The sequence below is a fragment of the Condylostylus longicornis genome, unplaced genomic scaffold, assembly GCF_029603195.1.
Source record: "Condylostylus longicornis isolate FDR11 unplaced genomic scaffold, ASM2960319v2 ptg000128l, whole genome shotgun sequence".
Taxonomy (NCBI): domain Eukaryota; kingdom Metazoa; phylum Arthropoda; class Insecta; order Diptera; family Dolichopodidae; genus Condylostylus; species Condylostylus longicornis.
Window position 1 is genome coordinate 102,909 of NW_026578096.1, and position 144,179 is coordinate 247,087.

General features: G+C 29.3%; 1 pseudogene; it reads right to left on the minus strand.

The window, feature by feature from the left end:
* Nucleotides 1-138,998: 138,998 nt before the first annotated feature.
* On the minus strand, nucleotides 138,999-139,344 carry LOC129614930 (GATA zinc finger domain-containing protein 4-like; annotated as a pseudogene).
* Nucleotides 139,345-144,179: the final 4,835 nt, after the last annotated feature.

The following is a 144,179-nucleotide window of genomic DNA, read 5'->3' on the forward strand; positions in this document are numbered from 1 at the left end:
GAGTCATAGAACATATAAGAATATTAATTGTATCCGAGTCGAATCCAGATACTGAAAGCAAAATTTTATAAGTCGTTCAATATTATAATAATACACTTCATTCAGTAACCGAAGTTAGACCATCAGATTTTGTGAATGGAAAAATCTTAAACTTTCAGGAAATCAAAGATAAGCTACAGCAAAAAAAAGAGAATATTGTATGTAAATTAAATAAAAATAGAAAAGAGTTCAAAATCCCAAATGATTCTGAAATATTAATACAAAACCCTGCTATCGTTCATTATAAAGAGAAACCGCGCTATAAGAAAACTAAACATTCTACAAGAGTTAAAAGAATATGTAAGTATTTTTCAGGTAATGCAACCAACAACATCAATTCTTAAAATACTTATTTATTAAGATAATTTATTTATTAAGATTATGAATTAAATAAAGAAAAAAAAAAAAAAACTATTGCATATCTTTGTGCTTATTCTCCTTTTAAAAGTACTAAGCAATAATATCGGTGGAAAAATTGGAAATTGAATCTGGCTACACCTTAATTCAACAAGTTCAAATCCCTATTATAGAAAGTTATGTTAAATTCCTCATATTGTAAATTTGGACGACATAAATTATCCAACAAATTTGAAAGAATCTAGCATTAACGCTTCGTTTTACTTGTCAGAAAATGACGCAACTTTTAAAATATACTTTTAAGACGTTGATGCCGTTTAGATATAAAAGATCACTAATAAATATTAGTGGAGCATTTCTAAGATGGATTTTTGGTACAATGGACGAAGACGACAGATTTGATCTGGAAGAACATTTATAAACTCTAGATTTTAACACTCATAATCTAATAAATAATCAAAACAATCAAATAAAAATTAATAATAACAATCAAAATAATATCAAAACTTTACAAAAAACTGTTAATAAAAACCATTTAAATATTAATAAGATTTTAAAAGATATTACAGTAGAAACTGAAATATAACTAAACAATTACAATACTGGGAAATATTGACTAACATTAACCTTTTAAATGAGGAAATCGAATAAATACAGGAAAATACATTATATTTGCTGAACACCAAATTATGAGTATATCAATTTTTACTCCTGATGAGATTGATTTCTACAACATAGACATTTTTAAAATTCAAGAAATTCAAATTTCATTAGCTGTAACAAGTAATAATAAACTTATCTTTGTTTTACAAATACCAACTATAAGTGAAGAAAAGGTTACTTAAAAATTGGAAGAAATAGAAATTTTAAGTTCAGATGTTTTATTATTCCAAAACGTCACATATTTTATAACTCAGGAAAGACATAAAAATAAAGTAACGTCAAGCTTCATAAAAAATCTGTTTATAAAATCTTACGCAAATTATTCCAAAATAATTGAAAAAAAAATTAAATTAAGTAAATCAAGGAACAATAATTTTAATAAAATAAAATTTTTTTGAAAATTTATTAAATAATTGTAATACTGTAACATATTCATTAAATAAAAGCTGTATAGTTTCATTTAATGAGAATTATAGCTATTTTTCACAAGAGTACTTTTGCTTTTATAAAAATTTTCTGCTTTTTCAAAAGCAAAGTGGCATAACCCAAATTGAGGCTTAAGCCACTCTGCTTCGGAGCCCTTGAATTGTACGATTGAAATTAATAATGTCAAATTTTCAAATAAAAATAGAGAAATCAAACATAATATTGTAGGTCCAAATTATTTTTATACGGAAAATCTAACAAATAGTTTAAGTTAGAAACTTTACACTTAAAACAAATAAAAACAATAAAGAAATCGAGGAATTACATTATAAAACAAAAATTTGTGGTCGATGTCGGCAGCTATAATTTTTATTTTATTTTATTAAAACACTTTATTTGATTTTTTATTTTACTTCCTGTTTTTTTGTTTTATTTTAATTCTTCTATTATATCATTTAATTATTTTTCTGTTACTTATTATTATAACAATTATTATTTATTAAATTTTTATTAATTTGTTAATTTGAGTACGTTTGTATAATTCCTTTCTTTTAAATTACAAACCCCGCTACCTTGCCTGCTCAAAAACTAATAATGACGTAATTCTCTTGGAAATACAAGAAGAATTTCATGTTACACAATACAGATTTTTGAGAATCAATTCTCGAATAACTGCATTTCATATTAAATTAAAATGTGGTGGTTAAGTGCCGAACGTACGTGCATGCATGCATACCATAATACAAATAAATGTAGCATAACTTTTGAGACCAATAATTACATACAGAGTGTGTCACCTGCCTAATGTTTTTCTTCGCGTCGCAAGAAATTAACGATCATTTCACATATATTATTCTAATTTTTATAATAATTGTAGTTATAATTTTATGTATCCTAATAAATTTTCAAAAAAAAAAAATAAGAAAAGGAAAAAAGCAATTTATTATTGATAATGTTGATCTGAAAGAAATTAAAAAAATTGTTCAAGAGAACAAAAATCTTAACGATGGGGGAGTCATATATCCAACCAACCACGTTCTCGAAGGATTAATTGAATCTACTTCTAAGAATTAACACATAAAAAAACACAAATAAATTTCAATTAAACCATAGTAGTTTTTTCTAATTATAATATTTCCCACAATCTTACATTTTATTTTTTTTCACAAGCAACTAATGTTAAACCCAAAATTCATATTTCATAATTTTTCTTCTTTTTATTAATATCTAAAATAAACATTTTTCACATAATAGGTATATTCAGTACGGCGAGTATGTGATATTTTTTGGTAATACGAAAAGTACCAAACTATTAGAATCAAAGTCTTCTCATAAAAATTACAAGTGCTTTTCTTATTATTATTATAAGTACTTTTTTTTACTATCAAGTAAAATATTTAGTTCATAAGAAATTTGATTAATAGAATAGAATTTTAAAAAATTGTAAAATTTGGTTTAAGTTAAGTTTTTGAAGAATTCTGTTCGGAAAATAAATTTTATAAAAACAAAATTTTGTGTTTCTTTTTTGGTATTTACAATTATTAACCAAAAAACTAATAATACAAAACTTGTACGCCAAAAAGAATAAAAAAATATGAACGAAGATAAAATAAGAATTACTACATGGAACGCAAATGGCGTTCTCCACAAAAACGTATATTAGAAAATATTCCTAAAAACCCAAAATATTGATATATGTTTAGTAACGGAAAAACATTTAAAACAGCAAACAGACATAAAAATAAATGGTTACATAGAATTTAAAGCGGCGCAACCTAATAATGAATCAACAGATGGTTGCACAATTTTGATAAAGAATAATATAAGACATAATGAAATAAGTAAAGTAGAAAGAGACGATAGCCAATTTGATGCTGTGTGAATGGAGTCTTATAAACAAAATTTCGATGTTGGTGCGTTTTACTGTCCTGTGGGACGTTTTATAAAGCGTGGTTTATTCAAAGATCTCCTTAGAAAAAGGTTTATTCTGGTAGGTGACTATAATGTCAAACATATTGATTGGGGTTCTAGGTTGACCTCAACAAGAGGAAGAGCGCTAAGAAAAGCTATTAAAGAGATTGGGTGTCATTACCAATCTACTTTTACTATCATATTGGCCAAGCGATAGAAATAAAATACCAGATATTTTAGACTTCTTTCTAAAGAAGTCATTCTTTATTCTATAGTCTCTTCTATTGTCAAGAAAATCTCGCCAAATTTCATTAGTTTAGAAGATAACTATGACTTGGATTCGGATTATTCTGCAATCATATTAAATTTAACTGAGACACTTACCAAAAACAAAATACGCCCTTGTTGATTAATAAATCCGCTGACTGGACTGGTTTTAAAAAAGAGATAGAGAATAAAATAAACTTAGGAATTAAATTACGAAACCAAGATGATTTACATTCTGAGGTAGAAAATTTTAATAAAATCATTCAAAGCGCTACCTGGAATAATATAAAGCAATATGAGTATAAATCCTTAGGTAAGACTTGACCAAGAGAAATACTGAATAAGATAAGCGAAAAGAGAAGAGCTAGACGCAGATGGCAAAACTCACGAGATCCAGCAGATAAAACTGCACTCAATCGACTTACTCAGAATCTAAAAAGAAAAATAAGAAAAATCAAAGAAGATTCATTTGATAATTACATTAAAATTTGTTAGCCGAACAAAAAAGTTCCTAATGGCGGGCTGCTTTATCACTCCATTTGCTTAAAGAAAAATAGTGGAAGAAATAAAAAGTTTAAGGTCAAGAAAAGCATTGGGTTATGATTTAATTACCTCTTTGACAATGAAGCAATTACCAAAAAAGGGTACAACAATGTTGGCTTTTTTAATGAATTTTGCATTAAGGTTAAAATATGTGCTGGAGGAAGTTATGATGATAACAAAACCTGGTAAAAATTTAAATGAGACCAGGTCTTTTAAGCCAATTTCTCTGTTACAAATTTTGTTGAAACTTTTCGAAAAGTTATTACTAAAAAGAATGTGACTTATAATTAAGGAGACGTCATTAATTCCGAACCACCAGTTTGGGTTTAGAGTAGAACATTCAACTACTGATCAAATTCATAGAATTACAAATATTATTGAGGGGTGGCGAGACAGCTCGTCTGGAGCAACATGTCAATGTTGAGGCCACTCGGCTCCTTGTTCTCCGGTATTCTCCCAAAAGACTAAAGAGGATTTTGCCTTCTGATTTAGCGAAATATGCGCTTCACCAAATCAATGAGCTTTGAATCTCTTTCAATCTATATTAAAGAAAATTTGATGATTGGTCTAAGGGGACAACTATCAGAATATAAGGAGGAGCTTTTGGTGGTAAAACACATAACTAACTATGGGTTGCCAGGGAATGGCATGTTAGTAACATTCATGCTATTCTCCTTCCTTCGATAAAGAAAAAAATATTTATATTTCTTTAATAATAATTTTAATAATATTATTATTATTATAATTCATACGAAAGAAGAGTTAATTAGTATTTTAGTATTCTGAATCAGAAGAAAAATTAAATATTTTTCTTTATAAATTTATTGGACCCTATGGCTCCAACCACTTTTCACTTTAATTTAAGTTAACTTAAGAATCCAAAAAAAAGGCAGAATTTCTCATGCATGAAGATTTAAAACACTAACGAACTTTACTTAAGAAAAGTGTTTTTACTTTTTAATTCATATTATTTAGAGTTTTGTTAAGGATATCAAATAGAAAAGCTTGTATAAATAGGATTTTCATTGATTTTAATTAATTTTATTTTAATTACTTTAATTTCGCTCTCCTTTATAAATATAATAATAAAAAAACGCTCTTGTAAGTAATAAGAAATTAAAATTTTCAATATTAGCTGTACCTGAAGATCATTAATTGCATTTTTGGAATAATATCAAAATACCCGCGAGATTAACATTACTTGGATTATAATTAATGTTTTGCGAAAAAACTTGTTTTTGTTCTTTTTTTTTAAATTTGATCTTAAATTTCCCTCGTAGACACGATAATTCTGAAACTTTTAGAAATATTTTGTAGATAAATAAAGGTAATGAAAGGGATACATGTTTATAATGAGTATTATGCGTAGTAAAGATCAAAAAAATTTCATTTTGCTTGAAAAATACAATGTTTTAGATTTCTATTTATTTACTTCTAAAATTTTTCCCACATTATATTATATCAAAATGAATATCGGAACATAGAACTTTTCTTTCTGTGAGAAAAATAACGTGGAATTAAAAATAAATATCGGTTAAACGAAAATTTAGAAAAAAAATTTTTTTTAATTTTGATTTTGAACTTAAGGCTTTCTGAAACTAAAATATTCTTTGCAACTACTGCTATACCACTAGAAGAAGAATTTTGTCAGCTTTAAAATGAGTATACAAAGTTGGATTTGCCTTTTATATTTCCTGAGTTATAAATAAAAATGTGAAAATCAGACGGTTTTTACATGCTCCATCTTTGAAACCCTAAACTCCAGAACAAAGGCCCAAAAAGAAAAACGTCCCTAGGTGTATTTTGTTCATCTTCATGCATTTTACCACCCTGCTTCGGATGATAGAATTCATGAAGACTACCATTGAGTCCCGAACACTCTGTATAATTTTCTTATAACTTAATTTTTGGTTACTTATTTGAGCTCTGGTACTATGTGTTATTCGTTTTATTAGAACAGGTTTTTTTGTCTCCCGTGTTGTGGTAATAAGTACATTAAAGAGTTTTGATAGTGAGGTAAGAATATTAACTTATATACGGATTCGATAGGAAAATGCAATCGGCCATGCGATAATGTTGCCGATTATATATATAGTTGCCAGGTGTACCAGGAAAAACATTTTTTATTAAATTTTCTAATAGTTCATTCAGCAAAACATAAAATAAACATTCTGCTTACTATAGTCTCACTATACAAAAGAAGAGAATTTTATTTATAAAATTGATGAATTAAGTCAAATCATAAAGGATCTATAATAAAAGGAGATGTTACGTAATACTAATTTGTAATAATATTTCCGAGAAATTCGCTACAAGGATTTTTCAGGGTGTAAGAAAAATAAGCTTGGACCAATTAATTTGCGGCGCTAATATAAATTGATTATGCTAAAGTAAAATGCATTAAGCTCTCAAAATGAAGTAAAAATAATTAACTACAACAATAGTGCAGCATCTACTCCTCAAGATATGGGTAATACCCTTCACGATTTTTTTGTGACTGTCACGGATACCTCTCAAACACCGCTTAAATATACCTCCTGGAAATCTTGACCACGCATACTTTACTAATTTCTTCTGAAATATTCGAATGCCTTTTGATCTATTCTACAAATTTAATAGAAATGAAAACTGCTGTAGATTCTCTTAAATTATAGCTGCAACGGGTATAGATGGTTAGAGCTGTGATGACGCCAGTTTACAAAAGTAGTGATCCAATAAATCTCTCTAACTGCATGTCAATTTCTGTATTGTGTGCTTTAACGAAAATATTCCAAATAATAATTAAAAATAGATTGGATTTATTTTTAATAAACTGTAATATACACTCTGAACAATCTGTATTCGAAAAAAAATTCAAACACAACTGGTCTTTCACATGAAAAAGGTAATTTTTTTTATATTTTACTTGCGCGGAGGAAACCAATGTGTACGTTTGCAAGGTTTCAAAAGCTACTTAAGATTCATAAATAAAGAGTACCGCAAGTATCCACTTTGGGTCTACTTCTCTTTGGTATATACATAGTTGACCTAGCGCTCATTAAACGTGGAGAAAATACTGAAGCTAAAAATTAATCTTTTAGCTTTTCCAAAGTTGCCTGGCGGCATGGTATGTCGCCCACCTTCCTATCTGCCGCTGGCCTGCTCGTTTGTTGCATTGCGTAGCAACAGCTTGGAAGTGCTCAGCGGCATTCATTAGCCCAATCGCTCGAAAAGACATTATTTACAAATGAAGTATAATTATTAAAATTCAAAAAAGTTACAGCTGAGTGAAAAAATAGAATAAAGAATTAAAAATATAAATACTAAAAAAAAATAATGAGAAAATATAACTTTTACAATCACAAATTCATTTTAGAAGTATATCCAAATAAGTATCAGCAAATAAGAGCTTGCCAAACTATGTATCAGTTAATTATTTAAATTTACTAAACCAAAATTCAATAACTTTTAATTTAAATTTATTTATATCTTGAATAGTTTTGATTTCTGAAGGGAGTTCATTATAGTATTGATAAGCTGGGTTATAAATAGCGTCTCGACCATTAAATCTTACATTGGATGTAAGATAATGATAATTAATTTGTGTTTTATATATAGATCAATTGGTAAAATCTTATGCAATAAATGTTTTTCTTTGGTTGATGTTCTATTATGATGACCAAATAAATTCTTTATAGCCTTATTTTGTAATATTTGGAGAGTTTGTATATCTTTATAATAAGTCTTGTCCCGTATATGTGCTGCATACGTGGTAGAACTATTATACATACTGAAATATATGGATCTTTCCATGTTATACGGCACTATGTTACTAATAAGTCTAAAAATACCTGCTAACCTTCTGGCTTTTTTAATTTGTTCACAAATATGCGTACTTCAACTTATGTTACTGTTAATTATAATTCCTAAATACTTGTAGTTTTCCACCATTTCAAGATTGGTTTTATTATACATAATGTCAAGTGTTCGATTATTTTTGTTTCTGAACATTATATACTTTGTTTTGGCAGCATTGACTGTAAGTTTATGCAAATTCATCCAGTTGCAGATTTTTATTAGATCAAAACATATTTCGTTTTCCATCAGTTCCCAAGAGACATTGTGATATACAATATACAAATCGTCTGCATACATAAATGGTATTCCATAAAGTGTTAACTGAGTAACATCACTTACATAGCACGAAAGCAGGGTGCGATCTGGATAACTACCCTGTATCGCACCACAATTTGTATTTGAGAGGCTACTCTTAACATTCAAGCATTCTGAATATTGATTTCTATCTGCCAGATAGCTCGAAAACCAATTGTGTTCAGTACCAGTGATTCCGCATTCATATAATATTCTCAACAAAATTTGCAATCGACAGAGTCGAAAGCTTTGTGTAAATCAAAAAAAATTACCACCACATTTTTTTTTGAGTCCGAATAAGTTTGGACCTCGGTTATCATATCAAATAATGCACCTGAGGTACCGGAATTTTTCTTGAAGGCATATTGGCGCCTGTCAGTTAAGTTAGGGTTCTCAAGATGTTCTACGATTTGGTTATTTACGTAAGTTTCTATAAGTTTACTAAATATAGTGAATATAGATATTGCCCGAAAGTTACTAACATTTTCAGTGTCCACTAATTTGTAAACAGGAATAACACGGCTGGTTATCATAATGTTAGGCATTATTCCCTGCTGCAGAGATAAATTAATTAATAATATTAAGTTGTCCACTATTTAATTTTTACAAATTTTAATAAGTTTTGGTGATATATCATCGGCCAAAGCAGAATTAGAATTAGATAACTTATTATATCTTCAAGATACAACTTCAATGTCTTATATCTATCAATCAATTCAAATTTCAAAAGTTTATTAGATCTAATAAAAGGAAAATAGAATGATTTATTGAATTTCTTTGCCATTTCCATACCAATGGAACTATAATAATCATTGAATTTACTAATTTTGTCAATTTTTAACTCGTTACTTGATTCGATATCTGCGAAGAACTCCTTTTTAGCACTTTTCCAAAAATTTTTTGAAAAAAGTGCTTATTAGTTTCACTCTGTCCTTCCGCCCGTCAGTCCGTCCGTCCGTCCGTGGACACTTTTTTTGTTTACAAAACTTCTACACCTTTGAAGATAGAAAGCTGAAATTTAATATGTACGTAGATCTTTACTAGAAACTTATTTCCGTAGAACAAAATTTTTACCTATATCCCCCCTCTAGGAGTTATACCCCCCTAAAACCTAAAAATGGCCTTTTTTTAACTCTTTGTTTCAATGAAACCATAAGCATTTTTCAAATTTTGCAAACGCAGAAATGCAGTGGCTTGCTTCTCCTAGCGCGGTATAATATAGCTAATCTTTAAAAAAGCAAAATGGCCTTTCAAATTTACCGTTATCCAAAGTCCGTTTTTTACAAATTTTTGATGTCGTTTCTCTTCTAGACCCCAGCCTGTAGAAGCTTGAAATTTTAGAGGCTTTTAGACACTAAGAAATGCTGCATTTCGTTACAAGAAATTTTTTTTCCATGTCCACCCCCTCTCAACTTATCGCCCCTTGAAATTTGTAAATGCCCCTTGAATTTTTGACACCTTATATTTCCGAAACCGCAAGATTTTAAAAATTTCTATAAACGCAGAAAGCTAACGGTAAATTCAACGACATTAAGAGATATAATTATTTTTCTTCACACACACAATTAACCCTTAAAATCTAGCGCTATGTTAACCCCACTTTATATTAATTTTCGCTTTATTTCAAAGACTGCATAAATCGTTCATCCCAAATATATGTAATCCTAGAAATAGTTTCGTTTATGAATGAAAAAAATTTTAATAGTGTGGTAGGTACACATATACTGTATTTAAAAGCAGTATTTTCACTTGTTCAAGGTGCTACAATACAAACCATTGGTTTGACGCAACTTTATTACCGACCGTATTGTGTATACAATAGGTAGGTTATGTGATGGCAACAAATTTTGCATATCGACTTTTCGGTGGGAATGCACTTCTCCATAGTAGGGAAGTGTAAATAAACCATTTTTAGCAACCTGTCGGTCTATCGGTCTGTCCGTCTGTCGGTCTGTGTGTGCACGCGTGTATCTCAAGTTCTACTGAACCGATTTTTATGAAATTTTATATGTAATTTTATTTCCACCATGGCACGGATTGATCAACTTTTGGGATATATCAGGGCTCGGGAACTGCACTTTTTAGCGGGCCTGTTTTACATTTTTGACCATTTTGAAGAAACTATTCAACCGATTTACTTGAAATTTCATATATAAGCTTCGCTGGACCGGCCGCAAAACCTCCTGACTTTTGGAAGAAGTCAGGCGTCAGCAACTAGACGTTAACTACGGGCCAAATATACATTTTTGCGTATATAAAGAGAAGTAATCAACCGATTTCATTGAAATTTAATTTATGAATTGCTCGTATTAAAACAATGAACATATAAATTTTTTGGAAATATCAGGGCTCGAAAACTGATATGCGGGCCGACTTTTCATTTTTCACCTTTTTGAAAAAAATATTCAACCGATTTACTTGAAATTTCATATATAAGCGCAGCTCGATCGTGCGCGAAACCTCCTAACTTTTGGAAGAAATCAGGTGTCAGCAACTAGACGTTTTCTACGGGCCAAATATACATGTGTCTATAAAGAGAAATAATCGACCGATTTCATTGAAATTTAATATTTAGGTTCTTCGTATTAAAACAATGAACATATAAATTTTTTGAAAAGATCAGGGCTCGAAAACTGATATGTGGGCCGATTTTACATTTTTCACTATATCTACGGAACTAATTAATAGAATTTCTTGAAATTTGATATTTGAGTTCTGGTTGTTACCGAAAATAACTGACGAGCATTTCAGGGAATTCGGGTGGCACAAAGCGAAACTCTACTAAGAGCCAAATTTACATTTTTCTAGGTATGTTAGCTTACTAATGTCCTAAAAATTGGAAAGAGGTAATTACCAGGCATTTTTATAATATTCTGTAACACTTTTACTTAACTAGACAATGCACAATGCGGTCGGTTATGTGCTGAACACATCAGATTTTTTTTTATATTGAGACCACTAGTCATGTATTTTATTGTATCCCATTTCTTCTTCATATTATCGCCTGCTCTTTCAAACAATTTTGGATCATATTGTTCCTTTTTTTTGTTTCACCGTTGTTAATCTATTCATCCAGAATTTGTATTTCATTTTAAAATACTCAGAATCTTTATTTTGAACAGAATATCTACTACATTTCGCGGGCAATTTTTTTACAACGGTAACCCTATTTATTACATTTCTGACATAAGAAACAAATGTTTCAGCTATTATGTCAGCTTCAGTTTCATATATTGATGAATTTATTTCTTTTTTGACCATGTCCTAGTTTATTTTTGTTATCATATGATTAACTGCAGCCGGCTTGTTTATTTCAATCAAATTTGTAAATTTACCATATGGTCAGATATATCATGATGAAACAGAGAGATACTCAGATTAATATTTGGATTATTCATCAATACATGATCCAAGCAAGTATTAGATTCTGGTCTAGTAATTTCATAATTACAAAAATAATATGCATTAGATTCAACAATCATTTTGTACATTTGAGTATGTTTGTCTATATTATTATTTATATTAAAAATTAATGTTATGTTCATCTATATTATTATTTATATCATGTTTTCTAAATGTGCCTCAAGCTTTACAAAAAATTCTTCAATCAACTTCACAGTCTTTTCTGGAGGTCTAAATATGGCTGAAATATTAAGCGTTGTTTTTTTAAGGATAAGTTCTACGCTAACAATACTATTATATTCATCACAATATACATTTTTTTTACGGAATGTGATGCTCTTGTGAATGAAGACCTCCTTCATATCTATTTTTTCTACAAGATAACACAATCGAGTAATCTTTTATATGTATGGTGTCTTCTTCAAAATCTATTAACCAAGTTTCAGCTATTACTAATATGTGAAAAAGTTTTTTACAAGTCTCTAGCAAGAAATTTAAATCGTTCAATTTGTTTTTTATGCTTCTGGCATTTAAGTAAAGTATTTATTTGTAAATTAGTTGTATTAATATAAATTAAATATGTATATGTTTTTTTTCATTATAATAGTTCTTGGTTTTTAATATTATACTTCTCTTGCACAGTTTTTAGGTAAACCTAAAACTCTTTTTATGTTTTTACACGGGTTTTTAAAATTATGGAACACATCCTCAATTATAATATGAGTAGCATGTTTTTTTTACACGTTTTTTTACGCGGTTTTCGTTGGAACGTATCTACCGGGTAAAAAAAGAGTTGGGTGAATTTCAATTTAATTTTGCTTCAATTTTTCAAGCTGGATCTTGTTATAATTTATGTCCTCTCTCAGAATCTTATTTTCGCAGAGATATATTTTCGTCGACAAGACAGTCAATGTATGCTTTTAGCCCTCGCACTTCATTTTGTAAGGATTTGAAATCACTTTTTTGAGATGCCAGGTCATTTATTATTCTTTCCAATTTGGCATTGATAGAATTATCACCTGTATTAATATCTGAAATAGGTCCTGGATGGAGTATTTAGTAGACTTAAATTTGTTGACTTCCTTTTGTTACGTTTTCTTTTACATAATTGACAAAACCATACTATTTCATTATTTTGTGAATACTCGCGCATATCTTCAATACCCAATGCTGTACATCGACTGCAAAACCATTTTTTGCACTCACCAACACATTGGACGCCTGGATTCGTACGCAAATAAATTTTTTTTTGCACTGATTACAATTTATATTTTTATTATTCGCTGACATTTTGACATTTATACAATAGGTAACTTGACACGACTGTGTCGCTTTCCAGAACCTTTCTTAGTCTTGATAACTCTGCGGTCTTCCCGATTTCTCTGCAGAGCCCGATTTCCTTTTGTGCCTTCATCAACTCATTTTTGTACTTCTCGAGGCTATAGTTATATATATTTCAGCCACTCGATTCTCTGTTTCGCTTTGCTCTGTTGAATTAGGTCGTATATAGTTTTCGTAATAAAAGTAACTCACCACCCAATCCAAGGCTCCTGAATCTGAACTTTATCTTCTCTGCCCTCTTGCAGACGGAGATCCAATGCGGCCCTTGCCAGTTCGAAGTACATCATGCCTGTCGGCCCTCCAGGAACACCGTACTCTTTTCGCACAGCTACTGCCTCTCCGGTTCGGTATTGCTGCGATACACTTTATCGAATGGAACGCATAGGTGATGACGAAGCTCTGCTTTTCGAGGGATGTCCGCCACTCTTAATTGAGAATGACCATAGTCGTTCTTCTTCTTCTCAATTTTGGCAACACCCCAATTCGATGTAGACAGTCTTGTGGAAAAGTCGACTGATCGTCCGTCAACACATGCGACTAGCTTCACGTATCCCTGATGCCAACCATGATCCTGAGTCTTGTCTGCCAAAGCCATGATAAGATGACTCCTCAGGATCTCGTAGAACGTCTCAGAGATTGTTTTCGGTGCAGCCGTGCCCGGTGGCTTGTTGAGCTGGTGCAGCCTCTTGGCCTCCCTAGATGGGTCCTTTGTGGAACCTTGCTCTTCTTGGGCGCCTGTAGTTTCACCTGTCGCCATTCCACGATACTTTTAGCCTAGTTGTAAGTTGACCTTTCCTCCTCTGATCTCTATTCCTCAGGAATTTGGCCAATCCTCTCTAATTTCCAGAATGCCGATCGGCAGTCTCTGTAAACTCTTTATTATGTATTAATACATATTAATACATTTATACACATAGCAGATGAATTCGAAAATTGTTCCATATGTCTACGTATTGAGAAGACTAAGAAAACTTGTGTTTATAACGTTATTTGCATATATTCATCATATATTTTATTTAATGCCATTTTATCTAATATTGTATTATCTATGTACATAGTTTTGATTTATCAATATATAACCCAATGAACAAGCTGATTACTTTCAGTGTACACGTTCTTTAAATTTATTTTTATTTTTAAAAAAAATTTTGAGATCACAAAGCTTCGACTGAGTTGGTTATTTTAATTTATTCTACTTAAAATTTTTGTGTTTTTTTGCTATTGAATAAAAATTTTTATATATTATTTAAAAAAACGTTAATGAAAGCAAGAGCTTTTTTGTTTCTAAAGATACGTATTATATAGTTGCATGATTTATCTAAGTATATCAAGAGAAGATATGCATAATTTCCGATAAGAAGTACCTCTAAATGTTTTCTTTTTAAAATATTTCTACTGTTATAAATATAAGTATAAAAAATTTTGTAGAATAGTAATATTATAAAGATTTTTCTTGTAAGTGCTATATAAATTAGTGACTAAAGAAAAAAAAAATTAAAAATGAATGTTCTTAATTTACGTAAGCATCCATGTGTGATATTTGACCTATCGTCAGTCTAACGCTGATGTGATTCATACGCCCCTTCGGTTTTTTTTGAAGCTAACAACGCTTTCGCGGGTCTTAGAAGACACCCTTTCATAATATTTAAATTAGTTTTCTCTATCTCTTTGGTTACTGAATTATACTATGACGTGTGGTTCAAAATGTTTGACATTTTTCCGAAAAAAATTCTAATGATAAAATAATCCATATCCGTGGTATATTTATGCTATAACACATGCCAGGTACAGAAAATCAATATATTTAGGCTATATTGATCCATATCCATATAACTAGCAATGTATTTATATATTTGTGCACTTTTGATTAGTAATGTTTTTATTGATCAGACTACCAGATTTAATGAAAATTAAAATATTTTTTTAGAGTGGAAGTGTTAAAATGCGTCAACGTACCAAATTTTTATTTTTCTTTAAAGTATTGAAGAAAAACAATAAAATATTTGCATAAAATAATATCTTATAAAATCAAAATTTTGTTAAAATTAAATATTTTTTGAATGTTTCATTCAAATTTTAGTATATAATATGACTATATAATATAATATTTGGCAGTTTCTCAGATTTTCGTCTGGTAGTACAATAGATGAAACTAATTTTAACTTACATTTTGGAGAAAAACGCGATTCCATATAATAAAAAATAGTTAAAAATTTAATTTTCGTAAAATTACCAACTCGACAGCGGTAACATGTAAAGTAGCTAAAAAATTGCGGAGGAGCTTGAATATGTTTATTCTTTTATTGAAGAAACTTGTAAAATTTAGAAGATGGCAGCACTTCAGCTGGTTCAGCTTTTAATAAAAATATGCTTAGCGGAATCGATTTTGCAATAAAAAATAATAGATTTCAAAACCTTCTCTGAGAGCAATTCGAAAATAACATCCGAGAGCATTTCATTTTAAAATGTACCTTGGCGGATAGCAAGAAGAAATCGTTTGGAAACACGTAAAAATTTTCCTTAATCCAAATAAAACATTACCAACGCATTTTAATTCCGAAAAAAAATTATGATCTATAATAATTAACTAATTGAAAACTGAAAATCAAGTAAATAGAAAATAATGCTCATATTTCCAAACTTCAGAAAAATAGCTTTACTTACATTAATGATAGTTTGATGCCTCCCATGAGGCTTCTATTCAATAATGTGAATAAACGAAGAAATATTAAAAACATTAAATTTGTTGGAAATTTGTTAGAAATTCTACATAATTTTGTATATTAAAATATTTAATAGTGATGTAAATGTTCCAGTGGATTCTTTGGAGGATATTGATTCTATTTAGTTTATATTTGTTGGAATATTTGTTTAATATTTCCGAATTGATTATTCATACTCCCTCAGATTCCATTGTCATCCATGTAGGTGGTTCAAGGTATGCATGAAATTGGATACATTCATATGTGCCTATCATTTTAATTTTTGTAATTTAAATGATTTCATGCAAGAATTTTTTGAATTTTTATATTTAGGTAAAACTAAAAACTTGATTGTTTAAGGTTATTTTAATGTTGACATTCATTCGAAAATTAATGTTGTTGATGAGTACCTTTTAATATTTTCCTCTTTTAGAGTCTATCATTTCTGAAATTACCCGTCCACTTTCGCAAACTTACTTGGATCATGTTTTTGTAAGATTTTATAAAAGAGTCAGTTTTTCATTGGATAGTGATGTTCTAGATCTTGGTATAACTGATCATTGTATGATTAGTGTTTCTTTCCCTTTTTCTTCACTATTTTTTTCTAATAATCATCATGTTAAAAGTTTTTCTAAAGCTGATTTCCTTCAACTAAAAAATTTTATATTTCTTGAAAACTGGGAAGATGTCTATTCTGCTGGTGATCCTTGCGTTGCTTTTTCTTGCGTCGCATTAAACTGATAAATTTTATAACTTCATTTGGTTTTTTTGTAGTTCTAAACCCTTCGAAAAAAGAAAAATAAACTGAGATCCAAATCCAAATTGCATCTTTACAATTCCAGATTAAAAATCTATTGCAATAAAGTGTTTAAACGAGTTAAAACTCAACAAATATATGTAAAAATATATATTTTGTTTACAAGTAGCACTAAAATAAAAATTATGTCAATGCTTATGGGGCACTTAGCATACGTTATGTTTAGAAGTTAATAATAATGTTGTTTCAGATTCGAAAATTTTTGCAAACCATTTTAATAATCACTTCAACATTGTTTCTACTCGTAATACTAATAATTTAATTTCTCCTTGTTTATTTAATATTTCTTCTGATACTTTTATTATTCCTTGAAAATTCTTTTGCAAATAGCTTCTTTTCTGATGAAATTTCTTTTTTTGAAGTCCATAAAATTATATAAGGTTTACAAAATTCTCATTGTAAATCTGATGGAATAGTTTCCAATTTTATTTTAAAGCAAATTTTCAATGAAGATATTTTTGCAGGAATTTTTTGAAAAGCTATGGTTATTCCATTCTTTAAGAAATATGCTAATAATTACACTCCTATGTTTATTGTATCACCTTTTTCTAAAATCTTTGAAAAAACAATGAAGGTGAAAGTTCTGAAACATTTAGATAAATTGAATTTTTTTTCGTTCGATGGAACGTTTGTATTTCAATGTTGCTTGTATGTAATTTTGTAGTGAAATTTTTAATATTTCGTTTATCAATAATTTAGACCATTAGTTTTTTTGCATTTGTGTTAATCTATAGATGTTTCAAAGGCTTTTGATACTGTTGCTCTTGACATTTTGCTGGAAAAATTGCACAGGGCTGATTTTCGTGATTTTGGTTTTCCTCATATTTGTCTGGTAGAAAACAATCTTCTGGTGTGCCTCGGGGCTCGGGTTTATAAACTCCTTATTGAAAGAAAATTTTATGGATAATCCCGCGACATTTGCCGATGATACACGTTTTTCACATAACTGTACTAATCTTATGGATTGCTTATCCTGCCTAAATTAAGATTTGAATTTGGTTAGAAGATGATTCTCGTAGCATCGGATAATCATAAGTAAGAAAACAAATAATATTCTTTTAATTATGGTAACTTGCACAATTTGGCTTTTTATTACCATTTGCCAAATTGTTTAAGGTATCCTATTTTATTTTGCAATTGGGGTTACAACGATTCTTTTACCTGTAGTTCTGATTGCTTTGAAGTTGAAATGGTTAAATCTATAAAGCAATTGGGACTAGTTTTAGATTTTAAATTGACGTGGATTGACCATATAAATGAACTCAATACATATTTTCGAAATGTGATTAGAAAAATCTACTATTTGAAGCAATATTGTTCCTGCCATTTTTGAAAATACTTTATTTTGCCCTCTTTGATTCAAAACTCAATTAAGGAATTTCTTGTTGGGGAGGAACTCATATGAACCAATTTCATAAACTTCTTATGGCCCAAAAGTGTGCAACTAAGACCATTTGTAACAAAAATAGACGTTTCTCTAGCTTTCCCCTATTTTACTCCCTAAATAGTTTACTTTTAAGGCATTTGTATTCTTAAAAAGGCTCAAAATTTTCTTTTCTGGCCATACGAAGTTCTGGCCATTTTCTGATGTGGCAACCTTTCTTTTAGGATTCTCTAGTTTTGAGCACTTTTTTGATGTTTTGACTCCGAGATTTTTTAATCAGCTCCCATGAATTTTACGAAAGTCAATGAATTTTGATTTTCGTGAAATTGAAAATTTATCAAAAGTTGTTTTATGAAAATCAATGGTAACTTTATTGGTTTTTCTTGTAAGTTAATTTTTTACATCAACTATATTGTTTTTTTCTTTTCTTCTTATTTGCTTATATTATTTTTCTATTTTTGCTATTATTTCTTTTAATTATTTTTTTTTTATTTTTTTTTATTTTGATTTATTTATTTTATCTTTACTCATATTTATTAACTTAAACCCCACAATTGTTTTTCAATTTAAATTAATTAATGAATGTTAAAGTATTAAAGAATGTTCTTAACTTGTTTTCAAATTCTTATTTTCTTTATTGTTTGATTAAGTGTTACTCTGTATATATGGGTAACAAAACCTTTACTCCAATTTTCTAATAATGTAAAAATATTTTCAAGTTTCATACATTTTAGATTTTCTATCTCGTTCCAAATTTATTTCGAAAAGAAAAATTTTTACAAAAATTTAAATATTTTCACATTCATTTAGATCATGGATGTCAAGACTTTTGAAACTATGGGCCAATTTCCAATATTCTGTTTGACAAAAGGGCCACAAAATAAAACAATTAATTCAATTTTTAAGGTGTATAAACGTTTATTTATTTTTTATTAGAAGTACTGGGAGCTGAGTGACACTGCTTCTGTTGAACAAGTTTTAAAATATTGGGTTGCATATTTGTAGTAGCCAATCGTAGAATTGCAAGTTTAAATCATAATAATATTTTAACAATTCGTTTTAGAGGGCCGCACCAAAATAAGAAAATGGCCGCATGCGGCCCACGGGCCGCACTTTTGACATCCATGATTTAGATATTGAATGCTTATGAGAACAAAATTAAACAGCTTTTTCATACATACATATGTAGACTTATTTAGAGTTCAGGCAAAAATTTTTATTTAGGTGAAAAGTGCAAGGTTGTATTTGTTTTTTATCATGTCATACTCATACATACATATATGTCAGATGGATTATCAATAAATTTAAAAAGCGTGTTGACTAGTTCACTGATGTTTTTTCATTGATAAATTAGGTGATATTAACATGTACGTTTTTTAAATTAGATGTTCTCGGGCACAAGTTAAATTTTGTACAAATAAAAAAAAATACGTGATTTTATATTCAAATTCACATTTTATTCGTAAACCGGTTTTACGAATAAAATTTTGTAGTTCATAAAGAAAATATTATTTAAAATGTCTTTTGAAGTTAAAACCGGTTATTAGTTTTACGGACTTATTTTTATGTAAAGGACATAGTTCACTAATTGTAACGAAACTTTTTCCTTTAAATTCGTAGAAATGGAAAAGTTTCAATAAGACAACCGAAATTCCAGTGAAAATAACAGAGAATTTTTAATAACATAACAGTTTCTCAAATCACGCGATATTTATGTTTCAAAATCAGAACTCATAACAAAAAGGTATCTCTTTTTAGTAAAAGAATCTCAAAAGAATACAAAAGAAAAACCCTTGCAAAACTTTGTTATAATGTGGCGAATTCTAATTATTTATTGACATTTGTTTTAAGTTTCGTACATTCATTTAATATGTTACGCAAATGATTAATGTGTTATTCAAAATATGTGTATAAAAATGTCCATATAAATGTGTACATTTTTAATATGTACATAAATTGCAATATTTCATTTGTAAGCAAATATTATTAAGCAGTTTTGTTAAAACTTTGAAAGTTATTAAAATATATTCTGTTAGATATAAAAAGTTTTCATTTAATACTAAGCTTCATTGACATAAGATTAAGAAGCTTTCTATTATAAATTATGTCAATTGTTACTTGTTATTATCAAAAATAATTAACTTTTTTTTTCTGTTAGGTAAAATTTTCTAATTAGTTAAAAATTTTGTTGATAAGTATCATATCAATTAGAAAGGTTTCATATTCTAGGTTACGTATCAGAAACTAAAAAGCGATTTCAATGTTTGTGGCGCCAATATTATATGAAATAATCAGAATTTGTGACGCCAATATTATATGAAATAGTCAGAATTAAATAACTAATTCCTTTGAAGAGTAAGTATTTTCGTTTATTTAACGGAAACGATTTAGTTAATACAATTTTTCAAAGGAATACTTTTTTCCAAATTAAAGGAATATTCCTTTCCTTTAAAGTTTTTGTCAAAATCAAAGTACCGCTATTTTTCAAGTTTATTTAATGTGTGAAATATTTCTAAAGTTAAAACAAGTTTTAATTTGTAGTGAAGAAGTAGTTAAATTTTTGCGCGGAAATTTTTTTAATTTTAAATACATATGTATAAAACAAGAAAAAACGTTTCAGTCGGTATAAACCGATTGAATTATACCCTGCACCTTTCGTTGTTGTATAGCAATTACTCAAATCTATGAAAGCATCCTACAGAAACTTCATGTACATATATGACCTATAACTGGACACACAATTGCCAAGTTTCATGAATGTGACTTTTGGAGTTAAAATAAGCTTTTGGAGTTGTATGGCAAGTACCCGAACCTGTCAAGCAATTCCACTAAAACTTCACAAATATATCTGATCTACAATCGGACACACAACTGCCAAGTTTCATGAATCTGACTTTATTATTTTTCCAAATATTTAAAATTAGTTTCTGGAGTTGTATGGTAGGTACCCGAACCTGTCAAGAAATTCTTCTAAAACTTCAGAAATATATTTGAATTATAATTGGACACATGACTGCCAAGTTTCATGAATCTGACTTTATTATTTTTCCAAATATTTAAAATTAACTTCTGGAGTTGTATGGCAGCCACCCGAACCGGTGCAGGTACCGCAGATGACTCCTTCAAGTAGTTACAAACTTCATACCAAAGTTAATATACCCTTCACGAAGTGCAGGGTATAATAAAAAGGAATATTAGCCTGAAGAAATTGATGTACATATGTATGTATGTATGTGGCGTTGGAATATAAGGACATCCAATAGTTTTAAAATTTTAAACTAATACATGCACATATGTACTTATTATTACTCGTATGTACATATCCTAAATTTAAATATGTACAATTTTTTTTCTCTAAAAAATATACGGTTTTCGTATAAATGCTTGTAATATTTTTCTTAGTAATTCCTCTGTGATTTGAAAATGGTTGACCTTTTAAAAAAAAACAAATTGAAATTGGAAAAACTTCTATATTTTTAAAAAAAATATTTGTAGGACTTATTTTTTGGGATATTGTTATTTTGAAAGTTTTTAAAGGCTTGAATAATTTCATATATCGGTTATTACAAACAAATCTATTGTTCTATAAATTAGTTCACTTATCAATTTAAGTTTTCTTAGTTAAACGATAAATTGCTTTAAGTGCCTGAAAAATTTTTCTGAAATCAAATTATACTTTGAAAATTTAATAAAATAACATAAACGCATTACGGAAAGTACATATCATCGTATTATTAAGTCCACCATAGCTGGCGATATACTCTTCATCTCCGCTGCAAAAGGATGTCCGCAGGGCGGGGTTCTTTCGCCCCTCCTGTGGTCCATTGTAGTGGATTATCTAATCGCTGCTCTCAAGGGGCTCCGGGGCGCGTGTCTGGGGATACGCTGACGATGTGGCCTTCGTCGTGCGGGGAAAATTTGAGAGCACTATTTCTGATCTTCTACAGCAAAATTTACGTGTTGTGGAAAGGTGGTGCAAAGGCGTTGAGTTAAATATAAATCTAAGCAAGAGAACTTTGGTCGCCTTCACCAGACGCAGAAGCAGGGACAGATTAACGAGCCCAATTCTGTTTGGTGAACGTATTAGTTACTCGAGGTAGGTGAAGTATCTGGGGGTAACCCTGGATGATCGTCTCTCTTGGAATACCCATATCGATAGAGTTATCGGGAGAGCTACGGCGGCCTTGTGGACGTGTAGGAGCTTCATCGGAGGGACCTGGGGAATTAGTCCCAGAATAGCACTGTGGCTATATACGGCCCTTGCTAGGCCCATCGTCACCTATGCGTCGATTGTATGGTGCCGTAAGGCTCAGCAGGCGGGTGTGCGGGCCAAGCTGGAAAAGCTACAGAGGCTGGCCTGCCTGGGAGTGACCGGGGCGATGCGGACGGCTCCCACCGCTGCATTGGAGGTGATGATCGGATTGCCGCCACTGCACCTCCATATAATGAAGGAAGCTCGGCTGGTGACTTACCGACTTCTCTCTGGCGAGGACGGGGCAGGGCTAAAGTTGGCCCACAGAACTGACAGAGACTTCATTGAGGGCGATCCGATTCTAAGAATAACAATGTCAGATACCTGTCTGCCGCGGTACAACTTCGACCACAGGTACACGGTTCTGTTTCCCGATCGATGGACGTGGGATCGGGGTGGTCCGGTACTTAGGTCGGGTTCGAGCGTGTGGTATGCGGACGGGTCCAAAACGGAGTCGGGTGTGGGTTCGGGCGTATACGGTGTCCGCCCGGACACGCGTATATATGCAACCCTTGACCCGTGTTGCACAGTGTTCCAGGCCGAAATACATGCAATAGAGATCTGTCTGAGAAACAATTTGGAAAGGGGGTATAGAAACCGCACCATCTATGTGTTCTCAGACAGCAGGGCTGCGCTGCTGGCGTTCCGTTCAGCTCAGGTTACATCCAAGCCGGTCTGGAGCTGCCTTGCTGCACTTAGGGAATTTGCATCGGAGAACAGAGTGATGCTCATTTGGGTGCCGGGCCATAGTGGTCATGCGGGCAACGAAGTTGCCGATGAGTTGGCGCGGAGGGGATCTGGGGCTGCCTTTGTGCAGCCTCTGCCTTTCTGCGGTCTGCCTTCTTCCGCCGTAGGGGCCAGGCTTGCCTGCCTACTCGCGGCGGAATGCGGCCGTCACTGGCGGGACACGAAAGGGTGCCGTCATGCGAAAGTGTTTCTTCCGGCGTGCTCCGGCTGATTCGCCGCGGAGTTGCTGGGGATGAGCAGGATCCGGGTTCGCACTATTGCGAATTTCTTCACGGGGCACTGCCCGGTGAAGTACCACCTGCATAGGCTGGGGAAGTCGGGCTCCCCCCTGTGCAGATTTTGTGGGGGTGGCGATGAGACCGCCGTGCACATTCTCTGCGACTGTCCGGCACTAGCTGTTCGGCGCCGCAATTATCTTGAACATGGGTCCCTAAGTGTTCGGGAACTGTTGTCCAACTCCCTTAGGGATATCTCCGGCTTTGTGATTGGGACGGGAATATTATAGACGGGAGAGTGGGGTGGCTACAATAAGTCAAAAATGGCTGCGGTGGCTTGGGGGATGCTCCTGTCCCACTCGCTTCCCTTAGAATATACAATCTACAATCTACAAGTACATATCATGGATTGTAAGCAGGAGTTTTTATATATTTCCAGCTTTCGTAAACATATGAGAAGGATTAACAATAATATTAATTTATTAATATTATTTAATTTCATATAAAAATTCATTTAAATAATTCATTTATGGAGTTTACTGAAGCAAATACAGCTACGTAGAAGAAGATGATACAATACCAGAATCTGATATAATTGACATAGAATGTGAAGATTTATTAAAAACTCTAAGTGAAATTTGCGGCAATTTGTCTTCTATCATATATATTTCACGTAGAAGTAAGACAAAGTTATTTAATTTGCTTTTTTGTTACTTGGTCTTAGAATTAAATTCAGCCATTCAGAACTCTCTGAATCGAAACATGGACACCATCCTTAAAATCTGGACGCTCTTTTAAAATTAGTAATGCAACATCTACTTCAAATTTGAATTGAAGAACCACAAAATTTATATGTAAGAAGCATTTTTATTTACCGTAATTGCATATATTGAAAAAAATATTTCGTAAATTTAATTGCTTTCTTTAAGCATTTTAAAGTTCATTTAAATTTATTATTAATTTTTTAGATGTGAAAGGACTCCAAAGTTCGATAAAATAAAAGGTAAGACTGAAAGTAGTTTTTTATCTGAATGTGATAGAAATTACATTTCTCAAGGAATTGTTGATTACTTTGATAGGAAAATTATCCTACCACGTTTGTGTACTGAAATTATACTCTACATTCCACACAAATTGAGGAAAATTTACCTGGAGAAAGGAAGGTAAAACAGAAATAAGAAAAGTCAAATGAAAGTTCGGCGCGTGTATTTTTATATTGTTTTAGAACGCGTGGTATAGCAAAGAAAAATGTAAAATCAACATGTAAATTTTCTTACGGATTGTACAACAAAAGAAGGTCCTCCTTGAGTTTAGATTAAAATCAGATTATTGTGTTTAATTGAGTTTAGATAAAAATATATAAGCAGAAATAAACGGTACAGTAGAATGTAAAGTCTGCTATTGTCAATACTATAACAAACTTTTGTTACAGAAACAGAAGCACGAGAAATAAAAGCTTGGCTAAAATTCAGGCGATTCCATATCAATTATTAAAAATCGGGAATGATACATTTCGTATTGAAAACAGGATTTTTTAAAGTGTACTAATGGTCAGAATATTCGTGAAATAATAAATGAACGGCCAATGTTAAAAACTTGCAAGCGATTTAAACTGGTAAAAAAAAATATTTAAATCACGAATAAACGTTAATCTCTTTTTAGCACTTTTCCAAAAAATTTTTAAAAAAGTGCTTATTAGTTTCACTCTGTCCGTCCGTCCGTCCGTCCGACTGTCCGTCCGTCGGTCCGTCCGTCCATCCGTCCGTCCGTCTGTCTGTTTACAAAACTTCTACACCCTTGAAGGTAGAAAGCTCATGTACACAGATCTTTACTAGAAACTTATTTCCGTAGAACAAAATTTTTACCTATCTCCCCCCCCTCTAGAAGGTATACCCCCCCGAAACCCTAAAAATGGCCTTTTTTAACTATTTGTTGCAATGAAACCATAAGCATTTTTCAAATTTTGCAAACGCATAGAGGCAGCGGCTTGCTTCTCCTAGCGCGGTATACTATAGTTAAACTTTAGAAAAACAAAACGGCCGTTCAAATTTACCGTTATCTAAAGTCATTTTTTTTCCAAATTTTGATTTCGTTTTTCTTTTAAACCCCAGTCTGTAGAACCTTGAAATTTTAGGGGCTTATAGACATTAACAAATAATTCATTTCGTTAGAAGAAAATTTTTTTCAATCTCACCCCCTCTCAAGTTATCGCCTCTTGAAATTTGTAAAATTTGAATTTTTGAATTGCACCTTATACTTCCGAAACCGCAAACGTTTTTAAATTTTTATAAACATAAAAAGCTAGCGGTAAATTCCATGACATTAAAAAATATAATTATTTTTCTTAACTCACACAATTAACCCTTAAAATCGAGCATTATGTTAACCACTCTTTATATTAATTTTTGCTTTATTTCAAAGACTGCATGAATGCATCATCCTAAATATATGCAATCCTAGAAGTAGTTAAATATGAATGATTTTAATAGTGTGATAGGTATACAAAGACTGTATTTTAAAAGTAGAATTTTCACTTGTTGAAGGGAAAAGTGCTACAATACAAACCATTGGTTTGACCCAACTTTATTATGGGAAACTACAGACTTCCATTATTTTTGGAAGGCGACAAAAATTTCATTTAAATTGAGAAACTTTCATGAATATATATCACTCAAATACGAAAAGCAGTTAGAAACAAGATCCGCACGCAATATTGGTGTCTGTAAGAATTCAGAATCATAAGTTTCAATGTACACCACACAATGTAAGTCTGTAAAATATATTGCATTTATAATTACATCATTGTTATTTTTCTAGACAATTTACATTTTTTCCATAAAATTTTAAAACAATCAGTAATCCTACACCGGAATAAATCTCTTTTATTTTTTTACAGTAACAAAGGATGCTTATCTATTATCTACCTGCTACATTTTATGTATATATAGCTACTTCTCAGGTGCCAAAAAGTATGAGTACTTCTAGAAGGGCTAGAGACATGGGACACAAGGCATTAGATAGAGTTTTACCTCTAGCGTCCCACAAAAATCTGCCATTGGCTTTTTAGCCCCGAAATAGCTCTATTTTAAGATTTTCTGAAAAAATTTTTGTATAACAAAAGCGCATTTTTCTTTTATACTTTTTATAATCAGAAACATAAACGAAAGAAATAAATGATACGTTTTACGTTATTATTTGAAACACAAACCGGGAAATAAATAATATTTGAAAATATAATGATCTCACACATTTTTGGTTCGAAAAATCCAATTAATCTTAACGTAAGTAAATGTCAGCTTTTGTCAAAGACATCAGATGTTTTGTGGCATCTGAATATTAATGCTTCATTTGTTATTGTTTTGAACATTATGGTTCGTCAGCAAGCTTTAAAAAAATTTACATATAGAATTTATGTACGTATGTAGCCAAAATTTTATTTTTATTGTTCCGAGACTGTAAAATGCTAAATTTTAATACATTCATATGTATATACATATGTATATTTGAATAAAATTATTATTTTGTTTTTACCTAAACCTTTTCTTTATTTGAAAAATTCATTTCTGTGTGTTACCCCCATAATTTAAATAATTATTTGTTTAAAATTTATTTCTGTATAGCAAACCACAGTTTTCGATATTATTCAATTCATATAGAAAGCAAAAAAAAATTAGTTAGGAAGCTTTAAAAAGGAATATCCATACATATTTATGTACCTAACTATTATAACAATATTTTTTTGGAAATTTTCTTTAAACTTTTATAATAATATTTATCTGTAATATATTAAAAAAAAATAAAACAAAAAATTTAAACAAAATAAAAAAAAAATTAAAATAATCTAAAAAAAGAAAAATACGACAACATTAAGGCAAGCATTGATCCAATAACCTTCCGGCTATCAGACTACCACGCTACCCACTAGGCTACGCAGTACCTTGAATTTCCCTTTATAATTCTATATTTTATTCATATTTCGTATAACTCTTCAAAAACCATCCTATTTTACATTTTATATATATTTATATGTTCAAGGCCGACTTTAACTATAAAATTGAATTAAACACCATTTTTGAATTTTTAGTCGGTCTACCGATTACTTTATTATTAACAAATGAACTGACTTTTATTAATTTTACAAAATACAAAAAAATATGTTCTTAAAATTACAAAAATAATATTTAAAAAAAAATTCTTTCTTCTAATTTGGGACACATTACAAAATTATCATTAAATTTGCTTATCTTGTAATTACTTACATAAATTTCTTTAAAAAAAATTGATTTAAAATTCTCAATATGCCAGCCACATGCTTATTACAAAATTATCATTATACCATATTAACGTTATAATAATACGTTAAACGAAAATAAATGAATAATGCAACATAAGAAAAAAATGCAACATAAACTTTTTTAAGTGGGTCGTTCGTTCACGATATGTTTTAATAAAAACATATGTATGTCAGTTTAGTTAAGTTAAAATAAATTGTAATTGATTTAGTTTGTTTTGAAATATGATAAGTACAAAAAAAATTTACGATAAAAAAGAATTTATGAAAATAAAAGAGAAAAATTGAAAAATAAAAGTGTCGTTTGTTTTGATTAATTTATTGTAATGAAATAATATTTTAATTGATAAGAGGATAATCTTTCAGAATATTATCATCATTTGATGTTGATGATATAACTATATATAGCTACTTCTCAGGTTCAAAAAAGTACGAGTACTTCTAGAAGGGCTAGAGACATGGGACAAAAGGCATTAGATAGGGTTTTGCCTCTAGAGTCCCAGAAAAAGCAAGAATTCCACCCACCCTCCCCCTTCACCCCCTCGCAAGATGCTTTTGACCACTTTTTACAAAATGGTACTACATTCTGCAGGGGTAATTTTTATTTACTTTTGGTGGTATAAATATTGTATGTAAATTTATATTTGGAAGTGTGAGTTATAACAAAGAGTGATTACGTTTTTAAGAAAATTGTAAAGATTTAATAAAATCTACATTGTTTTATAATAAGTATGTATGTACGCATTTAGTTATGAATTCTTTTCGCGATCTTTTGCAAAATGTATTAGTAAGCAAAACATAAGTGTAAATTAAACTTCTTGACAATATATTCTTAGAACAAAATTTTATAAGAAAATGTTATTGTATTGCATTAAACCTCTTACAAATAGGATATTTTCAAAAGAAATATTTAGAACCGACACTCGCTGATATTGAATTGTAAGGGTAAAGCTTTTTTAATTTTATTAAAAAAAAAAATAAAATTACCAATAACAAAAAAGGTCATCTGGTAAAACGCATTTTTCAGGGTTCAAACCTGGGACTTTTCGCATAGATATAGTATTAATGTTAACTCATTATACATTCACGCGTTTTATTCGCATGTATTATAAAATCCAAATATATACGTGCATGGATTTTAGTAGCGAATTATTTTATGCGTATACGGTAATTTAATGCTTATCGTGCTTATTGCCAAAGGTATTTAACGATTTTATGCGACATAACTCAAAGCTGGGTTCTAAAATAAATTACTCAAAAGATATTAGATCTCAAAGCAACTAATTATTATAATTACTAATTATAATACAGGTGTTTATTTGAAGAAAAAAGTAAACTTAAAATATCTCACTCAGAATGAAACACAATTTCAAAACTACAGACATAATACTTGCAAGGCTTGCAATGCCTTGCAAATATTATGTATTGAAACAGACAGATAAAAAAAACATATATAGAAAATATTAAAAAGTTTTTATATACGAAAAGTAGTTCAGAAATATTCAATAAATCTTAGTAAATATTGAAAACAAATTTTATTATTTCAAAATACAAATTAAAGGTTTTTCACCCAGTTATAATATGAAAATATAAAATGAAAACACAAAAATTACTAAAATAACTTGTTTTTAAAGAAGTGTATTATGTGACCATATGTCTTATATAATTAACAGAAAAGTGTCCGTCAAGGCAAAGAGTGCAAATTCAATTAAAAAACAACATCCTTAAATTCAACAAAATATACATAGTTCTTTAAATTGTACTTTTCAACCTCAAATAATTCTATACGGAAACGAATTTTACAATAATAAGTTCCTTTGAAACAATGGGAATATCCGTAAATATTTTTTGGGTTAAAGGAATCTAGTTCGTTAAAAAACTAAAATTCAACAATAAAATTTCGTTCACTGCATCAGAAAATTCCATTGAAACCACAACTATGTTCTTTAAATCAACAAAGCACTTTCCATAGTCTTGAAGAACAATTTCTTCCAAAACAATGGAAATATTTGCAAAAATCTTTTAGGTTAACGGAACCCAGTTTGTCAAGAAAAAGCTTCAACAGCATACTGTCTGTTGTTGCAGCTAATAATTCCGTTAAAAATTTTTCTGTACAACAGAAAATACTGTTAAAATAACATATATTTTTTTTCAAAACAACAAAACGTGCTCCGTAGTTTGAACCCGAATATTCCTTTAACATCGCAAAATTTTTCGTAAAATATCTGGCGATAAGCAACGGAAGAAAACAAATACCTACGGACCTCTTTCAACGAAAAAGTGCTGAATCAAAAACTACGGATTTTTCCGCTGAAAGAATGGAATTTTTAGTTGATTTTAGATACTTTTTATTTTGGATGTACGAGCCAAATATACATTTTTGCGTGTATAAAGAGAAATAATCAAGCGATTTAATTGAAATTTAATATTTAAGCTCTTCGTATTAAAACAATGAATATATAAATTTTTTGGAAAGTTCAGGGCTCGAAAACTGATCTGCGGGGCGATTTTCAATTTTTTACCATAACTACGGAACGAACTGATGGAATTTCTTAAAATTTGATATTTGAGTTCTTGTTGTTACCCAAATTAACTGACGAGCATTTCAAGGAATTCGCGTAGCACAAAACGAAAGTCTACTAAGATCTAAATTTAAATTTTTTTAGGTATGCTAACTAAAAGCTTACTAATGTCCTAAAAATTGGAAGAAAGTATTTAACTGACATTTTTATTAGATTCTGTAACACTTTCCACTAGACAATACACATTGCGGTCGGTAATGTTCTGACCACATCAAATTTTTTTTCTTTCCTTAATAATTTATATATTTCTTACAGGAAAATAAAATAAAGTTGGGTCAAACCAATGGTTTGTGTTGTAGCTTTTTTCCCTTCAACAAGTGAAGATACTGCCTTGAAATACAGCCTATGTATACCTACCACACTATTAAAATTATTTTCATTCACAAGCGAAACTATTTCTAGGATTGCATATGTTTAGGGTGCAGTCTTTGAAATAAAGCAAAAACTATTATAAAGAGGGGTTAACATAGTGTTCAATTTTAAGGATTAATTGCGTAAGTTAAGGAAAATAATTATATTTGTAAAGTCATGAAATTTACCATTAGTTTTTTGCGTTTATAGAAATTTGAAAAGGCTTGCGGTTTCGAAAATATAAGACGTCAAAAATTCAAATTTTACAAATTTCAAGAGGCGATAACTTTAGAGGGGGTGAAAATGAAAAAAAAAACAATTCTTCTAACAAAATAAAGTATTTATTGATGTCTAATAACCCGGCGGGTATGGAAGCGAAATACCCGCATTGAAATACAGCCTACCCGCCTTGTATACCTACTACACTATTAAAATTATTTTCATTCAGGAATTCCCGCAGTAGGAATGCTTGTGGTAAGAGTCCACTAAAAGCCAGTACAAATCCAGAAGCGTCTGCGACTGAGAGACGGCAGAAATTGGGCGTGCTGCCTTGTACGAGGTATTTATTGCCAAAGTCTAGGAGAAGTAAACTTCGAAATAAAACTAAATCAATGCAGTCCAGTAAATCTGGAAAATCCACACTCTTCGGAGGCTGGTCTCACGGATTCTGGGGAAGATCACTTATTGCATCAAACTACTACTACTGACCCTTTTAAAAGAACACCTCAGGTCATGCGGACACCACCATGTGGTAAAAGCAAAGAAAACAGCGACAAACAAAAAAATACCAATATGGATGCAGTTAATGAAATAAAAGACCAGAAAACTGATAACGCTTAAATATAAGAATAAGTGAGCTAGAAGGGCTTTGTAAAGAATTGAAAAATGAAGTCCAGTATCTCAGAGAGGATAATAAGCTAAAGTTGGAATCAAGCAATGTAAATACAATAAAAGAAATAAATACAGAAAAAGTTACGACAAACAAAGTGGAATACTGCACAGATGTGCATCCTCCAGAGGAGGATCTGGCTCGGTACTTCAGCACATCAAGATTAAAATGTAATCACTTAAGCGAAATAATTTGTGCTCAGTGATTTGTAATCCTCAGTGCAGAAGGTGTCAGAGATATGGGCACACACAGAGGTTTTGGCAGCGTCTGGCTCAATGTGTCAAGTGCGCTGGTCCCCATTTGACGATAAATTGTACTAAGCAAAAAATCGAAACTCCAAAGTGTGCAAATTGCTCAGAGGCACATAATGCGAATTACAGGGGTTGTAGAGTCGCAAAGGAATTACAAAAAAGGAAAGATAATCTTACAAAACAGAAACAAATAAAAATAACACGAAAAAATACTCCCAAAACTCCAAAAACCCTGAAAACAACTACATTGAGCAAAAGAGTGCAGGGAATACAATATTCTCAAGTGGCGAGAGGTGAAATATATAACCATACCAAAGAACACAGAGATTTACCACCTCAAAGACCTGCTGAAAGCAATATAAATATCATGCAAATGATGCAAAATATGATAAAAACTATGACCGAAATCTCATTGAGATGGAACAGATTAGAAGACAAGCACGATAATGTTTATGTATGTACATCAAAAAGAATAAAAAATAATAGACGAAGATAAAATAAGAATTGCGACGTGGAACGCAAATGACGTTCTTAATAAGAAGCGCACACTAGACATATTCCTAAACTGCAAACAGATATATAAATAAATGGTTACATGGAATATAAAGCGGCGCATCGTAATAATGAATCAAAATATGGTTTCGCTATTTGGATAAGGAATAATATAAAACATAATGGAATAAGTAAAGTAGAAAGAGACGATAGCCAATTTGTTGCTGTACGAATAGAGTTTTATAAACAAAATTTCGATGTTGGTGTACTTTACTGTCTTCCGGGACGTGTTGTAAAGAGTGGTTCATTCAAAGATCTCCTTAAACAAAGGTTTATTCTGGGAGGTGATTATAATGCCAAACATATTGATTGGGGTCCTAGATTGACCTCAACAAGAGGTGGAGAACTAAGAAAAGCTATTCAAGAGATCAGTTGTTACTACCAATTCACTTGCAGACCAATATATTAGCCAATTAGAATTAAAGTACGAACCCAAGATGATATGGATTCTGAGGTAGAGAATTTTAATAAAATCATACAAAGCACTGCATGGAATAATACAAAACAATATGAGTATAAATCCGTTGCTATGGCTTACCCATATTCAATATGATAAGCAAAAAGAGAAGAGCTAGACGCAGATGGCAAAACTCACAAGATCCGGCAGATAAAACTGCACTCAACCGACTCACTTCTCAATCGGATCTAAAAAGAAAAATAAGAAAAATCAAAGTCTATTTGCCATTCGTTCCTATTAGAGGATATTGGTCCATAGACCAAGTCTTATAGACCAATTTTTCTGCTACCAATTTTGTCGAAACTTTGAAAAAGTATGTGACCTATAATTGAGGAGAGGTCATTAATTCCGAACCACCAATTTGAGTTTAGAGCAGGCCATTTAACTACTGATCAAATTTATAGAATAACAAATGTGGCAATGCTAAGTAAAAGTAGATAAAATATGACTAAAATTGAAATGTCAAGTACAAAATGTAACAATGATAAACGAATGCAACTATGCAAAAAAGTAACTAAACAGACAATGTCAAAGAGAAAAAGTGAAAAAGGAAAAAAACAACAGTCAGTAAGATTTACGCAATAATAAAAGAAGGTTCAAAAATTTAAATGGTTGTGTTTTTAATAATTATCTTTACAGGAAATATCTCACAAAGTGGTGTCAGAAGTGAAATTTATTAATTTATCAATAATAATATTTAATACAAAAAATAAATAAATACAAATAATATAAGTAAAAGAAATAATAGGTAGTACGTTAAAAAATTATTAAAAGAAAATTAAAGAAAGATTATACCTACTTACATATTGTGTATGTACCTGTGTGCAATGCGCACGTTAGTGTACTATACATAAATAATTGATGCGCAAAAAGTATAACAGACATAACAGAATAAACAGTTATTCAAAAAACGAACAAGTTTTTCCATGCATACATATTGTGCTGATGAGTACCTAATATTGAATTAACCAGTTAGATTTTTCTTAATATACAGTTTTAAAAAAAAAAATACATGTGTACATACATTTGAGTATACATAAAATATAAATGCAATAAATACATTGAGTATGCATAAATAAATAATTTATTTTAAAGTGTTTGGACAATTGCGACTTTATTATTGAAAAAAGACAATTCATATAAAATGGGAGAGTTAAAAAAACTGAGTGTCAAAGAATTAAAAGTTATTCTTGAAAATAAATCTTTGTCAACAACAGGTACAAAACTCAAATTAATTGAGAGAATATTGAAAAGTCAAGAAAATATGTCAGGTAATAGTGAAAATTTTAATAATATTGCGATGAATTTAAACAATACTGAGAACACAAACTCAGAAGTGTCAGAATTAGGGCTTCGATTGACTAATATAGCCAATAGAGAAAAAGAATTAGAAGAAAGAGAAAGAGCCATAATTTACAGAGAAAACCTGTTGAGTACCGCCGGAACTAGCAGAGGAAACATGTGCCAGTGGGGATGGAGAGAAATTATAGAATTATTGCCAGATTTTAATCCGGGTCATGAGGATAGTCTTACGACGCCTTATTGGATTGAAAGAATCAATCTCCTAAAAAATGGCTATAAGTAGTCAGATGAATTAGTCTTGGCTAGCGTAGCATTTAAGTTAAAGGGATCTGCTAAATTGTGGTTTAATTCTCTACAAAAAATCCATAGTTCTTGGGAAGAATTCTGTGCCGATCTTAATTTGTATTTCAAAAATGAACGAAATGAAGCTGATTATCACATGGCAATGCAAACTCGGAAACAATATGTAAATGAAACTGCTGAAAATTACATTATGGTAATGAATCGTATGGGAAAAAATGCTCATTTTAGCGTTGAAGCTATTATAAGGTATGTAATAAATGGTTTAAAAAATACTAATTTACAAAACTTGTTGAGGATTGGATCGTTCAAAACAATTACTGAACTTATTACAGCAGTCAAATGATTTGATAATTTTACTGTACCAGACAAATCACATAATCCAACACAAAATAGTAAAAGACATGTGCACGCAATAAATTATAAAACACGAATTAATCAGACATTTAACAAAAATATTTTATGCCATATTTGCAAACGAAGTGGCCATACAAGCAATGATTGTTGGTTCAAAAATAAATTTAAAAAAGAGTACAAATGCTATACCTGTAATAAGTATGGTCATATATCAAAAAACTGCAAGAAACAAAAACAAGTTAATTTTACATCAAACTCAAATAAATTTGCAAAAAATATTACATTCCCTAATAACGTTATTATTGAAGCTCTAATAGATACCGGATGTAGTTTAAATCTGATTAAAAAGTCTCAACTAACTTTATTAAATTCTCCAAACAAATCACAAATTTCAAATGTCAGATTAAAGGGTTTGGCAAATTCTGAAATTGAAACATTAAAAAAAATTGAACTGCAATTCAAATTGGGAAATAACTGGTATAAATCAATTTTTCTTTCGGTTTCAGATGAAGCAATATCTTATGCGGTAATATTGGGCGCTGAATTTATTCAGGACGTTTCAATTACAATGAACAAGTCTAAAATATCAGTATATCCAACAGATGTTAATACTTTCGATGTCTTAAATATAATGACTAACTATAATGATGATTTAAACATTAAAACAATAAATCCAAAATATATCAAAACTGTAAAAGATCTTTTTGTCGAATATCCGAATCTTCCCAAAGAAAAAGTTGAAATACCTATTAGTTTGAATTTAGTATTAATAGATGAAAAACCAGTTTATCAACCAGTAAGACGCCTTTCAATAGCAGATAAACAAATAGTCGAGAATCAGATTGCGGAATGGTTAAGTGCAGGTATTATTGTTGAATCTTTTTCGGACTATGCCAGTCCAATTGTATTAGTAAATAAGAAAGATGGTACAAAGCGACTATGCGTTGATTATAGGGCTTTGAACTCCAAAATTATAAAAGACAGACAACCGATGCCCTTAATCGAGGATCAGTTAGATCAACTGCCCACTTTTAAATACTTTTCCACAATACATTTAAAAAACGGTTTTTTTCATGTACCTGTCCACAAATCCAGTCAACATTACACATCGTTTATAACACACAGTGGTCAATACCAATTTACCAAAGCTCCATTTGGATTGAGTACATCACCAACAATATTCTTACGCTACATCCATTTCATATTTAAAGAATTAATAAAACGAAAAACTTGTCTTACTTACATGGGTGATATAATTATTCCAGGAGTTACCGAAGAAGAGGCAGTGCTTAACTTGAAAACAGTTTTAAAACAAGCGGCAAAATATGATTTAAAAATTAATTGGAAAAAATGTGTATTCCTAACTGATAAAATAGAATACTTGGGATACGTAATAGCAAATGGCAAAATTCAACCTTCCGAAAAAAAAATTGAGGCAGTTAAGTATTTTCCGAAAATTAAAACTCTTAAACAATTAGAGAGTTTTTTGGGTTTGACGGGCTACTTCAGAAAATTCATCCCCGATTATGCTTTCATTGCTAAACCGTTGACAGATTTGAAAAAGAAAAATAGTATTTTTAAAATTGGCGCAGAAGAAGAATAAGCTATTCAAAAATTAAAAAATTGTTTATGTTCTAAACCCGTATTAAGTTTATATAACCCTGGCAGAGAGTTAGAACTCCATACAGATGCATCAAAGTTAGGATTGGCAGCAATTCTTCTACAAAGTAACGACCAAAATGAACTGCATTCAATTCATTACTGGAGTAGAAAAACCACAGAAATCGAACAACGATATACGAGTTACGAGTTGGAAGTCCTAGCGGTCGTACAAGCAGTAAAAAAATTTAAAACATATCTCGATTCAACAAATTTTAAAATCGTCACCGATTGCGTAGCCTTTAAACAATCAGTTAATAAAAAAGAAATAATTTCATCTCGCATAAATAAGTGAGCAATGATTTTATCCAATTTTTCCTACACAGTCGAGCACCGCAAAAGTAATTTCATGAAGCATGTAGACTCATTAAGTCGTAATATTATGCTCATAGAAGTACAAGATACTCTAATGGAACAAATTAAAAACAGTCAAAAAGAAGATACCTATTTGCAATTAATCATAAAAAAAATTAAAAATAATGAGAAAGTTAATGACTATGCTTAACAAGACGACATTCTTTACTACGAAAACATGGAAGTAATTTGCTGGTTGTACCAGGAAATATGGAGGAACAAATAATTAAAAGTGCACACGAAGACGGCCATTTTGGGGTTCAGAAGATGAAGGAGCTAATTCAAAGAAACTATTTCATTCCGAAATTGGAAGACAAATTACAAAAATATAAAACGTCTTGCGTTAAATGTATATTAATTGATAAAAATTTGGGTAAAAAAGAGGGGTATCTTCACTCAATACCTAAAGGTGATGCACCTATGGATACATTGCACATAGATCACGTGGGTGCAATTGTCAACACCGTCAAACAGTACAAGCACATCTTGGTAACAATAGATGCATTTAGTAAATATGTTTGGTTATACCCAACTCGCTCTACTTCGTCGAAAGAAACAATTAGTAAACTTCAACTACAAATTACAAATTTCGGGATTCCACGGAGAATAATTTCAGATAGGGCACTTCATTTACAAGTACCGAATTTTTCGAATTTACAAAAGAATTAAATATAAAACATGTGTTGATACCAACCGGTTTACCTCGAGCAAATGGTCAAGTCGAGAGGGTAAACAGAATTATAATTCCAACATTAGCAAAATTAAGCATCGAAAATCCCAACTGTTGGTATAAATGGGTAGGAAAAGTACAAATGGCACTTAATAGTACATTCCAACGAAGTATTGCATCTACTCCTTATGAATTGCTATTTGGTATTCAAATGCGAACTAATAGTGATCTGGAACTTGTTAAAGAAATTATTGAACTTGAGTTGATAGAAGTCTTCAATCATAAAAGAATAAATTTACGTAAACGAGCTTGCATAAAAATTGAAGAATCTCAAAAAAAAAATGCTGAAATTTACAATAAAAAACGCAAAACATCTAAAAATTATAAAATTAACGACATTGTAGCTATTCAAAGATCACAATTTTCTCCCGGATCGAAAATTTGTCGTAAATTTTTGGGTCCTTATAAAATATATGGTAGATCAGGTTTTCATTATAAATTAAATAAAATTAGTGGTGAAGGTCCAATTAAAATCACTGCAGCAGCTGATCAGATGAAACCATGGCCTAAAAAATATAAATAGTAATGCAAAGAATTCTGGATATACAAAATAAAATAAAATGCACTAATATATGTTACATATCCAGGTAAACTTTCTGAAAACTTTCTTTTAAACATAATTTTAGTTCAAAATTTCTTTTTAATTATTTTTAATTCAAATTTCTTTTCAGTTATTTTTAACTCAATTTTCTTTTTAATCTTCCTTTTTAATTGGTTCGATCCAAACTTCTTATAATCTTCTTTTAATTCTTTATGATTCAAACTTCTTTTTAATCCTTGTTGATACTTCTTTTAATTCGATTTAAACTTCTTTTTAATAAAGTTAACTTCATTAAACTTCTTATTATTAAAATTCCAAAAAAAAAAAATAAAACATTTCCTAATATCAAAATATTTTGTTATTATATTTAGTATTATGCTACTTACCCAGCATTTACACGTACAAGTTACTTGCAAGAAAGTTGCAATACATACAAAAATTTTACTAACACATTGAAATATTTCTACTTGCTTGTTTACTTGCAGTTCAACTTGCAAGAAAATTTTGCTGCCAGTAATTTGAGCAAGTAATTTGACATATTGAGAAATTCACAAAAAAAAATTTGTTGTTTTGATTTTTTTTTTTTTTTAATTTAAAATTTTTGAATTTTATTTTGAAAAAATTAAACTTAGCAAACTTATGGTTTCTAAAATTTATAAACAATTATATATTATATTGCTAGTTGTTTTCTTCTCAAAGACATTTTCAAAAATTAACATGCTAAACGCCTACGTCATAATAGCAAGTAATTTGACATTTCGAAAAACTAATTGACAATTAATATTATACAAACTTGCATGCAAGTAACTTGTATGTGTAAATGCTGGGTTAGATTAAAATGAATTTATTTTACATTTCAAAAATCAAATAAGAAAATGAAAAATGTGAAATATCAAATAATGTAAATATCTAGCCGATTTGCAATAATCGGGTTGCTTATGTTTTAAAAAAAAAATTGATTTATAATGAATTTAATAGTCTATTGAATTTAAGTTTTTATTGATATTTTTATTCTACATATTAACTAATGGTAATGTTAATTTTGATATTTTGAAACAAGAAAAATGCTAACGTATGTACATATGTATGTATAATACATGAAACAGAAAACGGACGTGACTCAAATATATATAGTTCATATATGTTAAAAAAAAAAAAACACTTTTGAAATTTATAATTAAAAAACACTTTTTTATTAGACTGATTTATTTTATAACACAACTGTTCGATTTCTTAGATTAATTATGACTAAATTTACAAAGCTTTTCTTATAACTAAGTTTTATTATTATTAAAAGTAAATTTGCTGGTGTCAACAAAACGTGTCTACCTTTATAATGCGACGGTTTTGTTGATAACAGGAAATTAATATAACTTTCATAATTATTTCGAAATTGGATACTTGCATTGATTTTATAAGTCTGTGAGAATTTTTTAATAAAATTTTATGTAAGAATTTTAAATAACAGGAAGTGTTGCGTCATTAGCGGTATTATTGTACGTAACTTCTCCCCCGTTAAGATTAGAATTCTCCTGAATTCTATTAATATTAAATTTTTTCTTAAATTTTTTGCATAATGCAACTATTCCAAACGAAATTATTATTGACAGTATTATAATTGTTACAATAATTAAAATATAAGAAACATTTTTATGATAATGTAAAATTTTTATTTTCTCTACATTTTTAAAATTTTCTACAACAATTTCATCAAATGTTATTTGAGTTTTAAAGTTTTTAAAGTTTTCGTTATTTTCATTTATTGGATAATAGAATCTTTCTTTTAAAATAGGTTTTACATTTGAAAAATAATGATCTAATATTTTTAATGAACAATTGTTAAAGTGAATAAGTACATTTTTATTTAAAGTCAAATTCCTATTGTCACAAGTGTGATTCAATTTAATATTTCTTGCATTCGTTATTACAATAGTTTCCTCATCAATCTCAATTATTTCTGTAATATTATTATATATAAGTTTACAATTATTTTTTAAAGTACAGTGTTTGCTCAATTTTAACTCATTTAATGTTTTTGAGTCCTCATATTGATAATTTAAACTACCATACTCAAAAATGGTTTCTTGAACATAATCAATTTCTTTAAAAAATTTATTAGGTAAAGGGATTATTAATTTTAACTGAACTTTTTTTAATTTTATTAGGAATTTTTAAAGCAAGTAACAATGAATTTTCTTGAAATTTAGCTACTCCGAATTTAATGTATTGCAATTTATAGAAATCTATATCGTAATTTTGGATTTCTTCATTTGTTAGTATATTAGGATGAAATATGCCATGTCTGGCTGAAGCTAAATTATCCTGAATTTGATTTATTTTTTCTTTTAGAAACTGAATTTTAAATTTTAATTCTATGTAAAAATTTTGTTGCATTGCGGGTTCTTCTATTTTATTTAGATTCTCTAATATTAAAGCACGGTCCTTTTCTATAGCTTGTTTTAACTGACTAAATGCTCTATTAAAGTGGTCATTTATTTTAACTTGTTTTTCATTATTATGAATTAACCTATTATTGTTGTGTGTTATGAATTCTAAATGTTTTTCTATATTCTGTCGGTCTGTGTCGTCCATTGTTCCAAAAAGCCAATTCGACGTAACTCCTACAGCATTTATTAATCCTCGTTTTTTTCTTTTATCTTTAGGTGTAATAGTATTAATTTTTATAATAAGTTGTGTTATTTCTGATTGTAATATTGTTCTGTACTGTGAATTTAAATTTTCTATTATTGTAGAGATGTTGTGTAAAATGTCATAAATTTCTCGTGTATTGATAATATGTATAATGATGTCGGTTTTTATGACTAAATCTGATTTGTCTAAGTTTATGTTTACAAAGCCTGTTTCAGCTGTAATGCTATTAACTTCTAGTGAAGCTAAACTAGATGTTGTCAGAAGTATGACCATCGTCAATATTTTCCAAACCTGAAAATTTGGGAGGTCGTTTAATGTTGGATATATGTATATTATCAAGTTTAAATTTTTTGAATTTCGGCTGTTCTTTATGCCTAACCGCTTTATAGTTTTTTATGAAACCCGTAGACCTGGTTTCTCCATAATTTTCTCTATTTTCATTTAATTTAGTTATCTTTTTGAATTTTACAGTTTCTAAATTAGTTTTAACTTTTTCAAAATCTACTTTATGATTATGTACTTCGCTTGGAGTAAACTTAATTGTAGAATGATATCGTTCATTGTAAATTCTAATGGCTTGTTGTATTAACCTTTTAACACATTTATCTTTGTTTTGAACCCTAAGTATCCTAAATATTTCTGCGATAGAATTGTGGAATCGTTCAATGTCGCCGTTACCAGTGTGACTATTTGGTTTAGTAAGATGAAGGTCTATACCTTCGTCATTTAAAAACTCCCTTAACTGAATAGTTTTAAATTCATTATCTGCAATGATTTTATTGGGTTTACCTGCTCTACTAAAATGTCCTTCTAATTGTTCTATTATTGTAACATGAGTCCTGTCTGTTAAGTAGTATGCTGTTCCGAATTTTGAAAATTTGTCTATTATAGTCAAGAAAACATGTTTCATCATAACGTACGTATCTATGTGGATTATGTCGTTAATACCAGTAGGTGTTTCAGTGAGTCTAAATTTAGGTTTTATGGGATTCCTATCATATTTAACTTGTTGGCATATATCACATTGGTTAATTACTATTTGTATTATTTCAATCAATTTTGGGTAATATATTTTATTTTTTATTTGGTGATAAGTTTCCTGAATACCGGAATGGAAACTTTCCCTTACATGATAAAGTGCTACTTGTTTGACGGCTTCTACTTCCGTTCTTAGTTCTTGCGCTCTAAACGAACATTTAATAAATTTTATTTTCCTATTATTAGCATAAAGCTCTATTAATTTCTCTTGTACTACATTATATTTACCGTCATGTAATTCAGAGAATATACCAATTTTACCTTTATCTATATATCTTCTAAATATTTCACCTAGTCTAGAAAAATCGTGTTCGGCTATGTATATAACTCTCCTACCTAATATTATTTCAAAATCTATCGTTTTATTATTTGTTATTATAATTTGGGTTTTGTATTTGTTGACGATTTCTTCCTTAATAGGAATATGTTCTAATAACTCCTCGTCGGCTGAATGCACTGTAGCTAATGCTTCACTTTCCCCTTCGTTTTCTATATTAAATAATCCGAAATTAGATGAATGTTCTTCGTCTTTTGAGTTAGAAATTTTTGCTGTATAATTCGCGTCCATTTTATTTTCTTTTCCGATTATTGTTCGCTCTTCAGAATTTAAGTGATCTAAGTTTAAATTTAAATTATCAGGTTCTACCATTTCTAAACTGTGTATTTCTTTAAACATATAAGGATTATTTTTTAGTTTTATACATTGATTGTTTAAAATAATATTTCCTTCTTCTAAATTTATTTTCCCATTTAAATTTTTTAAAATGTCTGCTCCTATAATAAATTGATAAATACGATTTGGTAGTTCCTTTACTTTCCATCTCATCAACGCATTTGGATAAGCTTGTAACTCTAAGAATGCAGGTGTATGCACTTCGTAAGTTATAGCGTCCTTCCCGCTTATGGTGGAAAAATATATGGGTGGAATTTTAATTTTTTTAAAATCTGTAACCTTTTCGTCAATTATACTTAATGTTGACCCTGTGTCAATTAATGCTAAATATTTTTTTTCTATTTATTGTAATTTCTATGATTGGTAATTCTTCCGAGGCTAATTTAAAAAAAAATCTATGTTATTCGATTGATCTTTAAAATAACATTCGGTTATGTCACTGTCTGGTTTTATTCTAGGGGCCTGTTGATGGCTATCTTTGCCCGGATCCCTACTAGAATGGCCTAATTCGCGATACCGTCTGTCATTATTTTTTGTTTCGATATTACCTATGTCCATCGGTTCTACCTGATCATTACGTTGATTATACTGGCTTACATTGTTTCTAAAATATCCTGATCTTTGATTATTATTTTGTTTGAAAAACCCTGATTGGTTATTGTTGCGATTAGTATTATAATTAAAATGATTGTTATTATTGAAATTTCGTTTAAAATTTCCTGAATTATTTTTAAAATTGAAATCATTATTATTAAAATTTTTATTCGGATAGAACACTTCATTGTTACTTCTATTAGGATTAAAATTATTATTAGTGTATCTACATTTTTGAGTACCGTAATTTTGATTATAATTTTTATTAACACGGTTATTATTACTGTTATTGCTATTTTTTTGAAAATTAATTCGATACTCTGCTCTAATGCATGTATCTTCGAACCTACGCTTACTCATAATATTTAAAATTATAGATAAGTCCCTTTCTTCATATATTTTATCAAGTAACGTGCCCTGGCACATTTCTTTAATAGTATTCACTAATATTGAATCGACATTACTTAAATCTATATAGTTATCGTTTTTATAGTATATTTTTAATTCATCTGATTTGTATTTTATTTGTTGTACTAAAATAATTAAATCGCTTACCGAATTACATTTGATGTTGTTTATTCTTCTGTAGATTTCTGCTGGTTCGATGTCCGGTTTATATCTTAATCTCAAGGCTGATTTTATTAATTCCCAGTTGTCTGGTTCCGGAATACTGATGATAGCGTCTTTCGCCTCCCCTTGGATTTTCTCAAAGTATATTGTCCTAACCATTAATTTTTGAAGTTCTGCATCTTGCACACTTGACAGATAGTACTCGATACTACTTATAAATGAATTTATAGTAACCTCTCCTTTCCCAGTAAATGTGGACATAAATCTAACTTCTCGCATAATTTTCTCCTTTGCGATGTTTGCCGCTTCTCTCTCCTGGTAATGTTGTACAGCTGCTGTTAGTTGAATAATTTGCTGATTTTTTGTTTCGATTTCCTTGACAAGTTGTTGTTCCTGAGCCATAATTACTTTTTTTCTGTGATTATCGAACGATGCGTTCCTTTTCATCAACTAATTTATATCACTATATTTTTTTTCAGTGTTTTTAATTTTATGGAAAAAAATTTTAGCTTTTAATTTCCAATTTTTTTTTTTTAGTGTTAAAAAAAAATTATTTTTTTTTTTTTTTTTTTTTTTTTTTTTTTTTTTTATTCAAAAATTGTTCGGTTCGTATCACTGGATTGTATTTTTTTTATTTAGTAAAAAAAAATTTTGCTATTTTTTTTTTTTCTTTTTTTTTTCTTTACAATCCTACCGTTTCTGCGCCACTCAAATATATATAGTTCATATATGTTAAAAAAAAAAAACACTTTTGAAATTTATAATTAAAAAACACTTTTTTATTAGACTGATTTATTTTATAACACAACTGTTCGATTTCTTAGATTAATTATGACTAAATTTACAAAGCTTTTCTTATAACTAAGTTTTATTATTATTAAAAGTAAATTTGCTGGTGTCAACAAAACGTGTCTACCTTTATAATGCGACGGTTTTGTTGATAACAGGAAATTAATATAACTTTCATAATTATTTCGAAATTGGATACTTGCATTGATTTTATAAGTCTGTGAGAATTTTTTAATAAAATTTTATGTAAGAATTTTAAATAACAGGAAGTGTTGCGTCATTAGCGGTATTATTGTACGTAACTCGTGTGAAAATGATAAGTATGTTCATTATAACATATTAGTAAATAATCAAAAAATAAATAGTTGTGATGAATATTATTAGTTGTTCATGAACATGAAATGAAATAAAGGTATGTGTTACCGAACAAGGAATTTGCTTAAGAAATAAGAAGAGTAGTACTACAAAGAAAAGCAAAAGAAAGAAATGCATAGTTGAAATGTTTTGTTACTAGCAAGGTTTAGGTTACGTCCTGAACTAAGAAATAATAATGAATAGGGTGTTAAGAAGCCTGATGTAAAATATTTTGAGTTTTAGATTATGTCTTGAACTCTGATGTGGAATTTTTTTGAGTTTTAGTTTATGTCCTGAACTCTGATGCGGAATATTTTGAATTTTAGGTTATGTCCTGAACTCTGATGTATAATATTTTAAGTTTTAGGTTTCGTCCAGAACTATAATGTAAAATGGGTCGACGTTTGGGTTTCAACCCAAATTTCGATAAGAATTGATTTAGAATAATAAATTGGCTAGTAACTAAAAATAGTGAATGGAACTAATGGTAATTTAGGTAGCGTCCTAAATTAAAAAAATTTATAATGAGTGATGAAGAAAATAAATGATATGTATTATGTAAAAGTGTGGACATTCGAGACAAATGTTTCGTCAGGAAGGCCGATTGTGGCAATGCTAAGTAAAAGTAGATAAAATATGACTAAAATTGAAATGTCAAGTACAAAATGTAACAATGATAAACGGCTGCAACTATGCAAAAAAGTAACTAAACAGACAATGTCAAAGAGAAAAAGTGAAAAAGTAAAAAAACAAAAGTCAGTAAGATTTACGCAATAATAAAAGAAGGTTCAAAAATTTAAATGGTTGTGTTTTTAATAATTAACTTTACAAGAGATATCTCACACAAACATTATTGAACAAGCCCTAGAGGAAAACCAAATTTGTGCAGCAATTTTATAGACGTGGCACAGGCTTTTGACAACGTTTGGCACGAAGTATTGATATATAAGTTAATAACAAGAAAAAATATTACCAAGGCAATGTGTGGGTATTCTCTCTTCTTATTTAACCAACATATTATTTGGAGCCAAACAGAAGCGGGACTATTTCATACTTGGAGAAATAAGAGCAGGTGTGCCTCAGGACAGTATTTTAGGTCGAATACTATATCTACTCTTTACAAGAGATGTGCCTCAAATAGAAAACACAATTGTGGCTACTTGTGCTGGCGATACTGCAATTATGGCAGTAGCATAAAATATTGACGACGCCACAAGAAAGTTGCAGCAGGCAAGCAATAGTTTTGATGCTTGGACCAAGAAATGGAAAATAAAAGTAAATGAAACTAAGTCTTCACAAGTAAATTTTACAAATTAAGTTCTTGTAAATTCCCCACGTGTTAATTTAAATAGGGTAAATGTTGCGCAGGCAAATGAGGCAAAATATCTACAAATGACACTGGATCTTGAGCTAAAATGGAAAGAACATGTTAAAAATAAAAAGGCAGAATAAGAATTAAAATATAAAGAAATGTATTGACTCCTGGGTCGCAAGTTAAGATCGCCGATATAGAATAAGATCATGCTCTATAACCAAATTATAGAGCATGATCTTATTCTAGACCTGCGGTCTAGAAGAAAACAACATCATAATTTTAGAAAGGACGGATTTTAGATAACAATAAATTTGGACGGCCATTTTGTTCTTTTAAAGTTTAGATATAGTATGCCACGATAGGAGAAGCAAGAAACTGCCCTTCTGCTTTTGCAAAATTTGGAAAATGCTGATGGTTTTATTGCAATAAATAGTTGAATAAAGTTGCGTCAAACCAATGGTTTGTATTGTAGCACTTTTCCCTTGAACAAGTGAAAATACTGCTTTTAAATACAGTATATGTGTACCTATCACACTATTAAAATTATTTTCATTCATAAACGAAACTATTTCTAGGATTACATATATTTGGGATGAACGATTTATGCAGTCTTTGAAATAAAGCGAAAATTAATATAAAGTGGGGTTAACATAACGCTAGATTTTAAGGGTTAATTGTGTGAGTGAAGAAAAATAATTATATTTCTCAATGTCATTGAATTTACCGTTAGCTTTCTGCGTTTATAGAAATTTTAAAAATCTTGCGGTTTCGGAAATATAAGGTGTCAAAAATTTAAATTTTACAAATTTCAAGGGGCGATAAGTTGAGAGCGGGTGGACATGAAAAAAAATTTTCTTGTAACGAAATGCAGCATTTCTTAGTGTCTAAAAGCCTCTAAAATTTCAAGCTTCTACAGGCTGGGGTCTAGAAGAGAAACGACATCAAAAATTTGTAAAAAACGGACTTTGGATAACGGTAAATTTGAAAGGCCATTTTGTTTTTTTAAAGATTAGCTATATTATACTGCGCTAGGAGAAGCAAGGCACTGTATTTCTGCGTTTGCAAAATTTGAAAAATGCTTATGGTTTCATTGCAACAAATAGTTAAAAAAGGCCATTTTTAGGGTTTTGGGGGGGTATAACTTCTAGAGGGGGGGGAGATAGGTAAAAATTTTGTTCTACGGAAATAAGTTTCTAGTAAAGATCTACGTACATATTAAATTTCAGCTTTCTATCTTCAAAGGTGTAGAAGTTTTGTAAACAAAAAAAATGTCCACGGACGGACGGACGGACGGACTGACGGGTGGAAGGACAGAGTGAAACTAATAAGCACTTTTTTCAAAAAATTTTTGGAAAATGCTAAAAATGGCACTTTAGGGTTTTGGGGGGGTATAACTTCTAAAGGGGGGGAGATAGGTAAAAATTTCCTTCTACAGCTTTCTAGTAAAGATCTTTGTACATATAAAATTTCAGCTCTCTATCTTCAAGGGTGTAGAAGTTTTGTAAACATGTCCACGAACGGACGGACGAACGGACAGAATGAAACTAATAAGCACTTTTTTTCAAAATTTTTTTGGAAAAGCGCTAATATATTATTATAATATAATACTATATAGTGCTAAATATTATAATATATTATAAAATATTTCAAGAAGAATACATTCTAATCAATAAATATTATTGGTACGTGAATTATGTACATACATATGTACAATTCATTATAAAATTGTGTAGGATTTTATTAAACAAACAATTCTTGCTTTTATAAAAAATTTTTTTTTTATGTAAGAATTCATTATTTCAATAGCAACAAAAATAATAAAAATAAAATTATGTGATATGTATAAATATATTATGTATATCCATATAATGTAAATAAAAAAGAATTTTTAAAATACAAATTTAAATTACTGATACTTAATACAGTCGAAGCTATGTGATTTCAAATCTCTTAAAAACAAAACCAAAAAACAACAAAAATAAAGAATATATATATGCACACCAAATAAATTCTAGGTATACATTCATCGATAATTAAAGATTTTGAATAGTCTAAACTAAATATGCTTATAATTTGTATGAATTTGTGTTACAACAATAATTTTGAACAATTTGAAAAGGCCACAGAATGTGGAGAAAATATGGTAACAAGAAAAAAAGTACAGAAAATACAATGACAAAAATTACATATCGTGTATGTTTCCAACAACTACTACACGTTGTGGCTTTTCATCGGGTAGCTAATCGACTCTCTCCTTCAATTCCTTTTGTCGCCCAGCTTTGAAGTGAAGTTTTCCTCAAAGCTATACTCCCCTGTCATATCATCCGTCGGCAGGGACAGTAGTGAAATCGTCCTGGAGAGGATATCTCGGTCCTTCGGCAAAATAATAGCCCCTGTGGCTCCAGATCTTAAACCCAACCGTAGTATTGTTGCCTTGCCGCACTCGCAACGACCAGATGTAGCGGCGACAAGTCGAGAATGACCTCCATTGTAGCAGTTGTGCAGGTCCTCATTGCACCCGTAATGCACACGCACGCTAATCTTTGCAGTTCTCCGAGTTCCTCTTTGTACCTTGTAGCGTGGTCCTTTTTCGCCACGCTACCGCCCCGTATGTTAGAAGCGACACTATCATTATGGTATACATCCACCTCATGATAAAATGGCTATATCCTTAAGACTTACCCGCGGCGGTCCTGCTTAAGATTGCACCTTGCGGCAACCCCTTATTTATTGATCTAAACTTGCTGCGTCACTTTTCCAAACGTACACATTTCTTTCTCCCGTGCAAGTAAATTTCGAAAAACAGCATCTGTTCATGTAAGAGGGCAAAATCTCGGGATCGACACAGTCGAACGCCTTCTAAGGTCAATGAAAACGCAGGCGGTGATATTTTTACTGTTCAAACTTCTAGTAAAGAAATCCTTCAAAGATAAGTACGCAGCGGTTGTGTTTGAATTTTTTTCAAATCCATATTGCTCAGGATGTAAAATATTATTAGTTGTTAAAAAAGTATTCAGCCTACTCTTGAATATTAATAATATTAACTGGTATTTACTAAAAATAAAATACCATTTCAAATATTTTTGAAAATGCACACAACACAAATTTGACTTGTAATTAAAGGGATTTGTTTAATCACCGATTTGTAAATTGGCAGCACTACAGCTCTTTTTCAGAGAATTGAAGAAGGAATATGCCTCAAAACAGTTATTCATATGCTTAACCAAAATCAAATAATCGGAAAAAAATTTAATAAACTTAGCAGAAACAACATTAAACACCGTTGCAGCCGACAAGTTAAGTGAATCAATAGCACTTTTTATCTCCGTTAAATTTAGAGTAGGCAGATTTAAATTGTTCGCAACAGATACAAAAAACTTATTAAGCGCATTACTTTTCTTCTTAGCACAATTGTTGTAATTATTTATTTTAATTTTATTTACCGTTTCCGTTGGACTTTTGTTCAGCATAATCGATTTATAGACACCCCACACGTTTTTGAGATATGCCAAAATCCCTTTAAATTCAAGTATTATACAATTCCGTGGTATGTAAATAGTCCAGATAATTTTTCCTGTGTCTATAAAAGGAATCTCCTATCTTCATCGTGCGAAGGATCTAATTAGTCAACCATTCCTTTTTCTTTTTTATATTTCGTGAAGGAACAACACCGGTGTGCGTCAAAGCACCAGTTGACTCAAGGCATACGAAACGTCATCCAAGTCCAAGGCACGAAAGTCCAAGTTGTGCCAAACCGGATCATTACACATGCCCTCATAACTCAACCCTATTTTGCTTCCAGTAACATTCTCTCTCATAGGACACCGATTTATACTTATAAAAAATATCTGGTGACCCGACAAACAAGTGTCCACAGTTTGCGAACAGCACTAATTCTTCAAAATATGGGATATAAAATGATCTATAATTGTTTTTATAACATACCATTACAAATAAGAAACCCATTACTTAGTAAAGTGTGAGTATGTGCCCATCATTCTCATCCAACAAGTTAATATTAACATCTCCTATTATTAAAGATTTCTAATGGTATTGACTCAACTCATCAATTTTATGAATAAAATCCTCTTCCTTTTTTAAATGTGACCAGAGATTCTTAGATTCGTAGATTCTAAGGGAACCGAGTGGGACAGGAGCATCCCCCCAAGCCACCGCAGCCATTTTTGACTTATTGTAGCCACCCCACTCTTCCGTCTATAATATCCCCGTCCCAATCACAAAGCCGGAGATATCCCTAAAGGAGTTGGACAACAGTTCCCGAACACTTAGGTACCCATGTCCAAGACAATTGCGGCGCCGAACAGCCAGTGCCGGACAGTCGCAGAGAATGTGCACGGCGGTCTCATCGCCACCCCCACAATATCTGCACAGGGGGGAGCCCGACTTCCCCAGCCTGTGCAGGTGGTATTTCACCGGGCAGTGCCCCGTGAAGAAATTCGCAAAAGTGCGAACCCGGCTCCTGCTCATCCCCAGCAACTCCGCAGCGAATCCGCCGGAGCACGCCGGAACAAACACCTTCGCATGACGGCACCCTTTCGTGTCCCGCCAGTGACAACTGCATTCCGCCGCGAGTAGGCAGGCAAGCCTGGCCCCCACGGCGGAAGAAGGCAGACCACAGAAAGGCAGCGGCTGCACAAAGGCAGCCCCAGATCCCCTCCGCGCCAACTCATTGGCAACTTCGTTGCCCGCATGACCACCATTGCCCGGCACCCAAATGAGCATCACTCTGTTTTCCGATGCCAATTCCATAAGTGCAGCAAGGCAGCTCCAGACCAGCTTGGATGTAACCTGAGCTGAACGGAGCGCCAGCAGTGCAGCCCTGCTGTCTGAGAACACATAGATGGTGCGGTTTCTATACCCCCTTTCCAAATTGATTCTCAGACAGATCTCTATTGCATGTATTTCGGCCTGGAACACTGTGCAACACGGGTCAAGGGTTGCATATATACGCGTGTCCGGGCGGACACCGTATACGCCCGAACCCACACCCGACTCCGTTTTGGACCCGTCCGCATACCACACGCTCGAACCCGACCTAAGTACCGGACCACCCCGATCCCACGTCCATCGATCAGGAAACAGAACCCTGTACTTGTGGTCGAAGTTGTACCGCGGCAGACAGGTATCTGACATGGTTATCCTTACAACAATCGACGCATAGGTGACGATGGGCCTAGCAAGGGCCGTATATAGCCACAGTGCTATTCTGGGACTAATTCCCCACGTCCCCCCGATGAAGCTCCTACACGTCCACAAGGCCGCCGTAGCTCTCCCGATAACTCTATCGATATGGGTATTCCAAGAGAGACGATTATCCAGGGTTACCCCCAGATACTTCACCTCCCTCGAGTAACTAATACGTTCACCAAACAGAATTGGGCTCGTTAATCTGTCCCTGCTTCTGCGTCTGGTGAAAGCGACCAAAGTGCTCTTGCTTGGATTTATATTTAATTCAACGCCTTTGCACCACCTTTCCACAACACGTAAATTTTACTGTAGAAGATCAGAAATAGTGCTCTCAAATTTTCCCCGCACGACGAAGGCCACATCGTCAGCGTATCCCCAGACACGCGCCCCGGAGCCCCTGAGAGCAGCTATTAGATCATCCACTACAATGGACCACAGGAGGGGCGAAAGAACCCCGCCCTGCGGACATCCTTTTGCAGCGGAGATGAAGGGTATATCGTCAGCTATGGTGGACTTAATAATCCTATCCTGTAGCATCCGATTGACCCATCTGCTAGTCGTCGCATCAATCCCTCGTTTGTGCAACGACTCACAGATGACATGATATGGGGTGTTGTCAAAAGCTCCCTCTATATCAAGGAAGCAGCCAACTGCCACCTCCCGCACCTCCAGTGAGTTTTCAAGGACCCCCACCAGACTCTGCAGAGCGATTACAGTAGACCTTCCCGACTGATAGGCGTACTGAGATTCATGTAAGAGATTGCTTCCCAGTGCATCGTCCTGTATAAATCTATCAATCACTCTTTCCATTGCTTTTAATAGAAAAGAAGTAAGGCTGATTGGACGGAAAGACCTTGGGTGGCTGCTTGGTCGCTTACCCACCTTCGGAATATACGTCACTTTAGCCACCCTCCATGCCTGAGGGATGTAACCCCACGCATAGCTGGCGCGAAAAATTCCTAACAGTGCTCTAGCGATATGTTGGAAACCCCTCTGCAAAAATGCAGGATATATCCCGTCATCACCTGGAGATTTGAAGGGCCTGAAAGAGAAAACAGCCCATCTAATCCTGCCCATCGTGAAGACTAGACGGGATCGCTGCCAGTCATCCCTCCTGGGCCAGGGTGCCCCCGGTTCGATGACTGCATTTGAGTGATTCCGAAGAATCTCCGAGTCTGGAAAGTGCGTTGACGCCATAAGCTCCAACGTCTGCCTTCCGTTCTCGGTCATGGAGCCATCAGGACGTTCCATTAGGCCCAACCTGCTAGCATACTTTTTGGAAAGCACCCTGTGAAGACGCGCACTGCTGGGGAGTTCATCAATGCCCTTGCAGAACGCCCTCCACGAGATTCTCTTCGCTTTCCTAATTTCTTTATTGTATTTTGTGAGTGAGTTCTTATACTCTTCCCACGAACCTGACGCTTTGGCCTTATTGAATAGCTTTCTGGTCTTTAGTCTAAGCCTTGAAAGCTCCTCATTCCACCACGGGCACTTCCTATTGCTCCGCCTCGGCTTAGCACGGCAGCTCCCGTGATAGGCATTAGTAATAGCCGCCGTCAGGGCCTCGCTGGCCAGTTCGATATCCATCACCGTTCTGACAGAAGCAGGAACGGATCTAATCCCATCCATGAGGAGCGTTTCGAATTGACTCCAATCTGTGGATTGGGGCACCCGATAAATTTCTTCTGCCAGGCCTCCGGAGACCATGATATGAAACCTAATCTGCCTATGATCGGACATGGATGTCTCATTTGAGACATGCCATCCACCAACCCTACTGCCGATAAATTCAGTGCAAAGGGTGATGTCAAGGACCTCTTCACTAATTGCATTTATGAATGTCGGCCTATTGCCTTCATTCATGATCATTAATTTATTGCTATATATAAATTCAAGTAGGCACTCACCTCTTTTGTTTATATTGCTACTTCCCCAGACGGTGTGGTGGTCATTTGCATCACTTCCTATTATAAGTTGGAAGTTCCTCCTTCCACAAAAGTCCACTAGATCCTTCAGTTGCTCGTCCGGGTGGGCACAGTCCCCCGGGAGGTAGGATGAACTCTGTCCAGCCCCCGCAGGACTTCACCTTCACCAACGCAGCTACCTGATCCTTAGAACAGTAATCTGGAATGGGAAAATACGTTAGCTTTTTACTAAACAAGATGCAAGCCCTAGGCCTGCCCCCAATTGTATTATCATACAATAGCTCACCTGTTAGGCCCTTAACCTGATCCTTCACTATGTAAGGCTCTTGGATAAGGGCGATATCGAGGTGATCCTTCATAAATCTATGAGCCAGAACATCAGTAGATGCCCTAGCATGCTGTAGATTTATTTGGATGCACCTCACAGCCATATTATTTCCTCCGGCTCTTGTCTATGGGCTTTGGCCCTTTAGACAAAGGCTTTACATGAGCCTTACCTCCCATTGTCGCCTTTTTCCACATCTTGGTGGGCGCCTGCCCTGCCACAGTCTCTTTTGCCGCCCCAGGTGCCACGCTAGCCCCTCCAACAGCAAATACCGAAGCATTTCCGGGCTTCCTAATGGGCTTAAGCCCTTTTGGTTCCCTCTGGACGCTTGTATTTGGCGTGCTGGTCGATGGTCCTTCCGTTTCCCTTGCCGCCATTTTCGGAGCGACTTCAGACTTTCCAATGAGTTTTGGCTCTTTTGGTTGGCCTGAAGTGCTCGTCGTTGTCGCGGTGGGCACTGGTTTTTTATTTTGTCCTGCCCTGCCGCCAGCACCTTGAGAGGATTTTCTTCCTTTAACCCGAACGGTAACACGGAAGAAATTCAGGAAAAGTCGGAACTCCGCTTTCCGTAGATCTTCCAATCCGGAATCATCCACGGAAAAGGTGATGGAGCAGCCCCCGTCCTTTTCCTTATCCATCCTCAGCACCCTCCAGGAACTTATCTTGAGGCTGGGATTTTGCTTCCCTATCCTACTTAGAAATTTGTCCCTGGAGAGACTGACGGTTGTCTCGTCCTTTGGTACGTAGGTGACGCAGACATGCTGTTTGGGCATGTTGTCGCCATCCAGTACCACGACATCGCAACCGTCCCAAGGCTTTATCTTCCTGCAGACACTGGTTATCCACTCCCTGGTGTTTTGATTGTTGCATGTTACGGATATCCATCCGTCCCTTTGCAACGCTGCAGTGAATTGTGGATGAGAGTCCACAACCCTATCCATTTCATCCATGATGGCTACTTTGATTTTCCCCATCTGGACTTCGGATAGCCTTTCCTCTGGATGTAGTCTATGTGTGATGGCCACCTTGACCTGTGCTACTGCATCCCGATAAGAAGTCATTTTCGGGTTTTGTTGAGGAATGTTCCCAGGGACCTTTTCCTCAACATTGCCCTTCATCGACCTCTTCTTTGAGGGACCTGCATCAGGGGTGTTGCTTTCCGACCTTTCCCTCTTTTGGGGATGGTCGGCCACAAAAACCGATCCCCAGGCCTTCAGCTTTTAAAGCCTTTCCTTCTCGTATCTGCGAGCTTCCTCTGGGGACATGCCATCCCTGATATAAGCCGCGATACGCCGCTTGGATGCACCAGAGAAATATTGTTTTTTTCCCCTGATGTCCAACCTTTTCAGGTCCTCCTCAGTTTTTTGGATAATAGGTCCAAGAGGATCCTGATTATCCGTCTCCATCGGAGGCGCCGCCTTTTCCTCCACTGGCGTGAGAAGGAGTTCCTCCTCTGCGTCAGTTAAGAGAAGCTTGAAGACCCTTGAGCACTAAGTGGTTGTATGGTGTCCTTAGTGTCGTTGTTGTTGTTGTCACTGTTGTTATTTGTCTTGTTGTTGTTGTTGTTCTTTTCCTTTTCTGGTCCCACGAGTAGCGCGGGAAAGTAAAGTCACCCATGGCAGAGCCCGGCATACCATGGGAAGGCTCATTTAAACTGGAGGGCGCCTGGTATCCAGAGTCCGCATACTAACGACTAACCTCCCCCTTAGCCACGCAGTCATCGGCATATGCTGTTCCACCTTGACTTGGGACGCCTGTCGTCAGCTGACGTATAGATATAGGGCTGAAACTCACAAAGCAAGAGGCTCGCCGCGAGACATGACCACGACACGAACGTAACTTTGATCGTTTCAATCACCCCTTTATCCTCCGCCATTACCGGGGCCCACCACTAGGAGGTGACAGTGCGGTTTTGGGCCCCTTAAATGTGACCAACTGCAAGCAATAATGTTTGTTTTATGTTTAACTAAGCGAACATTTAGAAAATTCGATAAGAGGTATTCTACCAGGTGTCTCTATCTATATAATTTGCAACATATATTGGAACGCCGCCAAAAACATGGCCCCTATTTGAAAAATATGAAGCGTACCCGGGAGGTTTTATGAATATCACACTCATACGAATTTACATAGGACTATAATTGGTACAGCTTGCTTCTTAAACTTGTTATATTGAGATAAATTATATGTATAATAATTTTGTAGCGATGCATCACATTTTCTAGGTCCTAAGTCTTATCTCACCTTCAAGGTCCATAGGCACTCATTTAAAAAAAAAGACAGAGAAAAAAAACGAAAAGAAAAATCTGCTCTGATAAAGAAATAATACCTAGCAGTTCTCCATGAATCCAGCATGAATGCTAAGAAATCACAGAAATTGGTTGCTATTGATAGTGAAAAATAGTAATTGTTGTTCATCATATCACGCCCGTGTTCATTAAATAAAAGCTCAACTCTCGAAATTAAGCAAATTAAAATAATTTCGAAATTAATATAATTAAAATTAGTTTGCAGCTAAAAATTAAAAATTTTAAAAAATTCTGTCAATTATTAATTTTTATTTTGAAGTGTAAAACCAACTTTTAATAAAGTTAGATCAAACCAATGGTTTGATCTATACTGCTTTTAAAAAGAATATATGTACTACATTATAAAAAAAATCTGATATTATCAGCACTAGATAAATACTTCTTTTCAATTATTTTCTTCGAAAATTTATTGATAATTAATTAATTTCATTTATTTCAAACTCATGGGAGCTATAGAGCTGGTATAAAGTGGTTTAAAAATGTCAAAAGTTATAAAAACATAATTAATACAACAACAAAAAAGGAAAATTAATATACATATAATTCATTTAAGACCTTACTATTATAGGTAATTTAATTGTACAATATTATAGATTTACTAACTATTCTAAAAATTTAAAATTTTTAAATTCCATTACATTTTACTTTAATTTCTAATTTACTTTGCTTTTTGTATATTTTTTTTATTTTTATTTATTTTTGTTTTTCTTTGAAATATCAGTACAAAATATAAAGAAGTATGAAATTCATTTATAAGATGTATGCAATAATATTTTGCATTTAAATACATTTTTCATAGTATTCCTTTATTTTTTTTTTAAAACATTAATTTTTACCGACCGTATTGTGTAAACAATAGGTAGGTTATGTGATGGCAATAAATTTTGCATATCGAGTTTTCGGTAGGAACGTACTTCTCCATAGTAGGGAAGTGTAAATAAAACATTTTTAGCAACCTGTCGGTCTCTCCGTCTGTCGGTCTGTGTGTGCACGCGTGTATCTCAAGTTCGGCTGAACCGATTTTGATGAAATTTTATATGTAAGTTTGTTTCCACCATGGCACGGATCGATCAACTTTTGGTATATATCAGGCCTCGGGAACTGCACTTTTTAGCGAGCCTGTTTTACATTTTTGAACATTTTGAAGAAAATATTCAACCGATTTACTTGAAATTTTATATATAAGCTCAGCTCGACCGTCCGCAAAAATTCGTATGTTTTGGAAGAAATCAGGCATCGACAACTAGACGTTTACTACGGACCAAATATACATTTTTGTGTATATAAAGAGAAATAATCAACCGATTTCATTGCAATTTAATATATGAACTCCTCGTATTAAAAAAATGAACATATAAATTTTTTGGAAAGATCAGGGCTCGAGAACTGATTTGCGGGCCGATTTTACATTTTTCACCATATCCACAGAACAAATTGATGGAATTTCTTGAAATTTGATATTTGAGTTCTGGTTGTTACCGAAACTAACTGGCGAGCATTTCAGGGAATTCGGGTAACACAAAGCGAAACTCTACTAAGAGCCAAATTTACATTTTTCTAAGTATGTTAACTAGCTTACTAATGTCCTAAAAATTGGAAAGAAGTATTTAACAGACATTTTTATAATATTCTGTAACACATTCATTTATCTTGACAATATACAATGCGGTCGGTTATTTGCTGACCACATCAGATTTTTTTATATTTCTTAATTCTACAGGTAATTTATTATATATCTTACAAGCTGTATTATAAACTGAATCAAAATTGTTAAACCGTATACTTGATGATATTATTTTTATATAAACTCAATGGTAAAATCTTATTTTCAATATGAATTTTTTGCGTTGCCGTTCTGTATTTATATCCAAATAAATTTTTGATGGCTTTATTTTGTGTTCTCTGCAATTTATTCATGTATATATGAAATGTATTGCCCCAAAGTTGAATATTATATGTTATGGTAGAGTGGAACATACTGTAATAAACTGACTTTTTTACCTTACGTGGAACTCTTGTTCCTATCAGCTTAAAAATTCCAGCTATTTGTCGGGCTGTTTTAATTTGTTGTAGAATCTGCCGTTCCCACTATAGCTTTTCATCGATTATTATACCTAAGTATTTATATTCTCTCACCATTTCTAGCTGACAGTTATTGTAGGTTATATTAAGAGAGTCCTCTGGTTTTCTTTTGAAAATTATATATTTTGTTTTTGCAGTATTAATATGCAGTTTGTGCCTTTTCATCCAGGTTGTTATGAGTTCTATATCTTGCTGTATAATATCTTCCAACTTCAAAATTGATGATTCATCATATACAATCACGAGGTTATCTGCATACATATAGAGAGCACCTTTCAATTTGATCTTTAATAATCCACTTATGTAGATCGCAAATAACGTTGGACCCAGAGAACTTCCCTGTGTGACACCGAAGGTATTATTTTCTGTCTGACTTTTTATTTTGTCACATTCCGCATATTGAACTCTATCATCCAAATAGCTTTTGAACCATGCATATTCCCTACCAAGAACTCCGTGTTCCAACAATATTTTTAGCAATATTTTACGGTTTACCGAGTCAAACGCTTTCTTTATATCGAAGAAAATAGCTACAACTTTATTCCTTTTATCTATACCAGATTGTATTTATCGATATTACATTAAATAATGCCGCTTCAGTGCTTGATTGTTTTTTAAAACCGTATTGCCGTTTTCATAATAAATTTTTTGATTTGATTTACTCAACAAATTTGATTTAAATAAATAGTCGTTGAGTTGTTTATTAATTGCAGTTTATATTATCTTACTTATAACTGGAGCTATAACAATTGGTCTGAAATCTTATATCCACTTGACTCAATAATTGTTTTGTAAGTATGTACATTTCTATCTAATACATCTCTTAAATTGAAATTAAAATCACCAAAAATTAAATTTTTATTTGTTTTTAGGTGTGCGAGATGAGATTCAAAAATATCTAGAAATCTGTTTATGTGTTTTTGTCAGGTGGTCTATAAAAAGCCGATATACCATATTTAACATTTTTGGAAATAAAATTTATGCTGACAAAGCTGTTAAATTCATCGCAATATATTTCAATTTCTGAGTAAGACATATATACAGTGTAACACCACCACCTCTTTTAGATTTTCTTTCAGAAATTATTAGTTCTCTATAATCATTGATTTTATAAGAAAAATTGGCTTCATCGATTTTGAACCATGATTTTAATTAGCTCTTAGTTTAAATTTAGCTCTTAGTAGAGTTTCGTTTGTGCTACCCGAATTCCCTGAAATGCTCGCCAGTTAGTTTCGGTAACAACCAGAACTCAAAAATCAAATTTCAAGAAATTTCATCAACTCGTTCCGTAGATATGGTGAAAAATGTAAAATCGCCCCGCAGATCAGTTTTCGAGCTCTGATCTTTACAAAAAATCTGATCTTTATATGTTCATTGTTTTAGCACCTCGAATTTAAATATCAAATTTCGATGATATCGGTTGATTATTTCTCTTTATATACGCAAAAATATATATTTAGTCCGTAGTAAACGTCCAGTTGCTGACACCTGATTTCTTCCAAAAGGTAGGAGTTTTCGCGGACGGTCGAGCGAAGCTTAAATATAAAATTTCAAGCAAATCGGTTGAATATTTTCTTCAAAATTATCAAAAATGTGGAGCAGGCCCGCTGAAAATTGCAGTTTCCGAGGCCTGACTTATCCCAAAAGTTGATCAATCCGTGCCATCGTTGAAATAAACTTACATGTAAAATTTCATCAAAATCGGTTCAGCCAAACTTCAAATACACGCGCGCATACAGACCGAGAGGTTGCTAAAAGTAGTTTATTTACACTTCCCTACCATGGAGAAGTGCATTCCCACCGAAAACTCGATATGCAAAATTTGTTGCCATCACATAACCTACCTATTGTATACACAATACGGTCGGTAATAAAATTACTTTGATTCATATGCGAATATAATGTATATTCAATAATATAAGCAATATGTGTATTCTTTGAAATTAAACAAAAAAAAAATTAAAGAGGCGTTAACATGATGCTCGATTTAAGGGTGATTGCGTAAGTTAAGAAAAGAAAATAATTTTTTTTAAAGGCATGACATTTACGATTGATATTTATAGAAATTTGGACAAGCTTCTAACGAAATGAGCTATTTGTACGTGCCTAAAAGCTACCAACCTGGAACTAAAAGCTACAGGCTCGCACAACCTGGAGTCTAGAAGAAAAACAACATCAATTGAATTTTTTTCAAATTGAACAAATTTGAAAAAAAAAACAGATTTTAAATAACGGTAAATTCGAACGGCCATTTTGTTTTTTTGAAGTTAAACTGTAGTATCCCACGATAGGAGAAGCAACTTACTCCTTCTTTTACAATTGCAAAATTTTAAAAATACTTCTGCAATTAATAGTTAAAAAATGGTATTTTTAGGGTTTTGCGGGGTGGGGTGGATTTAACTTTTAGATGAGTTTCTAGTAAAGATCTATGTTTATAAATAAGTTTCTAGTAAAGATCTATGTACATCTAAAACTTCAGCTTTCTATCATCAAGGGTTTAGAAGTTTTGTGAACAGTGTACAGAATTGAAAATACTTTTTTTTTGGTTTTCTTTTTCTCTTTTTCTGCACATTATTCTTTTGCGTTTTTTGTGTGTGTTATTTTTTCTGCAAGCGGAGATTTTACTTGGGCTACTATAAATGCAGAAAGGCAGTGGCTTGCTTCCCCTGGCACGGTATACTTAGTTAAACTTAAAAAAAAATGGACGTTCAAATTGACCGTTATCTAAAATCCGTTTTTTTTCAAAATTTTTTTGTCGTTTTGCTTCTAGACCCTAGGTTGTAGGAGCCTGAAATTTTAGCATCTTTTAGATACTAATAAATAGCTTTTTTCGTTAGAGTAAAATTTTTTTCCAGCCCCCCCCCCCCTCTCAAATTATCGCCTCTTGAAATTTGTAAAATTTGAATTTTTTATGGCTTTTTTTTTTTTTTTCTGAAACCGCAAGCTTTTTCGAATTTCTATAAACGCTGAAAGCTAAGGGGAAGTTCCATGAAACCGATTAAAATATTTTAACCCTTAAAATCGAGCATCGAGCATTATGTTAATCGCTCTTTAAATTAATTTTTGCTTTATTTCAAAGACTGCACAAATCGTTCATCCTAAATATATCCAATTCTAGAAATAGTTTCATATTTGAATGAAAATAATTTTAACAGTGTGGTAGGTATACATACATAGATTGTTTTTGAAAGCAGTATTTTCACTTGTTAAAGGGAAGAGTGCTACATAACAAGCAGTTGGTTTGACCCAACTTTATTCATGTGTAAACAATAGGTAGGTTATGTGATGGCAACAAATTTTGCATATCGAGTTTTCGGTGGGAACGTACTCCATAGTAGGGAAGTGTAAATAAACTATTTTTAGCAGCTTGTCGGTCTTTCGGTCTATCGGTCTGTATGTGCACGCGTGTATCTCAAGTTCGGCTTAACCGATTTTGATGAAATTTTATATGTAAGTTTATTTCCACCATTGCACAGATTGGTCAACTTTTAATATACATCAGGCCTCGGGAACTGCACTTTTTAGCGGGCCTGTTTTACATTTTTGAACACTTTGAAGAAAATATTCAACCAATTTACTTGAAATTTTATACATAAGCTCAGCTCGACCGTCCGCGAAAATTGCTATGTTTTAGTGGAAATCAGGCATCGGCAACTAAATGTTTACTACACGTCAAATATACTTTTTTGTGTACATAAAGAGAAATAATCAACCGATTTCATTGAAATTTAATATATGAATTTCTCGTATTAAAACAACGAACATATAAATTTTTTGTAAAGATCAGGGCTCGAAAACTGATTTGCGTGCCCGTTTTGCATTTTTCACCATTTTGAAGAAAATAATATTCAACCGATTTACTTGAAAATACATATTTGAGCTTTGCTCGACCGTTCGTGAAAATTCCTAACTTTTACACTTTTCACCATATCTACAGAATGAATTGATGGAATTTCTTGAAATTTGATATTTGAGTTCTGGTTGTTACCGAAACTAACTGGCGAGCATTTCAGGGAATTCGGGTAACACAAAGCGGAATTCTACTAAGAGACAAATTTACATTTTTCTAGGTATGTTAACTATAAGCTTACTAATGTCCTAAAAATTGGAAAGAAGTATTTAACAGACATTTTTATAATTATCTGTAACACTTGCATTTAACTAGACAATACACAACGCGGTCGGTTATGTGCTTTCCACATCAGATTTTTTTAATTATGAACTAAAATAACCAAAATTGTTTTGCGTTAATTACATGAACTTATATTAGTGCTATGTTAGAAAAGGAAAAACAAATATATATGTATATGATTTACGCGTTTATACTTATATCTGAATAGTGTATTAATTAACATTCAATTTGTTTGCAGAATAGGTGAACTTAAAATTTTATGCTTTCTCATATACATTGTGTAAATGATGTAAATTATACAAAGCAAGAGAAAACAACAGAAAAATCAAAACGTTATGCTGTACAAATTCAATAACATTCAATTTGTTTACAGAACAAAATTTTGGTTTCTTGTTTTTTTGTATACGTAATGCTTGCGAAGTACGATATAATAACATTAGGACGATTTATGTTGAGAACAGAATAAGGGCGATTTTCCGTGGCGAAATGTGTGTATATGAATTGGACTTCCCAGAACGAAGCGTAGTTTACAGTTGGCGGTAAAAGAGCCTAAAAACCCGTTTTTCTGTTGGTGTTTTTTTGTTATCATCCGTGTGCGTTTGGCCCCATGCGTTTGCGGTTTTATATGCAAACTACCGAACATTTGATTTTCCGATCCGTTTTTGTTCTGGGCTAAGAATAAAAATAGTACGCCGTTGTCGTTCACCATTTTGGTTTTGTTTTAGCACTTCTGTAAAGTATAACTTCAACATGACGAGTATGTCACTTCCGTAAGAATATTTTTTTGCAAAGCGTTAGTATATTCATATCAAACATGTTCTCCAGGTGGTAGAGTAAAATCAATAAAAATAAAAAATAATGAAATTTTTTTTTTTTTACATTTTATTAGAGCCCTTAATATCTTCTGTACCATAAAAAATTTTTCAACACTTAGTGGCTTAAATTAAAGCTGGGAAAAGTGGCCAAATGTTGTTGTATACCTTTCTGAATCACCCTGTTTATATCAAGCCAAGAAGCTCAAAGAGCAAATAAAAATAAATTCCAAATCTATATGGAGTTTTAATGGAAGAGGTATCGGAGGTGTTCGAAGGAAATTAATCAATATTTTAAGCTCTACTGACTCTACATATTTTTTTTAAATTTAAAGTTTAAATTAAAAAAAAATCGGTTCGTAAATTCCATCTGAAAAATAAATTTAAAAAAAAATTGCAGTTTTGAGGGCAGACAACGTTTCTTTGTCTTCTAAATAGAAGAATACTGAATTGCAGAGTAAAATTTTTGAATAAGAAATTAAGAAGGTTTAAGAATAAATTGAAAATTGAAAAAGCAAAAAAATTGTTATTATAATGTAGATGGCTTTTAAAACTATGCTAAATAAAATGAGAATCATATAGGATACCTAAAAATTTCCCAAAAAAAATAAAAAAAAATATTTCAATCGGCATACTTCGAAAGCATAAAACATTAAAAATTGTTTTGTAATTTTTTTTCCAAATCAAAATTTCGGAAAATAATTTCAGGTCGGTGACCTGATAAATACATATGGCAATACTTGAATGATTAGTAAAAATTTTAGCAGTATTCTATGTAAATACCTTGGTAATATAATCTATATAAATTCCGAGAAGTGATTTTACGAATCCTACTTTTTTTTTCGCACATAAAGATTTGATTGTCCTTAACCCCTTGATTGCAAATTTTTTGATATTTTGATCGCTTTGGTTTCGTTATAAACTTGAGCCTAATAAGTGTGTTGATGACGAAAAAAACCTTCACTGTTCCGAGCCAATCCAAGTTCAACGGCACATCCGTTTATAAGTTTTTTTTTTCATAAACTCTGATTTGGCTTTTTGTGAATTGAACTCAAGTATTGGATTTATTTGGTAATATTTTTACTTGCATGATGTCGTTTTCACTGACGTCAGATTTAATAACCTTAGCAATTTTAAAAATTGTATCTTCTGGATTGCTTAAGTTACCCGGGTGACCTGCTAGTACAATATTATTTTTCTTTTCCAGTTGTTTGCTGACATCCATTGAGCTTTCCAACTTATTCAATCTCCTCTCCAAACTATTGTTTTTCTCTTTTACAATAGCCAAACGATTTTTCAGGACTTTATTTTAGTCCTTGATTGTTTTGAATTCCCTTACTTTTGTTTCTATTATTATCTGTGTTTGGGCATAACGAATATTGTATTTCACGAATAAATATTTCAACCGTTGATGGTCTTTGAAAATATTAAATTCTTATGGTTTGACCAAAAATCAGTGGAGACCTTTCGCTAAGTCGAGTGTGGAAAAATTTCAGGCTCTATCTAGTTAATATATCTGAATAGTTTTTTATTAAATCCTTTACTATCTTTATTAGGTGATTTAAATCAAAACTTTTCGATAATTGAGTGCAAGATAACGTAATTTCTGTATTAAGTATTTTTTCAATTTCAAAATCATAATCACTATCAATTTATTAATGGTATTCTATTTTCATTCTCTACAAAATTGTTTTTTAAATAAATTTTTGCTTTCAGACTTCCTAAAATATCCTCTTCTTTTAATTCTACTGGAAAAGGGGTAATTAATTTATTCGTTACCGAATTAATTTCCAAATCTACAATTTTTGTTCTGAGATATTTAAGGTATTATGATGTATTATATTAATAGTCGATCTCGTATTTATTAGATTCTTAATTTGTTTGTTATTTATTTTTATGATACTATAGTGAGTTTATTTTCGGAGGCTCCGACTGAATAATGCAAAAAAATTGGTTTCTACATTACTAAAGTCTATTTTTTCAACTTGAATATTATTTCTATATAGTCCAAAGTTTATTCTAAACTGTCCTGAATTTTGGTTAAAATGTCTGTAAAATTGGTTTGTGTTTTGATTAAAATTTCTATTATTAAATCAATTGGAAATATAGTTTTGGTTATTATAATTTTGGCTAGTGATCTTATTATTTCTATTGTTAAATTGTCTCCTGTTATTTGAAGTACTTTTACTAATAAACGTTTTATTAATACTTTTATTTGGCGTACTTTTTAGCACTCTTCCAAAAATTTTTTGAAAAAAGTACTTATTAGTTTCACTCTGCCCGTCCGTCTGTCCGTCCGTTAACCCTTGAAATCGAGCATTATGTTAAGCCCTCTTCAAATTAATTCTTGCTTTATTTCAAAGACTGCATAAATCGTTCATCCTAAATATATCCAATTCTACAAATAGTTTCGTATATAAATGAAAATATTTTTAATAGTGTGGTAGATGTACATAAACTGTATTTAAAAGCAGTATTTTCAATAATTGTTGAAGGGAAAAGTGTTACAATACAAACCATTGGTTTAACCCAACTTTATTAGTGTTTGATTTTCAAAAATATTCCTTACGAATTCACACCGATTCCTTTAATCGCCAATTTTAACGCATGATCTATTATTTCAGGCCAAGCTTTAAAATTTGTTTCTTCTGAATAATAATGTAATATTTCATCTACATAAGTAATAACCGATATTTCTGTTTGAATTTTTGTTTGTAATCTTTTTGTAAACGTTAGTTTATCGCTTTCCAAGTGTTTGTTCCTTTGATAACCAGAATTTTAGTTTTGGCTTTTCTTCTTCGTTTCGTGTCTAAGTGAAAATTTGAAATTTTAACATTTCATTTTAAAAACCGTTAATTTTCCAGGTAACGACACATTTTTTATACCCTGCACTTCGTGACTTTGGTATGGAGTTTGTAACTACTTGAAGGAGTCATCTGCGGTATGAACATATATATATATTCTTGCTCAGCGTAAAATTCTGAGTCGATTTAGACATGTCCGTCCGTCCGTCCGTCCGATCGCACGATAACTCAAAAACGAATAATGCTATCGACACCAAACTTTTACAAGTTTTTTCTTTTGTGCCAAGGACGAACCCTATTGTTATTGGACTAATTCGAACAACGGGTTCGGGTAGCTGCCATACAGCTCAAAGAGTTTATTTCAAATATTTTGAAAACTAATAAAGCTATAAATATAAAATTTTGTATACATGGGTCCAATTATATTCTACACATGCTCTAAAAATTATAATGGGATAGCTTCACCGGTTCGGGTGGCTGCCATACAACTCCAACAGCAAATTTTTTATATTCGGCAAAATAATAAAGTCAGATTCATGAAACTTGGCAGTCATGTGTCCAATTATAGGTCAAATATATTTCTAAAGTTTTAGAAGAATTGCTTGACAGGTTCGGGTACCTGCCATACAACTCCAGAAGCTAATTTTAAAAATTTGGCAAAATAATAAAGTCAGATTAATGAAACTTGGCAGCTGCGTGTCCGATTGTAGATCAGATATATTTTTGAAGTTTTAATGGAATTGCTTGACAGGTTCAGGTACTTGCCATACAACTCCAAAAGCTTATCTTAAATATTTGGAAAAATAATAAAGTCAGATTCATGAAACTTGGCACTTGTATGTCGAGTTACAGGTCAGATATATTTCTGAAGTTTTGGTGGAATTGCTTGACAGGTTCGAGTAGATACCATACAAGCCTAAAAGCTTATTCTTAATATTTGGAAAAATAATAAATTCAGATTCATAAAACTTGGCAGTCGGATGTCCAATTATAGGTCAGACATATCCGTGAAGTTTCTATAGAATGACTTCACCGGTTCGAGTAATTGCTACACAATAACGAAAGGTGCAGGGTATAATTCAATAGGTTTATACCGACTGAAACGTTTTTACTTGTTTTTATATTATTTTATTTATTTTTAAAATCAAAAGAGCAGAGTAACTAATACGTATAAATTATTTAACTAAAATATGATGATATCAATGGGCTAATACTTTAATTATTACTAATACATATAATACATATACAAGTAATTATTTTTAATACTTTTTTTTTTACTAATTTTATTGTTGCTTTAATTCATGATCTTAAGTAACCAAAAATTTTTTGCAGAACTTTCTTAGGAAAATTTAGAATAATTAACAGAAAATGAAGTTAGCTAATAATTACAACTATTATCACAAGAAATAGAAATAATCATCATAAAGAAAAGTGGTTTTTAATCTTCCAAAGTTTAAATTTTAAGCCAAAAGCTTACCACGTAAGTGAAAGTTTAATGAAACCGTTTTACCACATTTTTAATCACCATTGGTGTATTGTACGTAGGTTATCGGTATTTGTAAACATATTTAAAACATTTAAAGTTTTTCAGGCTAGATGCTGGATTGCAATTGTAAACATATGAATAATTTTTAATTACCCCCTCAACATTCCCAATAACGTTATCTTTCTAAATAATACAGTTTGCTACAATTCATAACATTTCGATTTTTTGGTCATGTATACTGGTTTAAAAATATTGCAGTTGAATTTTGATAATGTTAAGAATAAAATTTTAACTCTGATGTTTAAAATTTTAAATTAAAGTCAAAGATATTAACTGTAAAAATTTTCTTGCATTTTGAAACCTTTTTTTTTGGTTTGGCTAAATATTTAAATTTTTTAAAAAATAAATTTAAAACTAAAATCTCTTACAGTATCCCTATATGTATATAATATGCCAAATCATATGTGTAAAAATATATAAAACTAAAAGCCATATTGAGTGAAATCATAACATGTGAAGTCATAACAATCATGACATGTGAAATCATAAACTTGAGGCACAATTTTTTGTTTTCCTAATTTGAATGTAAATACAAATAACCTATAAGAAATTCAATATTTTAAGCGGCAGGTCTGAACTATAAGAAATAAAATTTTAAGTCCAGTTTCATATTATACAAGCTTTATATTTCTTCCTGTTATATAAAATATTAGCAATATAAATTAATTTTTTTCTTCTTCGCAGAAACGATTTGCTTGACCCAGTATCAAATATGAAAATTTTAATAAATAATTCAAAGCTGGACTATTTTTACAACGATCAAAGTACAGTTGGTACTACAATTCAGATGTTTGAAAGCAACAATTTTGCTGATATAACGACTGGAAATGTTAAGGAAGTTTTTATATCAGAGCTTCAAAATGTTAATATTAAGATATTTTCGACCATATTGATATCAGCTGATGCCGTAAAATCTTATTCAGCAAATCAAAGGCAATGTTTTTATCCAAATGAAAAATATTTAGAATACGGGACGAACTACAGTTACTCTGAGTGTCTATCCAAATGTAAACTAAGGAGCGTTCAAGCATTGTGCAATTGTGTACCATATCTCACACCAAGTAAATTTATTGAATCGAATGTATCGATATCATTTTGCACGTTAACTCATCTTTCCTGTTTGAACAGATATAGAGGTAACAATAAGGATTTTGAATTTTTCATTTCTTTCACTAATTTTCATATTAAAATTTGCAAATTGTTGTATTTTTTCGCGATGTCTTTTATATTGTATATACCCGCCCAAGTAAATGTTTGTTGCATACAAAAACTACTGATTTGATTGTAAGCTAAGAAGTAGTGCTCTGAGATATGATACATGCATAAACATTGCTTTCAGCACTTTATTATAAGTAATTTTTGTTCAACAGTCACATTATTTATGTCAACGATAACTCAAGTTTTCCTGAGCTTTCGAGTTCAGCGGTTCGTGAAGCTTTTTCAGCGACATTAATTTCGTTAAAAGTAAGGGTAGTAAGTAGTAAAAGTATTTCAGATTCCACCTAACATCGAAAACAAAAACTGCAATTTTAGTTTTCGACGTTGGATACCATTTTTCCAAAAAGCAGTTCACTTGATCATCAAAATGTTCACAGAATCTTTTTTACATATTTTTGTCTTGTTATAAAGCGCAATTTATTTATTATACCGCTGATTATAGGGCAACCATGACATAGCACAAAATTTATTCAAGCTTTTTTTGGGTTTAACTTTTTTCGTAATGAATTCAACAAAATATTATTTTACACTTTACCTAAAATAAAGTTAGCAAAAACTAAATTTTTTTCATCTATGTATGTATTTGTTTTAACGTTGTGATTGAAATTTTGTTTTTAATCTTAACTTAATTAGTTATTTCATAAATTTTAGTGTGACATATTATTTCCTATGAAAATTTTCTCAAAAAAAAATTTTTCAAACATTGAAAATATGTAAATAAGAAAAAAATGCTTTTAGCTTGTTTTAATTTAGAACTTAAAGCTAGTATTAGATAATAACTAACTTAAATTAATGTTTGTTTTGGCATTACAAATGTCATGGTTCGTCTAACCAACAATATCATTGGGTACCTCTCGTATTCTATGCATAAATATCGTATTCTAAATTTTCTCCTTTTGTGGACTATAAAATGGTATAGTAGAGTACAGTCTTCTAACGGTATAGTGGAGGAACATACATCTGGTTTTGTATAAAACCAAACATTTCCAAGTAACTAGAATGATTAGTGGCTATAAATCCATTGAGGAGAATCTTTTATACATTTTACATTATGGAAAAATACTTGTGATGTTAAACTATTTCCTGGACTGATAAATGCACTACTCCAATGTTTACATATTATTTATTTATTCTTAGAATTTATGGGGCATGAAATTAGTATACTATAGGTTAGTGTACGTCTCATTGGACATTGATAAGCTATAACTTTAACTCTTGATTTAACAGTTTTATTACAATACCCGTCGCGTGTGCTTTCATTGCAAACCTTGCAAGTATTATGTCTGTAGTTTTGAAATTCTTTTCCATTCTGTGTGAAAAATATTTTAAGTTTACTTTTTTTATTCAAAAACATACTCGCAATATAATTAGTAATTATAATAATTAGTTGCTTTGAGATCTAATTTCTTTTGAGTAATTTATTTTAGAACCTCGCTTTGAGTTATGTCGCATAAAATCGTTAAATACCTTTGGCAATAAGCACGATAAGCATTAAATTACCGTATACGCATAAAATAATTCGCTACAAAAATCCATGCACGTATATATTTGGATTTTATAATACATGCGAATAAAACGCGTGAATGTATAATGAGTTAACATTAATACTATATCTATGCGGAAAGTCCCAGGTTTGAACCCTGAAAAATGCGATTTACCAGATGAACTTTTTTATTATTGGTAATTTTTTTGTTCTTTTTCTTATTTAAAATGAAAATAAAGAACCTTTATCCATAAAATTCAATATCAGCGAGTTTTCGTTCCTAAAGGTCTTTTTTAAAAATACCCTATTTGTAAAAGTTTAGTGTAATAGAATAACATTTCCTTATTAAATTTTGTCTTAAAAATACATTCTTAAGACATTTATTGTACACATACGTTTTGCATACAAATACACTTTGCCGTAAATAGCGAAAACAATATACATATAAGCAAACTCTTACGTACATACTTTTTATAAAACAATGCAGATTTTATCAACATTGTTTTATAAAAACTTCAAAAATTTTCTCAGGGAAGTGTTCACTTTTTTAATTAAAAGTAAGATGTAATACTATTTTAAAAGAGCGGTCACAAAGCATCTTGAGAGAGGGTGAAGCGGGATGGTGCATAGAATTCCTTCTTTTTCTGCAAGAAAGTCTCTATTGAAAGTTTTGTCTCAAGTCTTCTATAGCCATTTTAGAAGTATCCGTACTTTTTCACGCCTCGGAATATAGGCTGTCCCAGAATTAAGTAGCCTAACCAAGAAAACACAAAAATTTTGAAAAAAAAAATAAGCCTGGCAGAAAGCCCTATCATTTTAAGGATTAACTGTCACACTTTTATTTTTTTTCTTTTCAGATTACCAACAATTAGTAGTGAAGCTTTTCAGTAAATTTTTATATGGATAAAATTGGTCATCGTTATGTCATTCAATATTTTTATTTGAAAGGTCTTAGTCGAGCCGGTATCAAAAGTGAACTAGATTCTACACTAGGGCAGTCTGCTCCCTCATATGCAATGACTAAAAATTGGGTAGCGCAGTTTAAACGTGTCGGTACGAGCTGTGAAGATGAACATCGCACTGGTCGACCAAATGAGGTCACGACGCTAGAAACGGTTAAAAAAATCCACAAAATTATACTAGACGACCGTCGATTGAAACTGCGTGAGTTAGCTGATATAGTAGACTTATCAAAAAGCGCTGTACCTCGGATATTCACTGAAAATTTGAACAAGGAAAAGCTTTGCGCAAGATGGGTGCCGCGTTTACTCACAATCGACCACAAACAACATCGTCAGGATGTTTCAATGAACTGTTTGGCGATGTTTACTAAAAATAAGACAGAATTTTTGCGTCGATTTATAACAATGGATGAAACATGAGTTCATCATTACACTCCTGAAACAAAAGAGCAGTCGAAACAATAGACCAGTAGGGGAGAACCGGCTCCGAAGAAGGCAAAAACAACTTTACCGGCTGGAAAAATTATGGCGTCCGTTTTTTGGGATGCGCATAGGATAATTTTTATTGATTATCTTCAGAAGGGAAAAACAATCAACGGCGAATATTATGCAAACTTATTGCAGCGTTTGAGTGCAGAAATCGAAGTAAAACGTCCACATTTATCGAAGAAAAAAGTGTTGTTTCATCAAGACAATGCACCGGTTCACACATCTGCAATCGCCAATGGCAAAAATTAATGAATTGAAGTTTGAACTGCCTCCTCACGCACCCTATTCACTAGATTTAGTCCCTCAGATTACTTTCTATTTCCAAACTTGAAAAAATCGCTTGCTGAGAGAAGATTTTTTGCAAATGAAGGTAAAGTCTGGCGTTGATGGCTATTTAGCAGAATTTCGCAGTTCTTACATATAATAATCTAAAATAGGATAGTTTTTGAAGAGTTGTAAGAAATATGAATGAAATAAAGAAAGATAACCAGAAGGTTATTAGATCGGTGCTTGTCAGAATTTTATCGTATTCTTCTGTTTTCGGATTATTTTAAATATTTGTTTTTTTTTTAATTTTCTCTAAATTTTTTGTGTTTTTTTAAATATATTCCAAATAAATGTTGCTATAAAAGTTTAAGGAAAATTTCCAAAAAAATATTGTTATAATAGTCTGGAAAAAATCGCCAAAATTTTAAGTATGTACATAAATATGTATTTATGTATATTTTTTTTTTAAAGCTTCGTGAGTAATTTTTTTAAGCTTTCTATATGAATTTAATAATATTCAAAACTGCAGAATATATAGAAATAAATTTTAAACGCATAATTATTATATCATTGGGCTAAACATACAAAAATTAATTTTTCAAATAAAGAAAAGGTTTAGTCAAAAACAAAATAATAATTTTATTCAAATATGTATGTATGTATAATATATGAATGTTTTAGAATTGAAGATTTTAAAATTTTTCTTTCCAACAAATGAACATATGTACATATGAATGTATTAGAATCGAAAATTTTGAAATTTTGCTGTTGGAACAATTGGAAATGAAATTATAAATACAAACATACAATAATTATGAATGGATACCTGTTTTTTTAAAACTGTGGGTGATCATATAGGATTGAATTTTCCAAATAAAGAAAAGGTTTAGTCAAAAACAATATAATAATTTTATTCAAATATGTGTATGTACGTATGTATGGATTAGAATTTAGCATTTTACAGTTTTTCGCTCGAACAATAAAAATAAAATTTTAGGTAGATACATACGTACATAAATGGTGTATGTATATTTTTTTAAAGCTTGCTGACGAAACATAATTTTCAAAAGAATAACAAATGAAGCATTAACATTCAGTTGCCAAAAAAAAATATCGAATATAGAAAGTTTGAATGACTTTTAGGAAGGCGTTCTAAGTTGACAATATACGACAGAGTTTTGATATGTAATCAAATATTTAAGCCTGTCTTAAGGCTTAGTAAAAGTCTTAATAAAACTTTGTTAGGAGACTTAATCGTGCGGGACCTCTCGAGTTAGTTTAATGTTTTTATCTGGAACAATAAGTACGCTATTGTGCCAGATCAAAAACTGGTAAATAATCAAAAAAGTTGGACCAAAATTAATGGTTAGTCGTTCCGGGCTAGTTTTATAACTAATGTTGAGGAAAGTGTTCTTTAGTGGATTAAAGTTCCACACTATTGCTTTTCGTCTGGCGGTGTCTTTCGAGATTTTGCACTCTTCGTCCCGGTACAAAAATGTATATTTGGGCCGTAGTAAACGTACAGTTGCTGACACCTGATTTCTTCCAAAAAATAGGACGTTCCGCGAACGGTTGAGCTAAGCTTATATATAAAATTTCAAGTAAATTGGTTGAATATTTTCTTCGAAATGATCAAATATATAAAATAGGCTCGCTAAAAAGTACAGTTCCTGAGATATGATATATCCCAAAAGTTGATCAATCCGTGCCATGGTGGAAATAAACTTACATATAAAATTTTGTCAAAATCGGTTCTGTAGAACTTGAGATACACGCACACACTGACCGATAGATCATCACATAACCAACCTTATTGTATACACAATGCGGTCGGTAAAAAGGTGAAAATATTTGGAGTTACCGCAGTTTTTAAGATAAGTTATATTTTAGAAAATAGCTTAATAGATTTTATGAGTAATATACATAAATATGTTATTGTGTATATGTGTATTGGTTAAGCGTTTTAATTTAAAAAAAGTTGTAAGTAAAGGCCTCAAACCAAATTTATTTTTACATGCAGAAGTTTCCACGAGTTTAGAAGTTGCTATGAGTTCTAAAAGTATTAAAACCTATAAGCCAAAAAGACGAAAAATCCAACTAGAGCAGAATTTTAATTCATGAGTTTTCGATGTTGAAGCTGTAAATCAACCAAATATTTGCAACATTTTTCATAAGCGTAATAAAAAATGTATAAGAACATATTCTGGACAAAAATTTTTTGATTAAACTTTAGATATTTCTGATTACGACAACATGGATCTTATGAATGCTCTGTTTCTCTCAAATGATTCTGCAAACAACACTATTATTGCAAGTATATCAGAAGAAAATGTGGAAAATGATAATGAATGTCAACATTGTCAAAAATATAAAAAAAAACTATTCAGTTATTGAAAAATAAATATATGAAATTAATACAAAAATTTGTAACAAAAAAAATCATAAAACTTTGAAAAACATTAAAAATATGGTAGCTTATCAAAATAAGTTAATACTTCTTAAGAAAATTGTTAAAGTTAATAAAATCCATATTGTTTGAAAGTATGTACGTTACATACGTATTTAGTTATGCATCATTTTATGCTATACAGCGATTGAGCGCATAAAATGCTTATTGCCGAAAATAATTTCCGACTATAAGCGACATAACTGAAAGCGAGGTTCCAAAATAAATTACAAAAAAACTATTAATGTAGCTAATCTTTGGTTTAATTATGCATTTTTTTAAAATTATTTTCAAGAGCTTTTCTTATTTTAAGTTTTATATTATTTACTAGGAAAAAAACATATCTATAAGTATATTGCGGTTGGGTTTTTTGAAGAAATAAAGTTGGGTCAAACCAATGGTTTGTATTGTAGCACTTTTCCCTTCAACAAGTGAAAACACTGCTTTTAAAAACAGTCTATGTATATCCACCACACTATTAAGATTATTTTCATTTATAAACGAAACTATTTCTAGGATTGCATATATTTAGGATGAACCATTTATGCAGTCTTTGAAATAAAGCAAAATTTAATATAAACAGGGGTTAACATAATGCTCGATTTTAAGGGTTAATTGTGTGAGTTAAGAAAAATAATTATATTTTTTAATGTCATAGAATTTACCGTTAACTTTTTGCGTTTATAGAAATTTGAAAAAACTTGCGGTTTCAGAAATATAAGGTGTCAAAAATGCAAATTTTACAAATTTCAAGAGGCCATAACTTGAGAGGGGGTGGAGATGGAAAAAAATTTTCTTCTAACGAAATGAACTACTTTTTAATGTCTAAAAGCCCCTAAAATTTCAAGCTTCTACAGGCTGGGGTCTTGAAGAAAAACGACATCAAAAATTTGGAAAAGAAGGACTTTAGATAACGGTAAATTTGAACGGCCATTTTGTTTTTCTAAAGTTTAACTATAGTATATCGCGGTAGGGGAAGCAAGCCACTGCCTTTCTGCGTTTGCAAAATTTCAAAAATGCTTATGGTTTCATTGCAACAAATAGTTAAAATAGGCCATTTTTAGGGCTTTGGGGGGGTATAACTTCTAGAGGGGGGGAGATAGGTAAAAATTTTGTTCTACGAAAATAAGTTTCTAGTAAAGATCTATGTACGTATTAAATTTCAGCTTTCTATCTTTAAGAATGTAGAAGTTTTGTAAACAGACACACGGACAGACGGACGGACGGACGGACAGAGTGAAACTAATAAGCACTTTTTTTCAAAAAATTTTTGGAAAAGTGCTAAAAAAAGTAAACTTACAGTATCTCACACACAGAATGGAGCATGATTTTAAAACAACAAACATAATATTTTAAAGGTTTGCAATGCCCCCAGAAAAAATAATTCCACTTTTCTCCCCGCCACTCTCACTCCCCGCCCCCTCCCACTCCAAGATGCTTTGCCACGGCTTGCATCTAGGGGTATGAGTAGATTATCTATCTGTAGGGTATATAGATTGACAGTCTAATTAGGGTCTAGCTGGCAACTCACCTAGTCAAACTACAAATGTCATGGAAAATTGCAACTCGCGTTAGATAAACTCGAATGAAATATTATATGGAAACAGACCACAAGCAAGAAATATGGACAATGACGAAGGTTAATACTATATAAAATTTGGAATATGGGATATTAGAATTCTCCTACAACCGACATTTCATTATGGAAAAATTGAAAAAAGAAATTTCGACCTCAATTATTTAGGTGACAATCTATCGGTACATGGTGGTGTAGGATTCTGGCTGAACAAAAAACGTAAAGACAAAGTTTTGGGTTTCCTACCGGTAAATAACAAAATTTTTAAATTAAGAGTTAAGGGGAAATTTAATAATATAACAATAATAAGTGCATATATCAGCTAATTACGTCAGCTAGCTGAAAAAGAGAATTCTCGTATTATGAGCCACAGTTTCCCTGACACGAAAATTCACAAAACTACCTGGAAAATTCCAGGCACAAATACCGTAAATCAAAGTGAACATGTGTTGGTGAGCAAAAGAAGAATGTTATCTATACTCGAAATTAAGGTATGCTGATCCACGGTAACGTCTATGCTGATCTATGGTCACTTAAGTGTCAATGATCGGCAGTAATCATTGCGTGACTGAGATAAAAATGAAACAAAAGATGTTTAGGGTTCGAACATCTGTTCAAGCCACTAGTAAAAATTAGACTCTCGAAGAAAACAAGATGACAACAAGAAAGTAACAATAATAGGTTGAACCCGCTCGTGGAGGTTATGATGGAGGCGCACAGTGTGGATGAAATGTGGAATAAAATTAGAAGCGGAGAGCTTTGCGGAGATTAAAGAGGCAGAGAGCTTTGTAGGTTAGCTAAATGGACGCAAAAATCAAGAATGGTTTGATGTTAAATGGGAAGATGCGATAGAGAAAAAGGATAGATGTGCAAAAATATTTATGTGCAAAAACGAAAAATCGCTAATGCAATACCTAAGTAACAATTTTTATCTCATAAGACTTTTGTAGAGCCATATTGAGAATTCTTAAAGAATATTACTCTTATAGTTTCAGGCTTGTAATGACTAATTTAATTCTTGTAATGAGAGTTAAGCTCCCATTAAAAGAGTTTTTAAAGCATATAACTCTCATACTAAAACTAGATCTCACAAGTCATTTATAATAATGTTACTAGAAAGAAAAAGCAATACATTGTAGAATAAATATATCGGTCTTACTTCGAACTTTATAAAATATGTATCTATTTCGCTTTTAATAATTATTTTTTAACAAAAATGAAACAAAATATACATATTTTTGCGTAAATATGTTATCAATAAATATTAGTATTCAGAAATTTAATATTATAAAATTATAAATACGGGAAATTAAAATAATTTTTTTGCCATGATTATAAATAAAAAAGTTGCTGGCATTAAAGTAATTAAATTTAAAAAATTTTTATACATACATATTTTTTAATTCAATTTTATAATTGCTTATTTCCTTTTTTTTACATAAATTTTAAAATTTAAGAATTGTTAAGCAACTAATAAATGTACCAATATGCATAAATTCAAACTATAGTTTTATTATATTCAAATAAAACTATAATTTTGCATTTAGTTCATTAATTTTAATTTAATAATTTCTGTACAATAAAATATTTTTCAGACTTCTTTCTAAAAAAAAAATACTTTGTCTCATTAGGGTTAAAATTTGGATAAGGAAAAATGACAATACTAAAATGTCCGTGCCTAACAACATGACTTATAATGGAATTCTTTTAAGAACAAAATTCTATAAGAGCTGTTGATATGCCATAAAAAATACTTAATGAGAAAATTTTTTATGGCTTGCTGAAAGTAGTTTTTCTATGGGAGTAGCAGAATTTTTGACACTACAAGTGCTAAGCTTTATTATAAGAACCTTACGAGAGTTGCATGGTATGAGAGTTTTATGAAATTTTGGGTCAATTTTTCAGGGTATTACTCTTGAAAATTGTTACTTGGGAAATTAAATACAGAAAGAGGAACGCTTTAAAACGCAATGTCGAAAGTAGAGAAAGAGATTTTGATCAGAATAAAAAAAGGAATTTTATAGAAAAAAAAACCAACAAAAAAAGGGATTTCAGCCGCGACTAGCAAACATAAAAAGTAAAAATTGAACTAATTGAAGAAAGGCAAAAAATTAATAGACGGAAAGATCATTTTTGCGGTTTGTACTATTTAAACGAATATAACGAAGAAAACAACATTCTTAACATTCTTGACAAGATAGTAAATTCTATGAAATATAAAAAAACATACATATGAAAAAACAGTGGAAGCCATACAGAAATTACAAGATAATAAAGCTGCCGGACTAACCAACCAAAATCCTCTCAAAGAATTCAGGTATAGTAGGCATTTTACCTATAGCCCCATAATTATTAACCAAACAACGCGACCACCGCTTATGGACAGGTAAGGCAAAAAGAGGAACGCTCATTAGTCCAGAAGCCAAGATTAAAATGACGACAGAACTGTTTGAAGATTTGTGTAAGAGTAGAAATCATAGAAGAAAACGGAAAAAAACGTTCTTAACATTCTTGACCATATAGTAAATTCTATGAGATATGAAATTCTATGAGATATAGTTAAAAGGTCATAAAGCTTAAAGGAACCGCAGAAGATATTATTGTGGCAGAGCTTATCAAGACAAGGATACATTCAGCAATCTATTATCTTATCCTTAAAATATGGAACGCTGAATAAATACCAAATGAATGTATAATAATGCCACTGCATAAAAAAGGTGGTTAAACGGATTGTGACAACTATAGAGGCCTGTTGAATTTTGCTTACAATATTGTCGAGAATTATAGGAAAAAATTAAGAACTTACTCTGAAATAGTAACACATCATCAATGTGGCTTTCGCAAGAACAAATCAATAGTACACCAAATATTTTACTTAAGACAAATAATGGAAAAATGTATTGCACACAAAAGCGACCTGCGTATGATTTTCGTCGACTTCAAATAAGCCCACGACTTTGTTAAAAGAAGTAAAATTAAAATTATATTTAGAGAATTAGCTATCCCGAATAAAATAACAAGGTTGATGAAAATGATGCCGAAAGATGCCTCTGCAAAGGTGTGAATTGGTCAGGCCGGCACATCTTTTCATATTGAGTCGGGAGCTAAACAAGGGGACGAAATTTCACCATTTATATTAAAGTTGATATTATATTACCCATTTCAAAGCCTATATACTCGTAACTCTGATAATATATTCACTCGTTCATAGCAAATTTTGGAATATGCAAATGATTTAGTTAATTTATAAAGATGTACAAGAAATTTAATAGAAGCTTTTACAAAATTAAAACGATGCACAGCTAGTGTTGGACTTCATATCAGTGAACAAAAACAAAATACATTAGATCCAAAATACATCTGGCCATGTTGGGAATCTGGAATTAAAACGAGGATCTGGTTAACAATGTTAAATTAAAAGCTGAGATAGCTGGGACATCTGCATTGAATGGATCTGATAAGGGGTCCAAAAATAACAAGGTTGATGAAAATGATGCCGAAAGATGCCTCTGCAAAGGTGTGAATTGGTCAGGCCGGCACATCTTTTCATATTGAGTCGGGAGCTAAACAAGGGGACGAAATTTCACCATTTATATTAAAGTTGATATTATATTACCCATTTCAAAGCCTATATACTCGTAACTCTGATAATATATTCACTCGTTCATAGCAAATTTTGGAATATGCAAATGATTTAGTTAATTTATAAAGATGTACAAGAAATTTAATAGAAGCTTTTACAAAATTAAAACGATGCACAGCTAGTGTTGGACTTCATATCAGTGAACAAAAACAAAATACATTAGATCCAAAATACATCTGGCCATGTTGGGAATCTGGAATTAAAACGAGGATCTGGTTAACAATGTTAAATTAAAAGCTGAGATAGCTGGGACATCTGCATTGAATGGATCTGATAAGGGGTCCAAAAAGAATATTTGAAACTAGACCACTAGCGCAGAGACGGGAAGGAAGGTCCAGGTTACAATGAGGGATGATATTATAATCGATTTAAAAATAATGCGCATAAAGAATTGGCAAGACGTAGCGGTTGATCGAAAGCAATGGAGACGAGTGGTTAATCAAGCTAAGGATCACCTTGGGCAGTGACGCTCAAGATGATGATGGTGATGTGTTATAACGAGAAGTAGAAACTTGTTTAAGAAAATAGTTAAAGTTAATAAAATCTACATTATTTTATAATATGTATGTACGTACGGATTTACTTATGTATTTTTTCCGCGATTTGTTGCAAAATATATTAGTACGCAAAACATAAGTGTACATTAAATTACAAAAAATAAGTGTACATTAAAAAATACTATTTTATTACATCAAACTTTGACGAATACGCTATTTAAAAAAAAAAAAAACATTTAGGAGTGGAAACTCGCTGATATTGATTTTTAAGGGTAAAGCTTTTTTAGTTTCATTTTAATTAAGAACAAAAAAAAATTATCAATAAAAAAAAAATCTAATGCTAATCATTAATTGCTTAATTATGTACTTTTTTGTATATTACTTTATGTATATTATTTTATGTATATTTTTGGTGAGTTTTTGAAGAAAAAAAATGTAAACTTCTTAATCTCACACCTATAATTTAACAATGAAATGCTTGCAATGCAAGCACAAGACTAGTTTAAATATATAAGAATCAACGTTTTTTGCAAAAATTTCAGTTTTCGTGCTCAAAATTTTATATTGAAGTAGATATTATACAAAAACACCAAATCTTTAATTAACTGAAAAAAACAAAAAAATTGCAAGCTCCACTTTGTTCGTGTTTCAACAGCACCCCACAAGCCGTAGCACCAGTTATGGACAACCCTTTTAATACATTTTAAATCGAAATAATAGAACCAAAAATAAAACTTTTAAATATACACATACAACATATGCGAATTCCTTTAATCGCTAAATAAATAACATTTATGCCCTTAAAATCAATGCTTATTAAATTCTTTTTTAGTGACTTGGAATACTTATCGCCCCCAAGCAACATTAGTTGAAGGCTTAGAAAGAGAAATGGAAGACTCGCTGGCATGTCCTGGATGTTTACCATTATGTATATACACAAATTATGGTTATCAAATAACGCATTCCACTTTGAATGTATCCAAGCTGAATGAAAGGTTACCAGACAGGTAAGTTCTTAAATTTGACCTTTGCCATTTTGTGTGCCAAAATGGCTAAGATCAACTGGTGATTGTTTTGGCTCCTTCAATATTATTTCCCATGATGATTTATGCTTGGTCCGAACAACTATCTGCTATAAAAAGATATCATTACTTTCTGGCGCGTTGTAATCGCAACACTCGTTATAGTTCTCGGGAAGTGATTCCTCGCAGATTTTTACGGAGCTTTCCTTTTACGGAAACAAAAAAAATGGCGAAAACAAAAAAGAGTTGAGCTGCAGTACCAGTCTTATGAACAGTAAAACATAATTCAAGTTCCTAGAAAATACAGACTTCAGAGCACCCTTACCAATAACAAGATCAAAATAAGTGTAGTTAAAATTAAGCTCCACCGAACTCAAGTTGTTCGAATTCTCTATAAAAGACAATTACTCCGACACAAAGCACGAAACAAGTTGATGAAATGTTTTTAAATCTAACAATAATAGTCTGTCTTCGTAAGGCGGCAAGCTAAACCAGTAAATGTTAGCACACAAGAGAATCGGGCTCATCTAAACAACTAAATGCGAAACAAAGAAATATGTTCTGAACAGGGTCAATCTTAGAAATATCAATAGAATGATAAGGAGCTAAAACTAGAAACGCGTACTCTAAAATGGGTCTAACATATGATAAACATAGATGAACTCAACGTAGATGTCAGAAAATTCATGTCGCCGTATTTATACCCATGTTAAGGTGGATATTAAGGTCAAGCCTCTGGTCGAGTATAAACATAAAATCATTCAAAAGATTTACTTATCTCAGAACCCTTCTATTCTAGCGGTAGGTGCATTTATTTATTGAAGACTCGCTATTGCGACAGGAACTCAATACAAGACACTCATTAACATTCAGTTCTAAATTATTACTGCGATACCACAAACTAAAACCCTACAAGTCGCTTTGTAATGAAAGACACTCACTCTCAGACAAAACCATCTTACTGAGGCTTTGTAATATCTACTAAGTCTACAATCCATTCTTGAGTAGTGCATCGCTTGTCGATGTAATAAAAAACAGTGAACTCAAACTTAAATAAATACTTAAGGCAAAGACAACTGAAAAGACACCTGATATTCCCTAGCTGACAATTACACTCAAATTCACTTTAAACTACGAATACCAAACTCAAAATCTCTTATTTTCAACAATATTACATTATTAGCAATCCTATCAAAAGCCTTATTCATACAAGTATCAGTATGAGCTTTGCGTCCAACGTCATTCCCAAATACTTCGCCCTGTTCGCGGACGGAATTAAGACGCCATTTATCCGAATCGAAAATGAATTGTCAATTTTCCTTTTAGTGAAATTTACGTGTACTGATTTCACCTCGTTAAGTTTTATATTCCACGTTCTAATCCATTTTGAGATGTCGTCACTGGCCTTTTGTAATTTTTGTGTAGATTCATTTTCATTTCGTCCTATTGCGATAACTGCTGTATCATCAGCAAATGCAGCTGTTACCACTCCTTCCGATTCAGGAATATCACACCTGTGTAGCAAGTATAATATTGGGTCCAATATACTCCCCTGTGGTACCCCCGAACTGATATCCCTGAGCGAAGAGTACTCCTCTTCCTGCTTAACTCGGAATACCCTATTCGTCAGGCAAGATTCGAGCAGGTCAACATACTGCCTTGGTAGTAATCGTCTAAGTTTTTTTATTAATCCACAATATCAAACCTTATCGAAGGCTTGGGCTACGTCTAAAAATATGATAGAGCATATTGTTTTTTCTTCAAGTGAATTTTCTATTAAATCAGTTATTTTATGAATATGATCTATGGTTGAGAGGTTGCGACGAAAACCAAATTGATGATTCGGGATTAACCTTTTAATTTAAATTATAGGCTGAAGTCTTCTCAATAAAAGCTTCTCTAGCAGTTTTGAAATCATCGGAAACAATGAGATTGGTCTATAAGAAGTCCCCCTGTCTATAGGTTTGCAAGGTTTGTGCGGCATGATTATCTCTGCAACTTTCCAAATTTCAGAGACTTAACTAAACCTTATACATGCATTTATTAGGCGCGTAAGTATCGTTATACCCTTTTTGGGTAATGTTTTCAAAATATCGGCCGCCAATCCCGGGGCTTTTTTAGATTTAAGAGTCCGGATTTCCTCTATAACATCTCTTTCCTTGACAATTGGAATAGTCACACTATCCTCAACAAAACCAGATTCCTCATTTTCGTACACGCTCTGACTTTCATGCGGACAGAATATATCGGCCAAATGATCCGCAAACGCATTTGCTTTGTCCTTGCCAGTTTTTGCACATGTTCCATCTTTGTTTTTAATAGGAGCAAGATTTTTGATAGGTTGCTTCATTTTTTTGTTGCCCTCCACAGTGGTTTTCTCACGCGCCATCACGTTTTGAACATAAAAGGCAACCGAATCCTCCTTGTATTTTCTAATACAGTGTCTTAGCTGCTGTGATTCACGATTATATCTGGTTTTATCAGTAGGATCACGAGTTTGCTGCCACCTCTTTCTCGCCCGCCTGCTTTGTCTTACTCTTGCTAGTATATGTAGGGGATAGTTTATGCCTCCCCTCCTAATAGCACTAATTTTCGAACTACTCCAAGCCGCATTTTGAATAATTTTAGTAAAGTTTTCGGCCTTCTCATCTATGTGATGGATCGTTCTTATTCTTTTCGTTAGATAAGAAACTTCGAGCATATCCTTTTTATTTGCAATATCATTGCAATTCCATGTTGCTATTTTAAAATTACTTCGTGCCATCATTTACCAGGTCTTTTGGTACTCGATTTTTTCCCTTCTTCTCTAAAATGCTCAATCTCTAAGAGATCTTGTCCATCATATCTAGCATGTTCTGCATCATATTTTGCATTTTATACAAAACATTCACGTCACTGGCCCTTGTTTTTTTGCTCGTGCCACCGTCATCAGTTTTCGTTTGAAGAACGTCCTTGTATGTTACATCTTTTGAGACTATTCTCGAGGTGAATTGCCTTGGTGGCCGGTCAGAATTCTTCTTCAAGTTGTTGTTACTGTTCTTATTTCAACGTTTTTACAGTTGCTTACCTACAAGGCATCCTCTTTAGTTTGCTGGGTGGTCCTCCAAGCAATTGGAACACTATGCTGCAGTACTCTTTGACTTACTACAATCTGATGTTAAGTGCCTGCCTGCACATTGAACACAATTTGGTTCTCTCTGGCAAAATTTTTGTGTATGGCCATACCTTTGACACCTTTTACACTGCGGAATGGTCCTATCCTTTCGAAGTGCCTCTATCCTAACTTTCATTCTGTTTATGTGATCGATTTCATAAATTTTTTTCATCTACTCGTCATTTGAGAATGTTAACATAAACAGCGGTAGAGGCACCATAAGAATCCTAGTAAGATTCCTGTAATCCATTTCGGAACTTACAATAAGCTTAAATTGATTGTTATTCATAATTTTAATCTTATAATTGTTGTCCTTATTTTGTAAAGTTGACTCTATTTGATTATAGTCAACCACATTACTTATGACTACTGGAGGCGGCCCAGAGCTTTTCCTGACATCGCCTCGACTATAAGAATCAGAAACATACGCTTTCTCAGCGTTGATCGTCACCTGAACCACTACCGAAGAGGATTCCGCTTTTCGTTTTTTACTGGACCTTTTTTGCTTTAGGATCCAATCCGTTTCTCTGGCGAGTTCCTCCTCATCTGTTGAGTAGGCGTCCAAGACTGACCTAACCTGCTTTGCTCGTGGTGCAGCGTCTTTTTCTTTATGACTGCCCACATTAGACTTATTGTTTGTAATTTGCGTATGTTTCTCTTTCTTAAGCTTGTCATTCCCAGTCATCAGTTGAAGAGCCTCGTTTTTCAAATCTCCACAGAGTTGTTCTAGTTGGCTGATTCTTTTATGTATGTCAGCATTCTAATCATCACTTTTTTTGGCTTGAGCTTTACTCATGTTTATATCCTTATTGGTCTGTGGAGCTTGAGTGTTCGGTAGTCTACTTTCTATATTTTTATTCTTTTCTAAAATCCGTACATCAGATATAGATGGTGAACGCCGGGTTTTCGCGTTCCTCCTGAACGGATCAATCAAATGCAATAAATGGCTCTCCCCAGAATCCGTAGAGCCGACCTCCGAAGAGGGTGGATTCTCCAACGTAGTTGGATTACCACCTGGGGTACTATACCCTTTTGTTTTCTCCATTGTACAAATGATTAAATTTTGCATTTTATACCTACTGCCAGGATTCAAAAACTGCCATCCCTCAGGGATCAGACGCAGACCAGGGAGCCGCCTATTCTAGGTCAGACTCTTCTGGATTTACCGCCCGCGCGCTTCCTAACCAACGATATCACTGAAAATGACGCCGACCTGTCCAACCTGCTCCATAGCACGTATGGTGTTAGAAACAAACTCCACCAAATTGGTGATCGTGGACATACCTTTTTGAAACCATAGTAATTTGCGCAGATGAAGAACAAACAACAAGAGTCAAAGTAACCAACCAAAATCCTCTCTAATTATTTAGGAATAGTAGTCATTTTACCTATAGCCCTATAATTATCAATCAAACATTCGCGACCACCTCTTTTGGACAGGCTAGGCAGAAAAACTTTTTCCAAACTACGGAAAACACATCAGTAGTCAACGAAAAATTAAATAACAAACAAAGGGAACGACCAAAATTTAAAGCACATCTGTACAAAACTACAGATGAAGTGTCATCAGTATTTAATGAAAAACTCCCACACAGACAAAAGATAGCGAAGAATCAAATCAACTCTTAAATTACTTAAATTAAAACAACTGCTGTTATCTACAATCCCAAGTAAGATTTGATCAAAATAGGAACGCTCTCTAGAGTAATGAGGTTGTGGGAGTTCTATATCGGAAGTGGCGTCATTAAAGTATGCAATAATGTATTTATGTGGGCTGCGGATGAAGTGTAATCTTAAAAGTATGCAATAATGAATATGTAGGTTGAAGGTATAAAGTATATGGGGTTTTAGATGTGGTATTATTGCATACGTTTAGGATGGCACATGTGGTTGTTGTTTATTTGTAGAGGAGTTGTCGCCTCGGTCAAAAGTGGGTAAAATTGTAAGTAAAGTGTAATCCTAAAGGTATGCAATAATGAATATGTAGGTTGTAGGTATAAAGTATATGGGGTTTTAGATGTGGGATTATTGCATGGTTTTGGATGGTACATGTGGTTGTTGTTTTATGTGAAAGTAAGCGGAAGTGCAATAATTATAGAGGAGTTGTTGTCTCGGTTAAAAGTGGGTAAAATTGTAAGTAAAATAGTAGAGCGCCACGTTGCGAGTAGAATTAGCTTTATGTTGTTTTATGTAAAAGAAAGCGGGAGTTTGATCCTAAGGGTATGCAATGATGAAAATGGAAGTAAGTTTTTTGAAGTATGATTGATAGTACAGCGACATGTTACTAGTAGAATAAGTTATATTTATAAGACAGCGCCACGACGTTACGAGTGTGAATTAGTTTTTCAATATTTAAAATGAAGTATGCAATATTTGTAGAGGAGTTGTTGTCTCGGTAAAAGTGGGTAAAATTGTAAGTTAGAAATATTTTTTTATTTTAAATATTGATTGAAGTATTTAATATTTAGAATAAAGTATGCAATATTTCAAATAAAGTATGCAATATTTGTAGGGTAGTTGTTGCCTCGGTTAAAAGCAGGTAAAATTGTTAGTTTTTTAAAAACGACGTTAAATTTAAAATCTTTTCAAAATTTGAAAAACTTTTAAATTGAAATATTTAAAATTTAAAATGAAGTATGCAATATTTGTGGAGGGGATGTTGTCTGGATTAAAAGCAGGTAAAATTGTAAGCAAAAAAATATGTAGAGGGGCTGTAGTCTGGTTTAATGTTGTAAGTTTTTTAAAAAAGGACGTTAAATTTAAAATCTTTTTTAAATTAAAAAGTTTTAAAAGCTTGAAAAGTAGGTTTAGAATTATTTTAACATTGATAACAATTTAAACATTGATAACAAAGCACCACGTTACGAATAGATTTAGTTTTTAATATTGATAATACATTTTAGAATTATTTTTTTTAATGTTGATAACACAGCACCACATTACGAGATGTATTTACTCCCTGAAAACAAAAGGTTAGGTTCAGAATTAGTCTTCTTTTAAAATTTTAAAAGATAATTAACACAACAATATGAATCTTATTATCATTATTTATTATGCTTAATGTCCATTAACTTAAATAATATTTTTTTACGCTCTTATAAATTAAAAAAAACTAAATTACTGTAATTAAATCATACTATATGTATGATTTAATGTAAAAAGAACTGACATTAATAATAATATTGATAACACAGCTCCACGTAACGAGTAGAATTAGTTTTTAATATTGATAAGAAATATTTTTTATTTTAAATATTGATTGAAGTATTTAATATTTAGAATGAAGTATGCAATATATAAAATGAAGTATGCAATATTTGTAGAGTAGTTGTTGCCTCGGTTAAAAGCAGGTAAAATTGTTAGTTTTTTAAAAAAAAAGTTAAATCTTTTCAAAATTTGAAAAACTTGATGTGGTATTTTAAGCTCTATGTCTTGATTGAAAAGAAAGCTGTTAAATTTAAAATTTTTTTAAATTTAAAAGTAAGCAATATATTAAGTGTTTTATATTGGGAGGTAAAGGAAAGCCGTTAAATTTAAAATCTTTAGGAAAGCCGTTAAATTTAAAATCTTTTTAAGATTAAAAGAGTTCTTAAAGTTTGAATGGTAGGTTTAGAATTATTTTATGTGAAAACCTTCATATTTCTATAAATTAATTAATTATTTAGTAAAGCAGATTTGTAATCTTCTAACTTTAAATCATTAACTACGAGTATATACCTTTTAACTCCTTTGCTTTTTAATATTTTTATTTTGTAGAGTTTTAGTATAAATTCAGCTATAATTTTTCCACTCATTCTTTAAATAGACATAATACTCTTTAATTTACTTGTGGAGAATTAAATAGGTTATCTTTTTCATAATCTGATATATCAAAATTATCTGTGAAATATGGACCTTATATCATTATAAAAATTATCTGTAGTGATTGTGTACACAAAACTATCAGTGTCTATATAATTAAGCATTAAATTATTTTGAAACCTTGGTTTCATAAAATTATAGTGAAAGTTACACATTAAAATTTTCGATTGATTTAAAATTATAAAATCTATATAGATTGGTTTATTGTAATTTGCTTTTGTTTTATGTAATTCTACTTCTGCTAGATTAGATTTAAAAATTGAAACGCTATTAAAATTAGGTTTTGTTATTAGAGCTCTAAGTCCTTTTTTTCCTCGAAATCTTCTTTTGCTTTCCCATGAAGCAGCAATATATACTACTCTCCTGTTATCAACATTTTCCATGGTTTTACCTAACACGGAACCTAAAGGGATTCCACCATAAAGTAGAATGTTGTGTAGTTCTTGAACTCACCCTCGTGAAAGGTTTGCCTCGACGCAATTTTTAAAGCATCGTTCGCACATGAATTTGGCCTTGTGATGCTGATGGCAAGTGTTTGCGAAGTCATTATCACCACTGAATTTTGAGGAGCGTGTATCGTAAAATTTGTAAAATATGGTGAACGCTTTCCCACTAGCAGTAGCTTATATAAGTTGGTAATTGTTGGGAAAACTTTTATCTGTATAGCCTTGCATAGTGATGTCTTCTATGGTAGGCATTTTCTTTTTATTGAAATGAATTTCTTAATTTTTTCTTAATTTTTGAGGTTAAACTAATAAAATATTAATATAATATTTCTAGTTTATACTTTTTTCTACAAAGATTTTTCTGTGGTTAAGTTTGTAAAAAAATTTTTTTCTATTTTCTTTGGATTCAAATTCAAAAATTGCAGCTTACACTATGCTTATCTAACATTTATTCTATAACAACTATCAGCGTATATCTGTATACGCATTCTTATACATGCGTATACTGTTTTTGCACTGTTAAAGTGAATATCTCTTCAAACAAAATTTGTTTTTGAGAAATACCTAAGTATGGCACCTATACATGATTATTAATGAATATATTATGTAAGTATTCCTGACATCCATATTGCAAATGTAATCGCAAACCTAGCGCTGGTAAGGCGTGTGAAAGCAATGTTTAAGAAGCAAATTTGTTTCTTTGTAAAAAATATAATAAAAAAATGTAAAAAATGCAAAAAATATAAATTATTCAATTATATCTATTTTTCCAGCTTTACAATAACTGAGTTGATTTCGTTGTAATTATTATAATTGTCAGCTATTTGTAATGCAATTAAAATTTTTAATCTGACAACCAATTCATTTGGAACACCAATTTGATATTTCCTATTCTATCGTTGTTAGCTAAATCTTTAATATCTTTGTCAGGTGCATCTTTTTCCAAATTTTCTTGTTTAGGTAAATTTGTTAAGTGTTGATTTGTAATGGTAGTAGTTAGTTCGTTAATGGATCTCACAATAGCATCTTATCAAATGTTTTCTTTAAAGCATTTTCTTGTGTTATTTTTTGAACATTTACAACATTATATTTTTTATATAAATCTTTTCTGATTTTAATCAAAGTATTTATATTAATAACATAACACCACGTTACGAGGGGTAATTGCTTCATGAAAACAAAAGTTAGGTTTAAAATTAGTTTTTAATATTGATAACACAAATTAGTCCTTTTTTTAGAATTTTAAAATATAATTAATACAATAATATGAGTCTTATCATCATTATTTATTATGTTCAATGTTCATTATTTGAAATAAAATTTTTTCACGCAGCTCAATGTTCTTTGACTTAAATAATATTTGTTCACGCATTTATAAATTAAAAATGAAATTTTACATATTTATAATTAAATCGTACTATATGTATGACTTAATGTAAAAGGGACTGACATAAATAATAATATTGATAACATAACACCGCGTTATGAGACGTAATTGCTTCCTGAAGACAAAGGTTAGATAATTCTAATTCTACATTTCTATGCCATATTTTACTTAAAACCCACAACAAAACCTTCAAATAATAATAATCAAATGAATAGAGTCCGATTGAGATGCTTGAAATTTTGTGTGAAATTTTTTGTATGTATCAGTTTTAAAGCAGACTCGAGAGTTGTAAAACAATATATATTAAATTTGAAAAATTTATATTTTTAAACGAGCTAAATATCAAATATTCCATTAAGCAAATTCTCTCAATTGAAGATATGCTGAAAAATATGCAGTATAAAATTTATTCAATGGAGAGAAGAAAGGGGTGGTATGGAGAACCCATTATTGTGAACACGAGGTTCTCCAATAAAGTAATCTTATCAAGAAGATTCGATAGCTTCTGATCTGGAGTTATTAAAATTATCATCAGGAACATACGCCTTAGTCAAAAAAGGCAAAGAACTAATATTGGAAGAGCTCGAGGAGGACAGGGATCGAAATATTGAAGACGAGGGGTGGGCCCAACAATGCGGCAATTAAAACAAAAAAAATAAAAAATAAAAAAAATGTAATAAAAATGAAAAGATATAATAAAAATTATTTAATTCTAAAACAAGAAATATTTTTTTTGGTTTAAAATTTATTTTTTCAGCACCTGATTTTCATTTGCAATTTATTTTTCCAGCATCATAAGAAATGTTTTTATTTTTCAGCACGTGATTTTTAAATTCCTGTAGCTAACAAATACATTTACATTTTTTTAGAATTAACTCCTAATATAAGTCATTGGATGATTTTAAAAATAAAATATTTTCTATTATTTTGAAAATATATCAACATCACTATCATCATACGATTCATCTTTTATAATAATTTCCAATTTTTAAATTTAACTTTGACCAATTGAAACTTGAAACCAATTTATTAATGTAGGTCAGTTTTTATGATTACTTATTAAACAAACATTCTTTTACAAAACTAGAATTTGATAAGAATTCTAAACATAAATTATAGTTATTGTGTATGTATCATATGTATCTATCATATATTGCATATCATGTATAAATTTTTGATCTACATCATATTATTTTTTATTTCTTATCATAAAAATTTTTTCTTCTACTTTTTACAATATTCTGAGTTAAATAAGAAAAAAACTTTTTCTTCTACTTTTTTCAATATTTTGAGTTAAATAAGAAATTCAAACACAAATAACTGAAAATAAAAATGATAACAAAGCAAAATGCATTTATATAAATATCTTTTAACGACAGACCGACGGACCGACAGGTTGCTAAGAATAGTTTACTTACACTTCCCTACTATGGAGAAGTGCATTCCCACCGAAAACTCGATATGCAAAATTTGTTACCATCACATAACATACCTATTGTATACACAATATGGTCGGTAAAATTTATTTATTTTTTTTTTTTTATTATTTTATTTTTTTATGAACACTTATGATTAATTACATCTAATATATTAATAAACATAATAACCGAATAATTGGCAGCAGCAATCTATTTACAATAAGTACTTAGTTCTTTCAAAGTGCAAACTGTAATTCCCCTATTATTTTAAATTCAATTGTATTTATAGTTTAGCAATATATTTGGTTATATGATTGTAACATTTATTTTGAATATTTACTTACAACATAAATCTGATTAATAACTTAAATGGAAAGTTTTTATGATAATTTCTAATACTTGAATTTCAAGATTAGCATTGTTATTATTACATAAAGTTGGGTCAAACCAATGGTTTGTATTGTAGCACTTTTCCCTTCAACAAGCGAAAATTCTGATTTTAAATACAGTACTATTAAAATTATTTTCATTCATACACAAAACTATTTCTAGGATTGCATATACTTAGGATGAACGATTTATGCAGTCTTTCAAATAAAGCAATAATTAATATAAAGTGGGGTTAGCATAATGCTCGATTTTAAGGTTTAATTGTGAGAGTTAAGATAAAAAATTATTTTTTTAAAGTCATGGAATTTACCATTAGCTTTTCGCGTTTATAGAAATTTGAAAAAGCGTGGGGTTTCGGAAATATAAGGTGTCAAAATACAAATTTTACAAGTTTCAAACAAACTATTTGTCAATGTCTAAAAGCCTCTAAAATTTCAAGCTTCTACAGGCTGGGATCTAGAAGAAAAACGACATCAAAAATTTGAAAAAAAAGGACTTTAGATAACGGTTAATTTGAACGGCCATTTTGTTTTTCCAAAGTTTAACTGTAGTATACCGCGGTAGGGGAAGCAAGCCACTGCCTTTCTGCGTTTGCAAAATTTCAAAAATGCTTATGGTTTCATTGCAACAAATAGTTAAAATAGGCCATTTTTAGGGCTTTGGGGGGGTATAACTTCTAGAGGGGGGGAGATAGGTAAAAATTTTATTCTACTGAAACAAGTTTCTAGTAAAGATCTATCTACGTACAAAATTTCAGCTTTCTATCTTCAAGGGTGTAGAAGTTTTGTAAACAAAAAAAGTGTCCACGGACAGACAGAGTGAAACTAACATGCACTCTTTGTCAAAAAATTTTAGGAAAGTGCTAAAAATTAGAAAATAGCATTTTTATAAAATTCCCAAAATAATTTCTTATATTTGATTTTCAAGATTAACAACATTCCTTTGTTACTTTTGGAAAGTTTTTACATTAGCAAACATAATCTATATTTTGTTGTTTGCTTAGCAGCTATTTTTAGGTTTTATTTACTTTAATTGACATTTCCGTAAGTATATCTGCATAATTATTAATTAAAGGTTTTGTACAAGATCTATATATAACTTGCGTGAAAAAAGATTTTATTTAAGTCAATGGACATTGGATATAATAAATAAATATCAATAAAAGGAAAGATATTAAAATTGGTGATTCCTAATCTGCATAATGCGCTCTAAAATATAATGATGATAAGCTTTTTATATTAAGTGATAAAGTTAATACTTATGCATAGGATCACTATAAAATATCAAAATAAAGAAAAAAAATTACTTTTTTGTGTTTTTATTTCTTACTAAAATACAACATGTTTTTAATCAAGCAAATTAAGAATATAATGTTCTTAAGTTTTATCAGGCTTTTTTCAATTTAACCACAGAAAAATCTTTGTAGAAAAAAGTATAAATTAGAAATATTATATTAATATTTTATTAGTTTAACCTGAAAAATTAAGAAAAAATTAAGAAATTCATTTCAATAAAAAGAAAATACCTACCATAGAAGACAACACTATGCAAGGCTATACAGATAAAGGTTTTCTCAACAATTACCAACTTATACTTACAAATTCTACGATACACGCTCCTCAACATTCAGTGGTGATGATGACTTCGCAAACACTTTCCATCAGTATCATAAGGAAAAAATCATGTGTGAACGATACTTTAAAAATTGCGTCGAGGCAAACATTCACGAGGGTGAGTTCAAGAACTACATAACATTCTACTTTACAGAATATAACAGCAAGAAGGAAGCGAGGGACTTCATTCTGATGTATGGTTCCTACTGTTATGTGTGCAACACAGTCTCGAAAGAGATGATTAAACTTCTTCGTTGCGCTGAAGTATACAATAAGTTATATAAATTTATTAGAAAAAAGGAAAAGAAATAAAAATGAAAAGGTAAAAAAGGTTTTTATTTTCATTTATATTGCCAACCCAATAGATATTTCATTAATATCTGATGATTTAAATATTAGTTATATCTTAGAGGTAGATTTAGATTATCCCAAGGATATTCATGATCTCCATAATGACTTACCCTTTTGTCCTGAAATTAGTACCCCTCCAAATGGAAAAACTAAAAATTATTAACTAATTTCAACAATAAGAAAAATTATGTAATCCGCTATAGAAATCTTAAGCAGTGTCATGAAAATGGGTTAATTTAAAAAAAAGTACTTAGAATTAAAAAAAAAAAATAAATTTAAATACTAAATATAGAACAAATACTCCAAATTCTTTTAAAAAAAAACCTTTTTAAAATCAATGAATAATTTCGTGTTAGGTAAAACCATGGAAAATGTTGATAACAGGAGAGTAGTGTATATTGCTGATTTATGATTCATGAAAAGAAGATTTAGAGGAAAAAAAAGACTTAGAGCTCTAATAACAAAACCTAATTTTAATAGCGCTTCAATTTTTAAATCTAATCTAGCAGCAGTAGAATTACATAAAACAAAAGCAAATTACAATATACCAATCTATATAGATTTTACAATTTTAAATCAATCGAAAATTTTAATGTGTAACTTTCACTATAGTTTTATGAAACCAAGGTTTCAAAATAATTTAATGCTTAATTATATAGATACTGATAGTTTTATGTACACAATCACTACAGATGATTTTTATAATGATATAAGGCCCATATTTCACAGATTATTTTAACATATCAGATTATGATAGAGAACCTATTTAATTCTCCACAAGTAAATAAAAGAGTATTAGGTCTATTTAAAGATGAAATGAGTGGTCTATTTAAAGATGAAATTATAGCTGTATTCATAGGTTTAAGGTCGAAAATGTATTTCATTAAAACTCTACAAAATAAAAATATTAAAAAAGCGAAAGGAGTTAAAAGGTATATACTCGTAGTTAATGATTTAAAGTTAGAAGATTACAAATCTGCTTTACTAAATAATTTAATAATATATAGAAATTTGAAGGTTTTCACATAAAATAATTCTAAACCTACCTTTCAAGCTTTAAGAACTCTTTTAATCTTAAAAAGATTTTAAATTTAACGGCTTTCCTAAAGATTTTAAATTTATCGTCTCTTTTAAAAAACTAACAATTTTACCTGCTTTCAACCGAGGCAACAACCACTCTACAAATATTGCATACTTCATTTTAAATATTAAATACTTCAATCAATATTTAAAATAAAAAATATTTCTTATCAATATTAAAAACTAATTCTACTCGTTACGTGGAGCTGTGTTATCAATATTATTATTAATGTCAGTTCTTTTTACATTAAATCATACATATAGTATGATTTAATTACAGTAATTTAGTTTTTTTTAATTTATAAGAGCGTAAAAAAATATTATTTAAGTTAATGGACATTAAGCATAATAAATAATGATAATAAGATTCATATTGTTGTGTTAATTATCTTTTAAAATTTTAAAAGAAGACTAATTCTGAACCTAACCTTTTCTTTTCAGGGAGTAAATACATCTCGTAACGTGGTGCTGTGTTATCAACATTAAAAAAAAATAATTCTAAAATGTATTATCAATATTAAAAACTAAATCTATTCGTAACGTGGTGCTTTGTTATCAATGTTTAAATTGTTATCAATGTTAAAATAATTCTAAACCTACTTTTCAAGCTTTTAAAACTTTTTAATTTAAAAAAGATTTTAAATTTAACGTCCTTTTTTAAAAAACTTACAACATTAAAACAAACTACAGCCCCTCTACTTATTTTCTTACTTACAATTTTACCTACTTTTAATCCAAACAACATCCCCTCCACAAATATTCCATACTTCATTTTAAATATGGAAAAACTAATTGACACTCGTAACGTCGTGGCGCTGTCTTATAAATATAACTAATTGTACTAGAAACGTGTCGCTGTACTATCAATCATACTTCAAAAAGCTTACTTCCATTTTCATCATTGCATTCCCTTAGGATCACACTCCCGCCTACTTTTACATAAAACAACATAAAGCTAATTATACTCGCAACGTGCCGCTCTGCTATTTTGCTTACAATTTTACCCACTTTTAACAGAGACAACAACTCCTCTACAATTATTCCAGTCACACTTCCGCTTACTTTTACATAAAACAACAACCACATGTACCATCCAAAACCATGCAAAAATCCCACATCTAAAACCCCATATACTTTATACCTACAACCCCCATATTCATTATTGCATACCTTTAGGATTACACTTTACTTACAATTTTACCCACTTTTGACTGAGACGACAACTCCTCTACAAATAAACAACAACCACATGTGCCATCCTAAACGTATGCAATAATACCACATCTAAAACCCCATATACTTCATACCTACAACCTACTTATTCATTATTGCATGCTTTTAAGATTACACTTCATCCGCAGCCCACATATACATTATTGCATACTTTTATAACGTCAGTTCCGGTCCAGAACCTCCATAACCTCACTACTCACTAGTCCAAAAGCTAAGATTAAAATGACCACAGAACCATTCGAAGATTTGTGCAAGAGTTTTAAAGAAGACGGGTAGTCATCAGAGTTATATATATGATTTATAAAGTCGTAGAACTTTTTAGAATTTACAAAAATATCTCTCTTGACCACACCTGTTAAATAACCTTTCGAAAAAACCATTAATCTTCCATATACCTCCTTGAACCTAGAAAAGTGAAGAGAAGACCCGGAAGCACTATAAGCGCTCCAAGCTAAATTTTTGGAATTGCCATAAGAACGCAACTCCGCAATATACCAAGGCGGATGCATTGATTTACACCTATCGACAACAGCAGGAGTATTCTCAAAAATATAAAGGAAAAGCCAAGCATCGAAAAATCGAACAGAGTCCCATTAACATTAACAACAAGTACCCTCTCAATACTTAATGAACCGAAGAAAGCCATCTAGTAGCCTGAGACCTGTTCGGCGAAAAACAAAACTACCACGCATCCTTACAAAAAATATCCAATGGTGGATCATAACTATTAGGGAGCAGCAACCATTCAGCAAAAGCATATTCCAATGGTCAAAACCATTTCGGAAATGACGTACCGACCCACCCTACATTAGTGGGAATTGATTTGGCAGGCCAACAGAACTCGTAGAAGCCGACGATGAAGAAGCACAAGTTATCGCAGCATCATCCCTGCACGCCCCAAGAACCAAACACAAAAGGTATTGTTAATTTATTTTAACTAATAAATTAGCACATTGTGCGTTATATAACTCCGTAAATAAAAAACTATAGAATTAAATAAAGCACAATGTGCTAATGTTTATTTAAATGAGAAAATTATTAAAAGAGTAGGTAAGAATCTCTTTGGTTCGAATTTTCATTAGACCATAACTCTTTTTAAAACAAAAAACACATTCTATGTAATTCTATTTAATGAAGAAAGAAGGAGCAACTTTGCATTCCAAACATTTGATTTTTGGTGAAATGAACTATTGTCCAAAGGAATTCAAATGCTTAATGTGTTTAATAAAATTAAAAAAACAAAAGCAAGAAACGTTGTAGCATAAAAGAGTTGCCCTTCGATTATCCGAAGACATAACTGGAATATATAAAGTAGAATATAACAAAAAAAAATAAAACAACAAAGATCACAAAAAAAGAAAACATTAAAATATCAAATAGGTTTTTTGCCATTTTTCCTAGCAATAAATATAAATAAAATAATAACAATTATATAACAAAATTTTCTAACAAAAAAAAAAAGAAAAAAATAATTAAGATGAAAAGCAACGACTGAACACTTAAAAATTAGTTCTAAGAATTATTTCTGTAAGAATTTATTTAGAAAATAAAATGATTTGAAAAAAAAAAATTAAAGTAGAATATCCACGGATACTAAGAGCAAAAATTGGGGATTTCGAGAGAAGTATCTCCATTCTTCACTGTAAGACTTTCCAGAATTCCTTCAGATTAACTTTACTAAACCCAAGTTCATTCTTTGTTTAGTATTTGTCTACCGAAATGCAATATAAAGAAAATTGTTTTTAACTGTCTTACGTGCAAATAGTAATAGGTTCTTAATAACACATGACTATAATTCAAAACATAGGGGTTTTTATAATTCAAAACATAGGGTAAGACCATCATTCAACTGGCATTCCGACTTATCACCATACATGTGCCAATAATATCATACTAGTCGTGTTTGCTTGCATTGCAAGCTTTGCAAGTATTATGCCTGTAGTTTTGAAATTGTGATCCATTCTGTGGCTGAGATATTTTAAGTTTACTTTATTTCTTCAAAAACACACCCATAATATAGATACATATAGATATGCTTTTTTGTAATAAATAACAAGATAAAACCTAAAATAAGAAAAGTTCTGAAAAATAATTACCAAAAAATACATAAATAAGCATCTGACTATTGGTGCAGTGGTTATGGCACCGGTCCTTTAACCGAAGGATCTCGGGTTCAAACCCCGGTCAGGTCACTATAAAAATTATATTCAATATTATTATAACTTAATATAATACAATACTAATAAAAAAAATATTATACAAGTAACTTTCAAATATTCCTAATATTCGATATTAAAAAAAACTAAGAAAAATAAACAGTAAATATTAATAACCTCAAATAATTAATATATAAATAAAAACTACGGCAGGCTAGTCATCTACCTAGTTAAACCCTATGACGCTATGAAACTAGTGCATGAGAAATCATGCACTAGCCCTATGCTCCTTCTAGGAGTGAACAAAGGAAAAAAAAACATAAATAAGCAAATAATTAGTTCCTTTGAGATCTAATACCTTTGAGTAATTTATTTTAGAACCTCGATTTGAGTTATATCGCATAAAATCTTAAAATACTTTTTACAATAAGCACTTTAAGAGATAAATTACTATATACGCATAAAATAATTCGCTATTAAAATGCATGCATGTGTGTATTTGAAATTTTAATACATGCGAATAAAACGCGTAATAGGGTAACGCGTATAGCATACGATATCTATGCAAAAAGTCCCTGGTTCGAAGCCTGGAAAGTGCGAAATTGTGTTTCATTCTGTGGCTGAGATATTTTAAGTTTACTTTATTTCTTCAAAAACACACCCAGAATATACATATAGACATGTTTTTTCCTGATAAATAATAAGATAAAACTTAAAATAAAAAAGTTCTGAGAAATAATTACCCAAAAATACATAATTAAACAAATAATTAGTTCCTTTGAAATCTAATACCTTTTGAGTAATTTATTTTAAAACTTCACTTTGAGTTGTGCCGCATAAAATCGTGAAATACCTTTTACAATAAACACTTTAAGCCATAAATTATTGTTAATAAATACTACAATTCCTGCACGTATGTATTTGAAGTTTATAAAAAATGCGAATAAAACGCGTGACTGTAGAATGAGATTATAAAAGTTTAAAGAAAATTTCCAAAAAAATATTCTTATAATAGTTTGGAAAAATTCGCAAAAATTTTAAGTACATAAATTTGTATGTATGTATGTATATATTTTTTTTAAGGCTTCCTGAATAATATTTTTTAAGCTTTCTATATGAATTTAATAATACTAGGGGCCCCTGTGGTTTGCTTATAAGCAGTATTATCTGTTGTAAAAACAGGATTGTGGCAATCAATTTTAAAATAAGTTTAGAAAAATTTGTACATATTATGGCATACATATGCAGGTATATACTTGTATATGCATAAATATCTTATTGGTTTGAATACTAATGATAAATAAAAGTAATGGAAATATTTTTAATTTAATAAATTTTAAGATGTAATATGTGTCACTGCTAGTTACATAGATATGATTAAAATTCAAATTAAGAATTAGTTAACAATTAAGAACGAAAAATTTCCTTATAAACAACGTTATCTAGATAAGTACGTAATGTAACGTTATTCGTGTTCTTATGTCTCTCACAATTTTTAGTTTTATTTTTTTTAATTCCATTCCATGTTAAATACAACAACAAAAAATTATTTTACTCTTACTTAACTCATTTAAAATATTTCGCTTCCTTTTGCTTTTTATTTTTGTTTATGGTAGTAAAGCAAAAAAACAAAAAAAATATTACTACTCTTTTTTTATTCTCTTTCACTTTTCGCTTTTCATTTTTTGTTTTTGTTTTACAGTATGTATAATCAATTGAGTAATGTATCTACCCAGTATTCTCTTTTGCTATTTTCATTTTTTTGTTTTTGTTATTTATTAGATTATATGTATACCTGTTCATGAACTGGAAAAATCTTGTAAAATATAATATAGATTCAAAACTGTAGAATATATAGAAATAAATTTTAAACGCATAATTATTAAATCATGGGAGTAAACATACAAAAATTAATTTTTCAAATAAAGAAAAGGTTTAGTCAAAAACAAAATAATAATTTTATTCATATATATGTATGTATGTATGTATGAATATATGTATGTGTGTATATATGAATGGATTAGAATTGAAGATTTTAAAATTTTTCGTTCCAACATATGAACGTATGTACAAATGAATATATTAGAATCGAAAATTTTGAAATTTTGCTGTTGGAAAAATTAGAAATAAAATTATAAATGCAAACATACATAATTATGAATGGATACCTGTTTTTTTTAAACTATGGGTAAACATACAGGATTGAATTTTAAACATAAAGAAAAGGCATAGTCAAGAACAAAATAATAATTTATGTATGTAAAAATATATGTATGTATGTATATATGAATATATGTATGTATGTATACATATATGAATGGATTGGAATTTAGCATTTTACAGGTTTTTGCTCGAACAATAAAAATAAAATTTTAGGTAGATACATACGTACATAAATTGTGCATGTATATTTTTTTTAAGCTTGCTGACGAAACATAATATTCAAAACAATAACAAATGAAATATTAATATTCAGATGTCACAAAGCATCTGATGTCTGATAAAAGCTGACATTTATTTACGTTAAGATTAATTCGTTTATCCGAACCAAAAATATGTGAGAACATTATATTTTCAAATATTATTTATTTCTCGGTTTGTGTTTCTAATAATAAAAACAAGTAAAAACGTTTCAGTCGGTATAAACCGATTGAATTATACCCTGCACCTTTCGTTATTGTGTAGCAAGTACTCGAACCTCTGAAATCATTCTATAGAAACTTCACGGACATGTCTGACCTATAATTGGACATCCGACTGCCAAGTTTCATGAATCTGACCCTTTAATTTTTCCAAATATTTAAAATTAGCTTTTGGAGTTGTATGGTAAGTACCTGAACCTGCCAAGCAATTCCATCAAAACTTCACAAATATATCTGATCTATAATTGGACACACAACTGCCAAGTTTCATGAATCTGACTTTATTATTTTTCCAAATATTAAGAATAAGCTTTTAGACTTGCATGGGAGCTACTCGAACCTGTCAAGCAATCGCACCAAAACTTTAGAAATATGTCTGACCTATAATTGGACACACGACTGCCAAGTCTCATGAATTTGACTTTATTATTTTTCCAAATATTTAAAATAAGCTTTTAGACTTGTATGGGAGCTACTCGAACCTGTCGAGCAATTCCACCAAAACTTCAGAAATGTATTTGAGCCATAATTGGACACATGACTCCCAAGTTTCATGAATTTGACTTTATATTTTTTCCAAATATTTAAAATTAGCTTCTGGAGTTGTATGGCAGGTACCCGAACTTGTCAAGCAATTCCTCCAAAACTTCAAAAATATATTTAACCTATAATTGGACACATGACTGCCAAGTTTCATGAATCTGCCTTTATTATTTTGCCGAATATAAAAAATTTGCTATTGGAGTTGTATGGCAGCCACCCGAACCGGTGCAGCTATCTCATTATAATTTTTAAGGCATGTGTAGAATATAATTGAGCACATGTATACAAAATTTTATATTTATAGCTTTATTAGTTTTTGAAATATTTAAAATAAACTCTTGGAGTTGTATGGCAGCTACCCGAACCCGTTGTCCGACTTAGTCCAATAATAATAGGGTTCGTCCTTGGCACAAAAGGAAAAACTTGTGAAAGTTTGGTGTCGATTGCATTATTCGTTTTTGAGTTATCGTGCGATCGAACGGACGGACGGACGGACGGACGGACATGTCTAAATCAACGCAGAATTTTACGCTGAGCAAGAATATATATATATGTCCATACCGCAGATGACTCCTTCAAGTAGTTACAAACTCCATACCAAAGTTAATATACCCTTCACGAAGTGCAGGGTATAATAATAACGTAAAACGTATCATTTATTTCTTGGTTTGTGTTTCTAATTATAAAAAGTATAAAAGAAAAACGTGCTTCTGTTATACAAAAATTTTTTCAGAAAATCTTAAAATAGAGCAATTTCGGGGCTAAAAAGTTCCAATGTCAGATTTTTCTGGGACCCTAGAGGCAAAACTCTACCTAATGTCTTTTGTTCCATGTCTCTAGCCCTTCTAAAAGTACCCGTACTTTTTACCACCTGAGAAGTAGCTATATATATATAATGTAAAATAGGATGGTTTTTGAAGAGTTATACGAAATATGAATAAAATATAGAATTAATAAGAGAAATTCAATGTACTGCGTAGCCTAGTGGTAAGCGTGGTAGTCTCATAGCCAGAAGGTTATTGGATCAATGCTTGCTTAGATGTTGTCGTGTTTTTATTTTTTTGGATTATTTTAAAAAATTTTTTTTTATTTTGTTTAAATTTTGTGTTTTATTTTTTTTAATATATAAAAGATAAATGTTATTATAAAAGTTTAAAGAAAATTTCCAAAAAAATATTCTTATAATAGTTTGGAAAAATTCGCAAAAATTTTAAGTACATAAATTTGTATGTATGTATATATTTTTTCAAAGCTTCTCGAGTAATTTTTTTTAAGCTTTCTATATGAATTTAATAATATTCAAAACTGTAGAATATATAGAAATAAATTTTAAACGCATAATTATTAAATCATGGGAGTAAACATACAAAAATTAATTTTTCAAATAAAGAAAAGGTTTAGTCAAAAACAAAATAATAATTTTATTCATATATATGTATGTATGTATGTATAAATGTGTAAAAATTTAGCATTTTACAGTTTTCCGTTTGGAACAATAAAAATAAAATTCTAACTACATACGTACATACATATATTCTGTATGTACATATATTTTTTTAAAGCTTGCTGACGAAACGTAATGTTCAAAATAATAACAAATGAAATATTAATATTCAGATGTCACAAAACATCTGATGTCTAATAAAAGCTGACATTTATTTACGTTAAGATTAATTCAATTATCCAAACCAAAAATATGTGAGATCTTTATATTTTCAAATATTATTTATTTCTCGGTTTGTGTTTCTAATAATAAAAATAACGTAAAACGTATCATTTATTTCTTGGTTTGTGTTTCTAATTATAAAAAGTATAAAAGAAAAACGTGCTTTTGTTATACAAAAATTTTTTCAGAAAATCTTAAAATAGAGCTATTTCGGGGCTTAAAAGTTCCAATGTCAGATTTTTCTGGGACCCTAGAGGCAAAACTCTATCTAATGCCCTTTCTCCCATATCTCTAGCCCTTCTAGAAGTACCCATACTCTTTACCACCTGAGAAGTAGCTATATATATAATGTAAAATATGATGGTTTTTGATGAGTTATACGAAATATGAATAAAATATAGAATTATTAAGGGAAATTCAAGGTACTGCGTAGCCTAGTGGTTAGCGTGGTAGTCTCATAGCCAGAAGGTTATTGGATCAATGCTTACCTGGATGTTGTCGTGTTATTTTTTTGGATTATTTTAAAATTTTTTTTTGTATTTTGTTTAAATTTTGTGTTTTATTTTTTTTAATATATAACAGATAAATATTATTATAAAAGTTTGAAGAAAATTTCCAAAAAAATATTCTTATAATAGTTTGGAAAAATTCGCAAAAATTTTAAGTACATAAATATGTATGTATATTTTTTTTAAAGCTTCCTGAGTAATTTTTTTTAAGCTTTCTATATGAATTTGATAATATTCAAAACTGTAAAATATATAGAAATAAATTTTAAACGCATAATTATTAAATCATGGGAGTAAACATACAAAAATTAATTTTTCAAATAAAGAAAAGGTTTAGTCAAAAACAAAATAATAATTTTATTCATATGTATATATGTATGTATGTATGTATGATTATATGTATGTATGTATATATGAATGGATTAGAATTGAAGATTTTAAAATTTTTTGTTCCAACATATAAACGTATGTGCATATGAATGTATTAGAATTAAAAATTTTGAAATTTTGCTGCTGGGAAAATTAGAAATAAAATTATAAATGCAAACATACATAATTATGAATGGATACCTGTTTTTTTTAAACTGTGTGTAAACATATAGGATTGAATTTTAAACATAAAGAAAAGGTTTAGTCAAAAACAAAATAATAATTTATGTATGTAAAAATATATGTATGTATGTATATATGAATATATGTGTGTACGTATATATGAATGGATTAGAATTGAAGATTTTAAAATTTTTCGTTCCAACATATGAACGTATGTACATATGAATGTATTAGAATCGAAAATTTTGAAATTTTGCTGTTGGAAAAATTAGAAATAAAATTATTAATACAAACACACGTTATTATGAAACTATACATAGTTTTCTTAAAACTGCGGGTGAGCATATAGAAATAAATTTCTCAAATAAAGAAAAGGTTTAGGTTAAAATAAAATAATAATTGTATTCAAATATATATGTATATGTACATATGATTGTAATTTTTCAAATAAAGGAAAGGTTTAGGCAAAAACAAATAATAATTTTATTCAAATATACATATGTATGTACATATAAATGTGTTAAAATTTAGCATTTTACAGTTTTCCGTTTGGAACAATAAAAATAAAATTCTAACTACATACGTACATACATATATTCTGTATGTACACATATTTTTTTAAAACTTGCTGACGAAACGTAATGTTCAAAACAATAACAAATGAAATATTAATATTCAGATGTCACAAAATATCTGATGTCTGATAAAAGCTGACATTTATTTAATATTAATTCAATTTATTTAAGATTAATTCAATTATCCAAACCAAAAATATGTGAGATCATTATATTTTCAAATATTATTTATTTCTCGGTTTGTGTTTCCAATAATAAAAATAACGTAAAACGTATCATTTATTTCTTGGTTTGTGTTTCTAATTATAAAAAGTATAAAAGAAAAACGTGCTTTTGTTATACAAAAATTTTTTCAGAAAATCTTAAAATAGAGCAATTTCGGGGCTAAAAAGTTTCAAAATCAGATTTTTCTGGGACCCTAGAGGCAAAACTCTATCTAATGCCCTTTGTCCCATGTCTCTAGTCCTTCTAGAAGTACCCTAATTTTTTAACACCTGAGAAGTAGCTATATATATATAATGTAAAATAGGATGGTTTTTGAAGACTTATACGAAATATGAATAAAATATAGAATTATAAAGGAAAATTCAAGGTACTGCGTAGCCTAGTGGTTAGCGTGGTAGTCTCATAGTCAGAAGAATATTGGATCAATGCTTGCCTGGATGTTATCGTGTTTTTATTTTTTTGGATTATTTTAAAAATTTTTTTTTTATTTTGTTTAAATTTTGTGTTTTATTTTTTTTTAATATATAACAGATAAATGTTATTATAAAAGTTTAAAGAAAATTTCCAAAAAAATATTCTTATAATAGTTTGGAAAAATTCGCAAGAGTTTTAAGTACATAAATATGTATTTATGAATATTTTTTTTTAAAGCTTCCTGAGTAATTTTTTTTAGCTTTCTATATGAATTTAATAATATTCAAAACTGTAGAATATATAGAAATAAATTTTAAACGCATAATTATTAAATCATGGGAGTAAACATACAAAAATTAATTTTTCAAATAAAGAAAAGGTTTAGTCAAAAACAAAATAATAATTTTATTCATATATATGTATGTATGTATGTATGTATGAATATATGTATGTATGTATATATGAATGGATTAGAATTGAAGATTTTAAAATTTTTCGTTCCAACATATGAACGTATATACATATGAATGTATTAGAATCGAAAATTTTGAAATTTTGCTGTTGGAAAAATTAGAAATAAAATTATTAATACAAACACACGTTATTATGAATGTCTACCTAGTTTTTTTTAAACTGCGGGTGAACATATAGAAATAAATTTCTCAAATAAAGAAAAGGTTTAGGTTAAAATAAAATAATAATTGTATTCAAATATATATATGTACATATGAATGTAATTTTTCAAATAAAGAAAAGGTTTAGGCAAAAACAAAATTATAATTTTATTCAAATATATGTATGTACATATAAATGTGTTAAAATTTAGCATTTTACAGTTTTCCGTTTGGAACAATAAAAATAAAATTCTAACTACATACGTACATACATATATTCTGTATGTACATATATTTTTTTAAAACTTGCTGACGAAACGTAATGTTCAAAACAATAACAATTGAAATATTTATATTCAGATGTCACAAAACATCTGATGTCTGATAAAAGCTGACATTTATTTACGTTAAGATTAATTCGTTTATCCGAAACAAAAATATGTGAGATCATTATATTTTCAAATATTATTTATTTCTCGGTTTGTGTTTCTAATAATAAAAATAACGTAAAACGTATCATTTATTTCTTGGTTTGTGTTTCTAATTATAAAAAGTATAAAAGAAAAACGTGCTTTTGTTATACAAAAATTTTTTCAGAAAATCTTAAAATAGAGCTATTTCGGGGCTAAAAAGTTCCAATGTCAGATTTTTCTGGGACCCTAGAAGCAAAACTCTATCTAATGCTCTTTGTCCCATGTCTCTAGCCCTTCTAGAAGTACCCGTACTTTTTACCACCTGAGAAGTAGCTGTATATATATAATGTAAAATAGGATGGTTTTTGAAGAGTTATACGAAATATGAATAAAATATAGAATTATAAAGGAAAATTCAAGGTACTGCGTAGCCTAGTGGTTAGCGTGGTAGTCTCATAGCCAGAAGGTTATTGGATCAATGCTTGCCTGGATGTTGTCGTGTTTTTATTTTTTTGGATTATTTTAAAAATTTTTTTTTTATTTTGTTTAAATTTTGTGTTTTATTTTTTTTTAATATATATCAGATAAATGTTATTATAAAAGTTTAAAGAAAATTTCCAAAAAAATATTCTTATAATAGTTTGGAAAAATTCGCAAAAATTTTAAGTACATGAATATGTATGTATGTATGTATATTTTTTTTAAAGCTTCCTGAGTAATTTTTTTTAAGCTTTCTATATGAATTTAATAATATTCAAAACTGTAGAATATATAGAAATAAATTTTAAACGCATAATTATTAAATCATGGGAGTAAACATACAAAAATTAATTTTTCAAATAAAGAAAAGGTTTAGTCAAAAACAAAATAATAATTTTATTCATATATATGTATGTATGTATGTATGTATGAATATATGTATGTATGTATATATGAATGGATTAGAATTGAAGATTTTAAAATTTTTCGTTCCAACATATGAACGTATATACATATGAATGTATTAGAATCGAAAATTTTGAAATTTTGCTGTTGGAAAAATTAGAAATAAAATTATTAATACAAACACACGTTATTATGAATGTATACCTAGTTTTTTTCAAACTGCGGGTGAACATATAGAAATAAATTTCTCAAATAAAGAAAAGGTTTAGGTTACAATAAAATAATAATTGTATTCAAATATATATATGTACATATGAATGTAATTTTTCAAATAAAGAAAAGGTTTAGGCAAAAACAAAATTATAATTTTATTCAAATATATGTATGTACATATAAATGTGTTAAAATTTAGCATTTTACAGTTTTCCGTTTGGAACAATAAAAATAAAATTCTAACTACATACGTACATACATATATTCTGTATGTACATATATTTTTTTAAAACTTGCTGACGAAACGTAATGTTCAAAACAATACAAATGAAATATTTATATTCAGATGTCACAAAACATCTGATGTCTGATAAAAGCTGACATTTATTTACGTTAAGATTAATTCAATTATCCGAACCAAAAATATGTGAGATCATTATATTTTCAAATATTATTTATTTCTCGGTTGGTGTTTCTAATAATAAAAATAACGTAAAACGTATCATTTATTTCTTGGTTTGTGTTTCTAATTATAAAAAGTATAAAAGAAAAATGTGCTTTTGTTATACAAAAATTTTTTCAGAAAATCTTAAAATAGAGCTATTTCGGGGCTAAAAAGTTCCAATGTCAGATTTTTCTGGGACCCTAGAGGCAAAACTCTATCTAATGCCCTTTGTCCCATATCTCTAGCCCTTCTAGAAGTACCCGTACTTTTTACCACCTGAGAAGTAGCTATATATATATAACTAGTCGTGTGGGCTTGCATTGCAAGCCTTGCAAGTATGATGCCTGTAGTTTTGAAATTGTGTTCCATTTTGTGGCTGAGATATTTTAAGTTTACTTTATTTCTTCAAAAACACACCCATAATATACATATAGATATGTTTTTTCCTGATAAATAATAAGATAAACTTAAAACTTAAAATAAAAAAGTTCTGAGAAATAATTACCCAAAAATAGATAATTAAACAAATAATTAGTTCCTTTGAAATCTAACACCTTTTGAGTAATTTATTTTAAAACTTCACTTTGAGTTATGTCGCATAAAATCGTAAAATGCCTTTCACAATAAACACTTTAAGCCATAAATTATTGTTAATTATAAACTACAATTCATGCACGTATGTATTTGAAGTTTATAAAACATGCGAATAAAACGCGTGACTGTAGAATGAGTTAACACCAATTCTAACGTATATAGGGTAATACGTATTGCATACGATTTCTATGCGTATTTTTGACATTTTTGGGCACCAAACTTTGTTAAAACATTTTCATACAGGTCTTTTACATGATTGCATATCAATGCTGTATCGATTACTTTCCGATTGTTCCTTAGTATAATTGATTATACCTTTGTAGCAAATCGCAAAAAGAATACATATGTATATAAGTAAATGTGTATGTAATCGTACATGCTATAAAACTATATGTAGATATTATTAATTTTTTGTTTTCTTGTTATAACTCACACTTATAGAATTTAACTTATTACGAATATATATGCCATCAAAATTATACAAACATTACCTCCATGTAGTACCATTTTGTAAAAAAATGGACCAAAGTATCTTTGGAGGGGGTGAAGGGAAGGGCGGGTGGAATTCTTGCTTTTTCTGGGACCCTGGAGGCAAAACTCTATCTAATGCTTTTTGTCCCATGTCTCTAGCCCTTCTAGAAGTACCCGTACTTTTTACCACCTGAGAAGTAGCTATATATATATAATGTAAAATAGGATGGTTTTTGAAGAGTTATACGAAATATGAATAAAATATAGAATTAATAAGAGAAATTCAATGTACTGCGTAGCCTAGTGGTTAGCGTGGTGGTCTCATAGCCAGAAGGTTATTGGATCAATGCTTGCCTGGATGTTGTATTTTTCTTTTTTTGGATTATTTTAAAAATTTTTTTTTTATTTTGTTTAAATTTTGTATTTTATTTTTTTTTAATATATAACAGATAAATGTTATATAAAAGTTTAAAGAAAATTTCCAAAAAAATATTCTTATAATAGTTTGGAAAAATTCGCAAAAATTTTAAGTACATAAATATGTATGTATGTATATTTTTTTTAAAGCTTCCTGAGTAATTTTTTTTAAGCTTTCTATATGAATTTAATAATATTCAAAACTGTAGAATATATAGAAATAAATTTTAAACGCATAATTATTAAATCATGGGAGTAAACATACAAAAATTAATTTTTCAAATAAAGAAAAGGTTTAGTCAAAAACAAAATAATAATTTTATTCATATATATGTATGCATGTATGTATGTATGTATGAATATATGTGTGTATGTATATATGAATGGATTAGAATTGAAGATTTTGAAATTTTTCGTTCCAACATATGAACGTATGTACATATGAATCTATTAGAATCGAAAATTAAAAAAGAAACAAAAACAAAATAATAATTTATGTATGTAAAAATATATGTATGTTTGTATATATGAATACATGTGTGTATGTATATATGAATGGATTAGAATTGAAGATTTTAAAATTTTTCGTTCCAACATATGAACGTATGTACATATGAATGTATTAGAATCGAAAATTTTGAAATTTTGCTGTTGGAAAAATTAGAAATAAAATTATTAACACAAACACACGTTATTATGAATGTATACCTAGTTTTTTTAAAACTGCGGGTGAACATATAGAAATAAATTTCTCAAATAAAGAAAAGGTTTAGGTTAAAATAAAATAATAATTGTATTCAAATATATAAATGTACATATGAATGTAATTTTTTTAAATAAAGAAAAGGTTTAGGCAAAAACAAAATAATAATTTTATTCAAATATATGTATGTATATATAAATGTATTAAATTTAGCATTTTACAGTTTTCCGTTTGGAACAATAAAAATAAAATTCTAACTACATACGTACATACATATATTCTGTATGTACATATATTTTTTTAAAGCTTGCTGACGAAACGTAATGTTCAAAACAATAACAAATGAAATATTAATATTCAGATGTCACAAAACATCTGATGTCTGATAAAAGCTGACATTTATTTACGTTAAAATTAATTCGTTTATCCGCAACAAAAATATGTGAGATCATTATATTTTCAAATATTATTTATTTCTCGGTTTGTGTTTCTAATAATAAAAATAACGTAAAACGTATCATTTATTTCGTGGTTTGTGTTTCTAATTATAAAAAGTATAAAAGAAAAACGTGCTTTTGTTATACAAAAATTTTTTCAGAAAATCTTAAAATAGAGCTATTTCGGGGCTAAAAAGTTCCAATGTCAGATTTTTCTGGGACCCTAGAGGCAAAACTCTACCTAATGCCTTTTGTCCCATGTCTCTAGCCCTTCTAGAAGTACCCGTACTTTTTACCACCTGAGAAGTAGCTATATATATATAACTAGTCGTGTGTGCTTGCATTGCAAGCCTTGCAAGTATGATGCCTGTAGTTTTGAAATTGTGTTCCATTCTGTGGCTGAGATATTTTAAGTTTACTTTATTTCTTCAAAAACACACCCATAATATACATATAGATATGTTTTTTCCTGATAAATAATAAGATAAAACTTAAAACTTAAAATAAAAAAGTTCTGAGAAATAATTACCCAAAAATACATAATTAAACAAATAATTAGTTCCTTTGAAATCTAATACCTTTTGAGTAATTTATTTTAAAACTTCACTTTGAGTTATGTCGCATAAAATCGTAAAATACCTTCTACAATAAACACTTTTAGCCATAAATTATTGTTAATTATAAACTACAATTCATGCACGTATGTATTTGGAGTTTATAATACATGCGAATAAAACGCGTGACTGTAGAATGAGTTAACACCAATACTAACGTATATAGGGTAATACGTATTGCATACGATTTCTATGCAAAAAGTCTCAGGTTCGAACCCTGCAAAATGCGATTTGCCAGATCAACTTTTTTTATTGATAATTTTATTTTTTTTTAAAATAAAATTAAAAAACCTTCACCCTTACCAAATCAATATCAGCGAGTTTCCGTTCTAAAACTTTTACCCTACTTGTAAAAAGTTTAATGCAATAGAATAACATTTTCTTATAAAATTTTACCCTAAAAATATATTGTCAAGGAGTTTAATGTAAACTTATGTTTTGCTTTCTAATACATGTTGCAACAGATCCCGAGAAGAATGCACAACTAAATTCATATGTACACACTTATTATAAAACAATGTAGATTTTATTAAAACAATTTTCTTAAGAAAGTTTTCATTTTTAGCACTTTTCCAAAAATTTTTTGAAAAAAAGTGCTTATTAGTTTCACTCTGTCCGTCCGTCCGTCCGTCCGTCCGTCCGTCCGTCCGTCCGTCCGTCCGTCCGTCCGTCCGTCCGTCCGTCTGTCCGTCCGTCCGTCCGTCCGTCTGTCCGTGTGTCTGTTTACAAAACTTCTACACCCTTGAAGATAGAAAGCTGAAATTTTATATGTACATAGATCTTTACTAGAAACTTATTTCTGTAGAACAAAATTTTTACCTATCTCCTCCCCTCTAGAAGTTATACCCCCCCAAAACCCTAAAAATGGCCTTTTTTAACTATTTGTTGCAATGAAACCATAAGCATTTTTGAAATTTTGCAAACGCAGAAAAGCAGCGGCTTGCTTCCCCTAGCGCGGCATACTAAATTTGAACTTTAGAAAAACAAAATGGCCGTTCAAATTTACCGTTATCTAAAGTCCTTTTTTTGCAAATTTTTGATGTCGTTTTTTTTCCAAACTACAGCCTGTAGAAGCTTGAAATTTTAGGAGCTTTTAGACATTATCAAATAGTTTATTTCGCTGGAAGAAAATTTTTTTCCATCTCCACCCCCTCTCAAGTTATCGCCTCTTGAAATTTGTAAAATTTGAATTTTTGACACCTTATATTTCCGAAACCGCAAGCTTTTTCAAATTTCTATTAACGAAAAAAGTTAACGGTAAATTCCATGAAATTAAAAAATATAATTATTTTTCTTAACTCACAAAATTAAACCTTAAAATCGAGCATTGTGTTAACCCCACTTTATATTAATTTTTGCTTTATTTCAAAGACTGCATAAATCATTCATCCTAAATATATGCAACCCTAGAAATAGTTTTGTATATGAATGAAAATAATTTTAATAGTGTGATAGGTACATAGACTACATAGACTGTATTTAAAAGCAAAATTTTCATTTGTTGAAGGGAAAAGTGCTACAATACAAACCATTGGTTTGACCCAACTTTATTTGTTATAACTCACACTTCCAAAAATGAATTTATATACAATATTAATACTTCCAAAAGTAAGTAAAAAATTACCCCTACAGGATGTAAAACCATTTTGTAAAAAACGGTTACAAAACATCTTGGGAGGGGGTGAAGGGGGAGGGCGGGTGGAATTCTTGCTTTTTCTGGTACCCTAGAGGCAAAATTCTACCTAATGCCTTTTGTCCCATGTCTCTAGCCCTTCTAGAAGTACCCGTACTTTTTACCACCTGAGAAGTAGCTATATATATATAATGTAAAATATGATGGTTTTTGATGAGTTATACGATATATGAATAAAATGTAGAATTATTAAGGGAAATTCAAGGTACTGCGTAGCCTAGTGGTTAGCGTGGTAGTCTCATAGCCAGAAGGTTATTGGATCAATGCTTGCCTGGATTGTTGTATTTTTCTTTTTTTGGATTATTTTAAAAATTTTTTTTTTTATTTTGTTTAAATTTTGTGTTTTATTTTTTTTTAATATATAACTGATAAATGTTATATAAAAGTTTAAAGAAAATTTCCAAAAAAATATTCTTATAATAGTTTGGAAAAATTCGCAAAAATTTTAAGTACATAAATATGTATGTAGTATGTATATTTTTTTTAAAGCTTACTGAGTAATTTTTTTAAGCTTTCTATATGAATTTAATAATATTCAAAACTGTAGAATAAATAGAAATAAATTTTAAACGCATAATTATTATATCATGGGGGTAAACTTACAAAAATTAATTTCTCAAATAAAGAAAAGGTTTAGTCAAAAACAAAATAATAATTTATGTATGTAAAAATATGTGCATGAATGTATATATGAATATATGTGTGTATGTATGTATATATGAATGGATTAGAATTGAAGATTTTAAAATTTTTCGTTCCAACATATGAACGTATGTACATATGAATGTATTAGAATCGAAAATTTTGAAATTTTGCTGTTGGAAAAATTATAAATAAAATTATAAATGCAAATATACATAATTATGAATAGATACCTGTTTTTTTTAAACTGTGGGTAAACATATAGGATTGAATTTTAAACATAAAGAAAAGGTTTAGTCAAAAACAAAATAATAATTTATGTATGTAAAAATATGTGTATGAATGTATATATGAATATATGTGTGTATGTATGTATATATGAATGTATTGGAATTTAGCATTTTTTACAGGTTTTCGCTCGAACAATAAAAATAAAATTTTAGGTAGATACATACGTACATAAATTGTGTATGTATATTTTTTTAAAGCTTGCTGACGAAACATAATATTCAAAACAATAACAAACGAAGCATTAATATTCAGTTGCCACAAAACATCTGATGTCTTTTATAAAATCTGACATTTATTTAAGTTTATTTCGATTTTTCGAAATTAAAATATATGTGAGATCATTGCATTTTCAAATATTATTTATTTCTCGGTTTGTGTTTCTAATAATAAAAATAACGTAAAACGTATCATTTATTTCTTGGTTTGTGTTTCTAATTATAAAAAGTATAAAAGAATAAAGTTGGGTCAAACCAATGGTTTGTATTGTAGCACTTTTCCCTTCAACAAGTGAAAATTCTGCTTTTAAATACAGTCTATGTATACCTATCACACTATTAAAATTATTTTCATTCATATAGAAAACTATTTCTAGGGTTGCATATATTTAGGATGACGCATATATGCAGTCTTTGAAATAAAGCAAAAATTAATATAAAAAGGGGTTAACATAATGCTCGATTTTAAGGGTTAATTGTGTGAGTTAAGAAAAATAATTATATTTTTTAATTTCATGGAATTTGCCGTTAGCTTTTTGCGTTTATAAAAATTTGAAAAAGCTTGCGGTTTCGGAAATATAAGGTCTCAAAAATTCAAATTTTACGAATTTCAAGAGGTGATAACTTGAGAGGGGGTGGAGATGGAAAAAAATTTTCTTCTAACAAAATGAACTATTTGTTAATGTCTAAAAGCTCCTAAAATTTCAAGCTTCTACAGGCTGGGGTCTAGAAGGAAAACGACATCAAAAATTTGGAAAAAAAGGACTTTAGATAACGGTAAATTTGAACGGCCATTTTGTTTTTCTAAAGTTTAACTATAGCATACCGTGCAAGGGGAAGCAAGCCACTGCCTTTCTGCGTTTGCAAAATTTCAAAAATGCTTATGGTTTCATTGCAACAAATAGGTAAAAAAGGCCATTTTTAGGGTTTTGGGGGGGTATAACTTCTAGAGGGGGGGAGATAGGTAAAAATTTTGTTCTACGGAAATAAGTTTCTAGTAAAGATCTATCTACATACAAAATTTCAGCTTTCTATCTTCAAGGGTGTAGAAGTTTTGTAAACAAAAAATGTGTCCACGGACGGACGGACGGACGGACGGACGGACGGACGGACGGACGGACGGACGGACGGACGGACGGACGGACGGACGGGCGGACGGACGGACAGAGTGAAACTAATAAGCACTTTTTTCAAAAATTTTTTTGGAAAAGTGCTAAAAACGTGCTTTTGTTATACAAAAATTTTTTCAGAAAATCTTAAAATAGAGCTATTTCGGGGCTAAAAAGTTCCAATGTCAGATTTTTCTGGTACCCTAGAGGCAAAATTCTACCTAATGCCTTTTGTCCCATGTCTCTAGCCCTTCTAGAAGTACCCGTACTTTTTACCACCTGAGAAGTAGCTATATATATATAATGTAAAATATGATGGTTTTTGATGAGTTATACGATATATGAATAAAATGTAGAATTATTAAGGGAAATTTAAGGTACTGCGTAGCCTAGTGGTTAGCGTGGTAGTCTCATAGCCAGAAGGTTATTGGATCAATGCTTGCCTGGATTGTTGTATTTTTCTTTTTTTGGATTATTTTAAAAATTTTTTTTTTTATTTTGTTTAAATTTTGTGTTTTATTTTTTTTTAATATATAACTGATAAATGTTATATAAAAGTTTAAAGAAAATTTCCAAAAAAATATTCTTATAATAGTTTGGAAAAATTCGCAAAAATTTTAAGTACATAAATATGTATGTAGTATGTATATTTTTTTTAAAGCTTACTGAGTAATTTTTTTAAGCTTTCTATATGAATTTAATAATATTCAAAACTGTAGAATAAATAGAAATAAATTTTAAACGCATAATTATTATATCATGGGGGTAAACTTACAAAAATTAATTTCTCAAATAAAGAAAAGGTTTAGTCAAAAACAAAATAATAATTTATGTATGTAAAAATATGTGCATGAATGTATATATGAATATATGTGTGTATGTATGTATATATGAATGGATTAGAATTGAAGATTTTAAAATTTTTCGTTCCAACATATGAACGTATGTACATATGAATGTATTAGAATAGAAAATTTTGAAATTTTGCTGTTGGAAAAATTATAAATAAAATTATAAATGCAAATATACATAATTATGAATAGATACCTGTTTTTTTTAAACTGTGGGTAAACATATAGGATTGAATTTTAAACATAAAGAAAAGGTTTAGTCAAAAACAAAATAATAATTTATGTATGTAAAAATATGTGTATGAATGTATATATGAATATATGTGTGTATGTATGTATATATGAATGTATTGGAATTTAGCATTTTTTACAGGTTTTCGCTCGAACAATAAAAATAAAATTTTAGGTAGATACATACGTACATAAATTGTGTATGTATATTTTTTTAAAGCTTGCTGACGAAACATAATATTCAAAACAATAACAAACGAAGCATTAATATTCAGTTGCCACAAAACATCTGATGTCTTTTATAAAATCTGACATTTATTTAAGTTTATTTCGATTTTTCGAAATTAAAATATATGTGAGATCATTGCATTTTCAAATATTATTTATTTCTCGGTTTGTGTTTCTAATAATAAAAATAACGTAAAACGTATCATTTATTTCTTGGTTTGTGTTTCTAATTATAAAAAGTATAAAAGAATAAAGTTGGGTCAAACCAATGGTTTGTATTGTAGCACTTTTCCCTTCAACAAGTGAAAATTCTGCTTTTAAATACAGTCTATGTATACCTATCACACTATTAAAATTATTTTCATTCATATAGAAAACTATTTCTAGGGTTGCATATATTTAGGATGACGCATATATGCAGTCTTTGAAATAAAGCAAAAATTAATATAAAAAGGGGTTAACATAATGCTCGATTTTAAGGGTTAATTGTGTGAGTTAAGAAAAATAATTATATTTTTTAATTTCATGGAATTTGCCGTTAGCTTTTTGCGTTTATAAAAATTTGAAAAAGCTTGCGGTTTCGGAAATATAAGGTCTCAAAAATTCAAATTTTACGAATTTCAAGAGGTGATAACTTGAGAGGGGGTGGAGATGGAAAAAAATTTTCTTCTAACAAAATGAACTATTTGTTAATGTCTAAAAGCTCCTAAAATTTCAAGCTTCTACAGGCTGGGGTCTAGAAGGAAAACGACATCAAAAATTTGGAAAAAAAGGACTTTAGATAACGGTAAATTTGAACGGCCATTTTGTTTTTCTAAAGTTTAACTATAGCATACCGTGCAAGGGGAAGCAAGCCACTGCCTTTCTGCGTTTGCAAAATTTCAAAAATGCTTATGGTTTCATTGCAACAAATAGGTAAAAAAGGCCATTTTTAGGGTTTTGGGGGGGTATAACTTCTAGAGGGGGGGAGATAGGTAAAAATTTTGTTCTACGGAAATAAGTTTCTAGTAAAGATCTATCTACATACAAAATTTCAGCTTTCTATCTTCAAGGGTGTAGAAGTTTTGTAAACAAAAAATGTGTCCACGGACGGACGGACGGACGGACGGACGGACGGACGGACGGACGGACGGACGGACGGACGGACGGACGGACGGACGGACGGACAGAGTGAAACTAATAAGCACTTTTTTCAAAAATTTTTTTGGAAAAGTGCTAAAAACGTGCTTTTGTTATACAAAAATTTTTTCAGAAAATCTTAAAATAGAGCTATTTCGGGGCTAAAAAGTTCCAATGTCAGATTTTTCTGGTACCCTAGAGGCAAAATTCTACCTAATGCCTTTTGTCCCATGTCTCTAGCCCTTCTAGAAGTACCCGTACTTTTTACCACCTGAGAAGTAGCTATATATATATAATGTAAAATATGATGGTTTTTGATGAGTTATACGATATATGAATAAAATGTAGAATTATTAAGGGAAATTTAAGGTACTGCGTAGCCTAGTGGTTAGCGTGGTAGTCTCATAGCCAGAAGGTTATTGGATCAATGCTTGCCTGGATTGTTGTATTTTTCTTTTTTTGGATTATTTTAAAAATTTTTTTTTTTATTTTGTTTAAATTTTGTGTTTTATTTTTTTTTAATATATAACTGATAAATGTTATATAAAAGTTTAAAGAAAATTTCCAAAAAAATATTCTTATAATATTTTGGAAAAATTCGCAAAAATTTTAAGTACATAAATATGTATGTAGTATGTATATTTTTTTTAAAGCTTACTGAGTAATTTTTTTAAGCTTTCTATATGAATTTAATAATATTCAAAACTGTAGAATAAATAGAAATAAATTTTAAACGCATAATTATTATATCATGGGGGTAAACTTACAAAAATTAATTTCTCAAATAAAGAAAAGGTTTAGTCAAAAACAAAATAATAATTTATGTATGTAAAAATATGTGCATGAATGTATATATGAATATATGTGTGTATGTATGTATATATGAATGGATTAGAATTGAAGATTTTAAAATTTTTCGTTCCAACATATGAACGTATGTACATATGAATGTATTAGAATCGAAAATTTTGAAATTTTGCTGTTGGAAAAATTATAAATAAAATTATAAATGCAAATATACATAATTATGAATAGATACCTGTTTTTTTTAAACTGTGGGTAAACATATAGGATTGAATTTTAAACATAAAGAAAAGGTTTAGTCAAAAACAAAATAATAATTTATGTATGTAAAAATATGTGTATGAATGTATATATGAATATATGTGTGTATGTATGTATATATGAATGTATTGGAATTTAGCATTTTTTACAGGTTTTCGCTCGAACAATAAAAATAAAATTTTAGGTAGATACATACGTACATAAATTGTGTATGTATATTTTTTTAAAGCTTGCTGACGAAACCTAATATTCAAAACAATAACAAATGAAGCATTAATATTCAGTTGCCACAAAACATCTGATGTCTTTTATAAAATCTGACATTTATTTAAGTTTATTTCGATTTTTCGAAATTAAAATATATGTGAGATCATTGCATTTTCAAATATTATTTATTTCTCGGTTTGTGTTTCTAATAATAAAAATAACGTAAAACGTATCATTTATTTCTTGGTTTGTGTTTCTAATTATAAAAAGTATAAAAGAAAAACGTGCTTTTGTTATACAAAAATTTTTTCAGAAAATCTTAAAATAGAGCTATTTCGGGGCTAAAAAGTTCCAATGTCAGATTTTTCTGGTACCCTAGAGGCAAAATTCTACCTAATGCCTTTTGTCCCATGTCTCTAGCCCTTCTAGAAGTACCCGTACTTTTTACCACCTGAGAAGTAGCTATATATATATAATAATGTAAAATATGATGGTTTTTGATGAGTTATACGATATATGAATAAAATGTAGAATTATTAAGGGAAATTTAAGGTACTGCGTAGCCTAGCGGTTAGCGTGGTAGTCTCATAGCCAGAAGGTTATTGGATCAATGCTTGCCTGGATTGTTGTATTTTTCTTTTTTTGGATTATTTTAAAAATTTTTTTTTTTATTTTGTTTAAATTTTGTGTTTTATTTTTTTTTAATATATAACTGATAAATGTTATATAAAAGTTTAAAGAAAATTTCCAAAAAAATATTCTTATAATAGTTTGGAAAAATTCGCAAAAATTTTAAGTACATAAATATGTATGTAGTATGTATATTTTTTTTAAAGCTTACTGAGTAATTTTTTTAAGCTTTCTATATGAATTTAATAATATTCAAAACTGTAGAATAAATAGAAATAAATTTTAAACGCATAATTATTATATCATGGGGGTAAACTTACAAAAATTAATTTCTCAAATAAAGAAAAGGTTTAGTCAAAAACAAAATAATAATTTATGTATGTAAAAATATGTGTATGAATGTATATATGAATATATGTGTGTATGTATGTATATATGAATGTATTGGAATTTAGCATTTTTTACAGGTTTTCGCTCGAACAATAAAAATAAAATTTTAGGTAGATACATACGTACATAAATTGTGTATGTATATTTTTTTAAAGCTTGCTGACGAAACATAATATTCAAAACAATAACAAATGAAGCATTAATATTCAGTTGCCACAAAACATCTGATGTCTTTTATAAAATCTGACATTTATTTAAGTTTATTTCGATTTTTCGAAATTAAAATATATGTGAGATCATTGCATTTTCAAATATTATTTATTTCTCGGTTTGTGTTTCTAATAATAAAAATAACGTAAAACGTATCATTTATTTCTTGGTTTGTGTTTCTAATTATAAAAAGTATAAAAGAAAAACGTGCTTTTGTTATACAAAAATTTTTTCAGAAAATCTTAAAATAGAGCTATTTCGGGGCTAAAAAGTTCCAATGTCAGATTTTTCTGGTACCCTAGAGGCAAAATTCTACCTAATGCCTTTTGTCCCATGTCTCTAGCCCTTCTAGAAGTACCCGTACTTTTTACCACCTGAGAAGTAGCTATATATATATAATGTAAAATATGATGGTTTTTGATGAGTTATACGATATATGAATAAAATGTAGAATTATTAAGGGAAATTCAAGGTACTGCGTAGCCTAGTGGTTAGCGTGGTAGTCTCATAGCCAGAAGGTTATTGGATCAATGCTTGCCTGGATTGTTGTATTTTTCTTTTTTTGGATTATTTTAAAAATTTTTTTTTTTATTTTGTTTAAATTTTGTGTTTTATTTTTTTTTAATATATAACTGATAAATGTTATATAAAAGTTTAAAGAAAATTTCCAAAAAAATATTCTTATAATATTTTGGAAAAATTCGCAAAAATTTTAAGTACATAAATATGTATGTAGTATGTATATTTTTTTTAAAGCTTACTGAGTAATTTTTTTAAGCTTTCTATATGAATTTAATAATATTCAAAACTGTAGAATAAATAGAAATAAATTTTAAACGCATAATTATTATATCATGGGGGTAAACTTACAAAAATTAATTTCTCAAATAAAGAAAAGGTTTAGTCAAAAACAAAATAATAATTTATGTATGTAAAAATATGTGCATGAATGTATATATGAATATATGTGTGTATGTATGTATATATGAATGGATTAGAATTGAAGATTTTAAAATTTTTCGTTCCAACATATGAACGTATGTACATATGAATGTATTAGAATCGAAAATTTTGAAATTTTGCTGTTGGAAAAATTATAAATAAAATTATAAATGCAAATATACATAATTATGAATAGATACCTGTTTTTTTTAAACTGTGGGTAAACATATAGGATTGAATTTTAAACATAAAGAAAAGGTTTAGTCAAAAACAAAATAATAATTTATGTATGTAAAAATATGTGTATGAATGTATATATGAATATATGTGTGTATGTATGTATATATGAATGTATTGGAATTTAGCATTTTTTACAGGTTTTCGCTCGAACAATAAAAATAAAATTTTAGGTAGATACATACGTACATAAATTGTGTATGTATATTTTTTTAAAGCTTGCTGACGAAACCTAATATTCAAAACAATAACAAATGAAGCATTAATATTCAGTTGCCACAAAACATCTGATGTCTTTTATAAAATCTGACATTTATTTAAGTTTATTTCGATTTTTCGAAATTAAAATATATGTGAGATCATTGCATTTTCAAATATTATTTATTTCTCGGTTTGTGTTTCTAATAATAAAAATAACGTAAAACGTATCATTTATTTCTTGGTTTGTGTTTCTAATTATAAAAAGTATAAAAGAAAAACGTGCTTTTGTTATACAAAAATTTTTTCAGAAAATCTTAAAATAGAGCTATTTCGGGGCTAAAAAGTTCCAATGTCAGATTTTTCTGGTACCCTAGAGGCAAAATTCTACCTAATGCCTTTTGTCCCATGTCTCTAGCCCTTCTAGAAGTACCCGTACTTTTTACCACCTGAGAAGTAGCTATATATATATAATAATGTAAAATATGATGGTTTTTGATGAGTTATACGATATATGAATAAAATGTAGAATTATTAAGGGAAATTTAAGGTACTGCGTAGCCTAGTGGTTAGCGTGGTAGTCTCATAGCCAGAAGGTTATTGGATCAATGCTTGCCTGGATTGTTGTATTTTTCTTTTTTTGGATTATTTTAAAAATTTTTTTTTTTATTTTGTTTAAATTTTGTGTTTTATTTTTTTTTAATATATAACTGATAAATGTTATATAAAAGTTTAAAGAAAATTTCCAAAAAAATATTCTTATAATAGTTTGGAAAAATTCGCAAAAATTTTAAGTACATAAATATGTATGTAGTATGTATATTTTTTTTAAAGCTTACTGAGTAATTTTTTTAAGCTTTCTATATGAATTTAATAATATTCAAAACTGTAGAATAAATAGAAATAAATTTTAAACGCATAATTATTATATCATGGGGGTAAACTTACAAAAATTAATTTCTCAAATAAAGAAAAGGTTTAGTCAAAAACAAAATAATAATTTATGTATGTAAAAATATGTGTATGAATGTATATATGAATATATGTGTGTATGTATGTATATATGAATGTATTGGAATTTAGCATTTTTTACAGGTTTTCGCTCGAACAATAAAAATAAAATTTTAGGTAGATACATACGTACATAAATTGTGTATGTATATTTTTTTAAAGCTTGCTGACGAAACATAATATTCAAAACAATAACAAATGAAGCATTAATATTCAGTTGCCACAAAACATCTGATGTCTTTTATAAAATCTGACATTTATTTAAGTTTATTTCGATTTTTCGAAATTAAAATATATGTGAGATCATTGCATTTTCAAATATTATTTATTTCTCGGTTTGTGTTTCTAATAATAAAAATAACGTAAAACGTATCATTTATTTCTTGGTTTGTGTTTCTAATTATAAAAAGTATAAAAGAAAAACGTGCTTTTGTTATACAAAAATTTTTTCAGAAAATCTTAAAATAGAGCTATTTCGGGGCTAAAAAGTTCCAATGTCAGATTTTTCTGGTACCCTAGAGGCAAAATTCTACCTAATGCCTTTTGTCCCATGTCTCTAGCCCTTCTAGAAGTACCCGTACTTTTTACCACCTGAGAAGTAGCTATATATATATAATGTAAAATATGATGGTTTTTGATGAGTTATACGATATATGAATAAAATGTAGAATTATTAAGGGAAATTCAAGGTACTGCGTAGCCTAGTGGTTAGCGTGGTAGTCTCATAGCCAGAAGGTTATTGGATCAATGCTTGCCTGGATTGTTGTATTTTTCTTTTTTTGGATTATTTTAAAAATTTTTTTTTTTATTTTGTTTAAATTTTGTGTTTTATTTTTTTTTAATATATAACTGATAAATGTTATATAAAAGTTTAAAGAAAATTTCCAAAAAAATATTCTTATAATAGTTTGGAAAAATTCGCAAAAATTTTAAGTACATAAATATGTATGTAGTATGTATATTTTTTTTAAAGCTTACTGAGTAATTTTTTTAAGCTTTCTATATGAATTTAATAATATTCAAAACTGTAGAATAAATAGAAATAAATTTTAAACGCATAATTATTATTACATGGGGGTAAACTTACAAAAATTAATTTCTCAAATAAAGAAAAGGTTTAGTCAAAAACAAAATAATAATTTATGTATGTAAAAATATGTGCATGAATGTATATATGAATATATGTGTGTATGTATGTATATATGAATGGATTAGAATTGAAGATTTTAAAATTTTTCGTTCCAACATATGAACGTATGTACATATGAATGTATTAGAATCGAAAATTTTGAAATTTTGCTGTTGGAAAAATTATAAATAAAATTATAAATGCAAATATACATAATTATGAATAGATACCTGTTTTTTTTAAACTGTGGGTAAACATATAGGATTGAATTTTAAACATAAAGAAAAGGTTTAGTCAAAAACAAAATAATAATTTATGTATGTAAAAATATGTGTATGAATGTATATATGAATATATGTGTGTATGTATGTATATATGAATGTATTGGAATTTAGCATTTTTTACAGGTTTTCGCTCGAACAATAAAAATAAAATTTTAGGTAGATACATACGTACATAAATTGTGTATGTATATTTTTTTAAAGCTTGCTGACGAAACATAATATTCAAAACAATAACAAATGAAGCATTAATATTCAGTTGCCACAAAACATCTGATGTCTTTTATAAAATCTGACATTTATTTAAGTTTATTTCGATTTTTCGAAATTAAAATATATGTGAGATCATTGCATTTTCAAATATTATTTATTTCTCGGTTTGTGTTTCTAATAATAAAAATAACGTAAAACGTATCATTTATTTCTTGGTTTGTGTTTCTAATTATAAAAAGTATAAAAGAAAAACGTGCTTTTGTTATACAAAAATTTTTTCAGAAAATCTTAAAATAGAGCTATTTCGGGGCTAAAAAGTTCCAATGTCAGATTTTTCTGGTACCCTAGAGGCAAAATTCTACCTAATGCCTTTTGTCCCATGTCTCTAGCTCTTCTAAAAGTACCCGTACTTTTTACCACCTGAGAAGTAGCTATATATATATAATGTAAAATATGATGGTTTTTGATGAGTTATACGATATATGAATAAAATGTAGAATTATTAAGGGAAATTCAAGGTACTGCGTAGCCTAGTGGTTAGCGTGGTAGTCTCATAGCCAGAAGGTTATTGGATCAATGCTTGCCTGGATTGTTGTATTTTTCTTTTTTTGGATTATTTTAAAAATTTTTTTTTTTATTTTGTTTAAATTTTGTGTTTTATTTTTTTTTAATATATAACTGATAAATGTTATATAAAAGTTTAAAGAAAATTTCCAAAAAAATATTCTTATAATAGTTTGGAAAAATTCGCAAAAATTTTAAGTACATAAATATGTATGTAGTATGTATATTTTTTTTAAAGCTTACTGAGTAATTTTTTTAAGCTTTCTATATGAATTTAATAATATTCAAAACTGTAGAATAAATAGAAATAAATTTTAAACGCATAATTATTATTACATGGGGGTAAACTTACAAAAATTAATTTCTCAAATAAAGAAAAGGTTTAGTCAAAAACAAAATAATAATTTATGTATGTAAAAATATGTGCATGAATGTATATATGAATATATGTGTGTATGTATGTATATATGAATGGATTAGAATTGAAGATTTTAAAATTTTTCGTTCCAACATATGAACGTATGTACATATGAATGTATTAGAATCGAAAATTTTGAAATTTTGCTGTTGGAAAAATTATAAATAAAATTATAAATGCAAATATACATAATTATGAATAGATACCTGTTTTTTTTAAACTGTGGGTAAACATATAGGATTGAATTTTAAACATAAAGAAAAGGTTTAGTCAAAAACAAAATAATAATTTATGTATGTAAAAATATGTGTATGAATGTATATATGAATATATGTGTGTATGTATGTATATATGAATGTATTGGAATTTAGCATTTTTTACAGGTTTTCGCTCGAACAATAAAAATAAAATTTTAGGTAGATACATACGTACATAAATTGTGTATGTATATTTTTTTAAAGCTTGCTGACGAAACATAATATTCAAAACAATAACAAATGAAGCATTAATATTCAGTTGCCACAAAACATCTGATGTCTTTTATAAAATCTGACATTTATTTAAGTTTATTTCGATTTTTCGAAATTAAAATATATGTGAGATCATTGCATTTTCAAATATTATTTATTTCTCGGTTTGTGTTTCTAATAATAAAAATAACGTAAAACGTATCATTTATTTCTTGGTTTGTGTTTCTAATTATAAAAAGTATAAAAGAAAAACGTGCTTTTGTTATACAAAAATTTTTTCAGAAAATCTTAAAATAGAGCTATTTCGGGGCTAAAAAGTTCCAATGTCAGATTTTTCTGGTACCCTAGAGGCAAAATTCTACCTAATGCCTTTTGTCCCATGTCTCTAGCCCTTCTAGAAGTACCCGTACTTTTTACCACCTGAGAAGTAGCTATATATATATAATGTAAAATATGATGGTTTTTGATGAGTTATACGATATATGAATAAAATGTAGAATTATTAAGGGAAATTCAAGGTACTGCGTAGCCTAGTGGTTAGCGTGGTAGTCTCATAGCCAGAAGGTTATTGGATCAATGCTTGCCTGGATTGTTGTATTTTTCTTTTTTTGGATTATTTTAAAAATTTTTTTTTTTATTTTGTTTAAATTTTGTGTTTTATTTTTTTTTAATATATAACTGATAAATGTTATATAAAAGTTTAAAGAAAATTTCCAAAAAAATATTCTTATAATAGTTTGGAAAAATTCGCAAAAATTTTAAGTACATAAATATGTATGTAGTATGTATATTTTTTTTAAAGCTTACTGAGTAATTTTTTTAAGCTTTCTATATGAATTTAATAATATTCAAAACTGTAGAATAAATAGAAATAAATTTTAAACGCATAATTATTATATCATGGGGGTAAACTTACAAAAATTAATTTCTCAAATAAAGAAAAGGTTTAGTCAAAAACAAAATAATAATTTATGTATGTAAAAATATGTGCATGAATGTATATATGAATATATGTGTGTATGTATGTATATATGAATGGATTAGAATTGAAGATTTTAAAATTTTTCGTTCCAACATATGAACGTATGTACATATGAATGTATTAGAATCGAAAATTTTGAAATTTTGCTGTTGGAAAAATTATAAATAAAATTATAAATGCAAATATACATAATTATGAATAGATACCTGTTTTTTTTAAACTGTGGGTAAACATATAGGATTGAATTTTAAACATAAAGAAAAGGTTTAGTCAAAAACAAAATAATAATTTATGTATGTAAAAATATGTGTATGAATGTATATATGAATATATGTGTGTATGTATGTATATATGAATGTATTGGAATTTAGCATTTTTTACAGGTTTTCGCTCGAACAATAAAAATAAAATTTTAGGTAGATACATACGTACATAAATTGTGTATGTATATTTTTTTAAAGCTTGCTGACGAAACATAATATTCAAAACAATAACAAATGAAGCATTAATATTCAGTTGCCACAAAACATCTGATGTCTTTTATAAAATCTGACATTTATTTAAGTTTATTTCGATTTTTCGAAATTAAAATATATGTGAGATCATTGCATTTTCAAATATTATTTATTTCTCGGTTTGTGTTTCTAATAATAAAAATAACGTAAAACTTATCATTTATTTCTTGGTTTGTGTTTCTAATTATAAAAAGTATAAAAGAAAAACGTGCTTTTGTTATACAAAAATTTTTTCAGAAAATCTTAAAATAGAGCTATTTCGGGGCTAAAAAGTTCCAATGTCAGATTTTTCTGGTACCCTAGAGGCAAAATTCTACCTAATGCCTTTTGTCCCATGTCTCTAGCCCTTCTAGAAGTACCCGTACTTTTTACCACCTGAGAAGTAGCTATATATATATAATGTAAAATATGATGGTTTTTGATGAGTTATACGATATATGAATAAAATGTAGAATTATTAAGGGAAATTCAAGGTACTGCGTAGCCTAGTGGTTAGCGTGGTAGTCTCATAGCCAGAAGGTTATTGGATCAATGCTTGCCTGGATTGTTGTATTTTTCTTTTTTTGGATTATTTTAAAAATTTTTTTTTTTATTTTGTTTAAATTTTGTGTTTTATTTTTTTTTAATATATAACTGATAAATGTTATATAAAAGTTTAAAGAAAATTTCCAAAAAAATATTCTTATAATAGTTTGGAAAAATTCGCAAAAATTTTAAGTACATAAATATGTATGTAGTATGTATATTTTTTTTAAAGCTTACTGAGTAATTTTTTTAAGCTTTCTATATGAATTTAATAATATTCAAAACTGTAGAATAAATAGAAATAAATTTTAAACGCATAATTATTATATCATGGGGGTAAACTTACAAAAATTAATTTCTCAAATAAAGAAAAGGTTTAGTCAAAAACAAAATAATAATTTATGTATGTAAAAATATGTGCATGAATGTATATATGAATATATGTGTGTATGTATGTATATATGAATGGATTAGAATTGAAGATTTTAAAATTTTTCGTTCCAACATATGAACGTATGTACATATGAATGTATTAGAATCGAAAATTTTGAAATTTTGCTGTTGGAAAAATTATAAATAAAATTATAAATGCAAATATACATAATTATGAATAGATACCTGTTTTTTTTAAACTGTGGGTAAACATATAGGATTGAATTTTAAACATAAAGAAAAGGTTTAGTCAAAAACAAAATAATAATTTATGTATGTAAAAATATGTGTATGAATGTATATATGAATATATGTGTGTATGTATGTATATATGAATGTATTGGAATTTAGCATTTTTTACAGGTTTTCGCTCGAACAATAAAAATAAAATTTTAGGTAGATACATACGTACATAAATTGTGTATGTATATTTTTTTAAAGCTTGCTGACGAAACATAATATTCAAAACAATAACAAATGAAGCATTAATATTCAGTTGCCACAAAACATCTGATGTCTTTTATAAAATCTGACATTTATTTAAGTTTATTTCGATTTTTCGAAATTAAAATATATGTGAGATCATTGCATTTTCAAATATTATTTATTTCTCGGTTTGTGTTTCTAATAATAAAAATAACGTAAAACGTATCATTTATTTCTTGGTTTGTGTTTCTAATTATAAAAAGTATAAAAGAAAAACGTGCTTTTGTTATACAAAAATTTTTTCAGAAAATCTTAAAATAGAGCTATTTCGGGGCTAAAAAGTTCCAATGTCAGATTTTTCTGGTACCCTAGAGGCAAAATTCTACCTAATGCCTTTTGTCCCATGTCTCTAGCCCTTCTAGAAGTACCCGTACTTTTTACCACCTGAGAAGTAGCTATTAATATATAATGTAAAATATGATGGTTTTTGATGAGTTATACGATATATGAATAAAATGTAGAATTATTAAGGGAAATTCAAGGTACTGCGTAGCCTAGTGGTTAGCGTGGTAGTCTCATAGCCAGAAGGTTATTGGATCAATGCTTGCCTGGATTGTTGTATTTTTCTTTTTTTGGATTATTTTAAAAATTTTTTTTTTTATTTTGTTTAAATTTTGTGTTTTATTTTTTTTTAATATATAACTGATAAATGTTATATAAAAGTTTAAAGAAAATTTCCAAAAAAATATTCTTATAATAGTTTGGAAAAATTCGCAAAAATTTTAAGTACATAAATATGTATGTAGTATGTATATTTTTTTTAAAGCTTACTGAGTAATTTTTTTAAGCTTTCTATATGAATTTAATAATATTCAAAACTGTAGAATAAATAGAAATAAATTTTAAACGCATAATTATTATATCATGGGGGTAAACTTACAAAAATTAATTTCTCAAATAAAGAAAAGGTTTAGTCAAAAACAAAATAATAATTTATGTATGTAAAAATATGTGCATGAATGTATATATGAATATATGTGTGTATGTATGTATATATGAATGGATTAGAATTGAAGATTTTAAAATTTTTCGTTCCAACATATGAACGTATGTACATATGAATGTATTAGAATCGAAAATTTTGAAATTTTGCTGTTGGAAAAATTATAAATAAAATTATAAATGCAAATATACATAATTATGAATAGATACCTGTTTTTTTTAAACTGTGGGTAAACATATAGGATTGAATTTTAAACATAAAGAAAAGGTTTAGTCAAAAACAAAATAATAATTTATGTATGTAAAAATATGTGTATGAATGTATATATGAATATATGTGTGTATGTATGTATATATGAATGTATTGGAATTTAGCATTTTTTACAGGTTTTCGCTCGAACAATAAAAATAAAATTTTAGGTAGATACATACGTACATAAATTGTGTATGTATATTTTTTTAAAGCTTGCTGACGAAACATAATATTCAAAACAATAACAAATGAAGCATTAATATTCAGTTGCCACAAAACATCTGATGTCTTTTATAAAATCTGACATTTATTTAAGTTTATTTCGATTTTTCGAAATTAAAATATATGTGAGATCATTGCATTTTCAAATATTATTTATTTCTCGGTTTGTGTTTCTAATAATAAAAATAACGTAAAACGTATCATTTATTTCTTGGTTTGTGTTTCTAATTATAAAAAGTATAAAAGAAAAACGTGCTTTTGTTATACAAAAATTTTTTCAGAAAATCTTAAAATAGAGCTATTTCGGGGCTAAAAAGTTCCAATGTCAGATTTTTCTGGTACCCTAGAGGCAAAATTCTACCTAATGCCTTTTGTCCCATGTCTCTAGCCCTTCTAGAAGTACCCGTACTTTTTACCACCTGAGAAGTAGCTTTATATATATAATAATGTAAAATATGATGGTTTTTGATGAGTTATACGATATATGAATAAAATGTAGAATTATTAAGGGAAATTTAAGGTACTGCGTAGCCTAGTGGTTAGCGTGGTAGTCTCATAGCCAGAAGGTTATTGGATCAATGCTTGCCTGGATTGTTGTATTTTTCTTTTTTTGGATTATTTTAAAAATTTTTTTTTTTATTTTGTTTAAATTTTGTGTTTTATTTTTTTTTAATATATAACTGATAAATGTTATATAAAAGTTTAAAGAAAATTTCCAAAAAAATATTCTTATAATAGTTTGGAAAAATTCGCAAAAATTTTAAGTACATAAATATGTATGTAGTATGTATATTTTTTTTAAAGCTTACTGAGTAATTTTTTTAAGCTTTCTATATGAATTTAATAATATTCAAAACTGTAGAATAAATAGAAATAAATTTTAAACGCATAATTATTATATCATGGGGGTAAACTTACAAAAATTAATTTCTCAAATAAAGAAAAGGTTTAGTCAAAAACAAAATAATAATTTATGTATGTAAAAATATGTGCATGAATGTATATATGAATATATGTGTGTATGTATGTATATATGAATGGATTAGAATTGAAGATTTTAAAATTTTTCGTTCCAACATATGAACGTATGTACATATGAATGTATTAGAATCGAAAATTTTGAAATTTTGCTGTTGGAAAAATTATAAATAAAATTATAAATGCAAATATACATAATTATGAATAGATACCTGTTTTTTTTAAACTGTGGGTAAACATATAGGATTGAATTTTAAACATAAAGAAAAGGTTTAGTCAAAAACAAAATAATAATTTATGTATGTAAAAATATGTGTATGAATGTATATATGAATATATGTGTGTATGTATGTATATATGAATGTATTGGAATTTAGCATTTTTTACAGGTTTTCGCTCGAACAATAAAAATAAAATTTTAGGTAGATACATACGTACATAAATTGTGTATGTATATTTTTTTAAAGCTTGCTGACGAAACATAATATTCAAAACAATAACAAATGAAGCATTAATATTCAGTTGCCACAAAACATCTGATGTCTTTTATAAAATCTGACATTTATTTAAGTTTATTTCGATTTTTCGAAATTAAAATATATGTGAGATCATTGCATTTTCAAATATTATTTATTTCTCGGTTTGTGTTTCTAATAATAAAAATAACGTAAAACGTATCATTTATTTCTTGGTTTGTGTTTCTAATTATAAAAAGTATAAAAGAAAAATGTGCTTTTGTTATACAAAAATTTTTTCAGAAAATCTTAAAATAGAGCTATTTCGGGGCTAAAAAGTTCCAATGTCAGATTTTTCTGGTACCCTAGAGGCAAAATTCTACCTAATGCCTTTTGTCCCATGTCTCTAGCCCTTCTAGAAGTACCCGTACTTTTTACCACCTGAGAAGTAGCTATATATATATAATGTAAAATCTGATGGTTTTTGATGAGTTATACGAAATATGAATAAAATATAGAATTATTAAGGGAAATTCAAGGTACTGCGTAGCCTAGTGGTTAGCGTGGTAGTCTCATAGCCAGAAGGTTATTGGATCAATGCTTGCCGGGATGTTGTCGATTTTTTATTTTTTTGCATTATTTTAAAATTTTTTTTTCTTTTTGTTTAACTTTTGTGTTTTATTTTTTTTTAATATATAACAGATAAATGTTATATAAAAGTTTAAAGAAAATTTCCAAAAAAATATTCTTATAATAGTTTGGAAAAATTCGCAAAAATTTTAAGTACATAAATATGTATGTATGTATGTATATTTTTTTTAAAGCTTCCTGAGTAATTTTTTTTAAGCTTTCTAAATGAATTTAATAATATTCAAAACTGTAGAATATATAGAAATAAATTTTAAACGCATAATTATTAAATCATGGGAGTAAACATACAAAAATTAATTTTTCAAATGAAGAAAAGGTTTAGTCAAAAACAAAATAATAATTTATGTATGTAAAAATATATGTATGTATGAATATATGAATAAATGTGTGTATGTATATATGAATTGATTAGAATTGAAGATTTTAAAATTTTTCGTTCCAACATATGAACGTATGTACATATGAATGTATTAGAATCGAAAATTAAAAAAGAAACAAAAACAAAATAATAATTTAAGTATGTAAAAATATATGTATGTGTGTATATATGAATACATGTGTGTATGTATATATGAATGGATTAGAATTGAAGATTTTAAAATTTTTCGTTCCAACATATGAACGTATGTACATATGAATGTATTTGAATCGAAAATTTTGAAATTTTGCTGTTGGAAAAATTAGAAATAAAATTATTAACACAAATACACGTTATTATGAATGTATACCTAGTTTTTTTAAAACTGGGGGTGAACATATAGAAATAAATTTCTCAAATAAAGAAAAGGTTTAGGTTAAAATAAAATAATAATTGTATTCAAATATATATATGTACATATGAATGTAATTTTTTTAAATAAAGAAAAGGTTTAGGCAAAAACAAAATAATGATTTTATTCAAATATATGTATGTATATATAAATGTATTAAAATTTAGCATTTTACAGTTTTCCGTTTGGAACAATAAAAATAAAATTCTAACTACATACGTACATATATATTTTCTGTATGTACATATATTTTTTTAAAGCTTGCTGACGAAACGTAATGTTCAAAACAATAACAAATGAAATATTAATATTCAGATGTCACAAAACATCTGATGTCTGATAAAAGCTGACATTTATTTACGTTAAGATTAATTCGTTTATCCGAAACAAAAATATGTGAGATCATTATATTTTCAAATATTATTTATTTCTCGGTTTGTGTTTCTAATAATAAAAATAACGTAAAACGTATCATTTATTTCTTGGTTTGTGTTTCTAATTATAAAAAGTATAAAAGAAAAACGTGCTTTTGTTATACAAAAATTTTTTTAGAAAATCTTAAAATAGAGCTATTTCGGGGCTAAAAAGTTCCAATGTCAGATTTTTCTGGGACCCTAGAAGCAAAACTCTATCTAATGCTCTTTGTCCCATGTCTCTAGCCCTTCTAGAAGTACCCGTACTTTTTACCACCTGAGAAGTAGCTGTATATATATAATGTAAAATAGGATGGTTTTTGAAGAGTTATACGAAATATGAATAAAATATAGAATTATAAAGGAAAATTCAAGATACTGCGTAGCCTAGTGGTTAGCGTGGTAGTCTCATAGTCAGAAGGTTATTGGATCAATGCTTGCCTGGATGTTGTCGTGTTTTTATTTTTTTGGATTATTTTAAAATTTTTTTTTTTATTTTGTTTAAATTTTGTGTTTTATTTTTTTTTAATATATATCAGATAAATGTTATTATAAAAGTTTAAAGAAAATTTCCAAAAAAATATTCTTATAATAGTTTGGCAAAATTCGCAAAAATTTTAAGTACATGAATATGTATGTATGTATGTATATTTTTTTTAAAGCTTCCTGAGTAATTTTTTTTAAGCTTTCTATATGAATTTAATAATATTCAAAACTGTAGAATATATAGAAATAAATTTTAAACGCATAATTATTAAATCATGGGAGTAAACATACAAAAATTAATTTTTCAAATAAAGAAAAGGTTTAGTCAAAAACAAAATAATAAATTACTCAGGAAGCTGTAAAAAAAAATATACATACATACATATTTATGTACTTAAAATTTTTGCAAATTTTTCCAAACTATTATAAGAATATTTTTTTGGAAATTTTCTTTAAACTTTTATAATAACATTTATCAGTTATATATTAAAAAAAAATAAAACACAAAATTTAAACAATATTAAAAAAAATTTTTAAAATAATCCAAAAAAATAAAAACACGACAACATCCTATTTTACATTATATATATATAGCTACTTCTCAGGTGGTAAAAAGTACGGGTACTTCTAGAAGGGCTAGAGATATGGGACAAAAGGCATAAGGTAGAATTTTGCCTCTAGGGTCCCAGAAAAATCTGACATTGGAATTTTTAGCCCCGAAATAGCTCTATTTTAAGATTTTCTGAAAAAATTTTTGTATAACAAAAGCACGTTTTTCTTTTATACTTTTTATAATTAGAAACACAAACCAAGAAATAAATGATACGTTTTACGTTATTTTTATAATTAGAAACACAAACCGAGAAATAAATAATATTTGAAAATATAATGATCTCACATATTTTTGTTTCGGATAAACGAATTAATCTTAACGTAAATAAATGTCAGCTTTTATCAGACATCAGATGTTTTGTGACATATTAATATTTCATTTGTTATTGTTTTGAACATTACGTTTCGTCAGCAAGCTTTAAAAATATATATGTACATACAGAAAATATATATGTATGTATGTAGTTAGAATTTTATTTTTATTGTTCCAAACGGAAAACTGTAAAATGCTAAATTTTAATACGTTTATATATACATACATATATTTGAATAAAATCATTATTTTGTTTTTGCCTAAACCTTTTCTTTATTTAAAAAAATTACATTCATATGTACATATATATATTTGAATACAATTATTATTTTATTTTAACCTAAACCTTAGAAAAATTAGAAATATAATTATAAATGCAAACACACATAATTATGAATGGATACCTGTTTTTTTTAAACTGTGTGTAAACATATAGGATTGAATTTTAAACATAAAGAAAAGGTTTAGTCAAAAACAAAATAATAATTTTATTCATATATATGTATGTATGTATGTACAGTGGAATCCGCTTATAGTTACTACTGTTTATAGTCATAACTCGGTTACAGTCAACAATTTCGTTGTCAACATCTTTTTTATTATATTTTCATGTATTTTCATTTGTTTATAGTCACAAACGTTTAAAGTCACATACGGTTATTGGATCGTATTTTTTGTGAACCATATTGCTTAATTCATATATTTGACGTCGCTTATAGACATACTCTGAACGCCTTATTTTTTTATAGCGGTAAGTAGTTTTACTACCTACTTTAAGGCAAATAGTTTAATCACAATATTTGTTGTCGAATTTGTAGCGGCAAATGTTGTAACTTAAATATTTTTTTCTGTCACTTTTGTGTATGTACATACATAGGTACATTATTTCCACAACAAAAATTTGTCATTACATACATGTAGACGTTAGATTTGATTCCTTAAAGAATTTTTTGAATATTGTTTTGTTTTAACATACGTACTACATATGTAAGTATGTATATGAATTATTTTGTTTTTCTTTGCGTAAAGCAAATGGGTTTTTTATTTATGTACATAAATAATCATATAAGTACTTAATTTAAAATTAAATTTAAAAAAAAAAAATAAAGTTTTGAGTTTTTTTATAAATATTTTTTTTCTACTGACGCTTATAGGCATATGAGGCTTATAGTCACACATTTTTATGAAATTTTTTGTGTGACTATAAGCGGACTCCACTGTATATATGAATGGATTAGAATTGAAGATTTTAAAATTTTTCGTTCCAACATATGAACGTATGTACATATGAATGTATTAAAATCGAAAATTTTGAAATTTTGCTGTTGGAAAAATTAGAAATAAAATTATAAATGCCAACATACATAATTATGAATGGATACCTGTTTTTTTTAAACTGTGGGTTATAGGATTAAATTTTAAACATAAAGTAAAGGTTTAGTCAAAAACAAAATAATAATTTATGTATGTAAAAATATATTTATGTATGTATATATGAATATATGTGTGTATGTATATATGAATGGATTAAAATTGAAGATTTTAAAATTTTTCGTTCCAACATATGAACGTAAGTACATATGAATGTATTAGAATCGAAAATTTTGAAATTTTGCTGTTGGAAAAATTAGAAATAAAATTATAAATGCAAACATACATAATTATGAATGGATACCTGTTTTTTTTAAACTGTGGGTAAACATATAGGATTGAATTTTAAACATAAAGAAAAAGTTTAGTCAAAAACAAAATAATAATTTATGTATGTAAAAATATATGTATGTATGTATATATCAATATATGTGGGTATGTATATATATGAATGGATTAGAATTGAAGATTTTAAAATTTTTCGTTCCAACATATGAACGTATTTACATATGAATGTATTAGAATCGAAAATTTTGAAATTTTGCTGTTGGAAAAATTAGAAATAAAATTATTAATACAACACACACGTTATTATGAATGTATACCTAGTTTTTTTAAAACTGCGGGTAAACATTTAGAAATAAGTTTCTCAAATAAAGAAAAGGTTTAGATTAAAATAAAATAATAATTGTATTCAATTAATATATGTATGTACATATGAATGTAGTTTTTCAAATAAAGAAAAGTTTTAGGCAAAAACAAAATAATAATTTTATTCAAATATTTGTATGTACATATGAATGTATTAAAATTTAGCATTTTACAGTTTTTCGTTTGGAACAATAATAATAAAATTCTAACTACATACGTACATATATTCTGTATGTATATTTTTTTAAAGCTTGCTGACGAAACGTAATGTTTAAAACAACAACAAATGAAATATTGATATTCAGATGCCACAAAACATCTGATGTCTGATAAAAGCTGACATTTATTTACGTTAAGATTAATTCGATTATGCGAACCAAAAATATGTGAGATCATTATATTTTCAAATATTATTTATTTCCCGGTTTGTGTTTCTAATATGTTAACAACGTAAAACGTAAAACGTATCATTTATTTCTTGGTTTGTGTTTCTAATTATAAAAAGTATTAAAAAAAACGTGCTTTTGTTATACAAAAATTTTTTCAGAAAATCTTAAAATAGAGGTATTTCGGGGCTAAGAAGTTCCAATGTCAAATTTTTCTGGGACCCTAGAGGCAAAACTCTACCTAATGCCTTTTGTCCTATGTCTCTAGCCCTTCTAGAAGTACCCGTACTTTTTACCACCTGAGCAGTAGCTATATATATATAATGTAAAATAGGATGGTTTTTGAAGAGTTATACGAAATATGAATGAAATATAGAATTATAAAGGGAAATTCAAGGTACTGCGTAGCCTAGTGGGTAGCATGGTAGTCTGATAGCCAGAAGATTATTGGATCAAGGCTTGCCTGGATGGTGTCATATTTTTCTTTTTTTAGATTATTTTAAAAATTTTTTATTATTTTGTTTAAATTTTTTGTTTTATTTTTTTTTTTAATACATAACAGATAAATATTATTATAAAAATTTAAAGAAAATTTCCAAAAAAAAAAATTGTTACAATAGTTAAGTACATAAATATGTATGTATATATTTTTTTAAAGCTTCCTAACTAATTTTTTTAAGCTTTCTATATGAATTGAATAATATTCAAATTTGTGGTTTGGCATATAGAAACACATAGTTGTTAAATCATGGGGGAAACATAAGAAATAAATTTTTCAAATAAAGAAAAGGTTTACGCATAAATAAAATAATATTTTTATTCAAATATATGTATGAACATTAATGTGTTAGAATTGAACATTTTAAAATTTTTTGTTCAAAAAATTTGAAATAAAATTTTAAGCAAAAACGTACATAATTATGAATGTATACCTATTTTTTTAAAACTGCGGGTGAACATATAGAAGTAAGTTTCTCAAATAAAGAAAAGGTTTAGATTAAAATAAAAAAATCTGATGTGATCAGCACATAACCGACCGCATTGTCTAGTTAAATGAAAGTGTTACAGAATATTATAAAAATGTCTGTTAAATACTTCTTTCCAATTTTTAGGGTATTAGTAGAGTTTCGCTTTGTGCTATCCGAATTCCCTGAAATACCCACCAGTTAGTTTTGGTAATGCCCAGAACTCAAATATCAAATTTCATGAAATTTCATCAATTCGTTCTGTAGATATGGTGAAAAATGTAAAATCGGCCGCAAATCAGTTTTCGAGCCCTGATGTTTTCAAAAAATTTATATGCTCATTGTTTTAATACGAGGGATTCATATATTAAATTTGAATAAACTCGGTTGGTAATTTTTCTTTATATTCATGAAAATGTATATTTGGCCCGTAGTAAACGTCTAGTTGCCGATGCCTGATCTTTCCAAAAAATTTACATGTTCATTGTTTTGATACGAGGAATTCATATATTAAATTTCAATGAAATCGGTTGATTATTTCTCTTTCTATACACAAAAATGTATATTTTGCCCGTAGTAAACGCCTAGTTGCCGATGCCTGATTTCTTCCAAGACAGGAATTTTCGCGGACGATCGAGCAAAGCTTATATATGAAATTTCAAGTAAATCGGTTGAATACTTTCTTCAAAATGTTCAAAAATTTAAAACAGCCCCGCTAAAAAGTGCAGTTCCCGAGGCCTGATATATTCCAAAAGTTGATCAATTCGTGCCATGGTCGTAATAAACTTACATATAAAATTTCATCAAAATCGGTTTAGCCGAACTTGAAATACACGCGTGCACACACAGACCGACAGACGGACAGACCGACAGACCGACAGACCGACGGACCGACGGGTTGCTAAAAATAGTTTAATTACACTTCCCTACTATGGAGAAGTGCATTCCCACCGAAAACTCGATATGCAAAATTTGTTGCCATCACATAACCTACCTATTGTTTACACAATACGGTCGGAAATAATAATTGTATTCAAATATATGTATTTACATATGAATGTAGTTTTTCAAATAAAGAAAAGGTTTAGGCAAAAAGTATCATTTATTTCTTAGTTTGTGTAATTATAAAAAGTATAAAAGAAAAACATGCTTTTGTTATACAAAAATTTTTTCAGAAAATCTTAAAATAGAGCTATTTCGGGGCTAAAAATTCCAATGTCAGAATTTTCTGGGACCCTATAGGCAAAACTCTACCTAATGCCTTTTGTCCCATGTCTCTAGCCCTTCTAGAAGTACCCGTACTTTTCACCACCTGAGAAGTAACTATATATATATAATATTCACCATTTTTATTTTTAAGTTTCTTTAAATTTTTTTAATTTCAAAAATGCTTTTGATTTAGAATTATGTACCTCTGATGTCGTATTAAGCCTTAACGAGGAAGTACTTAAAACGAAGAGTAAACTCTCTGTTTAAAAAAAACTTCAATTTGGGTAAGCTAGAAAACTGACACTACTAAAAGCATAATACTAATGCCGAAAGACAATTAAAGATCAATAAGATTAATATTATTCTTATTATTATTATTATTGTTATTATTATTATTATTATTATTATTATTATTATCATTATTATTCATATTATTATTATTATTAATATTATTATTATTATTATTAATATTATTATTATTATTAATATTATTGTTATTATTATTATTATAATTATCATTATTATTATGAAAATGATTACTATTACTATTATGATTATTATTATTTTTATTATTATTATTATTGTTATTATTAATATTATCATTATTGATATTATTAATATTACTGTTATTATTATTATTATAATTATTATTATTATTATGGTTTTGATTATTATTATTATTATGATTATTATTGATTATTATTACTATTATTATTATTATTATTATTATTATTATTATTATTATTATTATTATTATTATTATTATTATTATTAATATTATCTTAATTATTATTATTGTTACTATTATTATTATTTTTATCATTACTATTATTAATATTATCACTTTTTTTAATATTAGTATTATTATTAATATTCTTGTAATTATTATTACAATAATAATTATAATTATTATTTTTATTATTATTATTACTATTACTATTATTATTATTATTATTAATATAATTATTATGATTATTTATATTAATATTATAATTATTACTTTTCTTATTATTATTGTTATTATTATTATTGTTATTACTACTATTTTTATTATTATAAATATTATTATCATTATTATTGTTATCATTATTATTGTTAATATTATTATTGTTATTGTTAATATTAATATTATTTTAATGATTATGATTATTATGATAATGATTATTATTATTATTGTTATTATTATTATTATTATTTTTATTATTATTATTGTTAATATTATTTAAATTATTATTATTATTATTATTGTTACTAATATTATTGTTATTGTTATTATTATGATAATTATCATTATTATTGTTACGATTATTATTATGAATATTATTATTATTATTATTACTATTATTATTATTATTGTTATTACTATTGTTGTTACACCTATTTTTATTATTATTACTTTTATTATCATTATTATTGTTAATATTATTATTTTTATTGTTAATATTAATATAAATTTTAATGATTATGATTATTATGATGATTATTATTATTGTTGTTATTATTGTTCTTATTATTATTATTATTATCATTATTATTATTATTAATATTATTGTTATTGTTATTATTATTATAATTATCATTATTATTATGATTACGATTATTATTATGAATATTATTATTATTATTATTATTATTATTATTATTATTATTATTATTATAATTATTATTATTATTATTGCTATTATTATTATTGTTATTATGATTACGATAATTATTATTATTATTATTAACAATATTATTATTATTCTTTATATTATTATTATTATTAATATTATTATTATTATTATTACTATTATTATTATTATTATTATTAATATTATTATTATTATTATTATTATTATTATTATTTTTATTATTATTATTGTTAATATTATTTAAATTATTGTTATTATTATTATTGTTATTATTATTAATATTATTTTTATTACTAATATTATTATTATTGTTATTAATACTATTGTTATTTTTATTATTATTATTATTATTATTAATTATATTATTTTTACTATTATTATTATTTTTGTTAACATTTTAACATTTTTATTATTATTATTAATATTAATATTATTATTATTATTATTTGATTATTATTTTGATTATTACGATTGATATTAATATTATTATTACTACAATTGTTATTGTTATTATTATAATTATTATTATTAATATTATTATTATTACTTTTATTATGATTATTATTACGATTATTAGTATTATTATTATTAATATTATTGTTGTTATTATTATTATTATTATTATTATTATTGTTATTATTATTATTATTATTATTATTATTCTTATTATTATTATCATTATTATTATTATTATTATTATTATTATTATTATTATTATTATTATTATTTTTATCAATATTATTATTATTATTATTATTATTATTATTATTATTATTATTATTATTGTTATTATTATTATTATGATTATTATTATTAATGTTATTTTTATTATTACCAATATTTATATTATTATTATTTTTATTATTATTATTATTATTATTATTGTTATTATTATTATTATTATTATTATTATTAGTAGTATAGATATGCGGGTTCTAGGACTGTCAGATGACGTCAAAAATATTTTGACAGCTGAATAAGATGATATTTAGGAGGAGTATTATGAAATTGATATTTAGGAGGAGTATTATGAAATTGCAATGACGATGACGATGAAGTTGAGTTGCAGGAGGGGTTGAGTTTTAGCAGGTTGTAGGAGTGAGCGCTGGAGTTGTAGCAGGTTCTAAGGGTCGAGTTGTAGCAGGTTCTAAGAGCCGAGTTGTAGCATGTTCTAAAGGTCGAATTGTAGCAGGTTCTAAGGGCGGCCGAGTTGTAGCAGGTTCTAAGGGTCGAGTTGTAGCAGGTTATAAGAGCCGAGTTGTAGCATGTTCTAAAGGTCGAATTTTCGCAGGTTCTAAGGGCCGAGTTGTAGCAGGTTCTAAGAGCCGAGTTGTAGCAGGTTCTAAGAGCCGGAGGAGGTTCGCGGTAGGTTATAAGGGTTTGGGCAGTTGAGTTGTAGCAGGTTCCAACAGTGTCGAATTCATAAACAGGTTCTAGGAGAGGGCGGTGGCGGCAGCGGTGGCGGTGGCGGTGGCGGTGGCGGTGGCGGTGGCGGTGGCGGTGGCGGTGGCGGTGGCGAAGAACCGGGTTGTAGCAAGTTCTAGGAGGAGCGTCGGAGTTGTAGCGGCTGCTGTTGAAACCGATTGAAATTTTTTTATTTTAATAAGAATATCCTATGGTTGTCTGATGAAAGCAATTTTTTCCATTATCATAAAAATGTATGAAAATCGTTCTTTTTCGACATGAGTTTTTAAAAATGTAAAATGAAAGCTTTTGAGATAAAAAAAATTTAAAAAATATTTTTGCGGTTTTTTTTCTAGATAAGGAATTTTATTAAAACTGTATTGTAGAATGAGGGTATTAAAAAAAAAAAAATAATACGATACAATACTATATGACTGCATGAACTTGAAAAATGACGTCAGGAGATTCCCTATTATAATCACATTTTGTTTATTTTTAGAAAAAATGTTAGGAGATTCCCCATTATAATCACATTTTGTTTATATTAAGAAAAATGTTAGCATATTAAAAGTTCCTCAATGGTGTAGTGGATATAATAAATTTCTTTCTTTAAGAATTAGGCAGCTATGTAAATAATAGGTTAAGGTTCGATTCAATTTATAGCCACACAACATTGATGAACTTTTTGATTTTTCTTTTTGTTTTTTTATTTTTTAATTCTTGAGATAAGAATAAGGTTATTGAAAATGAAATATTTTGCTTTATACTTGATTAAAATGTAACATCATCTAAAGTTTCTCAATAGTTTAGGGGATAAGACAAATTTTGTGATAAGTATAAGATAATCTAAGAATGTTTTAACTTTTTTTCTTCAATACAAGTTTACCTTTCAAGCAAAGAAGACAAATTATCTTTATAATGTTTTGTATTGAAAAAATTTCACATGGTCAACAGTACTGTGTTTGTGATAAAAGGTGGAAGTCCATGAAGATTGCAAATTTCAAGATATTTTGGGATAATTTAGAAATATTTATAACACCTGAACATGGAGAAAGGCTTTGTGTGCTAAGATTAAGGAACGGCGAATCAGTTTCAGATTCACAAAGACGACTTATGGAGAAACTGAACTGGCAACATTTAAAAATTGAGGTTTCTGGTGGAGATATAATTGTAACGGGTGAAATACATTATGCCTTGAATGAATCCAACATTCGTAATAAAACACAATCTTTTTCAAGTAATTGCCCATTTGCAGATGAAAACGATTGGGAAATGATTGAACGCAATATTTCAAATATATTTCCCGATGAATTAAACCAGAATAATTTATCAACAGGATCTAGGAGAGTGAATGATTTTGAAGAGGAAGAAAATCAAAATAAAAAATCTATATTTAGACAAAGATTTGAAGAAGGTATATTATATATTTCCTCTATTGAGAATATGTATAATGAAAAGAATAATAAAGCGAAAATTGGGGAGTTTTTATCAAAACTAAGAAAAGCTCTTGAAAAATTCAATGAGCAAAACATGGATTATATGGAAAGTTTTCAAAAAGGAACAGAATTATATATATCAAAATTTTTGTATATGTGTAAAATAATAAACCAAATTAAGTACCTACATGCAAAAGAAATCAATAAATAAGAACAAACAAGTTAAATCAATATTATTTGACTATCAATTGTCGAGGTGTTAACATCATTAAAATAATAAAACAAGATGCACGCAGGTATTTATTTAATTTCATATTTATTTTTGGTTATCACTAGTGCAGCACCTACGTCGAATATAAGATTAGATGAGTCAGCTTACGGAAGTACCAATTTTAATATAGTTCTACCTAATAATGAAACTATAAAAGTAAATCTATCGGTACAATTCCTCAAGCATGTAGCTGAATCTGGAGCAACAATAGCAACAACAGCAACAACAACAACTAATATATCTTTTGATCCAGATAATTATTTGAAAGCTGACTCAGTACCGCAATTTGTAACAGTAGAAGAAGCAATCCAAGCATTTAAAAAAGATTTAATTGCAAAAGAAGTGGCTATCGGCGGAATAATACAAAGTGCACAAGTCTTCTATAGACATTTCAAACTGGAATATGGTGAAGATGAAGATATCAAAATACGATGCTCATACGATTCAAGCTTCCAAGAAAAGAAATTGAAAATTGATTGTCAAGAGTATATCGTAACTTCTGCTAAAAGACTTACAAGCAGTGGCGAACTGGAAACATATACCGCTTTTAATACTGACTATCAATCTTCAGCAGATACTATATTAGATTTACGTAAAATAAAGCAAACTTATCATAAGGAAATATCTTAAATAAAAAAATTATCATTATGTTATCTGAAAATATGTTACTAATAAAGAAAAAGACAAAAAAAAAATAAATAAATTACATCTGTTTTATTTATCCAAGAATTATGAGTTGATGGAAAACCCAACCATTTTACAAATACTTTGTCACCTTTATTTTTTACAATATTTTCAACTAAGTAAATATCATTATGTTTTGATTTTAATAATTCATATTCATAGAAACCACCTTCAATGGGTTGTCCTTCATAATCTTCTAATAAGTATGTGACGGGGTTTGTTAT